Genomic DNA, 144,179 nt, shown 5'->3' with positions numbered 1-144,179 from the left:
ATAAAGAATTCACCACTGGAAAGATTCTGTTTTGATATCGCTTTTTTTCGTGGGGGGGGGGGGCAGTGGCGTAGCCAAGATTTAGACCGGGATTTGGGAGGCGGAAAAAAATGCGTGTATACTGGATGCATGCACATGAAGCGGGTCTCCTTTTCAACCTTTCATCAAATAAGATCATAATTTTTTTAATATTTCACTCAAAGTGTGCACCAGATCGTTGAATTTCAATTCGAAATACACTGCTGTATGCAAAATCTCTCGTGCTTGGGACACCGGCGTAAATCCATATTGAGGAGTGGGGGGGGGGGGATGGTCACCATCACCACGATTATAGCCCATAACCGGACCGGCGCAGCCTTTTTTTTTTTTTGGGGGGGGGGGGGTGTGGGGGTGTGTGTGTGGGGGGGGGAGAAGCTTTGTGCCCCCCTCCCCCCCTCCCCCACACACACACACTTTACAGGGATCGGATGACCCACTCTTTTGCATGAAATATAAAGTGGGAGAAAAGTGGCAGCAACAACATAAGACTTTTTGTTTTTTGTTTTTGTTGCTTTTTTTTTTTTTTTGCTTGTCAGACGACTTTCGGCGGAAAATCAGACCTTAAAAGTATGAAAACATTTTTTTTTTGGAAATATCTGTGAGAAGGAGCGGAACGACCGAACGGGGGAAGGGTGTGTATGGGGGGGGGGGGGTGTATCCCTCTCCCACACGAGGAAGATTTTGCATTTTCAGACCTGAAATTCAGCGATCTGGTGCTCACTTGTGGTGAAAATTTTGTTTTCTTTTCTTAAAAAAAAAAAACAATAAGAAAATGAAATATTCACAATATATTATTGAATGACAAAATCCTGGTATTTCAGCTCTTGCTGTGCGACATCACTGTGAAGGCCTACTAAATAATGGGGCCTATCATCGGCGTAGACAGGATTTGATCTTAGGAGGAGCGGTTATATTGTGAGGGAACGAATCAAGCGAGGGGGGAGGGTATGGTAGGGGGGTTTCCCCCTCCTACGGTGAAATCTCTTTGAGTTGAAATTTTGACATTTTTCAGTCCCAAAACTGCCGTTTGTAGCTATATTCTTCGCTTTGGAAATTAAGGGGGGCACACCAGGCGCAACTGCTGTCAATCACTGGCAGCAACATCAGGAGAATGGCATAGCGATAAATGCGAGCGAGCGGAGCGAGCGAGCATGAAATTTTAACATTTTACAGTCTAACACTGCCGTTTGTAGCTATACTTTTCGCTTTGGAAATTAAGGGGGCCGCATCAGGCGCAACTGCTGGCAATTACTGGCAGCAATATCAGGAGAATGGCATAGCAGGTAAATGCGAGCGAGCGGGGCGAGCGAGCTTGAAAATTTTGACATTTTACAGTCCAAAGACTGCCGTTTGTGGCTGTATTTTTTCGCTTTGGAAATTATGGGGGCACACCGGGCGCAATTGCCGGCAATCGGGCAGCAGCATCAGAATGGCATAACGATTAAATGCGAGCGAGCGAAGCGAGTGAGCTTGAAAATTTTGATATTTTACAGTCCCACATGTCCTTTGTGGCTGTACTAGTATTTTTTCGCTTTGGAAATTTTGATATTTTACAGTCCCACATGTCCTTTGTGGCTGTACTAGTATTTTTTCGCTTTTGAAAGGGGGGGGGGTGCACTGGGCGAAAACTGCTGGCAATTACTGGCAGCAACATCAGGAGAATGGCATAATGATTAATGCGAGCGAGCGAAGCGAGCGAGCTTCAAAATTTTGACATTTGACAGTCCAAAAACTGCCGTTTGTAGCTATATTTTTCGCTTTGGAAATTAAGGGGGCGCATCGGGCGAAAACTGCCGGCAATTACTGGCAGCAACATCAGGAGAATGGCATACTGATTAAATGCTAGCGAGCGAAGCGAGTGAGCTTGAAAATTTTGACATTTTCCAGTCCTAAAAACTGTCGTTTGTAGCTTCGCTTTGGAAATTAAGGGGGCGCATCGGGTGCACCTGCTGTCAATCACTGGCAGCAACAGCAGGAGAATGGCATAATGATTAAATGCGAGCGAGCGAAGCGAATGAGCTTGAAAAATTTGACATTTTCCAGTCCCAAAAACTGTCGTTTGTGGCTGTATTTTTTCGCTTTGGAAATTAAGGGGGCGCACCGGGCAAAAACTGTTGGCAATTACTGGCAGCAACATCAGGAGAATGGCATAATGATTAATGCGAGCGAGCGAAGCGAGCGAGCTTCAAAATTTTGACATTTGACAGTCCAAAAACTGCCGTTTGTAGCTATATTTTTCGCTTTGGAAATTAAGGGGGCGCACCGGGCGAAAACTGCTGGCAATTACTGGCAGCAACATCAGGAGAATGGAATATAGTGGGGGGCGCAAGGGATTTTTGGTTCAAATTTTTCCAAAAGCACCAAAAATTGGCACACATGTAGCCCAAACCATACTATTTCGATTTTTGATGGGCGCCAAGAAGGGCGCCCTCTGGGGCGGCCATATTGGCAAAATCCAATATGGCCGCCATATAGGTTTAAAGGTCACTAGCATTTGAAAACAATGAAGAGTTACAATCATTTTAAAAGTCAGGTTAAGACGTTTTCTGGGTCAAGGAATTCGAATCTGAAGTTGTTTTTATGGTCTGAAGTCAATTTTTCCTTATAAGGTCACCTTAAGGTCATTTAGGGTTCAAGCCATTGTATTCATAACAGTTTATTGAAAAAATGACTTGCCCATGCATAGACAATATTCCAGGAATGCCAGCCTTAGTAATAGAATTGCAGTTGTCGACGGCTGAAAAAAAGGCATATTTCTTGTGAATGGCGCCCTCCGGGGAGGCATATTTTGCAAAATCCAATATGGCTGCCACCTACGTTTAAAGGCCAGTATTCAAAACCTTTAAAGTGTTACAATAATTTGAAAAATCAGCTTTAGAGGTTTTATGGGTCAAGGAATTCGATTCTGAAGTTGTTTTTATGGTCTGATGTCAGCTTTTCCTTATAAGGTCTCCCTAAAGGTTCTTATAAGGTCTCCCTATGGAATATCATAGTTCATGTCACAATAATTCCATTAATTATTTTTACATTACAGGCGCTAAGAGGAAATGTCCTCACCAACTGGTCATATTTGCGGAATTCAATATATTTGCATTTGCTTTAATGACAGCCAAAAGAGCTAGTTAGAATTATGGGTAATGCCCTTTAAAGAGTTTTCAACATTTGATTATTGGATTATTATTTTCATCTTCATCTGCAAGGAATGCAATTAAAAACATACATATATGAGAAATAGAATCCTATTGCTACCGAATATATTAATAGTTTAGCAATGGGGGGGGGGGGGATTACTCTCTATATTACCAGCGTCCTTGACGTTGCCACTAAAAAGAGAAGTGTTTTTATTTCTATGTTGCAGTTCAGGGATCCTCAATCACAATAGATATTCATAATTCAGATTTAAATTCAATGGAACGATAACTATGAAGATCACTCCTAATCTGGATGAAAAAAGAAAAAAACTCGTGTTTAAGAGAGTTTTTAGTACATCAGGTTGGCATCAATTGCTATTTTCGAACTTGTCTATCAAAGTTCGATTCTAAAGTCCTTGTAGGAATATTTATGTGCCTCCACAGCTAAATATGCCGTTCAGAGAACATGACGGTCCTGGTGACGCCATGTAGGGAACAAGCATATTTCACAGTATAGTACAACTTTCATGACACCTTCTAGGGTCTATTAAGATTGTTTCCAAAGTGCTTGGACGCAAATTGTATGATATCGCAAGACTTTATAAGTTGGTATGTCGTTGGTCTGAACACTAGGTTGCAACTCTACTCTCCCCAACATCTCTACGACGCACGTCTCCTGGAGACGAGCCCAATCTCCAGGATTCGCAGGAGAATCGAACATTTTCGATTTTTGAAGAGACTATTTCCGTCTTCCAGCTTGTCTCCGAGACGTCTCTTCGAAGTCTCCATCACTGTGGCCATGTCATGGGGACTAAATTTGTCTGCAACATCTTCGAGATGTCCCCGCATCTTGTGGAGACCGTAATAACATAATGGCGACGAAAGGGAAAAGTCGCTGAGAAAAGACGTCTCTGATAAGTCCCTGCGACTGCAAAAGCCGTGCCAACATCCCCGTGACTTCCAAACAAATAAGTTGTCTCTTTGTTTGAAGACGTCTTGGACGTCGCCCTGGAAATTGCATTAGTTGTGATAGCGAAAATAATTTCTTCGAGACGCTGGCATTGCGACAATGTCTCCTCCCGTCAGATAGGCCCTCAATCCCCTCCCCCCCCTTTTTTTTAATTTTCCAGCATATCAAACTACTGACCATGGCTCGTCTGACACCTGCTCTACATTGTGCATTTTCACCTTCATTCATCCATCCATTCATTCATTCATTCATTCATTCATTTCATTATTTTTTTTTTCATTTCCATGTTTTCCACCTCCCAATGCATGCCTTGAAACAGCTGTGGTGCAGAAGAATGAAATTTGGTACTGACTGAAGCATTGCGGAGGGTGGCTGATAATTGCCATGTACCTGTGCCATCTTTCCTCCAGCTCCACTCCCCGAAGTCAGGGATCACATCATGACCCATGCTGTCATGATTCCAATAGAAACTCACTTGCTGCAGCACTCAGATCGTCGAAATGTTGATACAGCGCCGCTTGAGCAGATAGGGTATAGTTTCTGATGATCTGCTCCCACGTTATGACGAGATGATGCCTACCCTCGTTGACGTCGGCTGCCCCATAAACCTTGTTGCTCATCAGTCCTTGCTGGACATGAGCACGATTATTAAAGTAGTTTATGTGTTAGTGAGCTCTGGTTTGCTGACCCATACTACTTAGGCATTTTGCATGCCACATCAAAGCAAGTCTGAAGTAATGTCGCACCCTGTCAGTGCCTGATGTTGGGCTCTGGAAGAGAGGTATGTTGTACGTACAGTACAGGAAAGAGCTGAAAAGGCCTTTATCTTTTCAATACTACGACCCACCCGTAACTCCCTCAGATCAAAAGGATTAAAAAAGCACACTACCGAAAATGTGATGTTATATGCTCATCCGTGCGATTGTATACTGTTTTCAGAAAATGCTTTCAGAAAACACTATGTCATCCTTTGTAAGGATACTTTGCGGAGATCGCATCTAAGTTGTTGGAAAGCTGAAGGATTGTGAACTCACAATTCCTGTTGGATATTTCCGTCTCGAATCAGGTGCTCAGGATGAGTTGTCCGTCCCATTTATTCTTGGATATCTGTGCGCTGATAAATGAGGTCAGTTCTTTATTTTCAATCTTAATTTTCAGCAAGCCGCTACGCTCTTCCAATCATAATTTGAGATTTGAGTGGTGCCATCACCATCTCTTGTCAGAGGACTGCACAGTGTTGCTGTGCAAAAATGTTAAGATTATTTTTTTCAGGATCAGTATCCCATACAACATCAATAGGTGTTCAGTTTCCCTATAGTCATTTGCACTTTCAGTAAAGAAACGGTTTCGTTTGATAAAAAGAGAATTAAAAAAAAGATAAGAAAAAACCTTTAGCTGAATTGTCTTCACGTACTCTGATAAGATACTGCCATTAAAGGACTTTAATGATCAAATTTAGTTTACTGCCCCTAGAAAACTGGTCTGACCTGGATTAAGGAACTCGATTCCCTGGAAGCTTCGGCCATTGCTTCCTTCATGCACTGAAGAAGCTGACGCTGTCTTGTCAAGGGAGAGCAGGCATACACCAATTTCAGCAGGAGGAGAATCATATCGCTTGCCAGCTGGAAAGTTATATAATTGACCATGAAAGGTGACGAGGTGGCTCAGTCGGTAGCATATATGGCTTGCGGTCTAGGGACTTGTGTTCCGGCGCGGGTTCGAATCCCACTTATCTCAAGTCTAGCTAAGCAATGGTGTGTGTTGTCATACCGTCCCCTCTAGTAGAGGTACAACACTTTGCACCTCATCACTTGGATATAAAAAGTGGAAGTCCCCTGTATGAAAGAATCACAAACCCAGAAACATGAAAAGATCCCGAATCGGCATTCCGTTATCGGAAAACTCAAGGTGCATAAACCGGTAAAGTGGTCCACCCCAAGTATACATACAACTGACCAGCTAGTTGCATACGGGCTATCCAGCTATCTCGTCAGAAGGAAAAATGAAGACGAAATAAGATTAGGTGTGTTTACTACCCTCTTTGCCATTGCACCCTGATTCAGCGCCTTGGAATAGGATGGCAGCCGTATTTAAGCATATGTATATATATATATATATATATATATATATATATATATTGATACAAAGAAAGGGAAAACTGACCAGAAACAAATGATAAATAGCGAAACTTTGAGCAAAGAAAATGAGAAAAGAAAACGAAACCGATGGAAACCCATTTTCTGTACTCAAAGTTTTCACTATACATACATATACATATATATATATATATATATATATATATATATATACATATATTATATATGTAATTTTTCATTTATTTGTCATAATCATTATGTAGGGGGAAGGAACATCGCTCTTGACCATAATTGATCATTGAAGAAGTATGGAAGAAAAGACAAATGGGACAAAATAGTTGTACCAGTAAATTCCAGTTGAATGCTCACAGACGCCATTTCCAAAAATGCCCGAAATGCCTGATTTGACCCTTATTTGACCTTGAAAGTGACCTTGAGAGGTGATTAGTGACCTTGAATTGCAGAAGTGACATTCTCTAACCTCGTAAACCCTTCCACATAGGATTCATTACTTTGATCAACCTTTTCAATTTGTAACTGCAGTTGACCTTTAACCCGGATGGCGGCCATATTGGATTTCACCAATATGGCGGCCCCAAGGGTTTTTAGTCTTGGCGCCCATCAAAACTCGAAAGAGTATGGTACAAGGGACCTATGAGCCAATTTTGGTGCTTTTGGAAGAATTTGAACCAAACAGCCCATTTTGAGCCCTTAGGCCCCCAACTAATAATAATTAAATGCGAGCGAGCGAAGCGAGCGAGCTTCAAAAATTTGACATATTACAGTCCCCAAACTGCCGTTTGTAGCTATATTTTTCGCTTTGGAAATTAAGGGGGGCGCACCTGCTCACAATCACTGGCAGCAACATCAGGAGAATGGCATAGCGATTAAATGCGAGCGAGCGGAGCGAGCGAGCTTGAAAATTTTGACATTTTACAGTCTAAAACCTGCCGTTTGTAGCTATATTTTTTCGCTTTGGAAATTTAGGTGGCACACCGAGTGCAACTGCCGGCAATTACTGGCAGCAACATCAGGAGAATGGCATACTGATTAAATGCTAGCGAGCGAAGCGAGTGAGCTTGAAAATTTTGACATTTTCCAGTCCTAAAAACTGTCGTTTGTAGCTATATTTTCGCCTTGGAAATTAAGGGGGCGCATCGGGTGCACCTGCTGTCAATCACTGGCAGCAACATCAGGGTCCCGTTGCATAAAACTTTTTTCGCAACCTTAAAAAATTCAGGTTGGGATTTGCCCAACCTGAATTTGTTAAGGTTGCTAATCTAAGAATGTAAAATCCGTTGCATAAAAACTCTGGTTGGGAGCTTCCAACCGGAATTTTGTGATTTCAACCGGAGAAAAATCCGGTTGGAGTTTTATGCAACGGGCCCCAGGAGAATGGCATAGCAGTTAAATGCGAGCGAGCGGAGCGAGCGAGCTTTAAAATTTTAAAATTTTACACTCCCAAAACTGCCGTTTGTAGCTATATTTTTCGCTTTTGTTTGTCCCACTTCTATTTGAGAACCATCCCCCCCCCCCCATCGACGCCTCTATACATATTAGGTTGCTTTTGTTAAGTGAAAATCTGCTGCACACTCTTTGATAAATTAGGGAATATACGTCTATGTCAAAAGTGTACAAAGTTTATCCCTTATCCTGTATAGCGGACCTTTGGCATGTTCATGATTGCAATACAACGATCTGGTGCATAGTTCTGGCGATATTTGGACAATTTTCCATTAAGAAAGTTCGAGATTTGTCCTCATCTCAGGAATTGCTTGGGGGATAAATGATTTGTCTGTCTAAACACTTCCTTTGGGGCGGGGCAAATGCCCCTTTGCCCCCCATAGATTCGACGTCCCTGATCTTCCCTTGGTATGCCCATAGATGTATCCTGACTGAGTCATCAGTCACTGTCGTTTCTCAGGAATGATTCAGGAAATGGAGGGGATTCAATTATGGCGATAAAGTTGTTGTTATTGTTTGTTTGTATGTTTTCGTACATATTTTGCAGATGGTCCCCAGTTACTCGCGTCATAGCATGTTTACATGTAGACCTATACTATTTGACGTTGTCAACGCCTGAGCCATACCTTACAGTGTATGTCGATGTTACTTTCTTCGCGAGCGAGCGAAGCGAGCGAGCGCTTGAGAAAATTATACATTTTCCTACAAGATAGAATACTGTTCAGCTCTGTTACCTGTCTGAAGGCCGGCGTACAAACGTCATGCAATATGCCAAAATTGATACAATCACATTTCTGCTTCCTCCATTTTTTCACCTCAAAATTCAGGGGGGGATGATTGTACAGGCCATCCCCCCCTCCTCCATTTCAGGGGGGGGGGGGGTATATCCCCCCATCCCCCCCGGGATTTACGCCCATGGCTTGGGAGGGGGTATCTCCCTCCCAAACCCTCCCCCTCTGTGCCTCTTTCCCTAGCCTTAGTACACTTTTTAGATTTACAAAAAATTATGAATAATTTTGAGTGCACAAGACTTATCACTTATATTCCGAAAACTCAAAGTTCCCTCATGTATACAAGGGGAATTTCCCCTTTTAATCGACCCTTTCCTCCTTCAGTCCCCCCCCCCCATCAATATTTCCCAAATATTCCATCAAATATGCGTATACGAGATATCTCAATTTCAACCTTAAAAAACGAAAAAGCTCCATCGTACGGGAAGGGTGGAGATAAAACTTGCCCACACCTTCTCCCTGCTCGCCCGCCCCTCCTCCCCCCCCCATGCATAGAAGTATACTGTGGCTACACTTTGAATATATAAACAGTTTTCCAAATGTGACACAAAATGTGTGCACCAAAACGTTTAACTGCAATCAGAAAATTATACAGAATCTCCTTTAACAGACTTGCTACACTTCTCTTCTGATTGACAAATTTCCAGATATTCCAACAAAAGTGTGCGCCAGATTGTTGAATTTCAGTTCTAAAAGTTTAAAACTGAAAAAAAAAAGGAAAAGGTTCCATTGAATATGGGAGAGGTATCTTGCCACCCTTCCATTGCTTGTTACCCATAGACTTAGTACATTTTTGGGAATGACAATTTCCGACTTTTCCACAAAAGTGTGCTCCAGATCGCTTTATTTCAATTCTAAATACGCAAAAGCTCCGCCGAGCGGGAGGGGGATTCCCCCTCCCCGTAAGCTCTACCTCACTAGACTTTGTACATACACACAGATGATGCACATTCGGAATAAGAGCTAAATTCCGTGATTTTAACACTTCGATGAAAAATTATTGCACCAAAACTTTGCACCAGATCGCTGAATTTCAGGTTTGAAAATTCAAAATCACCTTCGTGTGGGAGGGGAAGTGCCCCTATCTACCCCCTCGAGTGCATGCTTTTTCTGTTTGATTGCTGAACAGACAGCGTTCATGATATTCAGTGTATGAATTGATACAAGACGTTTATTTAGATAATACCATTTTATAGCCACATTGTTCAGTAATAATCGACATGAAAATATATTGCTACCTTAAACAAGTGGGACTGTTTCAATTCGATAAAACACGCAAAAACATGCATCAGATTGCACCATTTGCAACATCAAAATGCAAAACGCTCTCACCGTGGACTCCCTTCCACATCCTCTCCTTCCCCCTCGCTCGCTCCGCTCGCTCGGGCTCAGTCGCGTTCATGATATTCAGAGTAAGAATTAATACAAGAAGTTTATTTAACTGATACAGTGTACCATTTTATAGGCAAATTGTTCAATAATAATCTACACTAAAATATACTGCAACCTTAAACAAGTGGGACTGTTTCAACTCGTTAAAACACGCAAAAACATGCATCAAATTGCACCATTTGCAACATCAAAATGCAAGAAGTTCTCACTGTGGGAGGGGGGACACCCCCCTCCCACACCCTCCCCTCCACCTCTCTCGCTCCGCTCGCTCGGGTTCAGTGGCGTTCATGATATTCTGTGAAAAGAATTAATACAAGAAGTGTATTCAAACTATACCACTTTATAGGCAAATTGTTCAATAATAATCTACATCAAAATATACTGCTACCTCAAGTGCATGGGACTGTTTCACGTCGATAAAACGCGCAAAAACATGCATCAAATTGCACCATTTACAACATCAAAATGCAAAAAGTTCTCACCGCGGGCAGAGCTACCAAGTCTCACGCATTCTGCGTGAGACTCAAGCATTTAGGGGCCGTCTCACGATCTCACGCATGTCACCCATTTTTCTCACGCATCGGGCGAAGTCTGCAACTTTGGCCCATCCGTATGAGCACAGATCAAAAGATTAAAGTGATAGTTGCAATTGAAGGTACATTTTCCTTTTGTCTTTCAAAATAAGCAAACAATGGTCACTTAAGTATGCACCTGATCGCACCATTAAGAGCTAAAAATTGGAAAAGCTCCCTACCGTGGGAGGCTACAGGGGGGAAAAACCCCTCCCACACCCTCGCTCGCTGGCACATTCGCGCGCCGAGATGCCGAGCGATGCCGAGTCATGAAAATCTCACTCATAAAATTTTTTTTGAACTTGGCATCCCTGCGTGGGAGGGGGGACACTCCCCTCCCACACCCTCCCCCCCCCCCCCCCCCACTCGCTCCGCTCCCCTGAGTTCAGTCGCGTTCATGATATTCAGTGCAAGAATTAATACATGACTTTATTGAAATGATACCATATTTTATAGCCAGATTGTTCAATGATAATTGACGTGAAAATATATTGCTACCTTAAACAAATGGGACTGTTTCAATTCGATAAAACGCGCAAAAACATGCATCAAGTTGCACCATTTACAACATCAAAATACAAAAAGTTCACACCCTCCCCCCCCCCCAAGATCAAATCCTGGCTACGCCATGGGGGGGGGGGGGGGGGGGTAACGTACCAGGACTATAGCTACAATTCGCACTCGAAATATAGTCATGGTCAATATTCATTAAATCCAACGGAGAAATTAAAGGGGCCTGCAAAACGTGCCTTGCATAATCACCTCTCCTTCATGTTTCTCGACCATTTAATTTACTCCGATTCAACCCTCTTCTATACCGTAACTTTACATTAACGTCAACAATTTTGTACATCAGTGCTAATAGTTTTATTGTACGCGTAAAAAACTAGTATACATGTATTCATATTCCTGTCAAAACCCGGGAAAACCCTCTGTATTTGGGTATTCGTTCCCAGTTCATCGTGTCGCTGGGATGAAGTGATGGTGTGTTTTTATGCCTCCGCCATGAAGTGACATTGGAGGTATATTCGGGTTGTTCCAGCGCCTTCCGTCCGTAATCGATTTTATGAACAGCATGACTTAAGAACTGTTTAAGTTATCCAACCCTAAAGCCTGGCATAATGTGAGTGGACGAAGTTGTACTCATCACCTTTTTGGTGCACATGCTTGAGCTCAAAGGTCGAAAGTCTACGTCAAAATTAATGCAGAATTGTCAGGGTAATATTGGAGTAATGTCAGAGTAATTGCCTTAGCTGGCATTTGGCAAAAGTTATCGCGACAACACTTCGAGCTGTAGTCTGCGAGGAGCTCTTTATGGGTGCCTCCGCGACGGAGCACAATCAAGACTGATGAATGTCTGCACAAGGGAGCCTATAATGGCAATTATTGTCCTCATTGGCCGTACTATGCAGCGGCCGTGGAACGCTGCGGGTCGTTGGACCCTTCGGAAAATACTGGTGTTTTTATCTGAAACTTGAAATAGTGTGTGTATGATATGTGTGTGTGTGTTTGTGTGTGCGTCTTTGCGTCTCTTTGTGCTCTGGATATTGTTATTGTTTATATATATATATATATATATATATAGTATATTTATATAGTATATGTAATTATATATATATATATATATATATATATATATATATATATATATATATATATATATATATACAGTATATACGATAGGCCTATATACATTCAGCGAAAAGAAAGTTAACACTTTTCCCAGTTCATATTTTTTCACAAAAGATTTTGATGAAAATTATTGTCATATATTTAATTGGCTATCAACCTGATAGGTTCATACAAAGGGAAACGTTATGCTTGAGTGAACACATTGGTTTTTGTCGTCAAGGCAGAAAAGTGAAAATCGCAGAAATTGACATATTGACATTCATTTGCAAATGCCCTTCAAGATACAATGATAACAAAAGACCAATTTAACGCAATGAGAGGCATGAATGAAATATCAGAAATAAGTTTCCGTTCCCTTCTTTCTCTTTATACATGTATTCTCAAAAAAGAAATACACACACACACACACACACACATACAAAACCAACAGTGGGGAAACTGAAGAGGGAATACGAGTACGAATTTCCTTTCAAAATTTAAATGACATAGGGAGTAATTAATAGCCGCAAAGGTGATAAAGTCGACAGGATTTCTTCATTTCACTTTTTAATTAAGAAATTTAAGGATGCATTAGACAAATTCAGCCCCAAATATTTCAATTTTTCTTAATTTGCAATAACGTTTCAAACTTCCACCAACTTTGTAACCATTGCTCCTTTTCCTATGTCTTTCGACTGGATTTAACATAAGATTTTTCATTTTCCTCCATTATTTTTTGCCTTTCTTTATCTTTGGCGCATTACAGATACATTATAGGGATCATAGGTTGACTTGTGCAAATTGATTTGCATTTTTATATGTGTTGAACTTGTCTTTTGTTCTCATTGGCATCATGGAAGAGCACATACCTGTGAATAACAACTTGTCCAATTTTGCAATTTTTGCTTTCAATTAATGTACCTCGGAAGACAAAAACAGATGTGTTCACTAATGCGTAGACTTTCCCTTTTTATTGACCTAAGCTTATAGGAAATTAAACTAGGCCTACCTTTAACTACATTTTTGGCCAAATAATCTATGAGAAAGGTGAATTTGAAAACGCGTTCACTTTTTTTTTTTTCGCTGAGTGTGCATAATCTCTTATATATATATATATATATATATATATATATATATAATATTATATATATATATATATATATATATATATATATATATATACGGTCGTGATGAATTCCGAAAGTTTTTTTTTTTCATCCGAAAATGAAATAAGGTTTGTTAATTAAAAAAAAAAAAATGAGAAAGGTTAGTTATTTCGAAGTGTCAGTTATCTTAACTGGCGATTATAAAGTTTGCAAAGATCTTGTAGTTGACTTCCAGCTGTTCTAGATGGTCTGCTCTCGAACCGATCAAGAATTGTATCACGTATAGTGCATGCACACCCGATACAACGAACACGGTTATAACGAAATTTCGTTATAACGAAGTAAAACTTTTGATCCCAAAATTATCGCCATTTAAGGACAAGTCCACCTTCATATATATATAAAAGGATTGAGAGAATGCAGCAATATCAGTAGAACACATCAGTGAAAATTTGAGGAAAATTGGACAATCCGTTCAAAAGTTACAAACATTTTAAGTATCTGCGCAGTGACTGCTGGAAAAGAAGACTACTACAGTGTATGATGTCACATGCGTACAACTATATTAGGAAAATAAAAAGAGAATTTCTCAAAACTTTACTTTTTGAATAAAGTGCACATTTTCTTCGACTTGCTACTGACGTATGTTAAGGGTAATATTATTCCCTTTGCCTTCTGAAAGAGAGAAGTCGAGTGTTCTTTTGTTATGCGAGAAAAATGGAAATATGTTGAATTTTCTTTATTCTTTCTTTATATCGTTGTACTCATGTGACATCATAAGCTATAGTAGTCTTTTCATCCAGCCGTGACTGAGCAGAAACTTCAAAAATTCATAACTTTTTAACGGATTGTCCGATTTTGCTCAAACTCTCACTGATGTGTTCTACTAATATTGCTGCATTCACTCAACCCTCATGTCTATGAAGGTGAACTTATCCTTTAAAGTCTATGGTACCAAATTCGCTTATAACGAACAAGGTAATAGCGAAATTTTCGTTATAACGAAATCTTTCCCGAGCGCCACTGACAAAGAAAAACAAAAGAAATGTAATCCGTCATAACGAAATGCGAATCGCTCTCGAAAACGCGTAGCGAAACAAGCATTTATAGCGTCTCTGAATGGGCGAAAGCTTCACATCACTGTGTGTTCGTTCCGTGTGTCAAGCAGTTTCCAAAGCGAACTTGCGTTATTGTTATACATACAATAATCTGAAATTGAACAATGTTCGTTTTATTGTTCCGAAGGTTCTTTATTACAATACAAACAGATTCTGATACACCTAAATGTCCGTTATACGGATAGTTCGTAAATGAAATAACAGTTTTTAATACGAACATTTTTGGCAGTACATGTATTCAAAAGGTTCGTTATTAATAAGGTTCGTTAATCCGACAATGAAATATGGTTCTTATTACAACGATTCGTTAGTCCGAAAATGATAGGAATTCTAAACGTTCGTTGATCGGAACATAGAAAAAAAAGTTTCGTTAATCCAAAAGTGAAAAAGGTTAGTCAACTAACAAAACTTAGGAATTCCAAACCTTATAACCATCTTAAGATAACCGGACCGAAATAACTAACCTTTCTCAGTTTTTTGATACACAAACCTTCTTCCGAATTATGAAACTTAATATGTTTCATTTTCGGTTTAAAAAAACCTTCGGAATAATAAACCTTCGGAATAGAAAACCTTTCTCAGTTTTTGATTTACGAACCTTCGGAATGACGACATCAGTTTCTTTTCCGATCAACGAACCTTCGGAAATGAACAATATGTTTTATCTAAATTATGAACTTTTGGTATAACGAATCATCGGAATAGCGAAGCTTCAGACAAACGTTTGTCAGATTCAGATGAACAAACATTCGTAATCCAGGGAATGGCGAAACGGAACAAGTAACTACACGTATACACGAGCCCAGTAGCTGTAATAAAAGCGCGTGCTTCGCACGGCATCTGATCGGGCTGAGGAATAAGGAGCCTTCGGAATACCGACCTTTATAGTAAGAAACGAACCTTTGGAATAGCGAACTGTAACCGATCCTAAATCACCATTTTCTATTTATGTGTGACAGTACAAACAACTTTACATGCTTTCTTGTATAATATGTAATATTTAAAAGAAACTAAAAAGGTATACATTTCACCTAGACCTAGCTTTCCAGTGTATGATTAGTATTCAACAAACAATTATGAATATGCATGGTTTCCCTATGGATGTTCAGTTTTAACAAAGTTTCGTTATACTATAAAGGAAAGAAAACTGCTGGTCCCGAGCATTTCGTTATAACGGGAGTGCACTATAATATAAGATTGTCAGGACTTCATGAATTATGAGGCCAGAGCTATTTCTTATCAAAATAGACTGATGGAAACCAAAAGAAACCAATAAATAACGACAGAACCCATAACGTAAAACTTAACAGAAATTAAAACCCGGCTGTCTGTATTAAAGAGTATTTTTAAGGGTTCCAAGAAGAATCCAATATAAAAGGACGAAAAGGATACTCTCTAAAATAATCGAGTGAAAATACTCACTTTTGAAGGAGTGATTTAAAAAAAAGTGAGTTTGGAGTGAAAAATTTCATTTTCACTCATTTTGAAGTGACCCCCATCTCGGGGATCACTCGAAGATTTTGCGGAGTGATACCTGAGGTCACCCTAAAACGAATGAAAATGAACATTTTCACTCCAAATTCACTCTTTTTGTATTCACTCCTCGAGTGAATAATTTCACTTGATTTTTTTTTTCTTAGAGAGTAGCTGATGGCATTCTTGAAGATAGCATAGGCCTACTGAATTGGCTGTAGATGGCCTACCTATTAATCGTGTAGGCCTATACTGCACCTCACTGGGAATCTGTGCCAGCCAGTTCAGCTGTAGGACGCGTATAACACAAGCAAAACAAACAAAACCATTAAAAACCATTGGAAATTTCGTATTCGGGTTCCTACCATGGATCTCCATGGGACTTGATAGTCGTATCGGATGCGATATTATTGCTTCTGTTGTCCTGTCAAATTGCTATAGGGGCTACACCTAGTTGGGTCCTATTGGAATAGGCCTAATCTCTTTAGTTTCTGTGTTGGACTTGTTAGCCACTGATGGATGGAATGAAACCCGGAAGTGGAAAATGCACGGGAGCTGTTCGGCAGTTTAAGTCAGCATCTGCTGATTAAACCCGGAAGTGAGTGGCACCAGATTGATCCCCCCCCCCACCCTCCACCCCTGCCAATAGACACGATTAGAAACCAATCAACAGACTAAGGTAAATGCTATGTTGGTTTTCTGCAATGATAGGCCTACCGGTATTGATTGTACCATATCGGATTGTCGAGCTGGGTTTTTGAAAGTGTTGAGTTTTACTATTTATTTACTATTTTATTTTTCTCTAGTAGGCCTAGATTAGTATGAATTGTAGTGATTAAAATGAATGATTATTCTTGTTTTATGGATTATGGATTATGTCTCATAACTGTTGGAACATTTACATGATTTACGACAGATGTTATGTAGAATGTGTGTATTTTTTTTTAATTGTTATATTCTCTTCAAAGGAAATGGAATTAATAAAAAGATCACTGAAAACAAAAAATGAACACCATATAAAGAAAAAAAAAATGAACAGTGTGGTGCATGCATGCATGTTGATTGTAAATGCGGTACCATATTATGCACGCTGCTGGAGCCCGCCGCCTAGCGCCTGCTCAGCCACTCAGCTTATCAGTATAGTCAACGTAACGTAGAGGTCCTAGCCGACCACGATTACGAAACTAGCCGACTACGATTACGAAGTGGACAAGTAGACTTAATTGCTGACTGAGTTCTGTCAAATTGTGGAATTGTGAGGTAATATAACAGTGACAAGCATAATTCTATTTATAGTCGCAAATTCATTAACCTTTTTCATTCGCCTGTGTCATCAGTGCCAGCTGGTTGTGCGAATTCGCTTTCTTGTTTTCTGATTCAGTACCTGAATGTCTGATTTTATCGTTCTCAGTGCAGAAACAGGTGCCAACGACAACGTACTTAGTACATTGTACCCATAATATACGCCTGATCAGCTGAAGTTGAGTCGCAGAGTGCAGTGTCAGCTTACATTGTAGTTTAAGGTTGGTTGTTGTGTTGTAATAGACTCGCTGTAATAAACTAATAATAATAATGTCTTTAATGATTAAAAAAAATGTGTCCATGTTAATTCTGTGCACGATAAACTACTATAATAGGCCTGCCAGTCTATAATCCTGAAAATGTCTAGGGTCTAGCCTAGGGTCACAGACAAATTATGTTGCATATGGATAGGATGGTTTTGCTGTTTGTTTACAAGGGGATTCTCGCGCTCGCGCCCTGGGATCCCATCCCCAGGTCAAGATCAACCCTGCGCGGCGCGAGGTTGACAAGTCCGGTCCGGCCTAGCCTTGTGCGCGGCTGCTAACGTTTATACATAGTCAGCAGCAACACCGGAGTAGAGATACTGCGCAATAAGCCAGTTCAGTTTACCGGTACTAGCTCATGGACATGGGTACATCATGTACATTGGTAGGCCTACAAATGCCCCCCATTTTTTTTTTTCCTCAGTAGGTTAGGCACTGTACTCATTTTTAAAGCAGCATGATGCATATTTTAAAGCATGTTCACAATTTATGAAATTAATGTTCAAAGTATGAACTTAATACAGAGCATGTGACAAGAATGGTCTGTCAAGTGGCACTTAGGCAGGCATTCATTTCATTGGTTTGCTACTACAGTAGCATTGCTAAATACCAGGCTTGCTGTCAGGTGGATATACTAGTAAGCACCATTTACAAGGGTTACATGAATAATCATTTTTTTTATACATCAGGGGTATATATCTCCGTAAATAATAATAAAAAAAAAAAACATTCCTGATTGTACAAACGACATTTTTTCTGCTCATGCGCAGAGTGGAACTGTAAACTGGCTTATAGTTTCGGATACGTAGACTTCGACTAGTATATTGCTCTTTGTTGGCAGAGTTGGCATAATCATCACGCTTTCTGGTGTAATTTTCGATGTTTTAGCATCTAGCATTTAATATGCTAGGCATAATTTGGCAGTTTTTAGCATACAATAATTCTAGCTAGCATGTTGCTGCAGAAAGGAAATCTCCAGGAACTTGAAGTTTGCATACTGTGGTACCAGGTACGGGTTACCTCTTTTTGGTTGATTTATTGTTTAATAATGATAATGTTAATATGAAATTGACAATAAAGAGTTGTGAAGATGTTTTTTTTTTGTTTTGTTTTTTTTTTTGCTTTTTTGTTTTGCCGATTTAAGGCCGCACACAGTTCAGTTTGGAGCATATTATAAGCATTTGAGGACTTGGATGATTGGGCACAACACTGCGATTTAATTGGAACCAGAGTGCAAGAGTTCTATTTTTATTGTTTGTTTATTTGTTTGTTTTTGCTTGTCAGCTGATGAGGCATCACAATTAGTTGACATATGACATAATTTCATTGCAATTTAGCATAATTTTAGGCCACTCCATGCACAACCCCATGTTTTTGGCTGGTAGGTCTCATGTTGTGATGTCAAATTGTAAATAGAATGACCTCACTTTCTCCAGGATGAAACAGTAACAAGCTAGGGATGGAATAAAGGAGAAATTGACAAAAAATATTCCATTTGCACTTATTTGTCTGCTTCTACCTACCTACAGATACTGAAGGATGTTTTATACTGAATGCAGGCTTCGAGACTGACAAGACTATATGCATGCTAATAAATATAATGCTCGGAACTGGCAATTATATGATATAAAATATGTAATCTTTCAGCTAATTTTTAATGTCAATGGCCCCAGTTAATGAGACTTTTTTACGGGGAAAAAGGTCTCTTTGAGGGCAAAAATACAAAGAAAGAGAGTTCCTTAGTAACAGATTTTTTTTTTTTTTTTTTTTTGGTAGAATATTGTACATGCAAGACAAGACAATATTAGGTCTCTTGAAGTCAGGCCTATCAATGTTATGATTTTCTGTATGGGAACCCCTTTTACAGAGATATTACAAAAACCATCAGACTGGGCCAATTAAGTTGGTCTTTACATGGCTTAACATCAACATGTTATCCACATCTAATAGTACCCGGTACTGTTTCTGAAGTTCATTCTCAAGAACCAAAAAGCTTGCATGACGCTTGCCTGACATAGCAATTGACAAAGGCATCAACGGCTAGGTACAAGGACATTGGGTAGTGAAATGTAATCCATAGGAAGAGGTGAGTTACACAGCTCGTTTAAAACCATTGGGCAGGGGGTTGCTGTTGACAAAATTGATGTGCTAGTGAAAATGTGGACTATTTTGTTTATATAGTCAAAGTTAAGGATGTTAGGAACTTTAAACTTTTGAATGATTCAATTTTTCGTGCAAGCCATTTCACAAGTAATTGTTTAGGCCCCTATGCCAGCCAGGTTTACTGCAGGTTGTTCCTGGCATACAATTTTATCAAGAAGAACTTTCCATTTTCTATCATTTTGAACTATTATCAGTAGTTCATTATCAGGAATGTTTCTTTCACTTTTCAAGTGTTATCAATACTGTACAGACATGCTATCAGAAGCATTGCCACTATATTCAATTTGAAGAATTTGTTTTCTTCCTGAAAACCTAATTAAAAGCTATTTCATCCTATGAAGGGCATGTTTTTTTTTTTTTTTTTTTTTCAATAGGGACTACTACATTTTCCTTTCATTGGTGGTATAGGGAATGTTAATTTTCTAGTCCAGGTAGGATCAGTGTTTTTATTTTTTATTTATTTATTTTTTTTTTTTAATCAGTCTATTGTATTCCCTAATGTATCATGGAAAGGAAGACTGTTGAGAACCTTGATTCATACAACTATAAGGTCATTAGGATGTTTGTGCATGCCTTCATTTTGTGATGGCCTGGAATAATCATAACATTAGGAAGGAAAAAGTCACACAATTCACTCCAATACATATTCGCGGCATGAATTTTTCGCGAATTGGAGCCGACGGCCTTTTATGCGGCATGAAATTTTCGCGAACTGCCACTGGCATTCAATGCATATAGTGTAGACAAGAACTTTCATGTGCATTTTAATTTCGCGAATCTTGGCGCTCGTGAAATTCGCGAAATTAAAATGCATGCGAAAATTCCTCGTTTTACAGTAATAGCAAGACACAGTAGCATAGGGTAGGATTACTGATACTGTATGCTGAAAAGAAGGTTGTGTGCTTCTTGTTTGCAGACTGTGCCCTGTGTATGAATCATGGGAGGCTTGGACATGGAGCTGCCACATGAGCTTGAGAGGAGCAGAGTTGGTAGGGAGCTCTGCTGCCACCTGTGCAAGCACCCCTACAGGGAGCCCTTCTCTGGCACCTGCAAACACCCCTTCTGCAAGAGCTGCCTGGTAGTACACTTTACCAGGTGCCCATTTGAAAACTTATGCAATGTGCAGAATCTCCCTGATCACGTTGTATGTAGTCCCACAACTTTCTTTTGAATACAATTTGCCATTCCCTCCATAACCTCACCCTGGAAATAGATAGATGATAGATAGATAGGTAGATAGATAGGTAAATGAATAGATGAATAAATGGATGAATCTCCCACTGGAAATAGATTAATAGATCAATGAATGAATGAATATATAGATTGATAAGTAAATGAATACAATTTAAATCGAAAGGAGAGAACTATTTGCTGGGAAGTCAATAACTTTGTAGTCTTTGTCAAAGCCCCTGTGACTGTAGTAGATCATATTTGCAAAAGAAGAGAATAGAGGGTTGTCTTGATGGTAGTAGAATAGATTCTGAATACCGGTAGATAATCCCTGCAGATCTTGCATGTCTTCTTGCTGTGAGTTTGCTGACATGCAAGATTACCGTAGTTAATCCTTAGCTCAGGTTATCCTCTCAGCTCCATTCTCTCTCTCCCATCTCCCATATGGGACTGTCAAACAAGCAGCATACTTTTTCCTTCCAACAACAGCATTTTGGTCAACAAAAATTATGCATGGTACTATAGTGAACATCGCTTGATCCTACGTCCTTTTCTTTGTCTGGCATGAAGAGAATGCAATTTAAACTTAAATTGCATTATATTAGTACAGTACTATTTTGGGCAAGGCATGAAAATGCAAAGACAATTGTGTGCTTTCCCATTTTCTAAATAAAAAGAGATCTGAAAGAAAAAAAAAATGAAGCAAACTTAGGGGTTACCATGCACTGTACGGTACGTCTTTTGCCACTTCAGAGAAATCACAAAGAACCATTTGTCAAGCCGGAATGCATTTGATGACCTGAATTTGCGACAGAATGCTATAAAGTATAATCTGTGTCGTCGGTTAGGTGTTGTGTCAAAATTATGACCAGCAGGACCCCCCGGGAACCTGAGGGATCCTGCTGGTCATAATCTTGATGCAACGCCTTACAAGGAGTGAAAATGTTAGTGAAAGTGAGCTCTGAGTATGACAACTTTCTGTATATTAAAATTACAAAGATCTTTATTAAATACAAAGATTGGCAAGCTTACCTTTTCTGTGTTCCAGACAACAGGTGGAGGTGGGCCACTGTTGGACTGGCTGTAGATTTAAAGAAATGACTTGTCAGGAGAAACCAAGTGCTATTGTTTTACATTTTGTATTTTATTTGTTTCTTTATCTTTCCTTTAACCCATGGAACTTTGCAATTCTGCACTTTCTCAGCAGAGTGAAATCTTGGATTAAAAACAAAATAAATACAAAGTATAAAGAGGCACATTATCTTTAATTGTCACATTTCTACCTAACTTACTGTGATTTCTGCATTTTGTATTAAAAGATGAAAGTAAAGATGTGATGCTTTGATACATATTTTTGGAAGAGGAGTGATACCAAGTACAGTTAAACTCGCATAAGTCGATCTTCTCGGGACTGAGCAAAACACATCGACTTAGGCGAGTTTCGACTTGTGCGTAAGTCGAAATAAAATCGACTTAAAGTTACACCACGCATACACGTGTATAATGTACATGTATGTTGTCTACTTTGGAGCTGAGAGCTGGAGCGTTGTGCCCGATATTTGCCCTTCAGCAAGACGCTTTATCCACTTTGAATATTACCGTTATTCATTTCCAAAATTAATAGCAAACATCTGACATTTATTCTAGCATCTTATGGAGCCGATTGTTACTGCTGTTCATTTCCAAAACTGAAGGCAAACATCCGGCTTTTTTTGTTGTTGTTGTTGTTGTTGGCACGGCGTGCGTTTTTGGTGATCCCGGTCGCATATTAACCATTCGCGAAATTGTGATACGATTCGCGAAAAGACTCCGCTAAGTATATAAGGCATAGATCGCTACACTCGGCAGAGGCGATACGTCGTCCTTTCACCAGGTCTGGGTAACGGAAACCAAAATCTCGCGTGAGTTCTTGCGTTACTATCGTTAATGTCAACGAAACATTGTTAATTTGCGCTTGGCATCGTTACTCATCGTTACTACAAACGTTAATTGTCCCGATCGTTAGTTTGCGTTAATAACGATTCAGGTGAAACCGCTTGCGTAAATGAAACGTTAATGTTTTTAACGCAAAGTTTCTTTTGGTATATACTGTATGTAAACAAAAACTGGCGTCTCATGATTTTGACAGTGATTTATTACACAATAAAATCTTATTCGACTTAGGTACAGTGAATTCAATGGTGTTTCCGTGAAAGTTTTCTTGGAATTTCATCGACTTAGGCGAGTATTCGACTTAAAAAATTCGACTTGTGAGTGAATTAATACACGTAAGTCAATGGGGAAAAATCGGGACTTTTTGAAATCTTCGACATATGCGACGTCGACTTAGGCGAGTTTAACTGTATAATCCAAATACATGATAGTATTAAACAACATGAAATAGATACATGTAGAGCATGATGCAGCCTGTGTACCTATCATAATCTTTAAAAAGGTGGGATTGATGTTTGACTCTTTATGTGCCACTTGCGCACGTCTGACTCATCAGTCAATGGCGTGCCAACTTCGCAGATTCTGCTCAAACGCTGAAATCCGCCCAAACCAATCGATAAATTCGCCAAATGGCTTGTATTTTATGTGGAGATTGACTATCAAGCAGTGTTCCCTTCTGGATTTGCAAGTAAATTCTAAGTTTTTGTCACTGTTTTGTGTGCAAAGTCATGCCTTGTCAGTAGTAATGTAGCTACTGGTCATTTGAAAGAAAAGCAATCATAGATTTGCCATACAATTTACATCAGAGCAAAGCGTGACATTTTCTCTACAACTTTGCTCACTTTATGCCCAGGTTAACAGAAATCTATAGGCAAGTTACAAAGATTTGAACAACAGAATGCTTTCCCAAAGCGCGATTACATTGGTGTCTCGGAATGTGGCACACAGGGGGTTTCCACCATGGCATACAAAGAGTTAATTTCAGTTGACCATAGGGCAGTGAGGTGGCTCATTCAGTTGGTATAAGGTATTCACCTTTCAGTTGAATGGTTCGGGCAGGTAGGTGCTAGAGAAGGAGAGGCAACTAAATCTCCTTTGAAGTCATGCGCGGCACCGCCGAGAAGTTATGCGTTCAACTACAGGTGTTACCCATGTGCTTTGACAAAAGAGAGCATCAATAATCGGGACTATAGCGCTCTCACATGTAGAAATATTTGCTCCTACTGCAATTCGCTCTCTCTTTCAATGTGATGGCAACAATGAATTTGTGTACCTTGAATTGGAGCAGCGAATCAAAATGCAGTGTAAAACTCACAATTTTAACAGCAAATAGTTTAAAAACACGCTGGAACACATTTAAGAGAGTACTTTATTTGAAAGATCAAAATATCCCCTTATTAACAGATAGAAAATTACCAGTAACATGCGGAAATGTGCGCATTATAGAAAAAAATTAGGTTTTTAAGAGGGCCTAATTTTTATTTCCTTTCCGGTGAAATAAAGCTTGTAATTCAACGAAAGGTGAAATGCGTTCTTCGTCTCCGAACTTCGTCTTGCAACTAGAGTGGTGCCGAGCATGACTTCAAAGCGTAATGGAATGCTAGACATCTCATTGTAACGCCTTGAACCCAAACATGTGTTTGCATGGATTACGAAGAGTTGCCACTCCATCTCTGTATCACCTCCCTGGTTCGGGTTTGAGCACAGATTTAAATCCAACTGGTCTTAATACCGAGCATTGTTACGTGTCATCATGCCGTGCTCTCTATAGTAGCTCCAGGCAAAAATGCTGTCCCTCAGATGGGACATATAATGGAGGTCCCATGTGTGAGGGTCACAACCCATGCACATAAAACATCCCACTTAATTCATTGCATTCCTACACATGCATGCAAATGAAACCCATTGAAAACTAACTAGTGCAGCTGAATAATAGGCTATCCAGCCATCTACTGGTATCCAGATGGAAAGTGGAAAATAAACAAGCCAAATAGAAAATGCAGGAGGCCTCCATCTCAAGCCGGTGCTTGATCTTGATAGAGATCTTGTTAAATCAGAAATGACGTACTGTACCGTAAGGTTCATCATCGTATTCTAAACATGGAGTCAGCTGAAGGCTGGGGGGAATTCCCAAGTACAGACATGGAGAGTGCGAATGTGATTAGCTACACATAGTGCGTAATGTCTGTGTGCGTGCGTGCGTGCGTGCGTGCGTGCGTGGGTGCGTGCCTGCATGTCGGAAAGGGTCAATGTACAATACAGGGCTTCTGTGAACCAGGAATATAGACACATGTATGCAAAGTCACACACAACCACACACATTTTTAAATAAGGACTATTAGCTTTGATTGATTTGAGGGATTGAAGGGTTAATAGTCCCAGCTCAGTATTTCATCAAAGTACATGCTTGTGCAAATTAAGAATCTGTCTGAACTTGTTTATCTGGTAAAAACTTATTTTTAAAGGGAGGAAGTGTACATTGTAGTACAAACCTGATGGTTACAACAAAGTGTTACCATTCACCCAAACAAAGCAACTCAAACTATCATAATTATGTTTGTTTTGTTTTTTTCTTTAATACCGGTACTCTGCTAGTGAGAAGAAAATATCTGGTGTACTGAACAAAATGTTTTAGTTGCCATAATTTTGAAAGGGTCCTCTTACTCCACTTTGCATTGTGTCAAACCTCTTAAAGGACAAGTCCACCTTCATAATGTGGATTGCAGATGAGTGAATGCAACAATATTAGTAGAACACATCAGTGAAAGTTTGGGGAAAATCTGCCAATACGTTAAAAAGTTACTAATTTTTGAAGTATTTGTGCAGTCCCTGCTGGATGACAAGACTACTAAAGTGTATGATGTCACATGCATCCAACAATATAAGGAAAATAAAAAGAATTTCACAAAATTTTACTTTTTGAATAAAGTGCAAGTTTTTTTAAACTTGTTACTGACATATGTTAAGGGTAATATTATTTACCCTGCCTTCTGAGAGAGAGAAGTCTAGTGTTTTTCTGTTCGACGTGAGGAAAGTGAAAATATGTTGAATTTTCTTTATTCTTTCTTTGTATCCTTGTACTCATGTGACATCACAAGCTATAGTAGTCTTTTCATCCAGCCATGACTAAGCAGAGACTTAAAATTCATAACTTTTGAACGGATTGTCCGAGTTTCCTTAAACTCTCACTGATGTGTTCTACTAATATTGCTGCATTCACTCAACCCACATGTGTATGAAGGGTGAACTTGTCCTTCAATAATAATAATAAGTACAGCATTTGTAATGCGCCTTCGATCTAGTATCCTATTCTGAGGCGCAGAGGGACGTAATTATGAAAAGAATAGCATTATACATCATAGTCATAATTGTACATAAGAAGGTTGAAAAAGAAGAAAGAGATAAGTAGAGATATACACACCAATGAACAATTCGTTGAAAATTCAATCGAAACAAGATGCGAACATATGTGATTTCAAAAGCTTTTTAAATGTTTCAATGGTCTCTGCTGATCGGATCCTCAGTGGAAGAGTGTTCCAGAGAGATGGGGCTGCAGAAACAAAGGCTTTTTCTCCGAGAGTCGAGATTGTTCTTTTAACTATTAATTGTGTACTATTACATGAACGGAGATTTCTGCCAGGGACATATTCTGAAACAAGGTTTTGCAAATATTTTGGAGCTGAAGAATGTACTGCTTTCCATGTATGAATAAGAATTTTAAACTGATCCGCTTGGATACCGGTAGCCAGTGAAGATTTTTTAGAACTGGGGTAATGCTGGAGAAGCGAGATACGAGAAGCGAGATGTTCCACTGAGGACCCGAGCAGCAGAGTTCAAAAAGCCATACAAGACAGGAATATATTTGAAATTAAGGCAATTTAGAACTGGATCAAATGTCATGGTCACAATTCATGATTTCTTTTTTTTACATAGCCTGAAAGGCATGCAAAACTATTGATCCCATTTTTATGGATGATAAAATGTTGCTTGGAATTTTGTATGGTCAGAATTTTTGGCCCGTATCTTAAAGGGACTGTAGGGGTACAGTACTGGTTGAGGTGGGGATTCATATTTTGAACATTCCTAAGTGAGATAATGAGAAACCTCTAATAAAATATGAAAGAGCATGTAATTCTAAGAAGGATTCAACATTTGTTTGATGAAAATTGGTTTTCAAATGGTTGAGATGTCCAAAACAGTGATAATAATAAAAGGCGACAGGCCACGCCTTTTATTAGGATCCCTTTGTTTCACATTGTTTTGGGATATTCTCAGCCATTTCAAAACCGATTTTCATCAAATAAACTTTTGATAGTGGTGGTACCCCTCAGAATTGAATGCACTTTGACATCTCATAGAGTGGTTTCTGAATATCTCGCAAAACGTTAAAAGCTAAATCCTCACCTCAACCAGAACTGTACACGCCCTTTAAAGAGAAGGACGTCATAGGTCACAGTGAAAGAATTGACAATATAACTCCAAAGCTTGGTGTAATTAGGAAACAATTAAAAAAATATTTTGTCATGCAGATGGATAAAATGAGTTAGTTTACATGGAGACTACAGGGACAGAGAGAGGCATCTATAGGCATGTGTAAAGGCATGACGAGTGAATGATTCTTCAGTTTGATTTTGTTTTTTATTTGGTATAATTATATAGTTATTTATTTACATTTTGATTGGTTGTATATTTTACTCAGGGACTTGCCTGCCATCAGTGGTGTCCTTTGTGATATTTGTGATCATCCGCTCAAGCTCTCTGAGGTATTGAATAATTTCCATTCAGAAGACTTTCTCAATACCATTATTTGCACATTTTACCTGAAAAAACAACAAAAATTGTATTTCCTTTACAGTGTGTATAAAAAAAAATGCAACAAGATTTGATTTCAAATTTGTGAAGATTATGTTAACTTTACACCAAAGTGAGTAGCAACATCTTAAAACCACATCCCATACAACGTATCTTTTCTTTTCAATGATATCTTATTGATTCATACACGGTGATGAATGGCTGAGTAATCATTCTTTTTGGACAATGGGTCAAATTGGACTTGGGACCAAGTTTCAGTTAGTAAGACCAGCATAATAAATCCTTTTCAATTCTCCTTTTTATTTTTTTATTTTTGAATGTTCAGACAGGTGAGACATGTGTACCTAGGGCCCTCTTCTTTGAAAACAACATGAATGGAAATGGATACGTACAAATTTTGAATGATGTAACTGTACTGCAGTTTCAAAACAACTTGGAAGAAATACAGACAGTATATTTTAAAGAGATAACATGAAGCTGGCTATTGATGTCATTTGCAGCTATTCTGTTAACAGAATTTAGGCAAAATGTGAGCAGTCAGGTTCAGATACATCAGTTGATGTTGCCATGCATGCTCAGTTGTTTAATTCTTTTGCGTTAAACTTGTGGTAGGTAATAGTAAATGGTAAATGAAATGAGATTGTACGATGAATGAACGAGAAATTGTACTTTTACAAAAGATCTGGGACTTTTGGTACATATAATATACTAGTTTGGTTTACATGACTATTGTGATATGATGCTTACTTTTCCATCCTTTTTGTTACAGAATTGGTTGTTATACATATTTTTCATTTGTATTATGTCTTTTGTGTTTTTTCTTGTCCTTTTATAGTTGAAACGAGACCAGGTAACCCAGCGGAAACTTCAGAAGCAAGCAAAGTGCAAGTGCAGAAACTGTGACTGGAAAGGCTCATACACTGACTATATTGAGGTTTGAGCAGCTTTTGGTTTCATCTTGTTATCTTTGATTTTGCTTGCTTGTAGTTGCCTCTGTAAGAGAGGCTGTTATCTTTCCAAGTATTGTTTTACTTCATGTCAATGTCACTTTGCCAATCTCAGTTTATTTGCATGTTTCTCAAGAAAATGTCATATAAAGAGGACAATTATTCAATTTAAAAAAATACAAAGTACAAATTAGATGAAACTTGCACCTGAATGTACAAATGTGAAACAATAAGCATAGTGGTCTGTTAACAGTACTTGGTGACTATAGTCTCGCAAAGTAGTAGAAATACATGTATGATGGGGCCTACATACAAGCAAACTTGTTCAGTCACAGACCTGTCCAAGAATAATGTATAGAGAAATGTAGAACCTGGATACCTATTTAGACCATATGATTACTTAGGCAAAAACAAACAAGCAAAATGAAGTTCTGCCATATAAAACTTTTGTGTGCTTTTTTTTTGGGGGGGGGGGGGGGAGGGGGGACTGTATGGGCCTACGTATGCACTGTTTCCCCCAGTATCTATCTGTTTCCATTAAGTCTTTGTGGACACCTGTATGTTATGGATGAAGACAGCATTTTAAATGTCAGAAAGGGGCATGCTTACATGAAATGACGAAAAATAAAAAATAAAACTTTTTACATGTAGCAAGAAAAAGAAATATACAGTATACAATGTATATAGATAGATTTTAAATTCAGCATTATAATGTACTCCTTGTTGACTCAAATGGTGTATTAGAAACTCATGGAAGCATTTCTGCCTATTTCTCATAGTCATAGGCATTGTGACTTGGATGTGTAACAGTTGGTTGTGTACTCTGAAAAGGATTAATGTTGCAAAATAAATGACTGAAGGTTTGTTCAGGTTATGGTACATCTGCCAAAATTGTAAGACTGTTGTACCAATCCTTATCACTGTTTTGTCACAGGGTTTTTAATGCATGTCTTTATGTATAATTTATTGCCATGAATGTCAATGTGTTTAAATCTTTATGCGCCACGTTTGCACTCTCGACTCAGTCAACGGTGTGCCAACTTTATTCCGCTCAAACACGCAAACCCGCCCAAATCGATTGATAAATCACCAATTGCCGCTGTACAATGAAAACATTTCTCTTGATTCCATTCTTGTCACATTAAGCTTGCACTTTATGTAGTGATTAACTATCAAGAATTGTTTCCTACTGGATTTTTTAGTAAGTTCTAAGTTTCTGTCATTGTTTTTTGTGAGAAAGTCACTGCCCGTACAGCTCTGCAATAATGTAGCTGTTGGTCATTTGAAAGAGAAGCAATCATAGATTTGTCATACAATTTTATATCAAAGCAAAGCTTCCCATTTTCCTGCAAATTTGCCCATAAAATTTCCAGGGAAACAAAAAGGTTACATATATTTTGAAAAACAGAACATGTTCCCAAAGCATGACTGTTGCTGTCTCAGAATAATGTGGCACAAAGAGGGCTTACACCACTTTGTGGCACATAATGAGTAAATGGTTTAATGGAAGATCACATGACGGAAACGAGTAATGATAAAATGGTAGCCTTGATGGAAGCAGTGAAGTGTGACTATGGTTCAGAAAATGGAAGAACAAGCCTTGAGAAAGGAAGGTTTTTTTTTTGTTTTTTTTTTGTTTTTTTTTTTGTTTTTTTACATAATGGTGTCAAGTGAGTGGGATGTGCATTAGTTCTGGGCTTGGATAATTTAGTTAAGTGGACAAGATTAGAAATGGATCCTATGCTTTTGAGGATGTGCATGGAAGAAACAGCATTTCCTGGTAGAAAAGCATGGAAGGAAGGGTGGTGTTGGAATTTTGCGATGAGAAGGAGTTGTGTATTGTGAAAACATGATTCATGGAAATGGAGAACAGGAAGATGATATTCAGTGTAGCAGGGAGTGAGATGGAGATTGATTTTATGTTGGATGGCCGCAAGGGAGACAAAAAGTGTTTTGATGGATGTGGAGACAATCCCAGGAGAAATGCAGCTGAGATTGTAATCACTGATTTGGATTTGAAGAAGAAACTTAAGGAAGTTTGTGAACTGCGAAGAATTCAAGGGATGGTTGAGAGGAGAAAGGTGTGGTAATTAAAGTGAGAAGAGACAATTTAAGCCTAATTTGAGGAGAGAGTTAGAGCGGGAGTAAACATTGATGCACCATTATTAATTGAAATCTTATTAGGAAGGGGTATCAGAAGCATGATGTAGAATACAGGAAGAAGAAAGGCAGGGGAGGTGAGGCAGTGCATAGTGGTGAGAAGACGAGGAGAAGGATATGATCATGAGGAGGAAAGCTCACATAACTGTATAGTATTAAGAGGATTTAGCAAATGAAGGCTCGGTATGAAACATGACGCATTGGGGAAAGAAGATGGTTGAGATATCTATTGGGTCATCCCACTAGACCGATGCCCACAAGTCATACAGAAAACAGGTCCATGAGTCATACAGCCCATGTTATGAGTTTGACACTACAATCGAAGGCAACTAAAGCCCATGAGTTCGACACCAGGTAAAAGCAGCCCATGAGTTTGACAGATATAGATACAACATGAGGCTTTATGTGTTGGTCTCGTCGGCCTTGTTAGCTTAAGTGTCAATCTAATGGGCTATATGACTCATGAGCTGTATAACTCATGGGCTCTATGACTCGTGGGTGTCAGTCTTGTGACATGCACCCATATCTATGAGGGAAGAGGCTGAGGAGAAGTTGGGCAAATTTGATGATTTAAACCCAAACAGTGTTTTGGCTTTATGAAGTTAAAATGTAAAATAATGGAAGAAATATTGAGGGAGGAAGGTGTATGAGAGGGAATGATGGTGGATTTTGATTGATCTGGATAATACAAATTTTGTGGGGTTCCAAGGAAGATGTTTGAGTGGTTAGGAAAGAGAAGTGTACCAGAAGTAATGATGAGAGCAGTGATGAGCTCGTGTACAGGAATATAAAGACAAGAGTTCAAGTTTTTCAGTGAATGAGCCACGAAAGTAAAAATGACCGAAGAAGTTGAAAAAGCAGGTGGAAAAGGAGCTCTGGAAGTTTAATTGCCTGAGAAAGGAGGATGCCCCAACTGCATGGTGTGGAGAGTGAGAGTGATCCGGTAAACTTGCAGATTCAGCCACCCGTTATTGGAGACAAACCTGGATTTAAAAAAAAAAAGAAGAAAAAGTGAATAATTGTGATGAATATGCCTGAAACCCAACATCCAACATTTGTGATTGAAATTGTTGTAGTTGGCAGGTTTCCAGCACTCACATGCCTTAATGTCTCCGGTTAGAAGCAAAGTTGCCAAGTTTTATTAATGCATCATGCATAACATATTTCAGTGTTGGGGGGGGGGGGGGGGGGGCTGCGCAGCCGGGGAGGGGGGGGGGGGGTTGTATCCAAGGTCAAACCCCCCCTTCCTCCCCCGTGTTCCCCCGTGTTCCCCCTCCCCCGGTGAGAACTTTTTGCATTTTGATGTTGTAAATGGTGCAATTTGATGCATCTTTTGTGTCTTTTATCGACTTGAACCCCCGCTTAGACGCACCGGCGTAGCCTGAATAATGATCTTGTGATATTGGGAGGGCGGCGGTTACTATGCGAGCGGACTCGGGAATGGGGGGGGGGGGTGGGGGTGTGGGAGGGGGTGTTCCCCCTCCCACGATGAGAACTTTTTGCATTTTGATGTTGTAAATAGTACAATCTGATGCATCTTTTTGCGTCTTTTATCGACTTGAAACCCCCCCGCTTAGCTTAGACGCACCGGCGTAGCCTGGATAATGATCTTGTGATGTTGGTAGGGTGGCGGTTACTATACGAGCGGAGGGAAGGAGGGAGGGTGTGGGAGGGGGTGTCCCCCTCCCACGGTGACAACTTTTTGCATTTTGATGTTGTAAATGGTGCAATTTGATGCATGTTTTTGCGTCTTTTATCGACTTGAAACAGCCCCACTCGTTTAAAGGGTATGTACAGTTCTGGTCGAGCTGAGAATTTTGCTTTTAACGTTTTGCGAGATATTCAGAAAGCACTCTATGAGATGTCAAAGATCATGCAATTCTAAGGGGTATCAAAAGTTTATTTGATGAAAATCGGTTTTGAAATGGCTGAGATATCCATAAACAAGGTGAAACAAAGAGATCCTAATAAAGGTGGGGCATGTCGCCTTTTATTATTATCACTTTTTTGGATATCTCAGCCATTTGAACACCAATTTTCATCAAATAAACGTTGAATCCTTTTTAAAATTACATGCTCTTTCATATTTTATGAGATGTTTCTCACTATCTCACCTAAGAATGTTCAAAACATGAATCCCCACCTCAACCAGTACTGTACAGTCCCTTTAAGGTTGCAGGATATTTTGATGTGGATTATTATTAAACAATTTGCCTATAAAGTGGTAGCATTTAAATAAACTTCTTGTGTTAATTTATTGTTACAATTAATTTCATGAACGTTGTCTGTTAAAGGGTGTGTACGGTTCTGGTCGAGGTGAGGATTTAGCTTTTAACGTTTTGCGAGATATTCAGAAACCACTCTATGAGATGTGAAAGAGCATGCAATTCTAAAGGGTATCAAAAGTTTATTTGATGAAACTCGGTTTTGAAATGGCTGAGATATCCAAAAACAAAGTGAAACAAAGAGATCCTAATAAAGTTGTGGCCTGTCGCCTTATATTATTATCACTTTTTTGGATATCTCAGCCATTTCAAAACCAATTTTCATCAAATAAATGGTGAATCCTTCTTAAAATTACATGCTCTTTCAAATTTCATATGAAGTTTCTCATTATCTCACTTGGAAATGTTCAAAACATAAATCCCTTACCTCAACCATGCAGTGCTGTACAGTCCCTTTAAGCAATCAAACAGAAAAGGCATGCACACGAGGGTGTACAAAAGGGATATTTCTCCCCCCACACGAAGGTGATCGATTTTACATTTTCAGACCTGAAATTCAGCGATCTGGTGCAAACTTTTGGTGCAGTATTTTGAATTTTTTCTAGCTCCCCCACCCCCCCCCCAAAAAAAAAAATATTAATGGAAATAATTTGGACTTTCTTCAGGAAAGTGTTAATAGCAAAATCACGGCATTTAGCTCTTATTCCATCTGTGTGTATGTATATACAAAGTCTAATGAGGTAGAGGGGGAGGGTGTGGGAGGGGGATGCCCCCTCCTGCTCGATAGAGCTTTTGCATTTTTAACATCAAGATAAAGCCATCTGAAGCACACTTTTTGTGAAAAATTCGGGTAGTGTGATTTTCCCCCCAATTTTTTTTTTTTTTCCACGATCCAAAAGTGTGTGTGTGTGTGTGGGGGGGGGGGGGGGTTAAGCCCCCCCAGTTCCGCGGCCCCTGCATATTACTTTCATAGTGCTATAGTAATAAATGAGAGTAGCGGAACAAAGTGGTTTTCGTGCAAGGAAATGGTACTGAACAGGTGTTGTGCTTGACTGCAGGAAAGTAAAATAAGTCAGACAAACATAAATCACATGTCATATCAGGCACATGTGCCTTTTGAAAAAAAAAAAAGAACTTTGTGGAAGTCAGAACTGTGCATTACAATTTATTTATCTTGCCTATGGCTCTTTAATCACACAGATTTCAAGTACATGCTATAGTGCAGTGCTCGGTCACAAAATAAGACATATATACTTGGGATATATGGAGATAGATCATATATCTACTAGCTAGTATAAATGCCACATGCATCACACTCTAAAACAGCGAGAGTAGCACAACAGATGAGTATTTATGAAGGGAAGTGGCACACTACAGATAAGCACGTACAGTGTAACATACAAGTCCTGGACTTGACTGTGTAATTAACCGTGCGTAAGTCATGAGCACGTGTGCACCTAAGTATATGCTCGGAAACCGACCACGTGCGTGAGTACTCCCCATTATAGTTGCAGTTTTAATAAACATCTCCACTGCAGAATGGGAATGATTTATGATGAACAAAGTCCAATCTAATCTTACCGATCTCAAGGGACATTGTCTGGTGGGATACAACCATCATTTTCCCGCTATTTCTACCTGTTGCTATTGCTGTTTACAGAGTGGCTTCCTTCCCTTTGTTCCAGCCTCCACATCTTGTGCGCATGCTCCAAGACCTTTATGACCTATGCAAATGTTGCTGTGGGACTGAGTAGTGGCACGCTTTATTCACATGCAGTACTATTTACCACGTGACTGAAAATTTCCGCTGCAGGAATTTGTGTAGGCCCATCTCCTCCTCGAGTGAAGTGAATGAGCACATTTTTTTTTTCTCTTTCCATTTCACCTCATCAGCCATTAGCTTTGTCAATGCAGTATTATATCTGCCAGCATTTTACTAGATCATAATGCGTGTCAAGATCCGTTACGAGAGCTGGGAAGTCTGACACGCTGAGTGGTTCACGTTCGATATCATGTATCAAACTCATGATTTGCTTTGATGGTGGGAATTTTTCATACAGGAGGGCAAGTGGTGTGAGCTGTAATGTTTGGGGTATATGGGAGAAGATATTGGGTTTGCAATATGAGAGATGTCTCTATGATGTACAAAAAAAAATATGAAGAGGAAGGAAATATATAGTACAGAGGAATAATTATAACAGAGGGTGGCTAGTATTGAGAGAGAGGAAAAATTGAGGGAATACAATAAAAAAAAAAAATCAAGTACATTGAATCGTATAATGCAAAAGCATGACAGATGGATTTAACCCAGCCAGGGTCTTCACTAAAAATGTCATTGATAATTGAACACAAGCTGGTTGCTGAATGTAATACAAACTCTTTCAGACTATGGAAAGTGACAGAACTTATTAGATTTAAAGATAAATTATTTGAGGTCAAATCTGAAAAGGGAGGTTCTTGGTTATAAAGATAATATATAGCTCATGAAATTGGATATTCCTATTAAACCTGCTAAATAAAATATGATAGAGAATCAATCACTTAGGAATGTTACTTTTCAGATAAGGAACTTTGAACGTTTGGTCTGTTCAATTCCACTTATATATGTCCTGTCTATAGAAAAGAAAAAAGAGAAATGTAAAACTCCTTGTAACCACTGTGACGAGATATCCAAAGCTATTGTTTACTAAAGTTTATGTAGGGTATGTGTTCATTTGTACTTTACGGTATCGCATGGGTGGAAATGGAGAAAATCAAGTGTTTTCCTGAAATTAAGATTCAAGGAAAATAAACCCTTACTCTATGGGTTGGAAGTGTAAAAAAAATATACATGTGACTGTACTAATTTAACTTATATGCTTCATCATACAAGCTAAAATTATTCATAGGTTGCCTCCTCAAATATTCCATTGGAAATGTTACATGAAATCGTTGGAAGCGAAGAATTAATGCCTAAATTTCTCCAAAACTACAATTTTGATGCCATTCATGTTGATGCTCTTTCAGAACCATGAACGGGTGTGTGGGAATGTGGAGCGCGTCCAGTGCAAGGTGTTTGGCTGTGGCAAGTGGCTACCCAAGAACAGAGCCCTGGAGCTGCACAGAGCAGACGACTGGTGTCCCATGATCCTTCTAATGAAGACTCGCCTCACACAGGCTGAAATCCTCCACCTCAGCATGAGGGTGAGTAACAAGGAATGCAGAACCATTTTGAAATTGCAGATGGCCCTTCGTTATAATTTTCTTGTGGTAAGACATGTACTTTAAAGGGGCTGTACAGTACTGGTCAAGGTGCGGATTCATGCTTTGAACATTCCTAAGTGAGATAATGAGAAACCTCCTATGAAATATGAAAGAGCATGCAATTTTGAGAAGAATTCAAGGTTTATTTGATGAAAATCGACTGCCAAATGGCTGAGAAAGCCAAAAAAGTGCTAATAATAAAAGGCGACATGCCACAACTTTATTATGATCTGTTTGTTTCACCTTGTTTTTGGATATCTCAGCCATTTCAAAACCGATTTTCATCGAATAAACTTTTGATACCCCTTAGAACCACATGCTCTTAGACATCCCATAGAGTGGTTTCTGAATATCTCGCAAAACGTTAAAAGCTAAATCCTCACCTCGACCAGAACTGTACACACCCTTTAATACTGAACATGTTCTAGAAGAAAAAGCTATAAATGTAGTCAGAGTTTGTTTGCTTGTCAAAAAATTTACCAAAAGTAAGAAAAGCTGATGTCATGGCATTCACTGCCAGGAGTAGCCACAAATATTTGTATGTAATTGCCCCTATGTTGAAGGCAAAAAATTATTTTCTTATCCTGATATCAATACTTTCGTAGTGGTAGCACTGACAATAACCATTATAGCGACATAAAAAAACCCCAACAAAATATGAGGCATTTACCATAATTTCTAATAGATAATTTTCATGGTTATTATGTTATTGTTTTGTTTGTTTTGTTTTCCTGGGAGGCAAGAGAAAATGACTGGGGGGGGGGGGGGGTTAGAAATGAGTCCCTGTAACTTGGTAGGCTTGACAGATAATGCTCAAGTGAAATTCTGCACCGCATTCAAGTTCAATTTTGAATGAACTTTAGGAAATCTGACCAACAGAATGGTGGATGTTTCATCAAAATCGGACATTAAATATAAAGAAAGTAATGACATTTGAAGTTTCACATTCGTCACCAAATAATACTTGTAGATGCACAAGGAGATAATAGCAAACTACTGTAGCTGAGGTATTCATGTCATCAATTCACAACACTCCCATTTGTGCGCACAAATATATCAGAAATAATGGTTCAGAAATTTAACAGTATTTTATCAGAGCATATCATAATATCTGATGGAGTCTTGAAGCATCATATATTTCCAGCATTTAGCAGAGAAAACAGAAAAAAAAGACAAATCCAAACTGACATGATTTCTACTCAGAAAAGTGACAAGTTACATACTGCATGTGCCTCTAGCTGTGAATTTATGTGGTGATTTAGGAGCAGTAGGGGAATATTGATACTATGTATGTGTATGATACACATACTACGTGTATGATATACACATCTTGCTGTCATATAATATGTTAATACATTTATTAGAATCTGGATCTATTTAGTAGTTGCTGGCTTTCCTCTCATTTGCATCAATATCTCATGCTAAGTCATGCAGAGGGATGTTCATGGCCTCAACTGACAAAAAAAAAAAGGGGGGGGGGGATAAAAAGTAAGCTCTTTTCTACATAGAAGCAATTTTCATTCAGTGTGCTATTTTATTGCAGCTGGTTTTGGCTTCAATTTGCCTACATTGCTCAATGTTGAGCAGTAGACATGGAGTACTATGATAATTGTACCATACCACTGTAACTACCAGCAAGCCTCAGCTGCACTGTATAGTGTCAAGCTCATTTGCATGGCTTGATCAAGCATGAAGGACACGACCTAGAGGGAGAATGTATTTACACTTTATGATTTGTATTGGATTTCTCGCTTTGTTTTCCCCTAGAGTAGGCTCAAAGTCCAAGTTGATGTAGGCGAGAGAACCTGAAAAAATGGAACAGTCCAAATTTCATCTTACTGAAGTCCCTTTGTCCTGTCTCGGGACATTGTGTGTTCAGCTACATGTAACTCCACACACTGTATATCATGAGTCCTGTGTGTTATCACGCTGCATTGCATATCAACACAGATCATACATACAATATGTAGCTTGTGTGTATGATTGATCAGTCATGAATTAATACCTGATCACGTGTCATGATGATTTGCATTCAGCGCTACACGCTACATGGTGGGAGACCTACTTGCCACGATACACACAAACGCCTACATACAAAATACCCTAGCTCGATGATTATAACCCACCGTCAAATCTTGCCATACATAATTTGATACACAGACAGGACTGTGAGCGTTTTGTTTGTCTGTGGACTTTGCACCGCAGTGCACACACTCTAAAAAGGAAGTTGGTGAAATTTCCTTTTCCTCTGAAGAGTTCAAGTTCTCATGTGTAGCCTTCTTCCCATGAGTGGATGAAAATATTTATCCGTTTCTTTAATACTGTAGGGAAGAAAATATCACCAAGAAAGAGTCGAGCTTTGACTGAAAGATGTGAAACTAAAGGAAATAAATGGTTAGGATTTTATGAGAAGCTTTTAGGAAGTCAAAATTTACATGACATAAAATCCGAGACCAATAATCACAGTTTAAGATGGCAGTGATATCTCTAATAAAAGGACTCTTTTGCTTTGTGCAAGTACAACCCCCCCCCCCCCCAAAAAAAAAAAAAAATATTATGCCAAGGGGTTTTTTCCCCTTTCTATATCATGCAGACTACCAAAACTTGTGCAAACAAAAAGCAAATATTATCAGTGGTCATGTGCATATCATTATAGAGCAAAATGATCATACAGTGTGAGAATTGTATGTCATTTATGCTGCATGGTACTATACCTGTAACAAAGTGACATAATATGCTGATATATAACAGTATTAGCTATCATACATTGAGATGCCACAGCTTCAAAATGCATCATTAACATAAAAAAAATGTAAGTGATTACTAAGTGCACTCCATGGAAAGCCATATGTTTCTATGTCTGTCCATCCATCAATCTATCAGGGTTCTGTCCATCCATCTTTCTGACTGGCCATCCCTTGAGCTCTATCCATCTCAGATTGCATTCGCATTTATCACAAGTTGAGAAAATCTCTCATTGGATTTCCATGTAGGGACCTACCTAGCCCAGGTATGCTACATGGGGTGTATATTTGCTTAGCAGACTGTTCACACGACAGCTCAAAAGCTCAAAGGTCACTGAACTTTTAATAGCTAAAAGTAGCAGTTTCAGCTGCTACTTCCACTAGGAAGATCCAGTCACAATGCAATTTGATAGGAAGGAGAGAAAACAAGAGAATCGTAATGAAATGAAATTCAGGGTCAAGGGTCATAGTGTACAGCTCAAAATCTCAATTTTTAGCCATTATTTTAAAGATGGGAATTTCCAGTGGTAATGATCAGATAATAAGTACAGTGTACTTATTGTAAATGACCAAACAAATGGTTCCATATAATGACAGGGGGAAAGACAAAGGGGAAAAAAATCCTACTTTTATCTCCAGTAATGATGTTATCTAGTACCATGGAAATTGATAGGTTGTTAAATATTTCTTTCGTCCATACATGTACAAGTAGCAAGTTGGAGGTTATCCTGGGTCTTTGATTATAACTCTTTATGCGCCATGGTGGAAACCCCCTGTGTGCCACATTATTCTGAAACAACAACATACTCAGTAGTCATGATTTGAGAAAACATTCTGTTTTTCAAGTCGATGTAACATCTATAGATTTCTGTTAAGCTTGACATGCAGTGATCAATGTTGTAGAGAAAATGCCGAGCTTTGCTTTGATGGAAATTGTAAGACAAATCGATGATTGTTTCTTTGAAATGACCAGTAGCTACATTCTCTGTAAGGACATGACTTTGCACACAAAACAGCGACAGACACTTCAAATTTACACGCAAATCTATCAGGGAACACCACTTGAGAGTTAATCACCACATAAAATGCAAGCTATTAGTGAGACGAACTGAAGCACGAGAAAGGCTTTCATTGTACTGCGGCATTTGGCGATTTATCGATTGGTTTGGCCGAGTGCGTGGGTTTGAGCAAAATATGCAAAGTTTGTACGCCGTCAACTGAGTCGGACGTGCAAACATGGCACACAAAGAGTTAAGATAGATGAACATCTGATCGTCAACATATAAATGAAATTTGATGGGCCCACATCCCACATAACTGTACATTGTATGTCTGATATAGTGACTGCATGCATACAGTTTGTAAAGTGGACGGGGGTCATCCCACTAGACCGACACCTTCGAGTCTTACAGCCCACGAGTTACAGCCCACAAGTTCAACACTAGGCAAATAAAGCCCACGAGTTCGACATGAGGTAAAAACAGCCCATGAGTTCGACAGATACAACACGGGGCTTAATGTATCGGTCTCGTGGACCTTGTTAGCTTTAAATAGTGTCGAACAAATGGGCTGTATGACACGTGAGCTGTATAACTCATGGGCTGTATGACTTGTGAGCTGTATTATGACTCGTAGGCTGTATGACTCGTGAGCTGTATGACTCATAGGCTGTATGACTCGTGGGTGTCGGTCTCGTGACGTGCACCCGTGTGGACGAATCCTAGTAAACTGTGTGCAACGGTTACACTGCTCCTGTTAAAAGTATGTACAGTATAGAAAAGATAGAAACGAAACAGTGGGTACTGGTAAGTAAAAAAACAAGAATGACAAACAGTGAGATTCCCAACAATGAAAGTGCTTGCTAAATAAATTATGCTTATTGGTACATACAACTGTAGTACGTGGATTTTCAGGTAACTTACCTCATTGTATAAACTTTCAGCTCTGATGCTCAGCAGAGTTTGAAGTAAATCCACCTTGGCTGGGAAGAAGGAGTCAGCAATAGAGATGACAGCAGTGACTTTGTAGGAGAGAGATGCATTTCAATGTGGGACAGTGTTCTGTCCTTTTGCTAGAAGATGTTGATCCCTAGTGACATGACTACAATGTCTACAGTGGAGATTGGTTTAGTAGTGCAGTAACTTTAAAGTGTTTATATTCCCATCATAGGGTGGGAAAAATGACTCATTCATAAGGAATGGAATGTTGCATTGTGTTTACCACCAGCGGGAGGATGCCCAGGCACCACTCTTTGCTCTGTGATTAGAAAGACAAGTGGCTGTGACTGAAAAGGAGAGAGGGATGAAACAGGCAGAAGCAATCCCCCCCCCCTCCCCTGAAAAGAACTGAAGTTCTATTTAGTAATAGGAGAAGACAAAACAACATCAACTACTACCACTTTTGAGAGAGAGAGAGAGAGAGCGATTGATGCAAGGCTTGATCACCAAATAAGGAAAAATTTGATGTGATGACATCATTAGCACCTTCCAAAAGAAAAGGAAATTGATTCTTTTCTCTGAAAAGAAGAAGAAGAAACCAAAGTCAGTGTGGCATGCCAATAAACACTGTATTGGTTCCACCAAAAGAGGGCTCTCTTTCTCAAAAATGACCTGGTGAGAATAGTTGTTTCAGTTGAAACTAACAGATGTTTGCATGACAACAGTTTGAATCTCTTCAGACAGATTCAGACACTGAAAATGTTTACAGCTAAGTGGTAGTACTTTTTGATACTTGATACATGTGGAATATGAAAATGATATCAGTAGACTAGTAATGCAAGACAAAAATGGGATTATTTTAGTAAAATTCCATTTGCAGTGATGGCATTATGCACATTCAAATGCCCATGTGTATTATGAAAGGTGTAAACCAATGGATGATGAGAAGAACAGGACTGTGAGCTAGCACCAGTTGCAATAAAGCTTTCAAAACTGACCCTGAAAATATAGCTTGAAATTTATGCACAAACTCTGTGCAATAATATATTTATCCTGATTTTCATCAAAAACTATACTGGAATTTCTTGAAATGACAAGTAACAAACCCAAAAGTCTCTTTCTTTCAGTGAGAGCTTGTCTCCCAGAAGAGGATAATGCCATGCATTGAGGAGATTTGGTTAGAAATCATGTCACTCAAAATCTTAATGGAATTTTCTGTGTGCAGGTAGAATGTGATGCTTTTCAGTCTTGCTCCTTTCATTTCTTTAATAGTAACAGCAAATAATGCATACAGGTAGAAATAGTGGTATTCTCAGTAAATGATCATCCACTATTATTCCCTTCTTCTGCCCACCTCCCTTCCCGCATGATGTTATAGCTTTTGTTTATTGTCCCCGCCGAACGAGTTCGAGCAGGGGACTATGAAACGGGCTCCGTACGTGTGTGTGTCCGTGTGTCCGTCCGTCCGTCCGTCCGTCCGTCCGTCCGTCCGTCCGTCCGTCCGTGTGTCCGTGTGTGCGTCCGTGTGTGATCAAAATCTTCAATTTGCTACTTCTCTGTCATTTATGAGCCAATTTTGATTCTGTTTGCTTTATATGATAGCACTACATGGGAGCTTTGAAACTTCTACACAGAATTTCAGTCGTGACCTTTGACCTTGACCTTTGACCTATATTGTACATTTTGCTACAAAATGCTACTCCTTCGCCATTTCTAACCCGATTTCGATTCCGTTTGCTTTATGTGATGGCACTAGGTGAGGGCTTCAAAACTTCTACACAGAATTTTGACCTTTGACTTCTTTGACCTTTGACCTTGATTTTTTGACCTATATTGTACATTTTGCTACAAAATGCTACTCCTTCGCCATTTCTAACCCGATTTTGATTCCGTTTGCTTTATGTGATGGCACTAGGTGAGGGCTTCAAAACTTCTACATAGAATTTTGACCTTTGACTTCTTTGACCTTTGACCTTGATTTTTGACCTATATTGTACATTTTGCTACGAAATGCTACTCCTTCGCCATTTTTAACCCGATTTCAATTCCGTTTGCTTTATATGATGGCACTAGTTGAGGGCTTCAAAACTTCTACACAGAATTTTGACCTTTGACTTCTATGACCTTTGACCTTGATTTTTGACCTATATTGTGCATTTTGCTACAGAATGCTACTCCTTCGCCATTTCTAACCCAATTTCGATTCCGTTTGCTTTATGTGATAGCACTAGGTGAGGGCTTCAAAACTTCTACACAGAATTTTGACCTTTGTCTTCTTTGACCTTTGACCTTGATTTTTGACCTATATTGTACATTGGCTACAAAATGCTACTCCTTCGCCATTTCTAACCCGATTTCGATTCCGTTTGCTTTATGTGATGGCACTAGGTGAGGGCTTCAAAACTTCTACACAGAATTTTGACCTTTGACTTCTATGACCTTTGACCTTGATTTTTGACCTATATTGTGCATTTTGCTACAGAATGCTACTCCTTCGCCATTTCTAACCCAATTTCGATTCCGTTTGCTTTATGTGATAGCACTAGGTGAGGGCTTCAAAACTTCTACACAGAATTTTGACCTTTGTCTTCTTTGACCTTTGACCTTGATTTTTGACCTATATTGTACATTGGCTACAAAATGCTACTCCTTCGCCATTTCTAACCCGATTTCGATTCCGTTTGCTTTATGTGATGGCACTAGGTGAGGGCTTCAAAACTTCTACACAGAATTTTGACCTTTGACTTCTTTGACCTTTGACCTTGATTTTTTGACCTATATTGCACATTTTGTTACAAAATGCTACTTCCGGCGGGGACATATGTTACGCACCGCGTAATTTCTACTTTTCCTTGTTTTGTTTGTGTGTTTGTTATTTTGTGTGCTCCAGGAAAGTTGGGAGTGGACCTGTGGACTTGTCCTGCGGAGTGAGAGTCCTGCTGTTAGAGGGGTCATCAAAAGATTGGAAGAAGTATTTGGTGTCCTCGACCCTACGGTTCCTGTAGCACTCGATAATGATGAATACACAGCCTCAGCAAAGCATGAGATCACATCAATGTCTTCAGATGGGTCAAAGGTCGAACACATCGCAGACAACAAGGAAAAAGAACTTGCTGCTGGGCAGAATAGAAGGTCCACATCGATGGAGAAACCTGATGCCCGCAGTGGTAGGAACAGCTTTTCTAATGAAGGCGGGATGTCTACCCTTGATGCGCAAGGTGCTGCAGGAATGTCGAGTGGTCAAACTGACCGTCACTTCAGCCATGTCCAGCCTGGTATCAATGTGACCACTGAAATGCGGAGAGTGGAGAGTGATGTGAAGAAAGCTTCGGTAGACATTGCCTCACTCAGCAGAAATCTGGATAATCTGAAGAATCTGCCAAGGGCTTTTGCTGCACTGAGTGACAAATTTACTCTTCTTGAAGGGGTGATTGCAACTGTCAACAATGATGTAATCTCCATGAACATGAAGATGGACAACTTTCCGCTTCCTGGCAAGTTAGCTAATATGGATGAAATCGAGAGAGCAATTTTTGACATCAAAGAGCTACAAAATCATTTTTTATCACTAGTGCAAGCAAGGCAAAAGATGGAAGCAAGAATCCTGGACCTTGAGTGCTCCCACAGTGGAGTCTTTCTCTGGAAGATTGAAAGCTACTCCCAGAGGAAGAAAGAGGCAGCCACAACCAACAAGAAATCCATGTACTCCCCACCCTTCTTCACCAGCCAGTATGGCTACAAGCTGTGTGGTCGAGTTTTCTTGATTGGAGATGGTGTTGGCATAGGAACCCACATCTCTCTCTTTCTGACCATCATGCGAGGGCCGTATGATGCTGTGGTGCCATGGCCTTTCAAGGAGAAGATCACCTTCCAGCTGGTGAACCAGGCTGACCCCATCAACAGGAGCATCGTTGAATCGTTTCGACCAGACCCAACAAGCTCCTCATTCAAGCGACCAACTTCTGAGAGAAACATTGGAGCTGGATGTCCGCTCTTTGTCAAGATACAGCAGGTTGAAGATCTCAATCAAGGTTTTCTGATGAATGATACCCTCTACTTGAAGATTATTTCTCAGACATCTGATGTACCAGAATTCAAGTAAGTATACGACTGTGAAATTCAGACAGAATGCAGAAAATCAAGGTATGTGCGTTGTACATAGTTCTGCATCTATTGTACAAACATTTTTCAGTCCTACCTGTCACAATGAAGCAGGATGCACATTGAATATCAAATATCAGAGTTTGAGAAAACTGCGTAGTGTGATAACTATGCAGGGAAAGATTAAATCTTGATATCGAGATTGATCAGTTTGTTCAAAGGATGGTCCTTTGCTATTGATCATTGAAACTTCGTAAAGGTAAGCTGCAGTTTGCGTGAGTAGTTTTAGTGTATTGTGTGATACAATGGTGAATGCTCCGCACCTCGAGACATTCATGAAGAATGCATGAAAGTCAAAATTTACCATGCAGCATTAGTCAATGACTTCAAGACTGGAAAGTCAGCTGTAAGTGGTAGCATTGTGATTTCTATGTTTTTCAGTCTTGCTGAAGAACTGTGATGAGCTGTAATGTGAAGCTTATTTGGTCACCATGGAGTCTTTACCTTATAGATAATTTTTGAGCGACATCTTTCATCGAGCACCTGCCAATTTTTGTTTTCTTTTTTTTTATCACATCAATTGAGGTCCATAAATTAAATTTTAATGTAATGGAGAAGTTGTCCTATATTATATGTTTAAGATAGACTTTGATGAAAAGAAGGAGCACCATGAGCACCATAAAGAGAGATCTAGAGGAGTTCCAAGAGTTCTTCAATACTCTCAGTGTGCTGCTTTACACACCAAGAGTGCTGCTACTGGCACGGCTGTTCATCAGGGCGTCAGTAGGAGTGTGCCTGTATCACTGGTTAGTACTGGTTGTACTGTCAACTTTACTTAAAGGGGAAATCCAGTCCAAATATAAGTTAGTCTGATAAAAAAGAGTAAAATATTACGAGTTCAATGGTATAATTTTGATCGAAATCAGATGAAAAATAAGGAAGTTCTGACATTTTGAAGTTTCGCTATTTTTGGGGAAAACAGTTCTTGAACAGTCAATATGAATGTGTAAATAACAAAGTGAGCATGTCATTCCCTCACTTAACATATAGTTTGTACATAGGATTGTGAAATTTCCAGTTTTTCATTCAAATGCAATTATCCCCGAGGCTCAAATCCTTGTACAAAGTCTGTATATCTAACTGATCACTATTCTGAAGGTATTCAACGAGGAATAACGTTTCAGACTTCAGTGACAAAACTTTAATTTTCGTCATTTTTTTTTGTACATGATCAATGGACAATTGTGAGGGTATGACATAGTTAGCTCACTCATTTGCATATTCATATCCACTGTACAAGAACTATTTTGCAGAAATTATAAAAACTACAAAATGTCATAACTTTCTTATTTTTCATCCGATTTCAGTCAAATTTTTACCATTGAACTCGTAAGATTTTACTTTTTATGCCTCCGCCAACGAAGTGGCCGGAGGCATTATGTTTTCGGGTCGTCCGTCCGTCCGTACGTCCGTCCTGTTTTGTTTTTGTTGATATCTCAAGAACCGTTTTGTGGTTTTACATCAAACTTGGTATGAGGGTATATCCTGGGGGGATAATACTTTGTTTGGATTTTAGGGTCATGGGGTCAAAGGTCAAAGGTGGTTATTTTGTGAAAAAAAAAGGTTGAAAATTCATGTTTTTCTCCATATCTCGCAAATGGTTTGAGGTATCTTCATGGAACTTAGTAGATATGCTTGTTCCAGTGGGCAGTGATTATCTAGGGAAGTTGGGGGTCATGGTTTAAAGGTCAGGGGTCAAAGGTCAAGGTCAACTCCTCAAAATATCACTACTTTCCTTATATTTATGCAATGCCTGAAGGTTTTTTTTTTTTTTTTTTAACTTGATGTATACATGTATTACCCAATATATATTCTGTTGGAAGTTCCTTGCCAAACGGTCAAAGGTCAAGTAAAAGTGCTGAATTGCACTTTTTCCTCCATATCTCAAAAGTAACTCAAGGTATCATCATGAAACTTACATATTTAAGCATGTTCAACCTAACAGTGATTCTCTTTGGAACTGTGAGGTCAAAGGTCAAAGGCCAGGTTTAGATAATGCTATTTTCCCATTTGATACTGAAATTATACTTTTTCTCAATACCTTGAAAATTACTCAATGCATAAACTTATAAAAGGGTCAAAAGTCAAGTAAAAATCATCAGTTCCCCAAATACCTGCACTCTGACATTTTAATCATTCATCCAATTGAACCCAGTTCTAGGAAAGTGAACATTGAGCACATTTGTGTCAAACCTGTCATTTTAATATTTTACCGATTGTGTGAAACTGTCATCACACATTGTCAAGACATTGTACTATAGACCTATTAGGAGAACCATGCATTATGGCGGAGGCATATCAGTCACCGTAGCGATATATCTAGTTTTATCATACTATCTTTTATTTGAACTAGATTTCCCCTTTAAGTCGACCTCACATAAAGTCTAATAATCGTTTTAAAGTACAGGTAGAAGGCCTTTTCAAGTCTTCTTCTCTTTACAGTACGTGTATATTTTATCGATTTCAATTTTATCTAAGTTGAGGCGATGTCTTCAGTCTAGAATAGATTCGACTTTAGGCAAGGTTGACAGTATGTCGGCTTAAAGTACACGCCCATTAGTGAATGCTTATTTGTGCTGTACATAATACCAGCAATTGTATAATATGCTTTCTGTGTTTGTTTGTGTGTGTGTATGTGTAGGTGTGGTTTTCATTTCTTTGTTTTTGTTGCCTGATTAATGGAGATTCTGTCATAGAAACCATGGCAGTAAAACATTTGTGCATGAAGGAGGTAAAAGAGCATAATAGAAACAATTTTCTGTGTATGTGGAGTTTTTTTTTTTTTTTTTTTTTTGGGGGGGGGGGAGGGGAAGGGGGGGGGGTGTAATTGCCCTCGGGGCTTATTGCCCTGACATGGATGACGATATAGTTGGTGTTTGATGGGGGTGTTTTGGGAACGATTGTTAGATGTGATATAAATGTGTGTGCACCACCTAGAGATATACAGTAAGATTTAAAAAAAAAAAATTACCTAGTTTACGTGTACTTAGTTCTGGGCCATTTCTTGATTCATCTTTTCAAGTGTGTTATATACATTGTATTTGTACAGGTGAATTTGTAAACAGCATAGAGTAATTATATTGTATTATGTGTGTTCAATACATTGTACATATCTTTGATTCTGTTCATGTGCCTGCCTTTTGGCATTTGTCATCAAAGTTATTGTACAGCCGTACAAATATTTCAGTTTATAGTGTAACAGTTTTAGTGCTTATTATGTTTATATTTTTCAAGTTTTTGCATAATTCTGCCAATTGATATTTTTATTGGGTTTTGTAGGGTCAATATGACATACGGATTGTTACAATTTGTTGCTGTATCAAAAGTTTACATACATGTATATGATTTTCACTTTGTATGCATTGGAAGATTGTGGTAGCATGCATGATTTAGCACATTGCCAGCAAAGGTTGACTTTCTGTCTTCTAGTGTTGTGCTACTCTATATACCAGGAATTGTATATCTAACATCCACAGCTCCTTCTTCCTACTGACAAATGATTGATAAGGTACTCTGAAGTGTTTTTTTTTTTTCAATGTTCTTTTAATATTTCTGGTTTGTTTGTTAGTTTGTTTTTGAGGGGAGCTACATGTATATACCATGCAAACAGTGTATATATGGTAGGTAGACTCATGTAGGTAGACTAGTATTAAAGCTCCAGTATCCTCTCTCTATATGTTAGTTTATAACAAGAAAATTTGTGAGTTTTACATCCTTCTTTATGCACTTTACCAGGTTACAGCATTTGTATTTTACATGATTTGTCTATATTGCAATCCATTACTGTTATCACCCTTATATTACTCTGCTTTTTGATATTTAGGATAGTGTTAGTTTAGGAATAAAGCCATGGGGTTAACCATTTAGGAAAAGTCAGAGGAAAATTGGGGACAAGTGCTTGAACAAAACATGGGTCAATTGATTAATTGATGTTTTTAGATGCCTTAAGAATAATATGTAAATAAACAATAATAGTAAATAATAGTAAATAACGAAGCTATTTTTGCAAGTCCCCTTTGATATCATTTCTTTATGTCAGTACCCCAATGTAATGAAAAACCTTCATGGTATGGGTAGTTGTTATGCTTTCTGAGTTCCCTTTTCAACAATGCTGCCCATTATACATGACATACATGTACATGAAAAAAAAAATCATAAGCTTTAAAATTTAATGATATTCATTTTCAAAGTAGTTCACACCCCTGTCAGAGTAGTTGAAGCACAGTACATTATGGTTTTGAATGAGCAGAGAAAACCAATGCAAATTCAGTGATGTTTACTTTGTAGATTATCATATCTGATACATGCATTTACATTCTTTGTGGAATATGATATTCACGCCCTGTTACAAGTGTATTGTGGACACTGTTTGCGAATCTCTTGTATATGTGTAGATATTCATGTCATTAAATGTAGAAAGTAAACCTTGTATACAAAAAACGATCAACTGCAATGAAAACGAAGAACATTATCTGTATTACAAAATTGATACCTATTTTGAATATTTAACCTGTTATCTGTGTTGGACCCTGTACCAGAGCAAAATGAGTTTTGTATTAATTGCAAATACATGTATAACCTTTGTTTTCCTAGGTGTGGAAGTCAGTTTGGAGAGCTAGGGGAGATTTTTGTTAATGAAAAAAAAAAACAACAACAACAACAACAACAAAAAACAGTCCAATGGAAAATGATTGGGGTGTGACCTCCACCAAATGCATTTCTTAAAAAGAAAAAAAAAATAACATATAGAATTTTATGAGATCTTAAGCTAAGGTCATAACTTGACAAAACAAAAACAAAAAATAAAAACAAAAACAGAAACAAAATTGAGTTGCCAAGTGTTGAAGTGCAAACAGAACCCAGGATTCTTTTCTCTCTGTGCAACAGATTTGTAATACATTGTAATGAGATTGGGGTTGTCTCAATCTTGGCCAAGTAATAACTTCTCAAGGAATACCTATGATATATAATGCTTGCTTAGAAAGAAAGAAAGAAACAATAACCAAAACAGGGTAACCGTTTTATGAGTATGGAACACTGCCAATTTAATCTCTGGCTTTCTTTTTGTAAAGTGCCTATGATTTTTGTGTGTACAGTACAAGTATATACATGCATATATATATTGCATCACAACCATTATTATTATCTTAGCATATAAGATTATATAACAATGAATCACAGAATCTGAAAATAGAGGATGAATGTACCTTTGAAAGTCAAAATCATTTTTCCCAACAAACTTGACTAACCCCGTGACCAGTGTTTATATACACGTGGTACCAGAAAGCAATGTTTGTTGTCTATATACATTATACAGGTGTACGTATTTGTCTTCTTTCTTCCATGTATTATCATATTGAATTCTGTTAAAAATATATGAATTAGTTTCCCATTTTTTGGTGTGTTTACATGTGATCGTGTACAAGTGGTCTTCATGATTATTAGGTGATCCGAGTATCCTCTCGGATCACCTTCTGTATCTGTACGGATTCTTTGTTCTTCTTCTTTCTTTCTGGACAAAAGTTGTGTTTCGATTAGCTCAGAAAGTGCATTTCCTATCAATTTCAAACTTATACCATATATGTATCGTGTCCCAAAGACGACAGATCAAGTGAAATCATTGTGATCAGTCGACCGTGACGTCACGATGACGTCATTATATGAAAACACATTTTCATTCATATCTCATTAATGGAATGGAATTTTTCAATGAAATTTACGTCACATATATTTCAAGTCAAGCAAATTCTACACATATTCTCAAAATTCGTATATGCCCTTAAAACGTGCGCGTACGCGCGCGTTGAAATATTTGTATGCTCCAATCGAGCTCAAAATTTTTTTGCACACGTTTCAGACCATTTGGAGCATTTTTTGAAAAATTGAAAAATTTGGACGGACGCGTACGCGCGCGCACATATACGCACGCATAGCTCATATGCAATATAAATTTCCCGTTTTTACACTTTGATCGGATGTCTGAAATGTCAAGGAATATTTCTACCAAGTTTCAAGTCAATCCGACTCAATATAACGTCATACGGGCCCGTCAAAGTTGAAATTCCGCGCGCGCGTCAATGGCGATATACAGTGCAACTATGCCAAAAAACCGCCAATTTTAAATCCGATTTTACTCGTCAGGATGGACGGTGACCCCCCATTTTCTTTACATATTTTGAAAGCTGATGAGTTGTACATGTCATTTCATGGGGTGGAAATGCTGGCAAAATGATTAAAAGATATCAAATTTCTTAATAAAGTAAAAAAAGTAAATTTTCAAAATGACGTCATCAAATTTCAAGTTTATTCGAGCATATCTCACTAATCCTTTGTCAATTTTCACCCAGATTTCAGTATGTTGTAGCTTATTAAATGCTCTTTCATTAATGTTACAACAATATTTTGATTAGATGACGGCATCACCTCGTAAAAATGGATTAAAAGTAATCTTGTCAGATTTGACCAGTTTACGTGTTATCTCTATGGGAGTGCAGTTTTTCTGGAAATGAAATTTGACATGACTATCTTTATCGAGCACTAGCTCACTTATGCTTCGGTGAATTTCTCCCAGATTTTAATATGCTGTAGCTGAGACTTTGTGCTATCGTAAGTGTGACCTTTGTTTTTTCATACGATGTCTGCATCACGTCAAAAAACTTGGTTGAAATTAAAGCTTATCTTCGATGTATTGAAATATTTCTTTCTTTCTGCAACTTTCCGTGCAATAACTCACGAAAAACATATCGTATCACCCCCATACTTTGCACATGTTTAGTTCGTGTCACGTACAATATTTGATAAAATAACAATCACTTGATCAGACGCCATCTTGGGTATGTAAATTAGGGTCAAAGGTCATAAATGTTTTATCCTGTATCTTGGTGAATACATGTCCTATCTTTCCCATATTTTGCACACGCAAAGATCATGTTACAAGAATCATTTTACAAAATAACCACTCTTTGCTCAGATGCCATCTTGTCTGTGTAAAGTGGGGTCAAAAGGTCATATGTACTTCTTTCTGTTTCTTCGTTATGACGTGTTATCTCTATGGGAGGGAATTTTTCTAGATGTGAAAATTGACATGATTGTCTTTATGGAGCACTAGCTCACTTACCCTTCGGTGAATTTTTCTCAGATTTCAATATGTTGTAACTGAGACTTTGCGCTATCGTTACGTGCCCTTTGTTTTTTCACATGATGTCGGGATCTTGTTAAAATACTTGGTTGAAATTACAGCTTATCTTCGATGCATTGAGATATTTCTATGTTTCTGCAACTTTCTTTGCAATAATTCAAGAAAAACAGCCCCAATCACCCCCATATTTTGCACATGTTTAGTTCATGTCACATACATTATTTGATAAAATAACAATTACTTGATCAGATGCCATCTTGGGTATGTAAATTAGGGTCAAAGGTGATAAATGTTTTATCCTGTATCTTTGTGAATACATGTCTTATCTTTCCCATATTTTGCACACGCAAAGATCATGTTACAAGAATCATTTCACAACATAACCACTTTTTGCTCAGATGCCATCTAGGTTGTGCAAAGTGGGGTCAAAGGTCATATGTACTTGTTGCTGTATCTTCATTATAGTGTATACAGATTTGGTACCAAATATGGCAGATATGACTCCCTTTTCTAAATGAGAATCCAAACATCACACGGCCAATGTCTCTGAACACAGATGAAACCTGCATGGTCATGCCTATTGCGATCAGGACTTGAATCATTGATTAAAAAAAAAATCGGATCACCTTAATTTGTCAGTGATGACAAATTACAATCTCTAGTTATTTTATGTGCGTGATCGTGTGATCGAGAGTGTCTTACAGTATGCGTGAGTTTATGAAGGAGTATGCATGTAACACGGAGCTGGCCGCGGTATGATGACGAATTTGCGATTGTGAGATGTGTGTGTATCTCTCAAGGTTTGTAACTAACATACACAAAATCACACACCAAATACGAACACGGAAATCGCTAAACTAGAAATACCGTGTATGGACTAAGCAGCTTACAAAAAGGAATAATGGTGCGATGAAAAAGGAAAACATAATTTATCCGGTGTTTGTGTAGGCTCGCTAATCCCGTACTTGTAGTCATGTTGAGGGGAAATAAGGGGGTGAACATACAACTACATGTATAGCATTGCAAATTTTCACCTCGAAGAAATGTACCATTGGTTAAATCGAAAAGCTTTATCCAAAGAGACTCCGTATCCATGCCCCAAATCCCATAATTTATGCAAACTAAACGGGAGAGTAGATATAGTGTTCAATTCAATTTGGGGATTAAAAAAAAAATAAAAGTCATGGGGACATCGCAAAGAAGGAGCAAAAATGTTCCTTGATCAAGTGCAGCTAAGTAGAGAAAGTAGAGAACAGGACAAATAAAATCTTCGTCAAAATCAGACCCTAATTTGCATAGTTAAATCATGTAAATCATCAGAAAAAAAAAATCATCATTACAGAGTTGTTGAAATGGTTGAAGTGGCCCCGTTGGGGCAACAAGACAGGGTTGCAAAGACCCGTAACTTACATTGACTTATTAAATTCCGAAACATATTTTCCTCCTCTTCCGTTGTACATGTAGTGATATTCAAACTGCGGGAATCATTTTTAGACCTTGTAAAATTATTGTGCATGATTATGTTTTAAGGTGGTCCCCAAATATATGTACATGTAGAGCTTGGATAGTGGCATAACAGAATACGTGTATTGAGATTGATAATAACCACCGTATAGACGTTAATTTAAATGTTCGATACATCTATTAATATTGAAGTGTGACCGCTAAGCACCGCACGGCAATTTTCTATTCTAATGGACCATCTTTAATGGAAATATGTAACTTATGTTTGAGTTGATGTCCCATTTCCCAGGTCTGAGCTGGAACTAAACCGCCATATATGTTTTTGACGGACTTTGGCGATGAGCATTTTCTACGACCTTTCAAAATAAAAATAAACCACCTGCTGAATAACAGCATTCCTGCACTTGTTTTCCTGATTAGGTACGGTGTATGCTATACATGTATTCTATGTGAATCTATTATTTTTTTTCGGAATTTACTAGTGTTACAGATCATAATCTTCATTAGCTCTCACCATGGAGACGTCAGTAATTTTCGACAACAGTCATCCCGCAGTGAAATTACATTTATAGTAATAAATAACGTTCTCAGCTTATGTCATTCTGCCTACCAAGCATGTACATGTATCATTTTTAGCTAGGTCACACAGAAGATTTCGTTGTTTTTTTTTAAAGGATCCATCTGTAATCCTTTGTAAACTTCAGACTGTATTTTAAACTTTACTTCTAAATTGGTTGCTATAATATGGACGAAAAACAAAATTTGCAAAGTGTGAAAGATGAGAAATCTATCTGAACCCTGTATTTTTTTTTCTTCTGTACAATGGATTTGTAATAAAGAGATTTTTGAATACGAAGCTTTGCGAACTTCAATAATCACCTGGTCCGCAGGTATTATGTATGTACGTGAAAGTTTGTGCACATCTGGTCCATTGGTGCAGAAAATAATCACTTTTGGTGTGTCCATATGAAACGAGCCATTGTGAATAAATTATATCCTCCTTGAGCGTAAATACGAAGACATTACTTCAAGTTTGTGGGTATGAAGTTATAATGGAAGGCATTGTGATTTTTATGACATGCACGTCCTCTTTCAGCATCTTTTGTAAATTCGCAAACTACTGACCTTTCACACAGTGCTGTCCCAATTGTACACAGCATGCTTTAAAAACAAAACAAAACAAAACAAAACAAAAACAAAAACAATAATTGGACTGCTGAATACTTACATTTTGTTTCTTGTATGTCTTTTTTCTTTATTCGTATAACTCGCGTATATATCATCTCATCAAAACAGTATAGTTTATTTTATCAACACCGACACAATATACATGTGACATTTCAGGTGCGTATACAAAAACGAGTCATGTGACTATAGATATCTCACAAAATGATATACTGTGGTTTGCATAGTATTTATGAATTTCGACACACAGGAGTTGGCATTTCATACGATACGATATCGTCTTCTCGCAATTATCCTTCACGGCTAGCACAGTGTGTCGACAAATATCATTCACATATAGTTGCATGTATTTCTGTGACTTACCAATGATCCCAACCTGATCATGAAGCACCTGCAATTTTTCACCTAATACAAGTTTAATACTTGTCACTTTAATCAGTGTCAACATTATAACAGGTAAATGATTTAAAGAATGTATAAAGAATATTGTATAATTTTCCAATAATGTTTTATTTTAAATACAAGTAAGTCTGTAAATACGCTTGAAACTGGGATCTCAGGGCATTATGCCAACAGACTCTTGACGCCTACAATGCAGTAATTGTTGATTTCAAAATTTAGCTTATCCAATTCATTTCACTTACTACCTGCGTCCTAAGTTTGAAATTTTGAAAAACGAACAAACAAAATTAATAGCCACTTAGCAATACTGCAACACCATGCACGACCTGCACCATTTTCAGATTATTGTCTTTCTGAATGCATGATTGCGGTGATGAATCGAGGTTGCTTTCTTACAAGCAATCATTGCTTCCTTTGCGCCAACGTTAAACAAATCAAATTTAATGTGTTCAACATCTATACATAATGCCACGTACAACGGTCGTATAATAATAGCTATATGTCATGTATAGGCTATAATAGTCAGAACCCATGAAAACATTCCGTTGATAAATACTGTATTTTATTGCTAGGTGCAAAATATCGAGAAGCTTGGTTGTAAAGGACTTCGGATACGTCCTGGTGGATGTAATAATATGGATGTCGAGAAGCACATAGTGCGATTTCAAGTTCGGTGCTAGTGCTGTTGCTATAGTGCTTTCTCCCAAACAACTGCCTTAAACAGTTAAATCGAGCTCCATCACCGACGGGCAGGACCCTGTCTTATAAAAACTTGTGATCAGCTGGTGATAGAAATCAATCACAAATCTCTTGAAAGCTGCAATGCAAGTTGTGATTGATTTGGGGACCTATGATTGATTTGAAGTCTTTATAAGACGGGGCCTGATACCGATCATAATTATTATCGATCTCTAACACTATAGTGTTACTTCACACCACTGTGTGAAGGGCACGGGATTGCGCTGGCACTATACGAAAAAAAAAAGTGATGACACTTTATTCAATTTAAAAAATGTCTGCTTAGGTTTAGACACAATCCATGATGGGAAGGACGGATAAAAATGCCACAATATTCACCATTTCTATAGAAAAAAACAACAAAAAAAACCCAACAACATACAGTGTACAATTATACACCTTCATTTTGCTCCAAGGATAAGATTAGTAGCTATGTTTACAGTGTTCGTGTATGTTCCACATAATACACGTACAATGTGGATCTATTGGATGTGATGGATCTCCCACATAGCAACGGTAGTTAATACCAACACCGAACTAAAATGACAAATTTGATAATCCCTAGAGGATGGCGTTAGCCGCTGAGGAAAAACACGTGAATTGCCGACAAGAATAGTAGGGCTCGGTTCAGTAGACGACTTTTGTTTTTTCAACACCGGGTCCAACATTCAAAGCTACCCAAATTACGTCATAATTTTGAGGTCAACCTGCTAATTAACACGGACTGATTCGAACTTCCTACGGGATTATTACTGATGCTAGTGTTGAGATATCACTAACACCAGCGTCTGGCACCGAACCTGAAATATTTCATGGTATATTTGTAAAAAAGCAACAGAACCATATGCACTTACAATAATAATTATGCTTTTAAACTATGTTTTGCCGAAAAGCGAGTCAATGGTATGATGAAAACATGATGTAATCGACATTTCTTTTCTACAATAATTGTATGCCAAATTGTAAATAAGACCCCCACATGAGTGTGTTACCGTAGGCCCTACACTTCAGACACAACACAATCATGGTATCACCAATACTTCAGGTAGTAGGTCCTAATCACAACACTGAATTCAGGGCTCCCAAAAGACGATGACTTTAATGATGAATTATGTTCTTGGTAGGTATGTACACAAGGCTACATGTTGAATTTGTTTATTGCTGTGTATAACGAGTTCAGGTAGAAGTAACTAAGCAGTTAGGTCGCGTATCTAGAATTTTTAGAGATGATGTTGTTGAACAGATCTGTCTTTAATACCCACACTTCCAATAACCATGACAACGTTTTTACCTCAGCTTCTTAAATTGCAAAGTTATTGAACATACCGGGAAATATATATTAATAAGTAGATGCTAGTTGTAGGAACTAATTTTAAATTAGCTGAAATAAGCACCCGCCTTGAAGAAAGAATACATGGTACACTATTTATGTACTCTATTATGACTTACGTATACTTCTCCATCATTTTCATCCATTGGTTGGTGTTACAAGATAAAATATTGGTTTAACAGTAAAACGGACAAAATTTATGAAAAAACATTGGACAGAGAGGGAGCGAGAGAGAGAGCACGGGAGATAGAAAACATGCTATAATAGCACAAGGTTAGCCCGAACAAACCAACAAACACATTATACGAACACATATACATTATACAAACACATATACATTATACAAACACATACACATACAGGAACATAACCTATCAAATATTCCGAATCACCCTGCTCTGTTGAATGCTTTGCACTACACGAACATGAAAGTTTGGTCGTATCACAATATTTCTTTTTATGTGTGGTATCATTATACCGCTCTCTTACCTACAAAGTGTACATCACAATAACCTGAAAACGTAGTCGAAGTACAAATCTATGGGCTTCATGGAGCTCTCGTTGTTACTACGTTGTATTGTCTAACCATTTGGACTTGATAGTTGTTGTTTTTTAACCAACCAGTGCATATGTCTCAGTAACGCTGAAAATATAGATTTATTGGAATTTGCAATCTTCTGAGAATGTCTCCTGCATGGAATTCGTGACAGTGTAAGTCTTACGTGGTTTTTGATTATGTTGAAATAAAAACAACAAGCGAACAGGTGAAAATACCTGGCCAAGAATAATTCTGCCATCATATGTGATGTATGTCTCATAGCTGAGCCGTACCGGCCACACAGGGTTATACTGTGAATGTCACTGAATGTATTCCTGGAATGTGCATCGTTTTCATTTACAAAATCAGGAATATTTGGCACATTGGAAAGTAAATAAAATACAAATCACTTCTTGAGAAAAACAAAACAAAACAAAAACCTCACTCCATTTTTCTAAAAGAGAATGGAACAGACACCATATTATACATCGAATGATTTTTTTTTTTTTTCTTCCGTGCAATATACTAGTAACATACCGTAATTGCCAGCTGGTATGTTGAAAATATTACCGAGTCTCCGGGAACAACAACTGGTTCTGAGTAAATCTCTGGTCAGGTATAATACGATTTGACAATTTGAGATTGTCAACAATAATGGGCAGTCTAGATTACCATCATTTTCTGATGTTCGTGTTTACAGTAACAGCTAAATGACAGCTAATTTAAGCCATCAATGCACACATAATCCAAGGAATTTAACAAAATAAAACTAGATAATTAAATAAATAAAACAGGTTTCAAAATTGATGCTTTCCGTCTGTCAATCTTCTTTCGTGATGGCTAACAAGACGTGATATCTCCGTTTATCAGTCATCTTCAGTGCTTCCTTGTAGAGAGAAGCTGACACGTTTTCGCGCCAGTCCGCCGTTTGCTACTCGCCTCAGGCTGGGTATCTCCACCTTCTCTCTAGGCCCCGTCTCGCTCGAAACATTTGAATTGTCATCACCCTGTGACTGTTGAGCCACTGGCGATATTTCACGCAGGTTCTTCAAAATGGAGGCGCCGTTCATTCGTTTCGTGTCGGCATAGATGTGGCCTGGTCCTTTCTGCAAGCTGCCATTGTGATTGGCGTATGTGAGGTTTTCATTGAGGTCGGCTCCTACAGTTCCGCCGCATTGCACTCTGGGTAACACTGCCAAAATATTGCCGAGGGGGAGTCTTGAAATCATACTGACAATTGTTCTCGACATGTCGACGCACAATGTCGAGTTTTCAAGGGCCCATCCAATGACGGACGCATTCAAACACGTCCCTAAGAGAGCCGTGCTGACGTCACAAATTGACCACAGAGCCAGTGTCACTATGACAAGCGCGATTGTCGTAGACACAAAAGCGAAGTACATGATAGATGTCCATACCATTAACAATGCCATATCTAGTATTGTTCTAGATCCTTGATTATCAACACCATCAGTAGAATCAGTTTCACTGGGTTCACATTGTGTTATGACGCCATGTTCCTCCTCCTCCTCCTCATCTTCGCTTTCGACATTGTTATTTGTTTTGATGATGTCGGCAAGGTCGACTTCCTGGGCGTTGGACAGCGTTCTCTCGGTGTCGAGTGTTTTCCTGATGATGTCGAGCCGACGGTATAGCTCTAGAAAGACGGGACGATCTCGGGGATCCATCTGCATGTTGGAATCGTGAGAAAGAGGAATGACACAGACGGTAGATAGGTAGGTTTAGTTCGTGGTCAACCTGTTTCATTTAACTGATGGAGAACAAAGAAACTCGGAATTTGGGAGGGAAGAAGGATGAGGCTATAGAATATGGAGGATCGAGGGGAACACGCATTTTTGGGCCGGGACTGACTGGTGGTCGAGGTGAAGAAAGACTAGGAGACTTTCTAGTCTGCTATGGATACGTTCACGTCTCTGCTTGCCGATAATGGCAAGATTTTCACTTGCCGAAAACGGCAAGACGTGGTCCTGACTGACTGGCATTGAAAGATAGCCTTGTTTAGTATTATCACAGGCACTGCCAGTACTTATATCAAATTTATCGAACACTATCTCACAACGAAATATTTTTATTACATACATTATCTCCTCACGCCTCAGAAACATCTTTTACAATGTCTTTGCACTTGGGGGGGGGGGGGGGGTGAAACTTTTTATACTCCTTGTTCTTTCAATGAATAAAATATATAAGATTTTTGCACTCAATCTGGTTCCATGAACTCACCGAGCAACAATCCTCGGCAATGTCCAGGAAAGGTTGCGGAATACCCGGACATATCTCTTGAAACAGCTTTAGGTCCAGCCCAAATTTCTACAAGGAGAAGGAGAAAGAAAGAGGTGACCACATATATCAGAAGAACAAACAAACAAACAAAAAACTGAAGGCAGGTACGCCATCTTACCTTGCGCAACAACAGTCTGAGATGATATCATTTTGAAGACAACGCATTTCGTGGTGGACAGAGAAGATAATACATTAGCAGTTTGGGTTATATATTATTTGACGAGTTTTATTGCAAAACGAGCTTACTCCATTCTTATTAAGCCGATATATTTGTGAATAAGAAAAATAATAAGAAAATACAGGACATCTTCAATCACAACTTCTAGGATATTCCTTGTTATGTCACAAGTGAGGTATTACCGGTAAGGTTTACTATATGCTCTATCAGATGATGGACTTGCTTTGAAATTTTAAATATGGCGCTTAGCTCATTTTGCAATAAAACTCTTCATTTGTTTGCGTTCATACACTCTGCTTTTCGAAGACGAACTTTGTGACAAACAGCATGCAGTTGGTACATAACAGGGGATGACGATAGAAGGCTGCAGACAGCCCATGTACATTTTGTATTGGGTCATTTTAAACCCTCTCACAGTCGATCTTGCGTAGTAGGAATTCATGCAGAGCGCCATCTACTGCCAAAGATTTGCTTGCTTCTTAAAAGGGCGCTTTAAATCAAAGGGAACTTTGGGCCAAGATAAAGTTAGTTTGAAAGAAAAGAGGAAAATATTTATTTAGCATAGAAATGAAAACAGTCAAATAATAATTCGGGCAGTTATGAAATTGGGGAGTTTTGCTAATCTGTGCCAGACAGTTCTCTGACAGTGATGTAAATGTGCTGATGAATGAGTTGATGATTTCATCACCTCACGATTCCAAAAGCCTTGAGAGACTGATGTTTCAGACAGGGCAAGGTTTTCGTCTTACCCCTGTTCTAGGGAGATAGTCCGGGCAAGCCGATATCCTGGCAACAATCTCACACACTACGATGCCGAATGAGAAGACATCAACTTGTCTGGTGTATTCCTCGCCTCGTAACATCTCGGGGGCCATCCAGTACGCCGCACCGACCACCGACATCTTGCGAGGTATGTCCATGCAGGCCGAAGGCATAAGGTTTGGGGCCGAGAGGTCCGGTTCGGCCCACTCAGTCTCGTCGCCTGCATCGGGCGTTCGGGGCGAGTTCGGTGGTGGGTTTGGCATTACACCGAGGACGCGAGCAAGCCCGAAATCGGTGAGAACGGCCTGGAGAACGTTGTTCGGTTTTTGTCGGATCAGACAATTCTAAAATCGGGATAAAGACAAAATTAGAAGTGCGTCAAATAATTCGTCACATTCTCAAGAAATCAAATGGTTCGTCACATTCTCAAGAAATCCACAACAAAATAGATTTTTTAAGATTAGATTTATATGTTTAGTCCTAACAATATGACAGAACCATAGATATTCCAAGATTGTGATGTTGTTCACATTTACTCCTCAAAGGTGGAGGAATGAAATTACGAGAAAGAGGGAGAAACTGAAAAAAGGAAGATTACAAAAAGGAAATTTATGTTTATCTTTGAAGTGAAGAGAAAGATGAAAAAGGAGGACAATGAAGGTCACGGAGAACTTTAGAGAGAGAGGTAGAAAAAGAAAGAAGAAACAAAAGAAAGAAATGATTGAAGATTACAAAAGCGAAAACAGGAGATGAGGAAGAAGAGAAGAAGGAAGAAGAAACAAGGATGAAGGAAAGGAAGATGACCAGGAAACAAACATTACCCCTGATGTGAGGTCGCGATGACAGATGTTCTGCGAATGAAGGTAGGTCATCCCACGAGCGATGTCTGTTGCCACGTCACCTTTCTGTCGCCATGACAACGCAAAGTTTGTGTCCGCCAGGATGTCCGTTAGTGCCCCGCCCGACACGTACTGCAGAAGATGTAGGGACAATGTATGGTGTCGCGTTCAAGAGACTTTCAACCACACAAATTATGGTATTTATGGTATTCAGAAAATTTGATGGACCCCTTTTTTAAGTTAAAGATGGAAGCTGGTAATAATGATTACAGATATCATCATCATAAATATGCTCACAACTACCTTTTTATCATTCTAATTACAATACATGTATACCTTGCTATCATAAACATTGCTATCATGGTTATTGCCATCGGATGTTATGGTAAGTGTTATTGTTATAATTTCGGCTTGATTCTATAGAGTTACAAAGTGCCTCTTCATCATAGCATGATGAATGAAAACCGCTACACCTATCAGAGCATCATCAATGAAAAGAGTGTGAAAACCTCGGACATACATTACATTTTTTTTTTGTACAGATCAACTAATTTCAAGCGCGACCACAATATCATGACATGAATGCATCAATATCTATATAATTACCTCCAAAACGGGATGAATATGTCCGTCCTTGACACAAGCCCCCATGTACCTGTTCATAGAAAGGATGCGAAAAAAAGAACATAACCTTTGGAATAAGAATGAAAAGACGATTGGTGATATGCAGCTACTGTCATCCCCCTTTTTTTCCCTTTACTTTGGCAACACATAGGTAAAAGATCGTATTCGGACCATTCTGAAATCACATTTAGCTATGTAAGTGGGTCTATTTTTGTTTCTCTAGTCACGGTTACTATGGTTACGAGAAAGGCACCGTTGATGCATGAAATAATCCCCAATTTGGAAGATACCAGAAAGCTTTCCGTAATTACTATGGCTTATAACACATGCGTGCGGTTACTGTTACTAAATGTACTAGTAATATTTTTTATGTAAATTGATTGGTTGTCAGGCATTTCACCACAGCTGTCTCTTGGCCGTCTTGTTTTCAAAGAATCTTTCCTTCTTGCTTTTCATCATCCGTTTCTTATCCTTTTACCATGATATCTTTGTGTGAATCAGTGTGAAATCAAACGAGAACCTTTGACGCTGCTATGAGTTATTTTCTCACTCCAGTGACAACGAGGTTTTGATCCATGAACCTACCTGACAACATTCGGATGCTGGAGTTTGTTAAGCAGCTCGAGTTCCTGAATCATCTTGTGTTGGTTGGCGCGCCAAATCTGCTGCTTCCCAACCTTCACCACCATCACCCGCCCGTCCGACTTGTGGCGGATCTGGACGAGAAAACATCAGACACAAAAAAGATGGATGACTGTAAACGCCATATAATTTAAATCTATTTTCTTTTCGTGGGCAATGTGTGACGATACGAATTCGAGAATTGGTCATTTAGCAGATTATCCCAAACAGTGTTGTCTGCTCCATCTACATCATCTCTGCACACCACTGTCGGTCACAAAGGGAAGATAGAAGTGGAGTAATCATTGATTCCTATTACATTAACAACGTTATACAAAAGAAAAATTGCCTTTCGCCCTCTCGTGGCCAGAAAACATCAGGCTAACAAGGGGGGTGGGGTTCAGAAGATTGTCTATTCCTATGCGCGTGAGTCCTAAGGGTGAGGGAGGGATGTGTTTGTCTGTGTGTGTGCCCGGGAAGGGGGGGGGGGGTTAATCTTTATTGAAGGCGTTTAATAAATCGCGGCCCATTTTTGCTTATTCAATGCCACAATCATGCGGACCATTGATCCTTGAAGTTCCTTCCATGCAAGGGAAAGTCTCGGGGCAATTCATTATTCAGAAGATTATCATTAAATAAATGATCACTTAGCCGTGAACAAGATCATTTCCTGCGGTGTAATTTCACGGAATGATTTAACATGAGGCAAATTGATGGACGATGCAATTTATAAATTATTAATCAGTCCATACATTTTTCTTTCATTGTTCATCCATCCACCCATCGATCCATTCTCTTTTTCCTATTCGTTCTCAGGCTGTCTTGCCACTTCTCTGCGGCGTTTTCTTTCTGTTATCTTCCCAAATGCCATAATATTCTGTGTTGCGTCAGATCTTCGTATCTGTACCCTTTCTTTCTTTTTCTTTCTTTCTTTTTTGTCCAAGGCCTCTTTCCTCTTTTTTTTCCACTCTTCTCTCTCTCATTAATGATTATCCTTCTGGGAGTCTGGATGTTGTTTTTATTGCTGTTGATTTCCCCATGGAAAATGACCCATTGGCCAGTTTAGTTCTTTTAAATTGGAGTAACTACACGTCTGCGAACTTATTCTGGACTGCATGAGGCTAGTGGCTATCATACCAACATACACCCCTTTCTATTCGGAACTTGCTCAGCGGCTCTGTTTTTTCTCTTAACTCATCATCCCACGACATATTATTAGCTTGTTGTAAGACTGTGAAAACAAATCCATTTTATATTGCGTTTTAATATCACAACGACACGCAAACGGGCAATCCGTTCAAGCTTTTATGCGACATGAGAATCATTCTCAAATTCAGCTTTGATGCACTGAACGTGTTGAATACCTTGCATCCAATTCTTTCAACATTCACATTTCAAATTCCTCGACCACTGCATCCCATCAAAAACTTACAGATTACAATATGAATGCATTTTAGCATGTTACTGCCGCCGAATATAAATTATATTGTTGACAATTCCTAATATAGTTCAAAGTATTATCAAGAATCTCATGTCTTTTTTAATCATTGTAATATTTCTGTTTCAATTGGAGGGAATAGAGAGCATATATGCTCCAGAAAACTTATATGTGCAATATTCCAGTCACACGTGACTTGTACTCAGTACATGAACTTTCGAGTTCTATGTGTGATGAAATTGAGTGCCAAGAAGATATACTTCCCGCCTCCTCTTTCAATGGGAAAGTTCAAGTCAGATGCGACGTACAATGTCCTCTGATTAACCTCACTCTCCCCATGATGTAGTCGAGCGGAGGATGTGTTTGTTGTTATGGACACCATTCTCGGAAGAGACTGGCATCGCAGACAGCGAATAGGAGAAGAGCTGAAAAGTGGGGCGATTGATCGATTATAAAGCCTTAGAGAGAGGGCCGAGTGTCGTCTGCCCCTTTGGGATTCCTTTCCCATACAAACCTCCATCATGAACACTGCGCTGAATACTCGTGTGGAGTCACCGAGGTAATCGCGATCATTTTTCAGTTTTATTTGCCCGTTAAGTTCCCGCCTCTTCCAGGCTCTCCACACCGACGTACAGTTTTCCATTCGTGTTTCTTTGTCGTGGTGTAAATTGGAGCTTGATTTATGTCGTGAAATGATCTTGTGCGACGTGCCATATCTTCCCCGCATTTTGTTACATATGCAGTTGTTTAATTCAGTTCATATCAATGAATTTCTCCTTTTTCCTTTTAAAATGGCGTTATTGGTGACAATTTATAACTCGTCGTACAAACAATTGACACTTGTATCGACTCGCATGAGCAGATATTCCTTTAAATATTTATAAAAAAAATTGCGACGGCTATCTGAAGAAACAATGACGATCCATTCAATGTTTCGAACGTAGTACTTTTACTCCTTCTCCATCAGTATCTTTACTAGCTTCTTCTTGTTCTTCCCTTCTCCTTTGTCCTTATAATTCTTCCATTTGTCCTCCTGCTCCTTATCAACATCATTGTCATCATCGTCATCCTCATCATCAGCAACTTCTTCTTGTCCTTATCTTCTTCTTCTTCTTTTCCGTATTTCTTTCATTTCTCTCTTTGAATGAGCAACTGGCTCATGTAAGTGATATTAATTGAAATCCTATACAATTCAAGCTGGTCATAACAGAGATAGGCGCAGAGCCTATGACAAGCAAAAAAAAGTGGTGTCTTAAAGATTGGAGCATTTTCGAATGATGAGAGAACGGTGCAGAAAGACGTACGTGCCAGAGAGTAGAATGAAATGTATACATCTAACCTCAGCCCTGGATATCAAGTCACAGGATGTATGGAGATCTTGGGGAAATCCGGGTCCTTCCATCTCTCATTCTGGTTCATTTTTTATTTGTGTTTTCACTGAAGATACATGAGCGAGGAGAGACAGTGTGCGAAAGAGAGAGAAGAGGGGGGGGGGGTGAGATGGGAACTACTAGTAGTTGAGAGAAAGAGGAAAGGCTATGCCATTAATTTTTGCTTTATTTGTTTGTTTGTTTTTTAAATCTTCTTTTCTATTTTTCCCCATTGTCCATTGCTCTGACAGGAAAGTAGAACTTGTAGAAGGGGAAGGAGGAATGAAGGATTACATACCTTTGGATCAATAAAAGATATGCTTTAAAAAAAAATAAAGTTGTATCAAAGTATGTTCTGCCAGGTTCTTAATGCACGATGGGTTAATCATTTTGAAGAGTGCATGCTATCATCATTACAAACGCAATACCCAGGTATTATAATCATTCATATAGGTGTGGGATACGATTACAGTTTGTTATTCCGAATGTTTGTAATTCCGAAAATGAAATATGGTTCGTTATTCCGAAGGTTATTCGTTGATCAGAAAAAAAAGTATGTTACTCCAAAGGTTCATTAACCCGAAAACGACATAAGGTTTGAAATTTCAAAGTTTGTTAGTACGCACTTTTTTTTTTCCAGCGTTTTCGGATTAAGGAACCTTCGGCATAACGAATCTTGCTGTTTGTTTTTGGGTTTTTTTTGTTTGTTTGTTTGTTTTAATAGAATTTGGGATTAACGAAACTTCAGATCACCTAGTTAATACTTATTTAATAATGTATACCCTTAGCAGGATTCGAAACCAGTTTCTGCTTCCAAGATGTCCACTGCCCCATCCGCTATACCCAAGTGTTACTTTGGACAAAAGGAACACACCCCTATAAAAAAAGAAGACTAATACGTCTTGTCATACAAACGTAAATTATGCGCTGATGGAGTGGATAAAAAAAAAAGATAGAATTACAGCTTCACTGTCTCTTGTAGTTCTGTACGCCTTGATTATGCAGTAATCATATCATTCAGCCAAATTGGTTGAAATTTCGTCTTTTTGTTCTCGCACATTCCCTGAGTGCAAAGGTCCGGCAGAAACACCGATCAGCTCTGAGAGGATTAACATGTGGGAAAAGGAGCTAACCAAAATACTGCAACACATTGTAATCAAAATGGCTGTTGGTATCAAAAAGTGCAAACGACCCCTGTAAACCTCTCATTATTCACATTGCGTATGAGCTAGTGGCCATCAAATTGCGATGTATTGCGATATATTGTGCGGCCCTTTTGATTTGGGACTATTTTTTTCTTCTTTTTAATTTCAGGGTTTATACGTAAACATCAATTTAATTTGCAGTTAATGACCTCAATTCAAGCCCACAGTGCATGCAATTGTCCCGGGTGTTGATTACAAAAGTGTAAATACCGCTTACCGAATACCCATCCGCAACAATATATTTAAATGATTTACCCGAAAGAGTCGTGAGATTTTTTTTTTTTTTTCGCACACAATATACATGATGGTGTAAAGGATTGACAGTTTGTGAAAAAAAAAAAGCAGCTTCATGGTCGAGTGATTCATTCGTCGAATTTGGTACGTAAAGATTCAACCCTGTATGGAAAAAAAAAAAAAAATCTCAAAGAAATGAAACGACAGGACAGGTCTGAGGTTCACAATATTTATTCTCTGGAGGCACAGTCAATGCTATAAACAGTCCATGTTTTACCTTGTATTATAGTAAATTGGTAATTAATTTCCTACAAATTGATACGAAATGGGCAAGAAAACAGTGAAGAAGATTGCCATCATTATATCAAGGCTTCATGGCTTGGCCGACGGTACAACCCCAATGAATTAAATGAACAAAAGGAATATCAAAATTTACATTTTCATTACTTCACCTTATACATTACATTCCGAAGGGAAAGGCGCGCATTATAATGAAATTGCACATATTCCCTGTTTCTACAGGGAAGTATCACAGAACAAGTGTTTGGGGGTGTGATTTATAGGTTGTAATCGTTAACCACCGAATTTGTGTGAGAATGTACCTAATCACGTGTGCGTGCGCGCATCGTAATGTATGTGCTGCCCCCAATAAGACGCCAAAGTCGTCCAAATAACACCACACTTCGTCTAAAGATGATGAATTGCTTTCAAAACGGCGACTTTGGAATTTTGATGATGTAAATTCTCGCATTTCAGTCCATTTCATTTTTTTCTACACTTTGAAAATTTTACCACCGTCTTCATGAGAGCTTGCTTTTTTGGTTCTGTTTCTGCGACTTTTCATCAGGTGTAAAACAGGAAAGACATGTGTACAACATAATGTGTTACTGTTGGTGGTATCAGGCCTATTACAATATTAAGCATACCCAAAAATGCTGAAGGTATATAAACTCCATTTTATTTATTCATCTATTTGTTTACTTATCTATTTATTTATTTATTCAGCTTTATTCAAGAATAGAACATGGTAGTCACGTTCAGGGCGTAAGGGCCTGCTTTTCAAGTGAGCCCTGTTACAATATTGCGAGTAAAAACCACATACAACAGCAACAAAAGAGAAAGTAATGATGTAGAAACCAACAAGATGTGATATCTATATAAGTAAAAAAAAAAAGATGCAAAATTGTTAAATTACAATTTTCGTTCTCTATTTACCAGTATTCAGAAATCTTCCTGATATAAACGGGTACACACACATTTGTGTGTGTGTGTGTGTGTGTGTGTGTGTGTGTGTGTGTGCAGGCAAGAAAAGGGAAGAAAATACAATCGATTGGCTCCATTTCACGCAAGATGATGTTGATGAGAATCAAAAAAATGCCAAGGGCAGAAAATATCTGATGATCTATTATTGCTGACATTAAGGCTGTATACTGGAAGAGACATCTGTTTGCGAGTGAAGGGCATAGACTGGATCCATTCAGACAGGTGACCTTATCACAGTGCTCTGGCGGATTGATATTGCAATTGAACTGAGAAAGATCAAGGGGGGGGGGGAAGGGGGAGAAGGAGCGAGCTCATTTGTGTGTGCATGTATTGTGTGCGTGTGTGCGTGCATGTGTTGTGCGTGGAGGCGGTATAGGCAGGCAGTAATATACGGTGAAATATTTTCAAATTGCTAGTTTGTTTTCATTAAGATGATTCCACTGCTGAGTCACTGAAAATTGGCTCCGAATTGGAGCTCTAAATGGAGACTCGTAGCTCCACTCAAATCAATCAAGCTTTGGTTGTATCATTGATTTATGGACATGATCCTTCGACATTTTAAATTAATGCTTTCAAAAAGAAAACCCAAAAAAAAAAAATGCATGAATTACCAATGTAAAACACCATGAGCTGGAAACATTATTTAAGGAATAAAATCAAGTATTATTTTGCTGTTGCATATTATTCATCCAAGCGCTTGCACTTCCAAATTTGAATAAAAATATTGCTCCTGCATTAATTTTATTCTTTTGGTCATTGATCTTCGAATTGATCTATAATAGCATTCGTTGTCTATCTTAAATGTAAGCTTGCTTTTTAATCGTAATTCAGTCCCTATACATATAATGTCTGTGCTTGCATGGGTATAAATCTGTACATTCTGCAGCTAACATTTAAGTCTAGTTAGAGTCAACCGAAAGTAGGTCAAACTTTATTTCGTGCACATGATTGCACTTATCGAAGTTTACTATTATTTGTATTCGTTTATTGCTTGGTATCATAGTAAGTAAACTGATATGTAAAAATTATCATAGTGATTTCACCTAACGATTGGACATGGATGAGTTCCGCCAAAGCAGTCACCATGGGTACTTAAGATAATGATACATACACGGCTCATGTGTTGGAGCACGACACTTAAGTCTTTAAGAACCACTGCTATACCATTGCTATTGTGTATCGTACTCTTCCATTTGATTACGAAAGAGTTAATGTACAATTAGACCCCTTAATCAAGGAGCGCGATTGACCTATGTGTATGGTGAGATGTTACTTATCCTCATGCACAGACGTTAATGCATGGTTTATAGCTTATAAGGGATACTCCACTGCGCTCCAGACGATATTGACGAGCAAACATGATATGAAGCGTAACATATGGGAATAGAGTAACCATGGAGTAACTTAGCAGCACCGCAGATAAATAAAACAAAAATCACTTTGCTTGAAATACATGCTTTGAAAGAAATATACCGTGGTGCCTCTGTGACGTAATATCAAAATCCTCCAATCAGCTAAACAGATGCTCTCAATTAATCAGAGAAAATAAAGCCAACATCATCTTTGCCATTATTCCAAAGCGTAAGATAGCACCCGAGCGCCTGATAGAATTCAGGGTTTGCAACCCCGTAATATCGGTTGATGAAAATGTCTTGACGTTGTTGTTGTTTTCATTGTTTCTGTGTGTGACGGTGACGGTGACATAATAATCATTATCATAATCATTATTTCATCAATTTTTATTCATCCACGATGACTTAGATCCCGTCAGAAGAATGATAATGTAGTTTTGTGTAATCAGGGGAAAAGGTATTGTAAGATGTATTCTAATGGGACAAGCTGACAAGATATTGACCCATCATGGGTCTGATCTATTCGAAGTTAGTTTCTCGACAAACTATACAAGATGCAGGCTCATTGTTAGGAAATGCCAATATCGAGAGTAACACCGACGAGTGAGGGTTGTTAGGTCGTCAAAGTTTTTGACGTCATAGATGAATTAACCAATAACACTTCGTCAGAAGCCGAACTTGGCAATGATCGTCACATCGGAACAAGATAAGCTGCAGTGTCATGCAAATTCCCCAAATTGCGTTTGACATCCACGCGGTGATCATGACCGATTGTGACAGGCAGATCATGGGCCTGAATATGTGGAGATTACTATTGGATTTTATAGAGATTTGTACGAGATACCAGCAGGTAAAAAGGAAGCATGACACGGGAATCTAGCATGTTTCAGAGGATAAACAGCCCCTCGTTTCGCGTAAACAGGAAAAGCGCACCAGGCACGTCCCTCGAGAAAAACTAGTGTCCGAGGGTAAGATTATCCCTCACTGAAAGCAAGATGGCGGAATGATGGCGGGGCAGCGACCAGCCGAGACGTAAATAAACCACCGCTTTTTCTCCAGGGTGTCACTGGAAACTCGGATCGCCTTGCACGGCTGCAGACGACAGGAAGAGACTGAGATTTATCTCCCTTTCAAGTTTTCCCGCCCATACGTACCTGCCTTGGCCAAGTTCAAGTGCCTCGACAAATGTGAACAACAGCAGAGATGAGTGTGTGGGATTTCGGTCCTACTACACCGTCTACTTTAAGAAAACAGGATTCACTTGTTGCAGTGAACTGCTGGAATGATGGGAGACCGTGTTATCTCTCCATTCTATAATTAACTTCATACATCTAGTGCATTAGACGCGCATATCAAAATCGAAGAAAAGGGAGTAAAATCCGCGCGTCTGTACTGTTGTTTGTTTTTTAAGGAACGACCTTGATATATCTAAAACAGACACACAAAGACATATTGAAGGTATGTAGTTGAAAATTCACCAATCTGACTTTTAGAACGCATACCAATCAAGCAATTCAACTGCACTAACAATTTGTATCTCCTTTGGAATAATATTTGTAAACTTATCATAATCATCATACTTTCTTCAATAAAGTGCAGACAATATTATGCGTGGCATGATTTCAACATTGTAAAGTGCAGTGGTAGATCGTAGCGGAGAAAACGTGGGGTGATGTGCTCATTACGACTGTGCATTATACCATCAATGACATGTGTGATGAGAAAATGGAATATTCCATTAATAGGACATGCACCATCATTCCAATCTTGCGTGCTGACAGCGAAATGGCGACGCACGTGCGTCATCTGATCGCGGTTGTTGTCATGCATCAACATCAGATCTGCAGACGAAGTGAGCAGGAGAGATCCAACGTGCTGCACAATGTCTCCTTCATGTGACCCTGGGATTAATGTTTGTCTGTTTGTCTGTCTGTCTGTCTGTCTCACTCTCATCAAGTAAATAGTCTTGGATCAGAACTTTCTGTATTATTGTCCCCAAACTCAACTACATCCTCTGCCGAGGCATGGCATAATGATAATGATGAATACATTGTGCTCTGCGAAACAATGCAGACAATGGTGTAGATTTTGTGATGCACATTAGGCGTTTTCACATCAGCCCGATGTTTCGAAATATTTTCTGACTTGGGAAATTAACCCGATCACGAAATAGCGCGCTAATTGATCGAGAAAATTTCTCAAGTCCAACTCGGGAAATTTCCGAAATAGCAGGATAATTAATGCGAACTAGCGCGCTATTTGATAATGTTCGGGCTGATGTGAATAGAAAATGAAATAGCGCGCTAATTTGCGATCGCGAAATATATCTCAAGCTTGGAATTTTATCGGGCTGATGTGAAAACGCCTAGTGATGCACAAATAAAATCTTGATATTGAAATTGCGGTACCCATATAACGTCTGTTCCGCAGCCCGAAAACATGCATGGAACATTTTCCCTTGTTTATTCGATAGTAAGTATGGTCCACAACTATATATTGAACACAGACTTGAGGAGGTCAATTCCGGGTTTGACCCAGGGTGATTCAGAAAGAGTTGATTCAACACGAGTGATGGGAATCAACAGTAATGAACACCTCTTAAGGCAAACGAATTAACGATCCATTTTCAAAGGTGGTGTAAGTATTTTCACGGTATGGCATAGTTATTACTAAAATGAGAATTTGAAGTGAGCAAATAAAATATTACCGCAACAAAAATGAACATTGATCTTGTCTTGATATAACATGAGATCATTTGCTGTGATCGTGATCGTTGTGTGATCAACCTTTCCATTTTCTCCAAAGACATTAATTGTCACATTCGCACACTATGTTCACAACGCGATTTTTCCAACTACATTGTATACTAAAAGCCACAGAGCTGGGTACAAACACGTTTGTTTGTTTGTTTGTTTGTTTGTTTGTTTTACCAGCTATATGCGTTGGATTCCCACTATAAAGGCACTAACATATCATGTTGCATATTGTCAATAGTTTTCTATACACATATATTGTTCTGCTTTATTCTTGTATTTCATGAAATTATATTGGAATAATCTTGCCATTTAATAATTTCAATCTTGTCATGATATTGCAACTGCTGCCATATCATATCAGAAAATGGATATTGTAAACAAGGTGCATATTGTAATTATCATGAACGATTAAAAAAAAAGAAATACACAAACACACACATACAAACACACCCACACACACACAGAGAGAGAGAGAGAGAGAGAGAGAGAGGACACCGTCTTCAGAGACAGAGGAACAACAGCCTAGGAAATTGATGGCCCAAAGTATGCATATTAAAAAAACAAAACACCAAAATCTACAAAGTCTTGATTCACACTTCAGGTGGGAAAGAGGGATCATTCTGTGTGACATAAAAAAAAAAACAAACACAACCAGCAACTTACTTTGATGTGAGCCTGCTGAGTCTATGATAATCATGTGCTTGAAAAAAAAAGCGTGTGGGGGCATTTTAAGTGTATGTGAGAATGTTGTGTGCCAGGTGTGTTTGTTAGTCATGTATGTGCGAATGTGTTTGTGGCATGTGTGTGTGTGTGTGTGTGTGTGTGTGTGTGTGTGTGTGTGTGTGTGTAAAGAGTGCAAGAAAATGCATAATGATATACCGCAGTATTAGACAATGAGTAACCAGGAAGCCACTACCGCAGAACATAGTGCTGTAGAATCTTTCGGCCTTGATTTGTAAAGTGTCGAGTCCTTTGAATTTGACAGGATGATGTGACATTTGTCACGTCGCCGCGCAGACGACACACGGAAACGAAAGTGAATTCTTCAGGGCGGGAAAAATCCAGGAGAGTACCAGGGAGTCTTTAAAGGCAAGAATCTTCCGTTCCCCCATACCCTGAATACGAAGGAAACGAAAATCTTTAATTCCTTAGTAATGAACATTTACCCTCAAATAAGCTTTTTATTCTTGTTTAAATTATGAAGTCAGAGACAGAAGAAGAACAAAAGACAAATTTTCGGTGAAAAGAATTGCAAGTTTCACTAACATTTAACTGTACATAAAACAAGGTCTCCCTACATCACAATAAAATCATTGTGGTAACGTGATTATTTTTCCCCTTTTATGGTATCTTTACCCCTCTTAATTGCACATATGAAAATATAAAGTGAATTTTCATGTATCTTTAGAAAAAAAGAAATGACATGTATTAGGTTGTAAATAGAGTAAACAATGATTTTGACGATAGTTTAAGCAAATTTGTTTTTCTTCACAAATGTGTTGCTCTTTTAGGAACATTCAGTGAGTGGAACTCGATTAACCTTACGCATATGACGTCATAGAAGACAGTTCTTCACCTCTCCGTACGATGTCATGTTAATTATAGATCACGGACAGATACTACAAATAATGATCCCCAATTTACTAAGTGATTTGTCAGTTTTCGCTTGAAATGTCATTGTTCTATTGTTGTAACGGCCATATTATAGTAACATACCTCCCTGCCTGACATACACGTTAGACATTGTCTAATTTTGAAGTTTCGTTACATTATCACAGTGAACTTATCATTAATCAAGGAACGATATGAAAACACGCACCCTCGAGTCTGTAGGACTTTGCTTGATGGGATCTGCTTTTGTTTGTTTTTTTCTTCACATGGCAGACGTAGCCAGTATGAAGGACAAATGTCAGCAATTACTGAAAGTTTCACGTCTTCGTGTGCGGTTAAACCACATGGGACTTTCCACGGAGTCTTGGGACATTACTACCGTTAAGCGAAATGCATCGTTCAATGTGTTATGTTTGTCACTTTCAAAGTTATACGGTATGTCGTCGGTGAGAGAACATTTGCTGGTATTTTGACCTCTCGCAGCTACAAGCCATGAAGCGAATGCTGGTATACTGTAACATCAATGCCGACTTCTCAGGGTTGTTTTAGTTCCACCTCACAGCCTTCGTATACAATGCTAAGGTCAGTGGTGCTATCGGATTTGACAATTTTCAACAAACATGGCACGGGCTATAAAAGGGTGATCAATTTCCACATAAACCCCGTAAAGTCATCATTTTACCCTAACGCTTTCTTGGATCCGACAAGCGTAGCTCTCTTTTCTCCATGCACCATAGGCCTGAACCATACCCGATGGATCTGTCTGATTACATCAGGGGCAATCAAATCGTTACAAGGTGGGGGGGGGGGGAGGGGTCCCGTCGTCGTAAAAACACTAACATAAACAAAAAATACCAAAAACATGTATTGTGACTACATGTATTCTCAAACCTGCCACCCACCATTCGGCTCTGCTGCGTGTGATAAACTAAATAATAATGAGAGTAACTTGAAAGCATTAAGCAAGATAACAACTTTGACAACACTTTATAGACATCCTGAAAGATGTCATCTGCCGGTACATGGCAGCTGTGAAGGAAGTAAGTATGTCGACTATAAGAAGCATTACGTCAGTCCAATGAAGCTTCCTCTCCAATTACACGATTTTATGTAAGTGCCACTATGAAATCCACGAAAATAAAATCTGGGGGAAAAAATGAATGAATGAACCATTCGTTTATCACATGTCATGACAACAGCAATGAAAGTCAACCTAAATGTTTTGCGGTCATGCCAGCGACAGTCATTGGTATACGTACTGTATTTTAAAGTTCAATATCAATCGTCAATCGAAAGCAGTGATAAACTTTAATCAATACACTCTGATGACTTCTCGGTAGGCTCAACCTTACAAATTAACTTCATCTTATGGATATACTCTGTCAACTAGAGGCTTTTGTTGTTTTTTGTGTGTTTTGGTATAATGATACAACTGGAATAAATATACTTCTGATTATTGTCAATGTAGGTATTCGTCCTTCATTAATCAACGATGTCCGTGGTGATCAGATCAATCATGATGGTCTTTATCTTCCACAGCCAAACCTTGCAAAGCACAGTGAATCTTCCCTGGGAGGGATACCCATGGAACGTTATACTTCATTTCTACCAATTTACGACTAAACGCAAAAGCAGGGTGTTGAACAACGTCCAGGCGCCTCCTATAAAGACAACAAGGGCGCTCCGAAAGCGCTTCGCGAAAATCCCACTCGGCTGATATCACTCTCATTCTCGCGCCAATAAAGCGATCCTATTCCTGAGCCATTTTAGCGAGGGATGTACGGCGATCAATATACTGCCCAAGGTTGTTTTTATCAGGGAAACTGCCGGTAGTTGTCGTCACTTCCTAACGTGGATCGCACCAGAGGTCTACTCGACTTTTAGGGGTTGAGACAGCTGCGACTGTACAGTTTGAGAGGCTACAGTTTTTGCCCAATCAAGACCTTTTCAACAACAACCAAAAAAAAAAAAAAAAGTAGCAATCGAGGTGTCTTCCACCAGTGACGTCACAGTTGTGTGGCCAGACAAAGTCTTTTGAGCCCCTCCCCCAAGCAAAAAGAAAAGCAAGCAAGCAACCAAACAAACAAACAATAAAAACGGCCCGTTAACGATTGCCCCGTCACTGTACACGCATGCTAACCTGGAAACATTCAACTGAACATTACTTGAATATGAGACCATTCTGAAGCAAATAATTTTCACAAAACAATAGATATAATGTACTCTTAAATGAATCCTACAAGGACTGGAACAATCATCCCCCAGCATTCCCACCGATTCCCACTGATCAGTTACTAGCCATCCCCTTTAAGGTTAATTCGAACATGGTGCGGACTTGTAGCGTACGATAAACTATCATGATCACAATCATCTCATGCAGTATCAAAGGCAGACCTGACCAAGTTGACAAGTTCACTTCAGTTGGAATCACCCCAGCGCATCGGTCATCAGAACGAAGAGAAGTATCCTGACCTTGTCATACCGAGCGGACGATATTAATTCGGCTCCGGTAATGACATTAACGGATTAGGGAGCGTAAAGGATGTATCCAAAATTACTCTCATTTCCTGTCAGATTAGAGAACATGCGTTTGAAGAAGCCAGATTTCTCATCCCACCATATTTAGGGGCGTTTGGAAATCCGTGACCCTGGATACACTGTGACATCATCTTTTCAATGCTCTTTGGACAGATTGTGAATTTTGTTAATATTGCAATCCCCTTTCTGCCTCTCCCATAATTAATTTCTTTGCAAATATACCAAAAGTAGAACTGCAGAACTGCCGATCACACACTATCTGCAATATCTCTACCAAATTTAGCGCTGGAACTCGATCGAAAATTATAGGAACCAATTAGATTAATGGGTTATATTATTGTATCATTACTGTCACAAATCTGTTGACACCGTGAAAATAGCTCTTTTAATCAAGAAACAATGATAAAAGATAGAAAGACGAAAAACGTGCGAAAGACAGCGAGAAAGGGGGGGGGGGGTTGTATTTCGTCAAGAGCACTCACGTACAAAATATCGAGACAAGCGGCATCGTTCTATTCTGTATCAAACTCCAGAAAATTAATGTGAAGGAGTACGCACATCACTTTCTCACTCAAAATTTGCAATTCATCTGGTGATGGCTTTCTAGGCATGAATATATTTTTTCTTGTCTGCTTCCTTCAAGTCAAATGCCGTCAGCATCGCTTGGTTCGGCTTGAAAACATTCTGTTCTTGGTAAGCACAGCGTGCATCCTTCCTGCATAATGACAATGCCAGGCGCCATAATAAATAGCTCTACATGAGTTACTGAAGCTATGTACCATGCGGCTGCACGTACACTGTAGTGATGAAAAAACTGATGTCATGCCTACTTACATGCATTTTTATAACGTATCAACAAAATTAATCATCGAACACTGTCGATGCGTCGAAAACGCGATAGTGGATGCAATTAAGCGGATGACTATGGTGATAAAGGAAAAAAGGGGAGGGGTGCTAGGAGCGAAGATTTCAGAGCAGAGGGGGTTTTGTTTCTCTTGTTGTATTAAGGCCATTATACTTCAAATCTTTCCCTTGATCAATGAAAATTTGCATTACATGTAAAAGCAAACATTACATAAATGAAAGATTGACACAAAACCAGACACCAGCTCTAGTGAAACTGATTATTAACATTCATGACAAAAGGCAAATTATATCAAATCAACAAAAAGGGGGAAAAACCCAAAGCTATATCTATATTAACAATGAACCAAAACCAATTCAATTTGAACAAAGTCACCGACCCCTTTCCTGTAGAAGAAGAAGAAGAAGAAGAAGAAGAATAAGAAGAAGAAGAAGAAGAAGAAGAAGAAGAAGAAGAAGAAGAAGAAGAAGAAGAAGAAGATCGAGAAGAAGGAGAATTTGTTTAGGGAGAAGAACGTGGACAAAGGCAACCACAAGACCAAGAGAAAATGTGAAGCACATCTAATCGTCGATGCAAGTGTCAAGTCATGCTGCATCTTCCTAGCAAAACAAATCTCTCACCAAGGGTTTGCGGGTTAGCCTTCCGTCGACCTGACGGAAATTCGGGGATTATACCCCTCTGAAAGAAGGGTCCGGGTTCAGCTGTTCAGGGTACCGGGAATGGCGGTACGCTGAGCCGCGGAAGTTGAAAACTTTTTTTTTCTTTTTTTTTTCCTTTTTTTTGGGGGGGGGGGGGTGTTGTGGGTTTCTTCTTTGCAGAAACAAACTTGAGATGAATAATTCGTCTGATATTTCGGGCAGAAGCTGACTCTCTCTCTCTCTCTCTCTCTCTCTCTCTCTACTTTCCGCAGAATTGTGGTAAACAGGAAAAGAGAGGAGCAACGTACCGAGGGGCATGTAGGAATCGTAAGTGGGTCACGGGTGTACAGGTGGAGGGAAGGGAGCTTGGGGGTGGAGGGGATGAGAAGGGGGGGGGGGGTGGTGGAGAGGGAAAGCTGATGAAAACAAGGAACATGGGGCAATCTTTCAGTCACAAATAACAAAAACCCGACAAGACGGAGAGGACTCAAACACATGAATGTTCTCTACATTTTCTTTTTCCCTGTATCATGATTTTTCTTTTAACTTGTACTTTGAATTCATTGCGCAGTGTTTATCATAATTACATACGATGCCATTGTATGCAAGAACTTGTATAACGGCCAATGGCTAAGCATTTTACTGCAATCAAACGCGTTGAATGAAATGAAATTTAAAATCGCCACAATCAACATCACCATAATAGTAACAGTTATACATTAATGATGTGAATAATAGTGACAAAATACAAATATCATGATCGTTCTTATTATGATTTGAATATTGGCGTTTATTCTGCCAAGATTACGCCTTTTAAGAATAGGAAAAATCGGAAAAGGTGTTCATCGTCTATAATAGGCACGAATTTGAACGTTTAATTACTCTGTAGCTTTTTAGTATTAACTGTTTTGTACAAAACAGCAAAAGAGAAAAACAACGTCATCTTTTAACGTGTAAACAACCATGAGTGGGATGAGTAAGCCCATAGAACGTTGAGGAAAAGTTCGTACACATTTTGAGTTGTACTAATACGAAATGTCCTTCGTCGCCTTTTGTGAGGAACACATCGATTGGCGAGTCCAAAAACAGATCTGGAACGTTTGCTATTTATGGTACATTCTTTTTCTTCTTTGATAATTCCGCTTCAATCCCACAGAAGTTTCGACTTCAATTACTTCAGTATGAGTTATAGACAAAAAAAAAATTTCGAAAGAAGAACTGCACTGTGTGATAGCATACAGCGTCCAATCTGAGTAGATTCCTAGCAGACCTGCCTCATTTAAACGTCCCCTGGTAGCGAGGAGATGCGTTCAACAACAACAACAACAACAACAACAACAAAAACAACAACAACAACAACAACAACAACAACAGCGGCAGCAGCAACAACTACAACAACTACAACATCAACAATGGAGAATGGGAACAATAACTATCACAACTGCTACCACCACCACCACTACTACTACTACTACTACACTATCGACTCCTCCTCCTCCTCCTACTACTACTACTATTAACTACTACATGTACTACTACTACTACTACTACTACTACTACTACTACTACTACTACTACTACTACTACTTCTACACTACTACTACTACTACTACTACTATTACTACTACTACTACTACTACTACTACTACTACTACTACTACTATACTACTACTATACTACTACTACTACATGTACTACTACTACTACTACTTCTGATAGTACTACACTACTTTTACAACAACAACTACTACAACTACTGAACTTCCTCCCAATTTATCGATTGGAAGATGTGTTTCATACCCATTTTATGAGCAGGCATCTAATTTATTTGCTATTGATGAATGGCGAATAACGTCAAGTAACAGAATAAGCCGAATGTGATATTCAACAAGCATGTCTCAAGCGAAATTAACCCGCTAGTCATGAGTATACTCAGGCAGGTGTCAATGGGAAATGCGTGGTTAGCAAAAGCAGCTCGTCGTCAAAGGGGGTTAACGGATTAAACTTTTGTAGAGCAAAATCGACTTGATTTTCTTCTTTTTTTTGACAAGATGAAGCGCCATTTTGACATGATGCTCTGGTTTGTGTTTGTGGATAAAATATGCAATGGGACCAAACCGTGACTGCTCGTGACTGCTAACGTCTACAAGTTGTTCTCCTTGAGTACGTTCGGTCTCCCCTGACAACAGTTGTCATGGCTACGAACACTCTGGATTGAACGTTAACCAAAGGTATTCATCTCAGCATCGTGTCTTACCAAGTGTCTACTGTCCTTTGTACTGTCTACCTCAACACTTTCATCAGTACAGATTACTTCCTTCTTTTGCCCCTTTGAGGAGCGATTTTCCAAATATTGAACGAAACAAACAAACACAAACAAACACACAAACAACCGCAAGTTTTATACAACTATAATAGCAGTCACCAATAAGATTTTAATAGGGCGAATATTAACTTCAAAGAGCATCGACGATTACAGACTGATTTTTCAGCAAGAGTGCAAATGAGAATGACGATATTTTTCATATGTAAGTAGGCCTAGCTATAACCTCAACTTGTCTGATGCCACATGTGTGTGTGTGTGTGTGTGTTTGTTTGTTTGTGTGTGTGCGTGTGTTTCTAACTGGAGAGACACTCTTTTTATTGTCTGAATTTGCGCTGACATCAATTCATTTGTTTTTCAAATGACATAAATTCATAAAGAAAAATTGGTTAAACGAAAGCATGCGAAATAGAAATACAATACATGTAGTTATTGTACTTTATGTGGGAATACAACAGGAAGACGCCATCATCAGAGAAACAGCCACTCGGTGGTCGGTAGCGGCGCCCTTTATGCACTAGAGTCTCGTTATTAAGACTGACCTTCCCTTTGAAATGACCGGCTGATTAAGCATCGCGTAAACAGTGACACGGTGACCGTATCATGACGTGCGAACGACGAAAGGGGAAACAATAATTTATCATGTCACATCTGAGATTTCAGCCAATATCAACATGAACATCACAAGCGGTGGAAAGGGTGGGGGGGGGGGGGCTTTCCAAACTGTGGAAACCTTGACCGTTATCAGAGTTGGGTGCAGAAAATGAGTTGCATTCCTAAAACCGCGCTCCTGTTGACGGCAGGTGTAGAATCATTAAAAATGCCAGACAACATCCCCAGAGGCAACAATTGAGAGAGATACTAAGTACTTTGAAGCTGTAACTCCACACGGTATTCCAGATGGACATGTAATATATGGACATGGGCCATTACCAACGGACATGGATATCAAATTATTATTTTGCAACGGCTGTGGAAGAATGTCGGGCCTTTGGCCGAGTCCAGAACGCTGCGTTTGTGTGCTTTATACGTGTGTAATACCCCTTTCCCGCTGAAGAAAATCTTCCCCGGGGGCACCTGGGGGCACCCGGGGAACTCCGCAGTGTGAAAGGTCACTCGGTTGAAACCTAGGGGAAGCCTAGGTGAAACACCGATGAAATTTTGGGCAATTTTTACCCGAGAAGCGTCCTGGGTAAACACCGATAGTTCAACGGGAAATCACCCGGTGGTTCACCGAGAGCGCCCAGCGTGAAAGGTTGTCTCGGTGAAACACCGGGGAAAATATGCAGATTATGTCAAAGGTCATGTCTTGTTTCTGGTCATGCACACGTTTTCAGCTAGCAAGCGCGCACTCGACCTCCCAAATCCACACGTACAGGGTACTAGTAATTCGTGTTTGTAAACATACACACGACACTACATAGTATGTCGTTTCGTGTGCAATGTGGCGTTCACAGTGCGACAGCATTGTTTTCCATCGTGCTGTGCATTGTATTGTTTAATTAGCACGCCGTGTATACAAAGCTGATAGAGGTTTACAATGTACTTGATCGCTTTGATGCTTCCCCTTCTTCGTCTTCCTCTAGTGTCTCGCTCTTAACTCTTCCAGTAAAGTCTGATAGTGATACAGTCCGCCTCTTGCTTGATTTTTTTCGTATTTTGTGCTTTTCTCGTCAAGTGCTGGGTTTACAGTGTGCAGGAGAAATCCGTTGACGTTTTGTACTGTTGAAATTTGAGGGAATTTTGCAAATGGCTGGAGCGTGGACCAAAGACGAAGAGAGATTGTTACTTCAATTACGTAGCGAGGCAGCAGTGAAAGAAGAACTGAGCGGGACGTCGGCTGACGCTGGCACCGCGTACGAGTCCCTCCTCCGAAAACTTGCTGAACATGGGATCGAAAAAAACAAATCGCAGATGCACAACAAACTCAAGTACATAAGATCACCCACGTTGCGAGCAGAAAACCCGTCTAGGGGAAAGTTTCACCGAGAGCAGTGTGAAACGACGGCACTGAAACTTTCACCGAGAGGTTCCCCGGTGAATTCACCGGGGAACCTCTCGGTGGTTCACCGAGACGGGCAGCGGGAAAGGGGTATAAGACTATGTGTCCCGAGAGTTCGTGTCAGTGCAGAAACTTATGAACGAGTGTGCAGGGTTGATGGTGTCTTGCGTGTGTTTGTGTGTTTGTTTGTCTTTTGTGAATCTTAGCAGATGTTTAGATTTTATGCAATATGTAAGTACAGTGTCGGTGAGTGAGTGAGTGTGTGTGTGTGTGTGTGTGTGTGTGTGTGTGCTTGTCGAAAATAACGGATTATGCGAAGACAGTATGTATCCATGTTTGGAAGATTTGAAATTTATAAGTTAAGTGCATGTATTTTCCATGATGTTAGCATTCTAGCACAGATGTTCATGTAGCTTGAATGGAAATTCTCTTCAACAATCACCAGTCTGACGAATAGCTGTAAGATATTAACGAAATATAATGATCACGTGGTGATGAATGAGAAACGTGTAGGCGCATTGTTCGTTTCATCAAGGAGGTTCAAGAGATGGAGTAACAACAATGTTATTCCCTTTGATCCCATGTTCGAAGCCGCCGCTCAAAAATATTTGAAGCATGTGCCAAACAGGATCTGCCGCGCAGATACAAAGACAATTGACTCGTGTCTCACCGCATAATCACCAGCCACTTTTAAAGGAAGATATGTCTTTGTGATGGTAATTACTTTTCGCTATTCCTTCTTGTAAAAGGTAGGTGCTACAGACACAAGGATGCGCGAATAGACATTGAGCGAAAAATGCTGAAATTAAGATGAAAATTACTTGACTGGGCATTCCCGGGCACTAATCTGATATATCTATCAATAAAGATTTATACTTGAAGATTATTCCATATTAGTTTCATTTGTGGAAATTAAGCGGAAAAGTGATAAAACCATGATGGTACAGTTTTAAACATTTTCACATGATACAGCTCTGATATACACTTTGGCGCAAATTTCTGGGCGGAACTGACTTTTGTTTTACGTGCTTTATCATTAAGTGAAATTTAATTTCATTTAATCAATAAATAAGCAAAATATTACCAACATTAATATGATAACGTTAACTCAAAATGAATCTTCAGACTGATCAGCAAGACGGCGGCTTCGAACATCGATCATCAAAGGCACAAGTGCACCCGTGGAATTCTTTTGTACATCAATAGAAATCTGACAACTGTTTGGATAATTACAGCCAATTGGAACGCCATGTATAAAACCTCCTTGGTTTCATTCACTGTCGAGTACCACAACATCTCTTCAGAAAGCATAGACCATATGGATGTTGCTGTACTCGAAGGCCAACGCCCTCATTAATGCACAGAACACAGGTGGTCATCAAGTCCTCTTATTATGTTGTGATTGGTATCACAAGAAAGACACCCACGTGGAAAACTACAGCAAAAACATGTAACAAAAGGGAAATGTGCTATTGGCGAGGAAACACTACCTGTCATGAACGTTAGAAGATGCTCTTGTTCCCTTATTAAAACAAAGCAAAACAACATCCTTTACACCAGCAGGAACTGGCGCCATTTTCGATGATTTTTATACAGTATGATGATGACATCACGATATCCCTATGCAGGACGTTAATGAGCACGTGAAAACGCTTACTTTCGGGCAAAATTCGTGTTGTGAGGTTTGTAACACGGAATGAAAATGACCGACTTTTCTAAGTAATTTATCAAGATTACATGATAGTGCACTTCAATAACTCCGGCATGACAAAGAAGGGAAAAAATAATTATGACGGTCCCTCAGCGAGTGTTTTAGTTGATTTTTCTATGGTATCATTTAAAAATTAATCGTGATTGTAAGGTATCCTGTACAAGAATAAGGTTTAAAAATAGATAATAACACACAAACACACAAACACACACGTCAATCGTTAATGGCAGTTTTACGTCTATGCATTTAGCAGACTTCCAAATGGCGCTCCTATATACGCAGCATTGTGCACTAATACGGTAGGTATAATAGGAATAGCAAATGCCTTCGGAGCATTGTCTGGTGTAGAAACAACTTTCTTCAGTCCCAACCATTGTGTTTTACTAAACTGCCTGAAGATTTGGATTTGTCATCCCAACAGGCGACTTGGATCCACCATCAGTACGTACACTAATGGCAATCCCACACCTACACTGTGAAGACGCTATTACTACGACACTTACCACTCCCGCCAAACCACGACACATCCAATTAAAGGAGAATTCCGGATGATTTTCAGACTTTTACATTTGAACAATATTGGTTACAAGTCTATCTATACTGGGTACAGCGTTTCAGAATTTATAATGATTGCGATGAAGAATAAGAATCAATGTTTTCATAATAATAAAAAAAAAAAACAATGAACAAGGAATATGACATAGCAGCTTCACCATAATGAATGGGGGCTCAAAGAAGTACATGTAGAACAAAAGAAGAAAGCATACATATAATTCTGCACAGGTTAACTTGTCAAGCAAGCAGTATTGTAATGGAATCGTACATTGTTTTTTTTTTTTTTTTTTCACATGAAATTAATTATGTGAGCCTCACTACGTTCTCATCATTGTTCGGTGTATTTTTTTTTTCTTCAAAGTGTTGTGTTTTTTTTCTCCTTAAAGACCATGATAAATTCCATAAATCTATACATGGAGCTGTCGATTTATGTACTAGTGTCTTATTATGTGAAACTATAAAGTCGTGTGGGCTTCCAAGAGCATGAACAAAACGTTCTTATCCAAGAGTAGGTCTTAAGGGCACCTCGAAAAAAAAAAAAAAAATCTGAAAGGACCTGTCTACATAGCAGCACGTTTGATTTGTTCATGCACCGGAACACTTGCATTTCACGCTTATTGCTCCTGAACTTTTGTGTGTAGGGGTCCGTGTGTGTGTGTGTGTGTGTGTGTGTGTGTGTGTGTGTGCGCGCGTATGATTGTGTGGCAAATAAACATGTATGACACACTGAGTACAGCAAACCTCATGCTGTTCCTTTTGTTGAAAAGTGTATTGAAATCTTGCAAATTGTAAATAAAGGTGCATGGCTATTATAGGGGGTATGACAATAGAATAGAAAAGCAACGAAATAGTCAAGTCCCAGTCAATAAAATATCCTGGCATTCAACTTACTCTGCATTCTTCACACATCCAGCAAAGGTCAAAAGTCATCTTATAAGTTCTAGGTCTGTTCTTTGGTGTGTATGTGTGAGTGTGTGTGTTCCTGTGCGTGGAGATGGCTGAGTAGATTCGTTGTAAATAAAGGCAATAATTTGGTACTGGCGTCTCTATCTCTCACTCCATTACCTTTTGTAGAATTATCAATCATCTTCTATTATTTTGTTGAATGCCACGATGGAGGTCTTGTTTACAGTGTACAACAAGTGATACCACCTTAAATGACCTCTGTCTGTTGTTCTTGACATGTATTTTTACTTCAATCAGTCATAATTCTCATCAAAATAAGAGGGGGAATTTTTAGGTCAAATTATCTGTTGGCTGCGGGTCATAGACGAAGCAAAACAGATACTGACATCTGCATGAATACACTCATTCTTTGAAACGTGCAAAGCTAAAAGACTATTCTCTGAGTACAGTCTGTTCCACATCAACATAATGACAAATAAACAATGAAGAAAAAAAGAAACACCCAAGTTGATATCAGCTTTTACAAGCATTATCTTAGAGTGTGACAATGACCTTTGCATGGTTTATGGCTCTTAAACAAGCAACACTTCAAACAGTGTCTGGGGTCAATTGTTCTAGAGGTCATTTTCACAAAAAGCACTTGTTGTTTATTCATTCTGTATCCGTAAGCAGCACAGGACGATTATAATCATCGAGCTGATACTTGCGTTGTTTTTTTTTTTTTCAGTATCTTTATTTGCTAACGCTGTTTTCTTCCATTGCGTTCAAACATTCAACGTGAGCTATTAGTACGACAGAGCAAGCGCAAATCCGCTGGCAGTGTGTGAACTGGCGCCTCTACGCTTCACACATTATGAACCTGAAAACGACAATCTTTATTATACTCAGTATAGTTACGGCTAGTCTGTTAATAACAATTGCAGGTGCTTTGAGAAGTTCTCCTTACTAAAAATCCAAGTTCCCTTACCAACAATCGACCACATACATGACACAAGGACTTTAAACAGCAGGCATAGAGGCTCTTGGCAAAAATCGCTCAGTATATGATGTATGATCAAATACACAACGACAACTTTCCTATACGGAAAAAAATATTTTGTTTCCCATACGCTTCCTTATTTCTATCTCAGTACAACGGTCTCTCTAATTTTGATGACGTTTTTAAAGACGCTTCAAAGATTGCAAGTTTATCGTCGAACTTCATGAAATATTTGAATAAGCATATCTACTCCGTAATCCCCAGTTCATGGTAAATGTAATCAAAGAAAAAAATGATGTAGAATATTTCTATGACCAGGGCCTATTCACACTGTTCTGCGACTTCTGCCGATAAAAAAGACAGTAGTACCGTGTGTGGCACAATTTGAAAGTTGGTTATTAACCTGAACAATCGCAAAGAATTCTTATGTTGATTTCTTCGAAATTGAGTATGATCTCGAACACTCACTTTCAATCTTTATTTTCTTATTAAGTTTATCGTCGATCACAAAATGTGTTACCCTCGTTTGCGCCTTTCCCTTTCAGAATGTGCATCAGTATGCCCCCCCCCCAAAAAAAAAAACAACAACAACACACACACACACCCACACACACACACACACTTTAATACACATCCACACACACTTTAATACCAGGGCGATGTGATGCACAGTATGATGGATCGTTCTCCTTTGAGAATACAGGCACTGTCTGCGATTCGGCGTCTCTTGTACAAGATCCACGGATGGTATTACCCCCCTGACGAATAAATCGGCGCAGCTGCGTCAAACTGTAAGTCATCAGGAAATGGATCGTTATTTTCAAACGACTTTGGTTATTATAATTTCTCTCTTTACCTTTCATGTCACAATATCTACACGTCTTCGTGGAGGAATGTGTATGATATAAATAGGGTCAAGTGCATCATCTAAAATTCCTGGACCAGCGATAATCAGTTCTTCTCCCGAATGATATGTTATTTCTCTTGTCTCACACTGCATTTTCATGACAAGGAGCATCCCACCATTTAAAAAAGAAATACAAACATTTGCCTAACGAAACGAATTCAAAGTATCATTTTCCACACAGCAGACATCTGCTCTATCTCAAGCCCAAAATATCATTCATCTAATAAGAGTGTTTAGCAAGATATACACTCTTCAAACCGATGGACGAACGTTGACCATGACGAGCCATAATAGAATCAGATCAAAGTCTGACTGAAGACATGATATGCTATCGCACCATGTATTCAAGGATTGTTTGAGTTTTTTGTTTTTTTTTTTTTAATGTGCGTGAGTGTGAGCGCGCACGTGTGTCCTATGTGTGTGTTTGTGTGCCTGAAATGTGTAACATCGGTAGCTGAAACCTTTGTTTGCGAAATAATGATAAACAGAAAAGTTCAAACTGAAATCTTTGCATGGCGCCACTGACCCAACACAGTCACGAGTTGCAACGAGGTCGTCTGCCGTCGACATAGATGGCTAATTGACAGTGGGATTTGAGTCTCATCAAGACGTATGTGACAAAATTGATTAGAACTAAACTCACTCTGAATTCTCCCTATTATACAGAACAAATTAATCAAACTTGCCGTGATATAATGTCTTCATGTCCGTTTACTTTACCCTCTTGAACAACGCTTACTCTTCTCATGCACCGCAAAAAAAAAAAAAAAATAATAATAATAATAATACCACCCTGAAGCATTTTCAATACTCAGCCAAAAAACACCGACAGTTAGTTGACTAATCGCAGTAATGACATGACAAGGTCAAAAACTACATTCTAATTAGTCAATTATGAAAAGGAATTAAGTGCTCACGGCTAAGAACTGATTATCGTGAGTTAATGTCACCGAGTGTTCGGATGACTAAGATGCTTGGTCTGCTTTATATTTCAAGGAAGATTTTTTAAAAATGGTTCTAACCTTGTAGACATCTGCAAAGAATCCTTCCCCGATCTTCTCCGCGTCGAAGTCGTCCCAGAAAGCCAGCAGACCCACGGCAGCTCGCAGAGCGTAGCAGCTGCTTCCTGGTCTCGGCTCCGGGCTACGCCTGGGGGACAGCGGCGGCATCGAGTCGGGGTCGTCCACGTGCACGTGCAGGCGAGGGTGGTTTGAAACCGGCGAGTCAGCGGCGGGCTCGCAGTCGGCCAGGGATGTGCGACCACCACCCGAGTCCCCGGCCTCTACTCCAAGACCCACAGGGCGCATCGTTATCAGAATTCGCAGGACAGAAGTCCGTTCGACTTCGAAATCATGTCAGCGATGTATCGTCCTTGTACTGTGACTAGCTCACGTCTGGCGCTCTACTGGAAGATACCATTTCCATCCACCTGTAAGAATCGAGACATACAATGTATATTAATGGACTTTAATCCCATCGAACAATTAAGTTATGCATGGGTACTATTAGCTGGTGTGCCGCGCAGGTGGTGTCGGTGATAAATAAAAACAATCTTGCATAATTACTCTGCGGAGGCGAGGGTACGTAAACGTGCACAAACAGTGAATTCATGGCGACCGAATGCAGACACCTGGAATGTTCTTGCAATACCTCGCTGGCGTTGGAAGTACAAAATGGCGACCACTGTCATTAGGTTGATTTCCTATATTCCATAGGGGTAAACGCATAGTACGCCATCAAAGACATAGCCAAACACCCACACACACACGTAACATAATAATAGCATGCTGAGACATTCCAAGGCGTCAATTTGATGAATTGCATATCCTCGGGCCAGACCAAAAACTCCACCAGGGTGTAACAGTTCACCCCCACCCCCATTCTATGAAGAGTCGATCTTACACACAAGTTTATATCATGATGTCACGTGTACACTGACTAAACCCCGTCTGCTAACCCATTCCCCCCCCCCCCCACCATTCTTTACTCCTAAATACCACTTTTGTGACGAGTTGAGATCAAAATCTTCTCGCTCTGCTTTCAGTATTTGACAGATCTTGCGGCAGATCAAAATAATGTTGCTGATATGAACAAAGATATTTTATAGATTAAAAAAAAAGTAGGACGAGGTCAAATCGCCTTGATATCAGCAGAAAATTCGGGTGGGGGGGGGGGGGGGCTGTCACCACACGGCTCACGAAACTATAACCGGACTAAAATGGGGATGGAGTTGAAAAGCGACTTTTATCAATGTTCATCAGCAGACCCGTGTATCAACATATTGCTGCACCTCTGGAAGTTTATGTTCAGTGCGTGCCGAACATGACAATAAATTATTTGACAGCAATCCATAGACATTGCGTGTGTATGGCTATTTCGGGATCAAATGTCTCGTAATTCTCTACATGAAATTGAGCGGGATTCTGTAATTATTGTTTTAATATAGTGCATGTTAGATCTATACATAATCTATACACAAAAGCAGGCATGCACGCACACCCACATATTACAGTCATGATAGTATACCCACATCTTACATTCATAGAGAAGTACAAATTAACTCACGCGTAATGATAACAATTATATTTCGGATATCTCTTTTCAGTATGAAAACACACACACACAAACACACACACACACACATACGCACACACACACACACACTCACACACACACACACACACACACACACACACTCACTCCTTGATTATTGCTGGTCTTAGCAGCATCTAGCTCCATCCTATCATGCTTAGAGCTATAATGTACCGAACATCGCTCGACAGTGATGATGCTAAGAGAGGAAGACCATGCAGTATGTACGTCAGCCTAGATTTGGAAGATCAACAACGCTCAGATGATACTCTGTTGCCATGGTAACAACTTTCACGTTGCTAAGTAGATAAGGAGAGGATAGGGCGACGTCCCAACTCTTGTGACTCATGGAGGAAGAGGTGTTGAAAGAAAGACAACGTTGGAGAGAGAAGGACAGAAAGAGACAGAGAGAGGCAGTTAGATCGAGACGGGGGCGCAATCCCCTGACAAGGCTTCGTGAAGTGTGGAAATGTTGGAAGGGAAACGCAAATGTTTGTTTTAATTTCGAACATCAATCAGATGTTCATCTCGCAGAGCGATGTGCCCAAGTGCCGTACGTACCCATAAGCCATATACCACGTGACTGAGTCTCATGAGCGAAATGCGTAGCCAGGCATCATCCCCGAATTCCCTTCTGAAGGAGGTACGTCAGCCTAGCGGTCAATGCCCCAAGAAGTTACACACGATCATATAAGTGTTGGTAGGTAGATATATACGTTTCGTATCATCTCCCACGCCCATATCTACGTGACAGGAGAGGGAGAGAGGGGCATACCTTATATAGGGAAAGAGGAAAGCAAGAAACACGCACTGAATGCTCATAAAAAAGGGAAATCCCTGTCATACCATAGGCTAGTCATGTGTCTGCATCATGCTATTTCAGATGAATTTAACGCAAAGCAGCCTGGAAGAATGAAATAACAAAAGGTTGAAATGTGGCTTTGTGTAAGCACTATAAGCATGGACCTACGTCCATGCTATAAGGAAGCGACTGTACCGAGGAACTTGAAAGAAGTGGAGGAAAATTAGAGTGATCGCGGTCGGTTCTACAGTCTGTCCCCATCAATAACTCTTTGTACGACAGCAGTAGTGCCAGCTTAAAGTTCATCTCAAAGTCAGATGCCTTTTTCCTTAACTGTCAATAACCATAACAGACAATGCTTGGAGTATACAGAATTGGGTCACTGCTGTCTTTAAGAAGAATGATCTTCAAACGCACACGCATCAGTGCCTGAACTCGATGAGACTTAGCACCTTAAATCGATGCAGTAAAGTCCAAACTATAACGCTTTAAGAAAGAACAATAAGAGAAAGGGGCAGAATCTGAAGTGAAACTTCGCGGGGTGCCCTGGCCTTATGGTCATTTCTCACACTGCGCAAGGAATTCAAGACAGGATTCTTCCAAAAGGGAGAAGAAAAGGCTAGGCTGACGAGGATAACGAATGGCGTCTCTCATTCAAAATTGAGCATATGTTTGTTGTTGTTGCTGTGATTTTGATTTTCATGACATTTTAAGACACCTCGCAACATGATTAGTCTCGCTCAAGCCGCTCTGACGTGTCAGATATCCATACGAATCACAGACACGAAGCCTTGTCAAAAGTCTTGTGGTGCTCCTTCCCGTGCACCTTTCAGGTCACTAACTAAACACAATAGCAACAACCCGGTTGGTCCCCGACCTTTGTACGATGACAAAGATGCCATGATTGTTTACGGTAGGTTGCTCCATTGACACTTCTCATCGGGTAAGTGTATGGATGTGTTTTCTGGTAAAGGATGTTATTCCCTGTTTATTTACTCATCTTTGGATTTTTATCAACAACTGTTTTTTTTTCCAGAACGTAGAAAAACAAACAAACATACAGACAAACAAACAAAGACCATGTAAAGTGAAATTCACTATCTTAATCAATCGTAATTCTTCGATGAAGTAGCCAACGTCAAATCAATGTTCCATTGCTTTCTGCAGTAGTAGTTGTTGTTGTTATCATCGTATGCATCACTCGCTGTGTTGAAACAATGAAATACAATGCAGGAAAAAACACTAAAATATAATTTCATGCCAAAGTGGAAAGAGAAATAGTACGCTTTTGAAGGAGAGCTAAATTCAACTGCACTGTAAGCCCTAGTTAAGAAACAATTCAAGGTATTTAACATCTAAATTCTAGCTTGTTGTCAAAGTTTGGGCAAAATGTTTAAAAGCTCTTTCGCTTGAAAATTGTGGCGTGACGGAGATTTTCCTAGTAAAAGCTGCTCCGGAACTGATGCGTACACTGATCCGGAACAATCCAACTATGGTGTTGCTCGTATTCAACATCATTGAGCGTTCCGACTTTACAAATTGCTGTTCTTATAGTGCATTTTTGTCTTGCACATCTCCCTTGAAAATATTGCCCGGATACTTACTTGCTACCTAACACGACCTGTGTGTGTGTTTTCATTTCTTGCAATAATACCTTTCTAACAGCTCTGAAATGAATTCAAGTTTATTTGATGAAAATTGGTTTTGAAATGGCTGAAACATCCAAAAACAGAGGTTTTAATAAAAGGTGGGACCCAATCTTTCATTAACACCACTTTGTTTTACTTTTTTTCGGATATCTCAGTCATTTCAAAACCGATTTTCATCAAATAAACTTCGAAATCCTCTTAGAATTATATGCTCTTGAGTATTTCATCGCAGCGGTTTCTACTGATCTCGCAATAAGTTAAAATCTGAATCCCCCATCTAAACTAAAACTAACCATCACTTTGAGAAATTATTCTTGTTTGCAAATCTCACCTTGAAAGCGGACCAACCAACAAACAAACGCGCAAGTGCCCATAACATTATTACCCCATTCCTTTCACCATAATTACAACCTACATTACCTAAAATTGCTAAAAGATTCAAGAGTTGTAGCAGAAGAGCTCTTTAAATCATCAAAGAGAAAACTCAACATTCCGAAGGTCAAAGACAAAATAAACGAGCGGCTGACCTAGAAAGCTTGATGCAACACGGAAGTCATCGATTTTTTTATGCCAACGCAATTAAGCGAGATGGCTATTATCCTTGATGCACGTTTCCAATTAACTATAGTATGTCATAATCGTTAGACTTTAAATTCATCCCATTAAACAAGGCGCTCGTGAAGATTGCCTATACATGGAGATGATGAAACGCACGTACCACTTTCGGCATGTTTCAATTTAAAGACACTTTCTTACACTGCGATTTCTTAATTTCATCAAGTGAAAATGCTGAACTTTGCAGACTGATGATACTCAAATTGATGAAGATCCACTCAAACATAAAGAGGGTTACCAATTGTCACCGCAAAGAAATCCATGAACAAACCTCACCGTTTATCAGTAAACCTTTACCGAAAGGGTTTATCCTAACGCTATTTTTTTTTATTTTTGTTTATTAGACATAATATTCAGTATAGTAAATTCGGTCACTCAACGATTTTTACGTTTTTGCAGTATCCAACTATCACTTTCGACAGTAACATCAAAAGAGTCAGTGTAGTACAATATCAGAGACAATGAATGTCAGAACATGGAGCTCCGATCTTCAAACTTGAAGCGTTGCTAAAAAAACCTTTAAGCCCTGATGTCATTCTCTTCAACTCGACTGATGAAGACTTGTGCGAAGCGGCGCTAGAAAGGAATAAATCATAATCTCCTGACATCATAAAACCTTAAAGCTATAGTGTTATGGCCCGTGTGGAAAAGTACAATCTCTCTTGACCCCACCCCAAAAAAGCCAAGCAAACAAACAAATAAACAAACAAATAAACAAACAAATAAACAAACAAACAAAACAAAACAACTACAAAGACACACAATAATTTATACAGGAGCTGGGGGTCGTGTTTCAAAGGGGATTTGTTTGCATCATCAATTTCCAAATAATTTCTGTTTTATATATAAAATGGACTAAAGTCAAAGAGTGAAACACTTATTAATGAATAACGGAGGAAAACACGTCATGGCAAATTACATGCCTATGAATAGATAATATAAACATATAATCTAGTGATATAAATATGACTACCATTATAATAAAAAGGGCAAAACATGATTACTATGGTAAATAATAAATATCATGATAAATATGATAATTGTAGGTCACTGTCTATATAATCATGCATAGATACCTATATTTTTTCCCTGCCTTATATCATTAGACTGCGCATGCGTACGAGTACAATCCACAGGCTACAGCAAGCAAATTTCCAGCATGTCCAGGATGTTTAATTCTGGTACACTCAGAATCGAAGGCAACATCAGGAAAAGGCGAAATTGAAACTGGAAATGTCCAAAATATATCCCCACAGACGAATCATCCTTTCCATCGTAATAAAAGAATATCATCTTTTTCCCAGAAGCGGCATTGGGGTAAAATTCCATCATATTTCGGGAAAGCTGAGAGGATTATTAGCGTGATTAGGTATAGAAAAAAAAAACAGCTGGAAAGGAGAGATAGCGATTGTCACGAACTAACTAAAAAGGCTTGCTCTCGATATTCGTATGGGATTTTTCATTGCCAAATGTCTCCACGCACATTCAAAATGATTTCTATTCCTAATTTTGATGGATATTTTCAAAGTAGAAAGGCGATATACTGCCTCTATTGATTCTATTTTCGGTACATTTTAGAGCTCACGCAGATATCTGCTAATATCAGACGCCAAGTTTCGTTTTCTAAGAAAAACACGAAAACAAAACTACTGTACTCCGAGTGTCATCAGGGGAAAAGCGCATGGGAAGTATAGGAGAGTTGGTCGTAATGCCTTTAAGTCTACGGCGGATTTGTCTTTGCAAATCTTGCCGAGGCTTTGCAATGACAAAAGGTATCAATTCCTTGGTACAGATATCTAAAGCAAGTACTACCATCTTTTCATAAATTACATAATGATTACACACAATTTACTTATGGACGTTACATGTTGTGTCTGTTGTATAGCATATATACACGACGGAAAATTTATTGAAGAAGAAATGTAATAGGAACCTTTTTTTTTGCATTTTTATTTGGATCAAAAAATGATTGTATTTAAAACAGAAAGGGAGATTTTAGACCAATCCATTATACCAATAGTTATTCATAATGACTATATAGATGGATATATAATTGTATGTAGATAATACATATATATATCTATCTATCTATCTATATATATATATATATATATATATATATATATATATATATATATATATATATATATAAGTGGAGTATGTGACGGAAGAATGACTTGCAGACGTTGCAGTGATGTTCACTATGGCCTTTATTTCCCAAGCTTTCGACTGTGTAACCAGCCTTTTTCAAGGGCTTGATGAGACATAATCCGTTTGATTGGCTTCTTATTATTTCTATTTCTGTTCAAATGCATGCAAATTGGTTGCTATTTTGCTTTTATGTTTATGTCTCATCAAGCCCTTGAAAAAGGCTGGTTACACAGGCGAAAGCTTGGGAAATAAAGGCCATTGTGAACATCACTGCAACGTCTGCAAGTCATTCTTCGGTCACATATAATCACTATATCCAAAGATAATGCAGCACCCACCACGTACAAGGCCAAGCCCGCTTCACGTTACATTTGTATATATGTATATATATATATATATATATATATATATATATATATGTATATACACTGTATAATTATATATATAAAGAGAGAGTGGGAGGGAGAGAGAGGAGTGGGGGAGAGAGGGTGATTTAGAAATTGAATCCTATCATATATTTTGGTATATGATTTGCATCTTTATTTGGATAAAAAAATTGTATTTGTAACAAACAGAAAAGGGAGATTTTAGACCAATCTATACCAATCGGCCAGTAGTTATCTATATCATGGCTATACATGCTCAGCATATATACATATATATATATATATATATTATATACATATATATATATATATATATATATATATATATACATATATATATATATATATATATATATATATATATATATATATATATATATATATATAATAAAGAGAGAGAGAGGGAGTGGGGGAGACAGGGTGATTTGAAAATTGAATCCTATATGTATATAATTTGCTCGCGTTCACATATATTTTTATATCTATATATTGACTCGGAAATAAACATTGAATTAAACTGAATAATATATTTGGATCATCTTCCTGGAGCTCATAATGTGTCACAAGAATGACGTAATATCATTCAACACTCTAAACACGTAATAAAGAACCTCAATCATGTTCTCCTTCTTCCCTTGTTTTCATCGTACACGCATGAATCACCTTGCACTTGCACAGCACGTGGCTACACATTTCAGCTCTAATTCAATGAGATGATCGAGGCCATGTTCGGAATGTTGTCATCACGGTCTCTTGCCATCAATACGGACTCCCGCCCAACACAATTACGTAAATGCGACAAAGTGCAGTCTGTATTTGCACAGGTGCTTCTCTGTAGCGCGAGTTCGTACCCCCTTGCCTACTTGTAAACCTAGTGATTTCTGCTGAAAGTTTTATCGGGCAATAATATGTTTAAAAAAAAAGATAAAAAGAATGCAGAACATATTGTTATCAACCGCTTTAAGAGCTATTTTTAGTTGCCTAACGCTGACGCTGACCCACGGGACGGGCGAACTTAAAAAACAAAAAACAAAAAAACAAAACAAAACAAAAACAAACAGCAGCATACCTGGAGGAAGAATTCGGCTATTTTTTGATATTCTTGTATAATGTTAACGTATCATTTTTTTCAAACAATGTGAGCTTGTGTATTATTATCGCCAAAGATTAATTTTGCATTTATACATTTATCAGTTTATATAGAATTCTATTGATATTGTGTTGATGTTACGATGTAAAAAGGGATGTCCTTGATTTGTTATTTTGTATATGTTGAACTGTTATATTTTGTTATTCTGTTGCAGGGCCCCCTAGGATAACAGTGTGTAAACCACTGATGGGGCTACCCTGGGTAAAGAAAACTGAATAAATAAATAAATAAATAAACAATAAACATTATTTAGACAGTATTTTGAGGCAATTTCTGTGTTTCATTGTTTCTGAGCTATTGCAGATTTCGCTCATATAGCTATTTATCTTTCGTATGCATATAATTCATAAGTGTATATATTGAGTAGATGGTATCTATTCCTAGAAATATGAATCACATATGGAGGAGACATCTACAAGTTCATCATGTCTCCCCCATAAGTGTGATAACGATTTCTAGGAATAGACACTCAATTAGTCGCTTACGGTGATTTATGTGACTATACCATTATCATGGATACTGACAATATGTCACACCATATTATACATCCTTGCGGATGTGTTCTACCACGCTCTGGAGAGTACTTGCAGTTAGTGCGAAAAAGTCTACAACGAGAATGTAATTTTGATGATAAATAAAAAGAACCACACTACAGGAAATTACCATTCCAGACATCATTGTTGTGCAGGAGAGGTTTACAGTGTGTTTCATCAGCATACCATTACCTCCTAGCAGGTTTTCCACTTTCCATAATGATTTTCCTGCTCCTGATCAACTCCCTTACTCTCCATCTCGTTCTCTCTCCTCTCTACCCCCCCCCCCCTTCCTCATTCTCCCTCTCCCTCTTTTTTTCCTGGAGGCACCGGAATTGATTGAGACTCGCCTACTATGTACGCCATGCAGTATCATAACGAATACTTCGTATAACACATGTTGTCTGTGTATTTTGCTTGCCTTCCCTGCTCAATTATAATTCGTCAACACCAATGTGTTCGTAATTAAACATCTCATACCTTTCACTCAATAATAATCCATTCAGCTGTTGATCTATACACTTATTGTGTCCCGCCTGCCACGTGTATGAGGTGACAGCTTTGTTAGATTTGTTTGTTGTTGTGCAGACAGCATTATTGACCATTTTAATTGTTTTTCATCTCGTGTGCGGAAAATTATTTTCAGTTGATGGCATCACACCAGATGTACATTATACGAAACGAGACTAGCTGTCTGGGTTTAGCCCGAGATTCCCCGTAGACTACGAAGGGAGTTAACATCACAACCAACAACATTATCATGGTTGTGATTAGGAATGAATTAAAGATGCCATCTAAATTAAGCATCATTTGGATAAATGCCTAGGAGTTAGACCAATCATTTTAGTAAGCAATTAGCGTACCAGTCAACAGGTACAAGACGTACTAAATATCTTCCATAATATGGACCTCCTCATGGTGAACGCGTAGCCTTTTTCTGTGCAGTCTCCCCGTTTTAGTATGAAAAATTTGGTTCCAAAATTTCAAGATTCTTGGAAATCAGCATACAAGCCTATTAAAATAGGTAAAATTCTGAAGTAAAAGATGAAAGTTGATGAAAATAAAATGATAGATTCATGACGTTTGCTCTCTGTGAAAAGACAGGACCATTAAATGTAATGTTGTGATTGAATACTGAATTACATCCATCCTGAGTATCTTCATTCTTACTTGAAATAATATTCTCTTATCTTTCCTGAAGCTATAGCAGATAATACTTAAAGTATTCGTGAGGTGCGAGCTTGCAAGACGAGTATAAACAACATTTAACTTAGATCCCAGCGAGGAAAGACAGAGATACACAGAATAGGGACAAAACAATGTTTGTTTGTCTCTATGTCTGCCTATTTCCTCGACTGCCTGTGCATTATGAATGTAAAGTGCACATAACGTATGTTTTCATTAAAATGTGCATTCATGATACAAGGTATGACAGTACATTATAGTATTGCCAGCGAACATACTTTTACGACTGCATGATGTATACACCGTGTTTATCAATCTACTGTATATGTCTGGCCTATAATCATTCGTGAGTATAATATAACATTGTATATATGCGAATTTATACGTGTGCAGGTGCGTTTGTATGTAAGTGGGTATGTAACTCTGTTGCATGCATACTGTATTCATTATGGTCCATGCATACTGTACGTGCACAGACTGTGTATTATGGATGTGTGTATGATGTATGCATGTATCATATATGATTTATACCCATCTGAAACAAGGAAGTTATCGCTTCAACAAAAGAGAGGAAACATGCATGGACCGTGTATGTACGTAAGGAGGTTGATAGAGAGAAAACAGAGAGAAGGGGGGGGGGGGGAGGAGAGGAAGAGAAAGCATGATTGTATTACATTAATTTTATACACTGCAAAAAGTCCGGTGTTAAACAGTGAACACCGAGCTGGTGTTAAATTTTCGGTGCTCATTTATGGTGTTAAATTAACACCCCCGGGTGTCATTTCCAAATTTTAAACTGTTTTTTGAAGAGTTTCTTAGTAACTGCACTTCTTGTTGATTTTTAATTTAAACAAGACGATCAAGAATTTTACACTAAAATACTAGATTTTTGAAAAAATGTGAAAATAATTTTACACCAAAGTAACACCAGCTGGTGTGGTCCCTTATTGAAGCTGGACGGGTGTTAAACCATTGATATTAACACCAACACGTATCAAATCAACACCATGTGGTGTCATTTTTTAATTAACACCAGTACAGTGTCAAAATAACACCTGGTACAGTGTCAAATTAACACCACGAAGTGCCAGGTGAACACTTTTCAACACCATCACAGTGCATTTTTATCACCTGTGGGTGTGGTCCTTTATTGAAGTTTGATCGGTGTTAGATTTAACACCCGTGGTGTTAAATCTAACACCCATGTTTTTACAGTGTAGGAGAAGGAAACCCATCAGGATCGGTTTCGAAATGCATGTCCAATCAAAGAGTTAGTATAGAACTGTATATGCAGTGATATCCATACAGTATTCTCTGGTTTTCTAAGTCATGCATCCAGAGAATGTCTGTGGCAGGGTATAAGGCTTCATCAAGACAGTCGGGGGGGGGGGGGGGAGCTTGGAGAGAGAGTAGATAGCATTATGCAGCATGACGAGGAGGGTAAAAATGGCTTTGTATCACTTTTCCGACGCATCGAGAGTGCTTTTCCATTAAATCTAAAAACGATCTCGTCTGAAAAAAAGAAAGAAAAGAAAATGCACCTTCAGACTTTCACATTACCGAGAACAAGTGATATAAATTCCACTGCGCTGCTAAACGTGCATAGCAGGCAGCGAAGCGAGAATTCTGAATATTCGTGATTTCACGCCGGGAGCAACTACACGGATTCGCTATACAAATATTCTGCCTTCTTTATACATTATCATTACGGATATGAATGCATGAAATTGGCATTTCAGCTCGCGGGTATATAAAAGAAAAATCCCCAAAAAAAACATACAGCAAAAGGTCAGGTCTGAAGCAAACATGAGCACGAGCATTTTTTCGCATTGGCCGTCTTTTTCCTCTCTCTCCCAATAATGATGCACCCTGGAAATCGAGTTATCTGTGGATGTGACACCTCTAGGGAGCGACCGGGTAATACGGATGACTTCTGGTAACACAGATACAGCAACAATCGAGAGAACGTCAACGTCCTCCAGGTGGAGCAGCTAACCTACTTTCTGATTTTTTTCCCCCTCATAACTTTACGAGACACGACATCCGTTTTCGAAAGAAAAGATCCGCCTAGCGATACGGGGCAGATCATGGGGTAGCGTTTATACTTTTTCACATAGAGAACAAAAACAAAAACTAAAACCGAAAAAAAAAAGCCAACCAAACAAACACACACCCAACATCAAAACAACAAGAAATGTCTGCGAATGACGTTTACAACAGAAATGACGGATACACGGTACATGGCATTATTGATTTTTTTTTTTCTCTAGAGGAGACATTAACCCGTCATTTGTGATCGTAAATAATCATATTGATCTTCATGCTACCTGGCTACGACAAAAATAAACGAGCAAATTGCTGTTATTTGATAAAGGTCTATTCCACCAAAATAAACAACCCTCTCCGTTTTCTTCTCTATAAGGGGTATTTCCACTGTGTCAGATAACGCAGATAACGTGTGTGTGTGTGTGTGTGTGTGTGTGCGTGCGTTTGTGTGTGATAAATGAGAGGTCTCGATATGCCAGTAATGTTTAGATTTATCTGCATCTGCTGTTATAGCACTATACATTAAATACCTCTGAGAATTAAATCCTTTAGATAAGTGAACATCCTCATTTACGTCAACACGCTTTCGGGACAATAAAACCGATAAGTGGAACCGAGGTGTGTAAAGGCGAAGGAACTCTCTATTTTATGGCGTGACAAATAGTGGTATAGGGAAATCAATACGATGCCCCCTAGCATTACGTGCTATAGAATCACAAAGAGATCTAACAAACGTTTCGCCGTTTAGTGTGAATTGGAGTCCTTGGATGGCAGAATAGAGAACATAGCTTCCCTCGGAATGCATGTCTCACGCTGGTAGCACGGTATGTTTATGTTGGAGAGATTGGAGGGGGAGGGGTGGGGTGGTTACATGCTAGAGCATGATTTTTGCAAAGCGAAGGTACACTTCACTCTTTGCGTCATCATGTGCCAAGCGTGAAATTCGAGGGCGGGGAAGGGGGATGGAAGGAGGGGATGGAAGGAGGGGGAGGGGAGGGGAGGAGGGGAGCAACATCTCTACTTCGCCAGGGGATGAGTTAGGCGTTGACACAATGACTAACAGTTCATGTACTTCTTATACTGCGAAAGACTCGTCATCTTGGCAGAGGTTTGTGCATGTGAACTTGGCACAACATCAAGCCATTTGTAACAGGGATTTCCCCAGGACAGCGACTAACCTACTGATCAAGAAACGATAGAGGTCTCCAGACGAGTGGGCTTATTGCATAACTTTCAAACTGACCAGGGTAGACTTTCCTAGGTGGGACTGACCATCGGTTTACACTGTTGGTTTTCTCCCGCAAACACCAATATCCCCCCTGTCATCCATGTAGAATCAAAGGGTTAAAGCATGCGTGGTGTTAAGGAGTATTTCAACACCTGTCGAATGTTTACTTCCCACTAGCCAAGAATATTATGACATACTGTTTGTTCTGTACCTATGCGATTCCGCCATAATAATAATATTGATGTCTTAGACTAGTACAACACCTACAAGTCAGGTGCCATCGACCAATTCTCTTGATTACTGTCGACTGTTGTAAAACTTCTGTGTAACAAATGCTGCGAGTTTCTTGCCTGTGGAGTTTAATCATTCTGGCACAATGCACTCATTCTTTGAAATGGCCAAGGGGCGATGACTAAAGCTAGCGACAAAGAATTATGAAACGATTGGTGATTACTGGTTTATCTGTTAAGTTTTCTTCTTCTTCGTTTTCTCCTCCTCCTCATATTCCTTCTTCTTCTTCTTCTTCATCACCACCATCATCATCTTCTACTCTGAATCAGCGTGCTGAATGGACGGAGTGTCTCGGGCTTGTCCTTTGTTTACATGACTGACTTCTTCGCTTTTAAATGCATAATGTGTGTGGAACAGCTAGGGTCCGATGTTGTGAGGTATATCGTAGAAATTGCATATCCTCGTTCTTTAGCTATAAACTTGTGAAAATGGTAGAATAAAGATGGGCAAATCTCGTTTCTGGCAAAATTAGTCCGTTGTGACCATTCGCGGAAATGGGAGAATATGACGCAATGACTCTCCATCGGCAGCCAGTTGGCGTCACAGGTTTGAAGTTTGCTGGGTAAAACGAACCAGGCAGGGAGGTGCCCTCCCAGAACGAACACTCTAAGGACGCCTTGGTGACGTTATGCAGAACGATATTCGACCCTAACAGGTATTGGAAAGGTCAGAGTTTTCTGGTGACTTGTCACTTTTTATGCATATCTGTTGAACATCAATAAACGTTTTGTTGTTTAGAGCATACATCGTAGAAGATAATATTCTGGTCATCTTCAATACATAACATTAATGATATGCGAAGATTAATTTCTTCCACTTGGTAAACACAGATCACATCTAAAGTCAGCAATGAATCAGTATCACACTGATAAAAGCACATCGTATGATTATTACATGACGTTGCAACTTGATATTACTTACCCCGTACAATTTAGTTACACGACTACAAGTACTAATTACTTGTATTCAGCATCCACTGAGGTGCCAATGTCAGGCTGTGTAGACCCCTTTGCCAGCCTCGTGGGATATTTACAGAACCGACTCTCGGATGTTGATTTAGTAGTCAGGAGATATGCATACCCAGGAGCATTTTCTTATCATCCTTAGATAGCGAGCGACCGGAGATACGAAAATAAGCCTCTGCGGAGCACATCAGTCAGAAGATGGCGCGGACAAAACCGCATTCAGCTCTCGTGGCGAAAAATTGCCTCTACATGCATCCTCCACGAAACTTTCGACGGAAATCTCCGTTGTTTTTACACTTAATGGATCCTCTCGCTGGAGCATTGATGAATGATTTTGCTAATTGTTTGGACAGTTCTCCTGCTGCTGCCTCACTGCATGTGGAGTTAATGGAGGTCCATGCTCATCATCAGACCGCCCCGGGGTCTGGGCCGGACGATGGTTAGCGACGCGTCGCGCTGCGGAATAAAACATTCAAGCACTGTCTCGCTGCTCAAAATGTCGATTGACTCTCCTCTTATTTCCAGAGCCTTAAAGCCATCAAGTCATCTAACTATGTGCGACGGATCCTAATTTTTGTTATCATACCGATGACATTACAACGAGCGCGAGGAATACATTGCATTGCGTACAGCTAGCTAGTGACATGATCGTGAACAGACGACAACTGGCGTATTTCTAGTGCTGATGGCGACAGCGCTTCCAACACGTACTTGCATTTCTCAAATCCGATCTGCCGCACTGGCGGAAAGTGACGCGCAAGCACGACGTCTTGCTATCAGGTTATCAAGCTACTCGGTCGCGCGTGCTACCTTTATTGCCGTAGAACGCCTCAGCGGGCATGTATAGTACGAAGGTGGTAAGGGGGTAAAATCCGAGGTACTTCGGAACGCATAAACCCTGTAAAGTGTTGCTATAATTGTGTTGAGCTTCGCGCCTACATTCAGCACGTATGAAGGCCTTGAGGGGCCTGGGTATTGTACCAGTGTTATATCATTGAATGGAAAAATTGCAAGCATTGCTCTGTTTCACACTTTACACATTTTTCAAACGCTTGTATGGTATAGTTGTGCACGCAAGCACACACAAATATTCGTTTGTTTGTTTGTTTGTTTTCCTTTGATAATCCTCAAAAAAATACTCTAGAATGAAGGGGGAGGGTTTTTACTTTGGTTTTGTAAAAACGTTCCTCCATTAGATTGCCCCCCCCCCCCCTGCGTACCCCGGCATGCCCCCACTCACTGTCCAGTTAGTTCGCTTGTTTCTTTGTTTTTTTCTCATCGAGAATTTGAATTGCCTCAAACCTTGCCATGCGAATCAGTAATTTCATCCGCAAATTCATGCAATCTATACCAACTGACGTTCATAAGGTGATACCAAGGAATTTCGACACAATATGATTAGTGTAATAATTTCCCGTGGAGTCGTTTATTCTGGTACATATTCTCGATCTACGTGATACATTTTCCAAGAATACACCTTGTATGTGCATACATTTTCCCGTGGGTGCGATGCAATGAAAAAGCACTTGTCTCACCGCTATCAGAATAACGTTACCTTCAACAGAGGATTTATATGTTAGTAACAAGTGGAAGAAATTTTTCTTCATTCAGTGAAAAAAAAAATAACTATCTAGTCATATTATACAGACAAATAACTTTATTATTGATATTGTTGTAGTTTATCCTGCGGAGGCGATTCCGAAATTGAGGTACTGAATGGGGGAATTTTATTCAAACATCACTGATGTGCTCTACTAATATTTCTGCATTCACTCAATCCACGTATGTTATGATATACTACAGTGTATTACAGGTTGAACTTCATTCCCAAGATTCACAAACAGACATTTACATTACGCGAGATGAAATCCGGTTTACGTACAGTTGCACGGATGCACGTCAAATAGCATGTGTTGTTGTTGATAGTGTACATCGAATGAATGAACAGACTAGACTGTGTATTAAACTACAGGAGACTTTCAAAAGTCACTGACACATGCGGTGAAATAGTCTAAGGTCCTCACGGCGTTTAATTGTCTTCGTCAGGTTTCTATAATCCTCTGAGAGAAGAACCGTTCTCTCGACGTCCTCAGTACGTCTGGAAAATTCTTTCTGAAAGAAATGATTATTACGCAATGACGCAGGGCGGGATTAAAAACAATAGAGAAATAATGTTGCATGAAGGACACGCACGTCAGGAGTTCAAATTTTGTTGGCTTCGTATTGTTCCATCCGAATAGGCAGCCTCATCGCTGAAATAGCATTCAAAGTTTCCAAGCGGATGTTCAGAACAGACAGGTGAATTATGTGTTGTTGTTGTTGTTGTTGCTGCTTTTTGTTGTTGACGAGAGAAAGAGATAAAGATGACAAAGAGATAGAGAAAGAAAGAGAAAGGAAAAGGTGGTTTTCATAGATATGTTAATCTATCAGTGTTGTATGTTCTAACACCAAAGTCTTAGGGACATGACAGCGGATCATGAAATATCACGCAGATAAGACCAAAATATGAATCAAAAGAAAAAAGACAATGTGATCTAACAGCATATTTGAGCATGCTGATGATAACGTGAAAATTATCATAATAATAGTATAGACCTCATTTACATAATACACATTACCCGTCACGTCATAATACACACGCACACCAATTGCAAGGACCATCTGGATCGTTGCACAGTATTAAGGTATGATCGAACGACTACGTTTATTCGTAGCGCTAGATATGAATTCAATCTAAGATTAGAGTCGAAGAAGAGGATAGAGCAGAAATGAATCGCATTCATCTGGATCATTTGCCACTCGGTGTCGCAGGAAACCGCTAATACCAAGTTACTTCGTCACACGAGGACTGACCGCCGGAATGGCCTCTCCCGACCCCTAATTAACCTCCTGAATCCTCAGCTCACTATAATTATAGATATACCACGTGTTTTACAATCGACATGGAGCAAAGAAGCTCGACACTGAGTATCTGGTCAGTTTCTTTTAGGGTATTAACACACACACACACACACACACACACACACACACACACACACACACACACACACACACACACAAATACACACGAACATACGCATACATTCATTAGGCTCGATACTTACTTTTTTTTTCTCTGGTGGCCCGTTTACCGGGCCACTAAAATCATCGAATTTGAAACGTTGGCGGTCCGAAAATGAAATGTAGTGGTACTAAAATTGATAATAGAAAACGTAGCATGTCTATTTTGAATCTTAGTTGCCCGATCAGGGCAAAATATTTATATGCTCTTTGAAAGTTTAGTGACCTGACATTAAAGTGATGGTGTAGTATTGGTTAAAGTGATGATTCAGCCTTGCGAGATACTCAGAAACCTCTCTATGAAGATGTTACAAACAAGGGCGCCGGAAGCGGTGGGGGGGGGGGGGCAGGGGTGGCACTTGCCCCCCCCCCCCCCCCAAAAAAAAAAAAAAAAAAAAAATGTTGGGGGCAAATCGAGTTTTTGCCCCCCCCCCCAAGTGCCCCCTGTAACAAATAATTAATCACTGATTTAAAGACCAAAATGAACAATAAAGGGGAAAAGGCGAAAATTATAATACACTAACATCATGCATTATTGTATCTATACACTAATAGTAACTTATGAGTAAATTTAGTGTATAGATGGTAGCCTCGTGTCCTCGAGTGTGCCCGCTGAAACATACGTTTAGTAAACCTTACATTTTTCATTTTCTTCTTTGCTTTCTAGCAGTATAAGATTTTTTTTTATTGTTCGAACGATGCGATCACGTTTAAGCTTTTAATGAGTACATTTCAGATAAATTGCAAAGTGAAAGTGGCTCGCTCGTTCTGCCCGCACTTGTAGTAAAATGAAAAGTTTTCATAAGTTACTATCACAGTCCTCCGCAGTGATTTCTTTTACTATGCTTAATTTCTCAAAAATTTAATTTAAAATACTCTATGAAATCCCCCTCTCACACCCTCCCCCGCTCGGTCGCTTCGCTCCCTCGACGAGGATCTCACACCGTCTCATAATATACCCCCGTATGTTAAGATCATAGTCCTTCCAACTGATTTTTTTTTTTTCAATACGTTAATTCCCTAGAAATTTGCTTTTAAATGTTCTATAAACGCGACTTTTATACTCTGTTTTTACAAAAAGTCCCTACCGTGGGAGGGGGTGTCCTCCTCCCACACCCTCCCCCCACTCGGTCCCTTCGCTCCCTCGCCGAGGATCTCGCACCATCACATTATTAATGTACTCCCGAATGTTATGATTATAGTCCTTCCAACTGATTTTTTCAATATGTTAATTCCCTAGAAATTTGCTTTAAATGCTCTATGAACGCGACTTTTATACTCTGTTTTTTACAAAAAGTCCCTACCGTGGGAGGGGGTATCCCCCCTCCCACACCCTCCATCCGCTCGGTTGCTTCACTCCCTCGCCGAGGATCTCACACCATCACATTATTATGTACTCCCGTATGTAATAATCATAGCCCTTCGCACTGATTATTTTTCACTATGTTTAATTCCTTAGAAATTTGCTTTTAAATGGTGTATAAACGCGACTTTTATACCCTGTTCTACAAAAGCTCCCTACAGTGGGGTGTGGTGGGGGTATCCCCCTTTCCACCCCCCCCCCCCCTCGCTCGCTTCGCTCCCGCGCCGAGGATCTCACATCGTCATATAAATGTGCCCCCGTTGAGATTTTGCCCCCCCCCCAAAAAAAAAAACAACAACAACAACAACAAAAAAAAAAAAACAAAACAAAAAAACAGAAGTGTTCCGGCGCTTGGTTACAGAGCATACAATTCTAAGAGGAACTGAAAGTTTATTTGATGAAAATCGGTTTTAGAATGGCAGGGATAAACAACAATAAAAGGTTGGAAACCCGAAGCCCATCTCATCCAGAACTTTACCATTCCTTTAATTTCAGTGGCCCCGGGTCACCGTTAATATCCAGCCCTGTAAATGTACACATACACACACACACACACACACACACACACACACACACACACACACACGCACGCACACACACACACACACATCCGCTTAAAATATATCATTACTTTATTATGGAGTGAACTGAAGAGCTTCTTAGATAGGGAAGGATCCTGGTCGATAGCGCTTCCCGTGAAGCAAGATGTTTGAAATTCCCCTCCCTTGGTGCATAGGTATGTATTCAAACATGCACTGTCACTTACCTCACATTGTGACTTGGACGAAAAAACACCAACAGCCAAGCAATTTCATGACACGAAATCGGGTAAGGGGAAATTGTTTCCGTTTCGCACGAGTTCCTCCTGGGATCTCTCAAGGAGCAAGAAAAATAACCAAAACAAATCCTGCAGCTGGTTAATCAAACATCGGATGACATGCAACATCCAATCGGCAATGGACGAGAATGTAATGCAGAGCGAGGAAAGGGACTTGTCAAAGAAAACAAGTCGAAAACCGCCTATAGATGAAGGCTTTGATTTCGCTCACACTGTCACCCGATATGGATACACGCCATGACAGAGGAATAAATGCCTTATCGCTGCGTGGGTAGTTACCATGACAACAGACTAGTGTCACGTTCGATTGCTGGGGTCATGTAGAATTGATCGCGTTGGAAATGTTCAAGCGAGGCGTGTAAAAGTCGCGGAGTCTAGGCTGCTTTGTGCCAGGTGTACATGATAACATCGTGATAAACTTCATCTCCCCCTCCCCCCCCCCCCCTTTCTCCCCTGACTCAGCAGCAGACAAAGGCAGCTACGTGTGGTTCATGTGTAGGGGGACTGAATGATGCGAAGACATTCTATTGTACACTATGTACGCGGTCTACTTTTTTAGGTAGAAATGTATGCTTTATAAGAGTCTCACTATTATCATTATTATTATTATTACTTCTGGCCTCGAGAAAATGGGGGCTATGATGAAATGTATGCGGATAAGTCACAATTGGCCCCTAGCATTCTTAACCTTCATGATGATAGACGTACAGATATAAAATCAGAAATTCGTGCGGACAATCACTAAAGCAGTGGAAAAGAGAAGTCGTAGCAATATGCACTACCTGACAAATTTGTTGTTCTGGAAACTTTGCAATTTTGCTATAGTGACTGCCATCAATGTAGAGAGAAGTCGAAAGACAGAATAGCAGAATAGATGACAAAGAGTTTCAAAATGTCACTAATGCGTCAAGCTCATCAATATTTGTTTCATCGCCAGATATAGAATGACGGATTTGTTCAGCTACCTCTGCCAAGGATAATTCAATTTACAAATGATAAATCCTCGCTGAAGTTCAAACATGACAAGGTTGTATCGCATAATGCTACATGCCCAAAGCAATAATCGCTCGTTTGCCAACGAGGGTCTTCCACGCGCTGTTGACGACTTGCAAATTGCGTTCATAATTACGTAATGACATAATTGATATAACATGATGAGCCCACTTGATCGAAAGGGTTCCGGAAATAGTTCGGTGTAAACTTGACAACGATTTAAGTCTCCCATTTGTAGTATAAAATATGAATTTAAAAATAGTATCATGGAAAGACTTTATGAGAATGATATATTAGTGGCGATTTCCAGGCATCATCATAATATCCTGTACGCTAATCATCCCCAACGGCTATCCTTACCTTGCATCCACTGCATCCAAGATATATATGAAGGGTTTCTTTGCAAAAACCGATAAGTCCATTTTTGAAGATTTTGAAGTACGGTATCTGTCATAAAGTACAAAATACCTTTCAAATGATATATTTGTCACTACATATAAAGGTACATTTTTGAAGTTATAGTCAAAAGAAGCAACAATTTTCTTATTATTCTCTTTATTTTTCTTGACCTTTAATAGCAAATATCTCCATTTGGCAAATATGGACTTATCGGTTTTTGCGAACAAACTCTTCATATATATATATATATATATATATATATATCATCAACCCATAACCATGCATATCTAACCATTGCAGTCAAAACAAAAACTAGCAGCACACAGAAGTAGGCTTCCAAAGACAAGTATAGAAAGATTGAACTTAAGTGATTTTAAGTAATCTGAATGTTCGTCTCAATTTCTGTACTTTAATTTTCAACTTTACGGTTCTGTACCAATGCGCCTAAACGCCCATACAAAGCTCTATATTATCATTATCATAACTGTTATTTTTGTCATTATCATTATTATTATTATTATTATTATTATTATTATTATTATTATTATTATTATCATCATCATCATCATCGTCGTCGTCGTCGTCATCATCATCATCATTACTACACTATAGTATTATAATATCATGTCGTTTTTAATTTTTCAATCCATGTATTTTTGTGGTGAGTAAATCACACCTTGCAGCATTACAACTCAAATATAAACGGCAACACACGGTATAAGATTCTTTATTGCAATATTTTCTGATTTTAATTTCATCTCTCTAATGCCTGTTTTAAATACACTTCATGTATAAAAATTTGGCGGTTGCCGAAATCCCGCGCTCTGAAATCGCACACAATCATGACACACACACACACACACACACACACACACACACGCTCACACACACACACACACAAAGATCCATCTTCTCATGAAAACATGCATGCACAAATCCATTTTCTGTTCCACACGAACAATAAGGTATTTATAAAATCATGCTTTCGTATTACACATGAAAGTAAGGAGCGACACAATTTCCCAAGGGGAAGTATCCTCGAACAAGTTCTATTTTTATCACATCTACGAAGCAAGTGACCTATACTTCCTCCATGAAAGAGTATCTATTTGCATTAACATTATTCTTTTGGTTATAGATTGTGTAGATTGACAGACTTTGTGCTTTTGATTTGATTGATTTTGATTTATTTCTGCGTGTTTCACAAAGTATATACAGCATAACAAACAGTTCATTTTCCTATACAATAATTTTCATTATAAACACGATTAATTGAGATTTTGCATTCTAATTCACTTCAGAAATATCTACAAATGTTACAAATGAATTGTTTTGTGTTCCTCTACATTGTATTTTCTCATCTGGAGTTTGAACATTAATACAAATCTTAACCGCGTTCTCTTTTACTTTTCAGATAGATTACAGTGCGTAAAGCAAAAGTTCAAGTCATTTACTACAATCTTTACACGCTGATCATAATACATTTGTAGTAGTATAGTGCATGTAGTAGTAGTAGTAGTAGTAGTAGTAGTAGTAGTAGTAGTAGTAGTAGTAGTAATAGTAGTGGTAGTAGTAGTAGTAGTAGTGTAGTAGTAGTAGTAGTAGTAGTTGTTGTTGTTGTAGTAGTGTAATAGTAGTAGTAATAGTAGTAGTAGTTGTTGTTGTTGTTGTAGTGTAGTAGTAGTAGTAGTAATAGTAGTGGTGTAGTAGTAGTAGTAGTAGAAGTAGTAGTAGTATAGTAGTGGTATTGATAAAGACACTTGAGTTCCATGATTTATTTTCTAGCAAACAATACATATAAGTACAATAAATGCCATAATCTTTAAACATGCATACTGATGGCACATCTCAAGAAGTAAACACATTTTTGAAATTAAGAAATGAAAACAAACAAACAATTCATAGCGTGTATGTCCTTAGCATTAAAAAAAAATAAATAAACACCGAAACAAACACTCGGAGAGCGCCGATCTCCGCCAAGCAGGTCGTTTCCACCCTATGTTTTCTTACATCCATATCATCTACATTACAGTGTCAGATGTGTGACTATAAAAATCATACCCTCCCTTCCGCGGCCAACCGTCCCTGCATCCGCCGTTACCGTTACAGCAATGACTATGAGGGTCGCAAAAGCTAGCGCGCCATCTAACGTTCATGATGCTCCTACGAATGATAACAGAATCCCCCCCCCCCCCAAAAAAAATAATAATAATGATAAAAAAAAAAAAATAAATAAATGAATAAAAAAACAAATAAATAAATAAATAAATAAATAAAAGAAAAGAAAAAAATAAAAGAAGTTAAAAAAAAAATCTTGGATCCAAACGTTGATCCGGATCCTATACCCAGATCTAATCTTCTGGTCCTATTACTGTGTCATTATAAACTCTTCCTATTTCATTCAAATTCATTCATAACTTTTTGATTTATTTTGCAAGCAGGCAAACAGAGAAACAAACGCACAAACAGTCAACTTTGAACATTGGCAAGTTTAAAATAACCTATACTTGGCGGAGGCAAATAAGATTATACGAAGTTATAACGACTGGAGATACATAATAGAGATAGATACATGGACAAGAACAGACTTGTGAGATAAAGACAGAGACGAAGGCAGAGGCATGCATAATCATGGACATTAACGTGAATATACATAGCAATAACTTGTGAACGTGCTAACTTGTGAACATAATAATGTGAACATACATAGCAATAACATACATAGCTTATTTGACGACAGTCTTCTGAATTCGCACTCCCAATACATGCGTCACAATTCAGTCAGATCATTTTATTCACTTTATCCCGAGTGGTTCCCAATTGATATGTTCTCTTATTCTTTTCTTCAATCTGTACATGTACATGTTCGGAAGTATCACTGTATGTTTTATTGTCTTGAAAATAACAAGAAATGACTGTCTTTCATTTGTAATAAATATTAGAAAATTCCCAATAAATTCATTTAAAGGACAAGATCACCTTCATAGACATGTGGGTTGAGTGGATGCAACAATATTAGTAGAACACATCAGCAAAAGTTTGGGGAAAATCCGGCCATCTCTTCAGAAGTTATCAATTTTTGTAAGTGTCTGCGCAATCACTGCTGGATGAGAAGACTTCTACAGTGTATGATGTCAGATGCATACAACGATAATGAGGTAAATAAAAAGAGAATTTCATAAAACTTTACTTTTTAGATAAAGTGCACATTTCTTCAACTTGTTACTGACATATGTTAAGGGTAATATTATTCCCTCTGCCTTCTAAAAGAGAGAAGTGGAGTGACCTTTTGTTAAAAAGTGAAAATATGTTTAATTTTCTTTATACTTTCTTTATATCATTGTACACATGTGACATCACAATAACACATATAGTAGTTTTCTCATGCAGCCATGACTGAACAGAAACTTAAAAATTTAATAACTTTTGAACGGATTGTCCGATTTTCCTCAAACTTTCACTGACGTGTTCTACTTATGTTGCTGCATTCACTCAATCCACATGTCTAGGAATGTGAACTTGTCCTATAAATTGAAAATACCAAAGAGACACATGGTACTTAACAGACATGCAGAACAGGGGAGGAGAATGAAGAACATCATTGTGTATAGTTTCATTGCGTATACAGCAAGAGTAACAAAAGAAAATAACACATACTTTATAATAAACACTTTTATATGTTGTCATAGTTAAGTTGTATGCAATAAAACGATCACTAACAGGTGATTCTTGATTTGACATTGTTAAGGGAGCAAAATGAATGACATGTCATTTCAAAGTCCCAAGCCAGTGGACCTGACAATGTCTGTTAATACACGAGTGTCTGTTGGTATGTTCAGGCGGGAAGAAAGAGATGTACGGGTACGATTTTGATAAATAAAATGCGTAAAAAAATAGATTAGAAAATTAAGTATTTCATTGCTTTTTCTCTCTCGAAAAATAACGTCACACAACCAACACCTGCTTCTTTTTCACCCCATGGCATCATGGTATGATATGCACGTGGAGGTGTAATTTTTTCAGTCATAACAAAGTAACGCGGCAATATAAGTATATATTAATGGAAGCCAATCTTTATACTGCCCGGAAAATATGTTACATTAGAATATCTTGTCCCGTATTCCGCAGTAAATTTTGGGCAATGGAACAAAGGAAAACAAAGAAGAATTTGTGCTGATATAACGTGGAAAGGTTTTGATCCCGAACGAAAACAGCGAGCGAATTAAATCACCCTTGATTACTGCATCATCAATTACTATGTATCAAAGCAGAACACAGGTTTTACATTGTACTTTTGTAGGTGTGTTCCACTTGCGCGAATTCATCGGGGGTCGGGATGTAACGAGGTACATCTTGTAGAAAATGAGCCGTACCCGCACTTTTGGGAAGGACATAATGTTCCAGAAAGTGTTCACAATGTGTTCCCATAGTCGGCTTAGTGAAAACACTAGATTTTAACAGTGTGAAGATGATTTCACACTGTGGAGTGACTTTTCACAGTGTGTTCACATAGTAGTCTTCTGTTTCACAGTGTGAATTGATGATTCACAATGTCTTCACAACGTTAAAAAGCTCGAATTTAATTAACAATGCGAAGAGATTTGACACTTTGTTCACAAATGTTTCCACTGTGTTTCACATTGTATTTCACACTGTGGCCATCGTGTTCTTTCCTGTAGGATTATATCCTTACATATATGTATATGTATATATATAATATATATATATATATATATACACCAAAACAGAGGTACGCCTAACATGCTCTGCTTTACAGCATTGAGCACTTTTCAATCCTCAACAAACTACACATTCCCGACGGATATATATCAAATGGATATATATATGTATATATATATATATATATATATATATATATATATATATATTCTTTTTTTTAACAAAGTAAAAAAGTAGTGCTTATTGAACCACACATTTTTCTGTCTTCCTAATTCTATCCTTTCTCCCTCCCTCCCCCCCCCCCCTCTCTCTCTCTCTCTCTCTTGGAAAAGGGGGTTGGAGGGAGAAGAGTATAGTGTAGTGTGACTTCTCAAATCCTGTAATAACACACATTGACCAAAGTCATCTCAACTGTAAATTATCAATGCTTCCTGCATAAATACAAATGTATTGCTGACAGGTCATTGCCAAGAAGACGAAGCGTTCTTCCTACCGTAATCATTAGAGATAGAGAAAACATCTGCTTAGGCTCTTCAAAATCTTTCAGTTTGTGGTTAAAATGATAGAAATGTTGCTATCATGAAATGAGCAAACATCAGTCAATGCATGATTTGGGCTGTCTGGGTGACATATTTTCTTCCTATCTTTTTCCTGAAAGTACTTTTTATCGCAACCGTCTATACAAAGAGCCTCAGTGGTAAAAACAAGCTCAGATAAGGGGGCATTATTTCATCAAAGGATTTGTTGGATTTTGTTTTCTGACAAATTTGTTTTCTGCCAATCAGATGCAAGGATTTCAGTAGCTTATTCAAGTTTATATATATATATATATATGATATAGGCTTGTATATATCTGACAAAAAACTTCATGAAATACCCCCTACATGGTCTATCGTTTTTACAGATTTATGTGTTGTTGAAAGTCACATGCTTGTGAATCTGATGGCTTTCCCTCTCAAAAGATTACTGTGCAAAAAAAAAAAAGAAAAATCAGCATACATACACAACCACCCCCCCCCCCTCCACACACACACACGCATGCACACTTTGGGTTTTTGAAAAAAGCAACGACCAACAGCAAAAGAACAAAAACAAAAACAAAAACAACAGAAGAATAGCGGCCAAAAAAACACACACACAAAAAAAAAAAACAACAAACCTATGTCTTTCCGAGGTTTTCGAACAAAGATTCCTCATAATACTAATAATAATGGCATAAATGGTACGTACAGTGGGACTCCCTGAGCCATTATGATATACGTCGTGGCCACAAGCCCCAAACGCAAACCCACACCCAAACTCATATGAGACATCATCTGATCAGTTCTCTCTTCCACCTTCCTTTTTCTGTAATCGCGGGACGGTGTATAATCCTTGCCATCCGGACCAGGCCACGACCTCTTTGCACAGAGTGTTACGACCAAAATCACTCTGAGAATGATCGCACAAAAGAAACAATCAACTAATGTTCAGGCGGTTTATTAACAGTGATATTGTGGGTACAGACTCGTAATCGGTTTTCACATCAGTACAATAATGATCAAGAGAAACAATTATAAATCAGTAATAAAATCACTTACACGCATTACAGCCCAAATCGTAATCACGATGTTATATAGTCCCTTGGTGATGTCTAACTACGATGTTCGATGCACAGATGAATGGTCCTTGATGCACCGATGAATGATTCCTCCGACGTAAATCCAGAGGCACGGGTTGCAATAATCCACGTTATAGATCCGGGGTAAATTCCACGATATGTACGTCCACAGCGAAACGTGCGGAATCCACAGGAAACGGGCAGAATCCAAATGTTATGACGACCACGTCCAGTTGATGCGTTGAATGATGATTCACTTTATAATGTCCAGCAAAGAAACCAGCCCGTCAACAGCTTTGCCGTAATAATGTCCGTTGACACTAAAATATGGAGTCTATCTCCAACGTAGGCAAATTAATTCTCTGCAGGCAAAATGTCTCCCAGGCCTTATCTCCACAAACACAGTTTGTATAGCAGGTCAGCAGGCAACACAGGACTGACTATAACAAGTCGCTTCAGAGCCAGAAGTGACGTAACTCTCAGAGCAGAGGTGTTGGGTACTCTGCCTACCTCAGAATTTCTCCTGCTTATATACTATCCATTCACCCCTTTCTAGTACATTCTGTAATTTTCTCCAACCTGGGGCCACATACCTGAACATATAGCAAGTCCAAATTCCAGGAATCCTGGATGACTCACTGCCTAATATGTGCATAACATCATTGCCAAAATTAACTACCAATCACATTGGGTTACAAGGGCAGTGCCTCACTCAGCCAGCACTTCCTAGAATTTTCTGGAATGGGTTAAATCATTCTAGATTGAATGAGCTATAATGTATTTCCTGTCACATGCATACATGTACTGTAGCTACATTGTATACCATGTAGAAAATTCTCCACTGATCTGGTCAGCCTGTATGTACTATATCTATATCATATAGAATGTTCTCCATTAATCTGGTCACCCTGTGTACATACACATTAAAACAACCATGCATACAGCCATGATACATGTACATAACTACTTGTGTGTACATTTGTGACACCATCCCCCATGGGAAAAAGAAAGCCTTGCCGTAGCAAGGGTTTCTTTTACCTTCACAATTTCTCATTGTTATTTACAATGAATGTGAGGTAAAATCCAACTCAAACAACCATAATCACATACTATCACATGCCTTTTGAAAAGTTGCATTGATTCCATGTTTTCTTTTCATGGATACCAATTACAATGATATTGCTGGATTCTCGAAGCTTATACAATCATGTCAAACTGTTTTGCATACATTGATGGATATGCTAAACACATACACTGTAAATGATATGCGGTGAAAACTTTTCACCTTTGATACTCTCTTCATGTTACACTCTTGACAAAGCGTCAGCAATTACATTATTTTTGCCTGCCACATGTTTGATTTTGAGTGCATATGGCTGCGTCATCATGCACCATCTGAACAGTCTGTTGTTCTTCATTTTGAACCGGTCTAAAAAGACCAAGGGGTTGTGGTCAGTATAGACCGTGATCTCCCCTTTGCTATTGGTCAAGTACACTTCATATTGCTGGAGGGCAAGGATGAGACTGAGAGCCTCCTTCTCGATAGTTGAGTATTTCTTTTGGTATGCGTTCAACTTTTTGGAAAAGTAGCTAACCGGTCGTTCAGTGCCTTCTTCATCTTCTTGGAGCAAAACCGCTCCCACTCCTACATCACTAGCATCTATTGCCACTTTGAATGGCTTTTGGAAGTCAGGAGCTGCCAGAACAGGCTCATTAGCAAGGACTGCTTTTAGTTTCTCGAAGGCCCTTTGACACTCATCAGTCCAGGTGTACTTTGCCTTACCCTTCAGCAGGTTTGTTAGGGGGGTGACTACAGTGCTGAAATTTGGCACAAATTTCCTGTAGAAACCAGCCATGCCCAGGAATCTGAGCAACTCCTTCTTGGAATGGGGAATGGGAAAGCCTAGTATAGCTTCTACCTTGGCTTCTCTTGGCAATACCTGTCCCTGACCGACTACATGCCCGAGATACACCACTTTGGCCTTTGCAAATTCACTCTTTGCCAGATTAATCACCAATCCGGCCTCCTTGAGTCGATCAAAAAGTTGCCGCAAGTGTGTAATGTGCTCTTCCCACGTGTCACTATACACTAGGATGTCATCAATGTATACTACACAGTTGTCAAGTCCGGCAATGATTTGGTTTGTTAGCCGTTGGAAGGTGGCCGGAGCATTTTTCATGCCGAATGGCATTACTTTGCATTGGAACAAGCCATCTGGTGTAGCAAAGGCAGAAATCTCCCTGGCTTTGTCGGTCAAGGGCACTTGCCAGTATCCCTTTAGAAGGTCTATTTTTCTGACGTATGCAGAATTTCCGACCCTGTCAATGCAGTCTTCTAGTCTGGGAATGGGGAAAGAATCTGTTTTCGTCACGGCGTTTACCTTTCGGTAATCTATACAGAATCTTTGAGACCCATCCGGTTTGGGCACCATGACGATTGGGGAGCTCCAACTGCTTTTACTCGGATCTATTATGTCATTGTCTAACATGTACTGAACCTCTTCCCGTACTTTTTGCAGTTTGCTCGGGTTTAGTCTGTAAGGGTTTTGCTTGATAGGGTCAGCATCTCCTACATCAACATCATGTACAGCCAGAGGGGTGCAGCCTGGTTTGTCTTTACACAATTCTTTGTACTCATGTAACAGACTAGTCACATCTTTCCTCTGATTTTCAGGTAGGTAGTTCAGTGCCTCATCTACTTTCCCTAACATCTCTGAGTTAGACAACCTGGCACTAGAGGGCTCACTTCCATTCTCATCTTGAGCTTCTCCCTCTTCATCTACTTCCTCTTCTACCACCTGAGCTACGCCTACAGGCTGACTAGCCTTTCTCTCATAGTACTCTTTCAGCATGTTTACATGACACACCCTCTGATCTTTTCGTCTGTCTGGCGTACTGATCACATAGTTCACATCATTGAGTTTCTTTTTGACACAGTACGGGCCACTGAACTTGGCTTTCAGTGGTTCACCTTGTATGGGCAGCAGTACAAGAACTTTGTCACCTGGTTTGAAGGTTCGGGCTTTGGCATTTTTGTCTGCCTTTCTCTTCATAGAGTCTTGTGACACTTTCAAGTGTTCCCTAGCTACCTCACAAGCCTTTGAAAGCCTTTCACGAAACTTTGACACATAGTCAAGTAGGTGGACCTCATCATCCTCAGTCATGAATTTCTCTTTGATGAGCTTCAGTGGGCCCCTAACTTCATGACCGTACACCAACTCAAATGGGCTGAAACCCGTCGACTCATTTGGGGAGTCCCTCGTTGCAAACAGGAGGAAAGGGATGCCCTTATCCCAATCCTCGGGATACTCCTCACAAAATGCCCTAATCATTGTCTTTAGGGTCTGGTGGTAGCGCTCCAACGCACCTTGGGATTGGGGATGATAAGCTGATGACTTCAGCTGCTTCACACCCAAACGATACATCACCTCTTGAAATATGCCTGACATGAAATTTGACCCTTGGTCAGACTGCACTTCCTTGGGCAACCCATACCTAGTGAAAAACTGCACTAGAGCATCTACCACAGTCTTGGCAGTGATATTTCTCAATGGGATAGCCTCTGGAAACCGGGTAGACATATCCATGATTGTCAAGAGGTACTTATGACCCGACCTAGTCCTAGGCAAAGGTCCAACACAGTCAACTAGAACCCGACTGAATGGTTCTTCAAACGCAGGTATCGGAATCAATGGCGCCGGCTTCACTGAATGCTGTGGCTTACCAGCCACCTGACATGTGTGACAAGTCTTGCAAAACTCAGCCACATCCACATTCAACCCTGGCCAATAGAAATGCCTCATGATCCGATCCTTTGTCTTTCTGACGCCTAAATGGCCGCCAACAGGTAACTCGTGAGCAATCCTCAAGATCTCACCGCGGTAACTAGGAGGGATAACAACTTGACGGACCACCGTCCAATCCTCATCAGCTGGCCTATGGGGAGGTCTCCACTTCCTCATCAAAATGCCATCTTTGACATAATAGCACTCAGGGACCTTTTCAGCCTCAGCCTCAGAACACGCCGTCTGAGACAAGCCTTTCAACTCAGAGTCTGCCTGCTGTGCTTCAACCAAGGAAGACTTGCTAAACAGCCCATCACTGTTAGCCTCGGAGCCTAATACAGCAACCCCATCATTCAAATCCTTGAAAAAGGTTTCTGCCAACCAAACACCGGAATTCTCCTCCACATCAACAGAATCCGCATCTTCTTGAACAGCTCTACGAGCCTGAGACCTAGTCACAACACAATCTGGGAAAATCCCAGGAAACTCCTCCTGCAACTGCTCAGTTTCAGCAACCACCACTGGTTTATCCGAAACAACTGGAGACGCAACCACCTTGTCCCCAGCCAAGTCATTCCCCAACAGGAAGTCAATGCCTGCCATGGGCAACTCAGGAACAACTCCAACAGTCACAGGACCAGAAACTAGGTCACACTTCAAATCCACTCTATACAGTGGAACTGACATATAACTGCCATCAACAGTCTGAATCAAGACTTTTGCATTCACTGCACTATCTGGTGGAAAAGTCATACCACCATCCACCATCAATGACTGAGAGGCCCCCGTATCCCGCAGGATGACTACTGGTTTACCTGCCTCACCAGAAGTACATGGGGTCACCTCACCATCAAACAAAAAGCTACGATAGCTCTCATCCACCTGCTTAGTCCTATCTTTGAACTTGGGAGATCGACTTTCAATGGCCTGTGTTTCACTGAAAGGGACACTATTTTCGGGTAGGACACTTTTTGACATGACAAATCCCATGTCCTTCTTTGTTTTGTTTTGCAACTTCCAACACTGTGACTTTACATGCCCTGTCTTGTTACAGTGAAAACATTTGATGACATTTGCACTTGTACTGGACCCTTTGTCAGATTGAGGCTTTGGTGCCGATGAAGTTTCAGAACTCGTGCCTTTTTCAGAACCAGCATTCTTTGGATTGCTTGACTGATTTTTGTCTCTCTTATTTCCAGAAAAATTCCTGAAAGGTGGTCTGTTGTCATTTCTGTGGGTCAGCTCATACTCATCAGCCATCAAGGCTGCTTTATGCAAACTTGTCACTTTGTGATCATCCAAATGCGACCTCACACTGAAAGCAACACTCTTTTTGAATTCTTCCAAGAGAACAACCTCACGCAGGTTATCAAAATCCTGATCCACTTTCAGGGACCTGTACCACCTATCAAACATCATTTCTTTTTCACGAGCAAACTCAACATGTGTCTGGCCTGGTTTGCGGTACGAATTTCTGAACTTATGTCTGTACGCCTCTGGCACCAACTCATAAGCATTCAACACTGCCTTCTTGACTGTAGCATAGTCACGTGATTGCTCTTCAGAGAGAGATGAGTACACATCGGCGGCTTTGCCGACAAACACACTTTGAAGGAGCATGGGCCAAAATTCCTGTGGCCATTTCAGACTGTTAGCCACCTTCTCAAATGACACAAAGTATGCATCAACTCTGTTTTCCTCAAACTTTGGCACCAATCGAATGTTTTTGGCCAAATCAAATTCAGGGGGAGCCCTTTCACGATTTTCAGCAATCTGTGCATGAGCCAATTCCATCTCACGCAATTTCAGTTGTTGCTCCACTTCAAGTTTCTTCATTTCAATTTCTCTTTCCACTTCTCTAGCCCTTTCCCTATCCTTCATTTCCATTTCTTTCTCCTTCAGTTGCAATTTAGCAAGCTCAAGCCGTGTTTGATCAGAAATTTGAGCTTGAGCTGGAGTGTCAATTTCTTCTTTGAGCTCCATGTGACCAGCTACCAAGTCAAGAATCTCTGCCTTTCTTACACCTTGTGGAACATCAACATTTAAATGCTGTGCAATAGCAGTCAAATCACATTTGCGTAACCTTTGCAAATCTTTGAGGGACATATCTGTCCTCTGAACAAATGCCTGAACATCCATTGTACTGATTGACATTGTCACACTGTAATACACACAATATACAGTTGAACAATCAACTCAACTGGTATTTTGTCTGTACCAATATTCCGGATTCCGGAACGTTCCAAATTCTAAGTTTTGGCTTTAAATTCACTTCCCGGACAAGCCCCCAATTTTGTTACGACCAAAATCACTCTGAGAATGATCGCACAAAAGAAACAATCAACTAATGTTCAGGCGGTTTATTAACAGTGATATTGTGGGTACAGACTCGTAATCGGTTTTCACATCAGTACAATAATGATCAAGAGAAACAATTATAAATCAGTAATAAAATCACTTACACGCATTACAGCCCAAATCGTAATCACGATGTTATATAGTCCCTTGGTGATGTCTAACTACGATGTTCGATGCACAGATGAATGGTCCTTGATGCACCGATGAATGATTCCTCCGACGTAAATCCAGAGGCACGGGTTGCAATAATCCACGTTATAGATCCGGGGTAAATTCCACGATATGTACGTCCACAGCGAAACGTGCGGAATCCACAGGAAACGGGCAGAATCCAAATGTTATGACGACCACGTCCAGTTGATGCGTTGAATGATGATTCACTTTATAATGTCCAGCAAAGAAACCAGCCCGTCAACAGCTTTGCCGTAATAATGTCCGTTGACACTAAAATATGGAGTCTATCTCCAACGTAGGCAAATTAATTCTCTGCAGGCAAAATGTCTCCCAGGCCTTATCTCCACAAACACAGTTTGTATAGCAGGTCAGCAGGCAACACAGGACTGACTATAACAAGTCGCTTCAGAGCCAGAAGTGACGTAACTCTCAGAGCAGAGGTGTTGGGTACTCTGCCTACCTCAGAATTTCTCCTGCTTATATACTATCCATTCACCCCTTTCTAGTACATTCTGTAATTTTCTCCAACCTGGGGCCACATACCTGAACATATAGCAAGTCCAAATTCCAGGAATCCTGGATGACTCACTGCCTAATATGTGCATAACATCATTGCCAAAATTAACTACCAATCACATTGGGTTACAAGGGCAGTGCCTCACTCAGCCAGCACTTCCTAGAATTTTCTGGAATGGGTTAAATCATTCTAGATTGAATGAGCTATAATGTATTTCCTGTCACATGCATACATGTACTGTAGCTACATTGTATACCATGTAGAAAATTCTCCACTGATCTGGTCAGCCTGTATGTACTATATCTATATCATATAGAATGTTCTCCATTAATCTGGTCACCCTGTGTACATACACATTAAAACAACCATGCATACAGCCATGATACATGTACATAACTACTTGTGTGTACATTTGTGACAAGAGCATGAAGTCGAAGAGCTGGGTGGCACATTTAGTGGCATCTGGGCGGTTTTTCAGCAGACACTCACCAAGGGCCAGGCTCTCTCCCATACACTTTATCCCTGAAACATGCTCCGTCAGCTGGACTGCATAACTGACAAAGAGACAATAACAAAACGTAATAACGAAGGAAATGAGTGGGTGCTCTAAAGCCAGTGAAAGCAAAAAGCAAGCAAGCAAGCAGGCAAACAAACAAACAAACAAAACGAATGCTTCTTACAAATGCTATAAAATACATGAAATGCTGGAATCATGCATGGAGGCTGTTTGATAGAGAAAATGATACACTATACGCTTGCCAGCTTTGGAACGAAAAAGATGAATATAAACAGTATACTTCTGCTGAATGATAATAATTCGGCAGAAGGGATTAATACTCTGAGCATAGATTATTTTCAGTATGATTCATAGCTTGCTGGATGTGTTATTTGTATAACATCTTTATAAGGGATTAAAAAGTTGGCACCAAATACCAACATCTCTGCACGACATGGCTAGTACCTTTATTTCTCAGACTCAAAGGCATTGTTACTTTAAATGAATTGTATCATGCAAATTGGTCAATGAGACTGAACGTAGCGAAATGTTCTGTGTATTTAAGTACAAAAGAGATTCACTGAATTTCTTTAGGTTATAGTACAATGTGATGTAATAAATGATTATAATCTTGCAAAGCTAAGGCGATACTGTATATCAGCGCTGGTTGTTCAGTATGTTTAATCTTGCGGTGGTAGAAGGCTTAACGGTGCACCACGTATTCTTCCTTGGGTATGTGTTTGGCCCTGAAAAGTTACCTTTCCAGGGCCAAACACATACCAAAGAAAACGTTCTACCGCCGTGGAAGCCTTTAAATATTTTTAATCTTATTTGAGAGGGTAGAGTTAGCAGTCACTGTGTGGCATTTACCTACATGTAGGTATAATTATTTACAAAGAGTTTCCAATGGATTATGTGAGACCATCTACAATGCACTCCCCATTAACCCTATAAAGCCCAAGGGGGGGGGGGCACATTGTGCCCCCTACCAGATTTTCATTCGCCACTCCTTCGCCCTTAATCCAATTTTAACCAAATTTGGTGACTTTCCCTAAAATCTTATTCCGAACATTTTGATAAATAATTTAGCTATATCTGATATTGCTGGTTGCCATGGCAACCATAAACTGACAACCATGTCAGTCAGATTTTGCGTATTTTTCTGTTCCAATTCCAATTTACAATATTATAATGTATGAAATGGGCGTTTCTTGGCTGAAATTTGCTGAAGAAGCAAAATGTGAGGTAATTATGGCCCTGAAATGTTTTTCCTATTATTTAATTTGTTTTTCTGTGACAACGGCATAAACAATAGATATAATAGAGATACTTGAAAATAACAGTATTTTCCAAAGATTGCCATTGTATTTTGTGTCATTTTCATTCCTTCACCCAAGTTATACCTCTAATATCATTTGTTTATCACATTATCAATCTGCAACTTTAAAATTCCAATATCATGGGAATATGAAATATGATAACTATGCACGTACCTATCCCAAACAATACATGACAGGTCTCATAATGTATTTCTAAGTTTTGTTATGAATAGCGCCCCAATGTGGTGACCTTGAGAAATTTCAACCATAACAAATAATAAGCTTTGACTTGCACATCATTTGTGGCAAATATGAAAAATATTGGTCTATGATAAAACATATATACTGGGGATAAAGAGATTATACAGAAAAACCATGTTTTTAGCATATTTCCTATGTATTTCTTTATATTTTGGTGTATAGCGCCCTCTCTGAGTGACCTTGAAAAAATTCAAGTATGCAGTCATGTAGAATATGAGTTGCTCTACCCATGTGCCAAATATGACGATGAGACATCAACGAATAACAAAGTTATATAGGGGGGGCACAATGTGCCCCCCCCCCCCCCCCTTGGGCCTGGGAAGGGTCAAAATAGCTTGGGCTTAAAAGGGTGAAGACGAACACGGTTAAAAATCTCGTTACAACGATATGGGACAACATGGTCCCCAAGACACTGTCTTTATACCTTCGCTTACTTTATTTTTCGGCTTTTACGACATTTTGATCGAACTTAATTTCGATATAACGAAAAAACAACTACCGGTCCCGAGGAATTTGCTTTAAGGAGCGTCGCCTGTGAACTCACTAACCTAGTTTTGTTGATGCATGATATCAATACACACAGCAGTGTCCAGAGTATTCAATGGAGTGTACACAAGAAGGAATCAAACATAAATTGGTCCCTTTCATTACACGCGGGAAAGTTTTCATAACCCCATGACGCTGCCAAACTCATAACAGGAAACATGTCTGGGATGATTCGTCACTCCTAATCACAAATGTTGTACCCAATTAAAAAGCTCACACTACTAGTATTCAACACTTTCTATAAAGTTTTATTTTTCCTTCTTCTTCTATTTCTACTTGTTTTTTTTTATGTACGGGTAGATTTGACTGTCACTGTGTGGCTTATACCTACACGGATTGTAATCATGCTATACATACATAATACAGGTCCAATGGAATGAGTCCATTATTGCAGTGTACTCCCGTTATAACGAAAACAGTTATAATTCTCTCGTTACAACGAAGTACACATTCAGGTCCCTAAAACAGTGCTATAATGTTTGTATAATTCATTGTTCGGTTATAACGATTAAAATAACGAAATTACGAAAGAAAGCTGTCAATCCCCAGTTTCGGACCGGGTTGGGGCGCCTCGGGAGAGCGTCCCCTCTTGTTTTTGTCAAATATACCTTTTAAACCAACATTTTTGAAAGTCTTTGAGCTGGGTGCCGCACCGAGTGGCATCGCGAGGGTTTGCCCGCCGACACTTAGCAAGGGCCAGGATCTCTTCTTCACACTTTATCCCTGAAGCACACTCCTTCAGCTGATGGACTGTATAACTTAAAGAGGTTACAAAGCGACAACAACACAAGACGTAAATAAAGAAGGGAATAAGTGGGTGCTCTAAAGCCATTTAAAAACAAACAAAGTGCATATCACGTTAACAATACAGCTGAAATGCAGCTTGAGTATAGAGATTCCAGTCACTATGCACTCACCCAGGAAGGAAAAGAGATGTGAAGTTTCATAAGTAGAGATGGCCGTCAAGATGAAAGTTAATGGTAAGATTTTGTTAAAGTCATGCAGTCATTTCAGAACAAGTCAGAGAGTAAGAGAAAGATGAAAATACCATAATTACATGAGTTTGATAAAAGATGCAAATGCAAATATTTAAATATTTAAGTAATTCAGCAAAAAGAAATGTTTTTAAAGAAAATATTTCTCTCATTCTCCTGAACATCAAAAATAAGGGGACAATAGCCTTATTCAGTTCTCATCGCTGAAAGGAAGGACCTTTGAGCTGTTTCTATTTCTATACTTCCACAGGAATCACAATCACAATCACAATTTGCATAAAGCCTCGGTTACATCGGAGCTGAATCAGCTGCGAATCCACCCGAATAAACGTATTCGGGTGGATTCGGGAGCATTCTGTTCTCTTTCCCCGAATGGGCGAAAATTCGGGAGGAATTCTGGAACATTCCTGGAGGGATTCGGCTCGTTTTGAAATGTTCAAAACCAGCGGAATACCCTAAAAACTACTCCCCAGTGTGGCCCCGACAAATCTCATTCGGGTCGCATTCGGGGCATTCTGGGCATTTTCGGGTCTATTCGTATCATAAAGGGGATAACGGCCCGAATCATCTAGGCAAATAGAGCCGAATCTGCCCAGAAAGCATCGAATCCATCCGGATCGTTACCCGAATACAGAGCAGGATACAGGTGAGTGAGCTGAATAGGCCAGAATACGGCCGAATACCAGCCGAATAGGTCGATTGAGCGGCCAGAATGACCCGAATAGCCTCGCGAATATAGCCAGATTGGCGATTCTGCTCCGATTCGGGAGGGACCTGTTCGGAACCTCTCTGATTCTGGGAGCTCCCCGAATCAGAGACGAATAGGTTCCGAATCCCCCGAATCCATCCGATTCAGGCCATATTCAGGCAGAATCGGTCCAAATTTATTTGGGAGAATTCGGCTTTGGTGTAACCCTGGCTTTAATCCACTATTAATGCTGGACAGAGTGGCGAAAATCTTAACATACTTACTGGTAGGACAAACATTTCAAGGCACTGTCTTTATGGCTCCTGCATCTGTTCTGCCAATCTTCTGGAAACCTGTAGACACAATCTCGGTACTCCCTAAGCTCTGTCCCGCAAGTCTTAAAAAACAGGGTCGCAAAAGTATCCCTGAATAGGAATTGTTGGGGAATAATAACAAATGCAATTTTACACATAGACATGCTGGAATCATACATGAAGGCTGTTTGATAAAGAGGATGATACAGTCACAACTATTTACATAATTACGGTGGGCAGCTTTAGAACGTAAAAGAAAAAGATGAATACGAACAGTATACTTCCGCGGAATGATAATTATTCCGCAGAAGCAATCAATACTATGAGTATATTTCAAGAAATATTAAGAAATGCAGGTGTTATCTATAAATTAAAGCAACTTTTTTTTTCAGTTAAAATACTTTTGATGCTATATTCAATATGATTTTGCCCTAATTAAGTTATGGAATATTAGCGTGGGGAAGCTCAAGTTTATAAGATGAATATTGATCAGCTATTGGTTACTCAAAAGTATTGATACTGTCCCTATGACGGTCTTGGAGTCTTCCCTGTTCATCTTTCTCATTCTCTTCTCCTTGTTGTGTGTGTGTGTGTGTGTGTGTGTGTGTGTGTGCGCGCGCGCGCTTGTCCAGATTCACTTGCGTGCGTGCAGAGTGTGTGTGTGAGTGTAACAGCCTGTGTTTGACTAGAAATTTCTTTCGGGGAACCTATTCTCACAAGCATCTGCTTCTTTGTATATAAGTTCCCATCACCTGACCACACACAATGAATATTTACCTGTCATGAATGTAATGTAATACTTAAGAATGATTTCAATTGATTTTGTGCCATGTAAATGCTATTTGTATATACTAGTACTCAACTTATATAACTTAGAATTTATGCGTTACTTTACATTGTCATGGATGGATGTTGTAAACACAACACTGTATGATTTGTGTGGAAACTTAGTAAATGAAATGAAATGAATGAAATATTATCTTCATTGTGGTTCATTGTTTGCTGAATGGGTTGTTTTGTGTATAATACAGTATTGTATAAGGAATTAAAAAGTTGGTACCAACTGCCAGCATCTCTGCATGAGAGCACCTTGCATTCAAAGGCATTGTCAATGGAGTGGAAATGAATTGAATCATGCAAGTCGGTCAATGAAACTGAACGTAGGGAACTGTCCTCTGTATTCCAGTATATCAAAGATTCAGTGATGTAAAAATGATTTTAACCTTGCTGAAGTAAGGTGGCTCTGCGTGTCACAATGTAAGCTCTAGGTGTTTAACATTGTTCTAATCTTATCTATCTAGCTGGTAAATTTGACTGTCGCTGCATTGCGGGCGTACACAGTAATCATGCATCATAATCATACTCAGAGTTTCCAATGGATTGCCTGAGGCCATCTAGTTCATTCCCATTATTACAAACACATAACTCCCGTAACAACAAAGTACAGATTCAGGTCCCCAAGTCATATCCGTACATCTTTGTTTACTTCATTGTTTGACTAACGATGTAACGAATGAAAACTGCCGGTTCCGAGGACTTCGCTATAGAGTGTTTCGCCCGATGGAACCAAGGAGGTACTATAGTACCTCCTTGATGGAACGAAGTAAGCCGTGTCGGCTTAACGTATTTTTGTTGGTGTATACGGTGTTATTGCACACTACAGTGACCAGAAGTATAATTACAATGAGGTGTATACGAGAAAGAACCAAGTATAAACTGTGTTCTTTCATCACATGTAGGAAAGTTTTCATAACCCCATGACACGATTCAGGAGTGCTGATGCTGCCAAAACTCAAACTCAAACTCATTAACAGGAAACATGTCTGGGATGTTTCGTCACTCCTAACCACAAATGTTGTGATCCACAACTCAAACTATTCAACACTTTCTAAGATTTTTTTTTTTAAAAGATATATATTTTGCTTTCTATCTGGGTGGATAGACTAGGCTGTTACTGTGTTTCATACCTATACATATAATCATGCTATACACATACTACGAATTTCCAATGGAAATTTTCTATGCAACGAACACTGTTATAACTCTCATTACAACGATCGAGTACACATTTAGCGTCCATAGTCATTGTCTACTAGTATATACGATCTTTGTATAATTCATTGTGTCGGCTATAAAGAAAATTACGATATAACGAAAGAAAACTGTCAGTCCCCCGAAGAATTCGATTGAAACTATTCATGTTGATGCCTAGCATTACACATACACGTAGATTTTCCAGTGGAATGAGACAATTACAGTGTACTCCCATTATCACGATCTCGGTTATAACTCTCGTTACATCGAGTACAGATTTAGCGCCCAAGTCATTGCCTAATTTGTATAATTCATTGTTCGGCTATATAAAAAAATACGATATAGGGAAAGAAAATCGTCAGTCCCCAGAGGACTCCTCAATCGCTTCAAACTATTCTCGTTTGTGCCTACCATTACACGTACACTTAGACTTTCCAGTGGAATGAGACCACTGGCGTAGCCAGGGGGGGGGGGGGGCGATGGGGGCGGTCGCCCCCCCTAAAATTTGGACCGGGGATTTGCAAGGCGGAAAAAAAAATGCGTGTATACTGTATGCATGCACATGAAGCGGGTCTCCTTTTCAACCTTTCATCAAATAAGATCATAATTTTTTGAATATTTCACTCAAAATGTGCACCAGATCGTTGAATTTCAGTTCACAATATGCAAAATCTCTCGTGCTTGGGAGGGGGATACCCCTTCCCAGACCCTCCCCCTCTGTGCCTCTTTCCCTATATAGCCTTAGTACACTTTTTAGATTTACTAAAAATTATGAAAAATTCTGAGTGCACATGACTTATCACTTATATTCCGAAAACTCAATGTTCCCTCATGTACAAGAGGAATTTCCCCTTTTTATCGACCCTTTTCTCCCTAAGCCCCCCCCCCCCCACATCATTTTTTTTAAATGATTTCCCATATATTCCATCAAATATGCGTATACGAGATATCTCAATTTCAACCTTAAAAAGGCAATTTAAGCTCCATCGTACGGGAAGGGTGGAGATAACGCTCGCCCACTCGCCCGCCCCTCCCCCCCCCCCCATGCATGTAGACTGTGGCTACACTTTGAACACAAACAGTTTTCCAAATATGACACAAAATGTGTGCACCAAAACGTTTAACTGCAATCAGAAAATTATATAGAATCTCCTTCCACAGACTTGCTACACTTCTCTTCTGATTGAAAAATTTCCACATATTCCAACAAAAGTGTGCGCCAGATTGTTGAATATGGGAGAGGTATCTTGCCACCATTCCATTGCTTGTAACCCACTTTAGACCTAGTACATTTTTGGGAATGACAATTTCCGAATTTTCCACAAATAGTGTGCTCTAGATCGCTTTATTTCAATTCTTAAAACGCAAAAGCTCCTCCGAGAGGGAGGGGGAATCCCCCTTCCAATAAACTCTTCCTCACTAGACTTTGTACATATACACACAGATGATGCACATTCGGAATAAGAGCTAAATTCCGTGATTTTAACACTTCAATGAAAAAGTATTGCACCAAAAATTTGCACCAGATCGCTGAATTTAAGGTCTGAAAATGCAAAATCACCTTCGTTTGGGAGGGAAAATGCCCCTCGTGTGCATGCTTTTTCTGTTTGATTGCTGAACAGACAGCGTTCATGATATTCAGTTTAGAAATTAATACAAGACGTTTATTTAAATAATACCATTTTATAGCCATAATGTTCAATAATAATCGAAACGAAAATACATTGCTACCTTAAACAAGTGGGACTGTTTCAAGTCGATAAAACACCCCAAATCACGCAAAAACATGCATCAAATTGCACAATTTGCAACATCAAAATGCAAAAAGTTCTCACCGTGGGAGGGGGGACACCCCCCTCCCACACCCTCCCCTTCCCCCTTGCTCGCTCCGCTCGCTCTGGCTCAGTCGCGTTCATGATATTAAGGGTAAGAATTAATACAAAAAGTTTATTTTCATGATACCATTTTATATATATTATTGGCAAATTGTGCAATAATAATCTACACTAGAATATACTGCAACCTTAAACGAGTGGGACTGTTTCAACTCGTTAAAACATGCAAAAACATGCATCAATTTGCACCATTTGCAACATCAAAATGCAAAAAGATCTCACCGCGGGAGGGGGACACCCCCTCCCACACCCTCCCCTCCCCCTCGCTCGCTCCGCTCGCTCGGGTTCAGTCGCGTTCATGATATTCAGTAAAAAGAATTGATACAAGAAGTGTATTTAAATCATACCATTAATAGGAAAATTGTTCAATAATAATCTATATCAAAATATACTGCTACCTTAAACAAGCGGGACTATTTCCAGTCGATAAAACAAGCAAAAACATGCATCAAATTGCACCATTTACAACATCAAAATGCATAAAGTTCTCACCGTGGGAGGGGGAACACCCCCTCCCACACCCTCCCCCCCCCTCGCTCGCTCCGCTCGCTCGGATTCAGTCGCGTTCATGATATTCAGTGTAAGAATTAACACAAGACATTTATCTAAATGATATCATAATAGCCAAATTGTTCAATGATAATCGACATAAAATTATATTGGTACCTTAAACAAGTGGGACTGTTTCAATTCGATAACACGCGCAAAAACATACATCAAATCGCACCATTTACAACATCAAAATGCACACCCTCCCCCCCCCCCCCCCCCCCCTCGCTCGCTCCGGTCGATCGGGCTCGTTTGTTTCGCTCCCTCGCAGACTAACCGCCCCCACAGATCAAATCCTGGCTACGCCGTTGAATGAGACCATTACAGTGCACTCCCGTTGCAACGAACACGGTTATAAATCTCGTTACAACGAAGTACAGATTCAGGTCCGTAAATCATTGTCTATTTGATATCTTTGTATTTATTGACCAGCTTGTAACGAAATTACAATACGACGAAAGAAACTGCCGGTACCGAGGACTTTGCTACAACGGGCGTCGCATGTACATGTATAACCTATTCTTGCTGATGCACGATCGTATTGCACGCTATATGCCCAGAGTATATCAAGGAGTGAAAAGGAACCAAGCAAAAACTTGATCGCATTATCACATACGTGCAGTTGGGGAAAGTGCTCATGTAAATCTCATCACAGGATGAATTAGGGCCTATACTGTATCCTCCGACTCTGCCGAAACATTAGTGGAATGAAACATGGTCTACGCTATCAGTTTCCTCATTCTTAACCTCATTCTTAAGCCCAAGCTATTTTGACCCTTCCAAGGCCCATGCAAGGGAGTGGGGGGGGGGGGGGGGGGCACATAGTGCCCCCTTTATAATTTTGTTATTGATGTTATTGATGTTTCATCGTCATATTTGGCACATATGGGTAAAGCATCTCCTACTCTCCATGACCGCATACTTGATTTTTTTTAAAGGTCTCCCATAGAGGGTGCTATTTACCAAAAATATAAAGAAATATATAGGTAGGGGAGAGCGGGGTGAGTTGGGACGCGGGTCAAGTGGGACACGTTCTCTGAATCAAAAACTGTTCAACCAATCAGCGATTGGCTTATATCTAAAATAAGCCCCTAGCAACCATACATCACACTAAGAAAGCCATGCAGCTCGGCAAATTCTAAGTATGTATAAATTGCTATTGAAAATTTCCCCCCAAATATGACATTTTTTTAAAATCAGGCTAATTAACCTGTTGTCTTTGTATTCATGATTTCAAGGGCACAATTGAAGCTGGTGGTGAGCCTTATTGATATGCAACTAATATAACTTGTTTTTGACAAATGCCTGCGTGGTTACTGAGCAGTCGTACATATTCATGTATATGCCATGTGAGGGACAGTTGGGACAACGTGTCCCATTTGTCCCTAATAATAGCATTACATGTAAAACAGTTCAGATTTTCAAACATGTTGTTCAAACTTGTTTTGTTAAAATAAAGATCATTTTAAAGCATGTTTGACTGTTTTCATTACCAATGTTTCATTACGCCTTCCAACTTTGGCATTTCCGACATTTCTATAGGATGTCACACTTTACCAACACCGTCCTATTTCTCCCTTGCCGTTGTCCCACTTGACCCACGGGTGGGTCAACTTCTCCCCCAAAATAAGGTTTTTTCTTTTTATTAACTGCAGAAAATTGAAAACAGTGCCACCCCCAGTTTATAGCTCTTTATGTTACCTACCATATGAACCTTCATGCATGCCCGAAAGGAAATGTAATCATCTCTTCTATAAAAAGATATAAGAAGAAAATCGGCGAACTTGAAATAATGTCCCACTTCTCCCCGCTCTCCCCTAATAAGCTAAAAAGATGATTTTTCTGTATAATTTCTCTATCCTCAGTATATATTATGTCTTATCATAGACCAATATTTTTCATATTTGCCACAAATGATGTGCAAGTCAAAGCTCATTATTCGGTATGGTTGAAATTTCTCAAGGTCACCACACGGGGGCGCTATTCATCACAAAATAAAGCAATACATTATGAATTATGAAACATGTGATGTTTTGTTTGGGATAGGTATAATGCACAGTAATCATATTTCATATTCCCGTAATATTGGAATTTTAAGCTTGCGGATTGATAATGTGATAAACAAAAAATATTAGAGGTATTACTTGGGTGAAGGAATCAAAATGACACAAAAATAGAACGGCAATCTTTGGAAAATACTGTTATTTTCAAGTATCTCTATTGTATGTATTGTTGTATGCCGTTGTCACGGAAAAACAAAGAAAATTAAAGGAAAAACATTTCTGGGCCATAATTACTTCACATTTTCTTTCTTCAGCAAATTTCAGCCAAGAAACGCCTATTTCATACATTATAACATTGTTAATTGAAATTAGAACAGAAAAATACGCAAAATCTGACAGACGTGGTTGTCGGTTTATGGTTGCAATGGCAACCAGCAATATCAAATATAGCTAAATTATATATCAAAATGTTTGGAATAAGATTTTAGGAAAAGTCACCAAATTTGGTTAAAATTGGATTAAGGTTGAGATGGGTCTTCACGTTTCCAACTCTTGTTTGTTTGAAGGGGGTGGGAACATAATGAGAAACTTCTTATGAAATATGAAAGAGCACATGATTCTAAGAGGAATGAAGATTCAAAGTTTATGTGATGAAAATTGGTTTCGAAAGGGCTTAGATATCCAAAACAAAGCGATTCTAATAAAAGATGGGACCCACCTTTTATTGGATCGCTTTGTTTTACTTTTTTTTATATCTCAGCCATTTCAAGACCGATTTTTATTTAAAGAACTCTGGATTCCTCGTAGAATTATATGTGCTTTAACATTTCACATAATGGTAATGCAAAAAGTTAAAGCGAAGTCCTCATCTCAAACTACCATCCCTATAACAGCAAACGCAAACAGACACACACACACACATTGGATAGAAGTAACACCACGTACTGTTCAGAAAATTCACAATAAAAAACATGCAATCGAATAAAGAAAAACATTATTCGACGAATCGTTGTCTACCACTACAAAACTACATCAACCTGTAATTTATTTAGCAATCCAGCAGAACAAAATAGTGACAAACCATTGACAAATGGTGTACTTTTTTGTACACTCTAGTTTTACACGTCGCACGCACATCGTCGTGGATGGGATTATGTTTTCAACACAGCGATAATTATACCGAACATTAAATAGTTTTACTCACATAATTTCCCCGGGATAGTTTGTCAGTACGGTGCAAAACGAAGTCACATATAATGTATCTTGTCCACTTTCGGTAAATGTTAACCACACTTTCCTCTGAAGGGACTGACGTGAAAGAACTTGTTAGAGTAAAGAGTGGTCTTCTCATCCGACCATCTCTGGAGCATCGAGTTTTATGAGATTGCCCAATAATGGCCAGCTTGTAGTCCCACGTTCCGCAATGGCGAGAGAGAGAGAGAGAGAGACAGAGAGAGACAGAGAGAGACAGAGAGAGAGAGAGAGAGAGAAAGGAAAGTTCATTTGCCGTCACAGATATGTTGGCTTTTAAATTCAAAGAGATAAACATCTGTTTTGTATTAATCATGGACTCCTTATGAATAGCGCTTACCATCAAATCCACCACCACTCAACAAAGTGTTCATTAAAGCTTAGTTCTTGACGGTAACAGTAGGTTTTATTTAGAAAAAAAGTTTTTTTGGTGCATTAACAAATTGATAGAATGTTTCCCCGAGTGTAAACTAAGGTACCAGAGGCAAAGATTACTTCATACTAAGACTCCCTAAATGTAAAATAACCCCTTATAGGCATTATTATTTCCTTTACAGGAGCAAAGTTTTGGAATAGTTTGCAGCAAAGTATTCGAGAGGGAAAAAACAAGGATTTCATTTCGTAAAATTCGAAGGTTTCATTTTCGTTACCTACGGTTGTTGACAAAGTATAAGCCTATTATAAATCAGAATCAAAGTTTTTGTACTACATGTACTTTGCAAACATGTATGTCTCAATCTTCTTCTTTTTTTTTTCAATGTAGAAAAATCATTGGAGAACCATTCTTGACTGGCACTTTTTTAGCACTTGCAATAACTTTTGGTTTCTCTTGTAACAACTTTGTCTCCCCCCAAACAATCAAGGTAAATACGTAGGTATTATGACTACGTATGTGTACATTATTGTATATCTATACCCGCACAAAAAACTTTATTGTATTCGTATTGTCATACTTGCATGTTTATGCAAAATATTTGCTTTATAATTTCAGATATACTCATATTATGTTTTGTTGGCAAAACTCAAACTAAAAATGTTATTACAAGTGATTTTAGGCTGAATCGAGCGCCAACTCGTCGTAGTATTGCACCACAAAGATACATGTACGTCATAAAATGATGTATTTATCCACATATATTCATAGAATTGAATCAAAGATGTTTTCACCAGTATTGTTTGTTTCCCTGCGAACCTGAAATTTGCAAATTAGTTCTGCTCAAACCTAACAAGTCCTAACGGGAAGAACATATGATTTCAATACCACAAATTTTGAGTAGTATGCTATTTATGGAGAGACAACTGACAACCAAGGGTTCTTAATTCTTAATTTGATGAAGAAAAGCGTGGGCAACAACAAGATACCAGTTGTTGAGTGTGTGTAGAGGACATTAATTTCCATTAATCACAGCTAAACTGGCCTTCCTTATTTTAAAATGAACGCCCACTCGTACGAGATTTCTTGGTAAGTTTGGTACAAGGTGATTGGTAATAAGTTTTGTGAGAGTGCGTTCTGTTTACAGGTGTGAGAGACCTAACGAGCTGCCTTGATAGTCAAGAGGGTCGCTCTCTGCAAGCTTTCTTACTTACCAATAAATTCCATATTAGTCCGGCAGCCAAAAGCCATTTTTTGACCGAAGTACTTTTTCTCTGATATAGTTTTTTTCTCTGTTGATCATTCATCTTTGGGGTCTCTTCAATGATATTCAGGTGGGTGTGGAGCTCTCACCCTTGGGCAATTTTAATTATTCAAAATGGCGTCCAACATGGCCGCCACACAGCCCTCAAACTAGGAAAATGTATGTAATCATGTGTTTTAAGTGCTACTATACCAATGTTTGGATTGGAGCATTTGTCCAAAAGTTCAACAACTTGAATAAGATATTTTTGAAATTTGTTGCAAGACAGTTGCTATGGTAAACATTGAATAATTAGCTTAAAATCCCTAAAATGCACAATATGATTACAAAATGATATGGAATCGGGTTTGTGTGTGTGATTGTTGCATGAGGGACATGTTGACCTGAATGTTTGGCAGAAAATCATACAAACTATTTTACTTAAAGGACCTGAGTAGATGGTTGCCATGGATACTTGCTCTTTGGCTGGTTGCAGACATGATATTTAACATACGAATGTATAGTCCTGGGATGTCTCAGAATGTATATGAGTAACCTGTGTATATAGGAAGCTTATCAATCTGTACAAGAAACTGACTACATCGTTGCCTTGGGAACTTGCCTTTTTTCTTGTTGTTATACATGTTACTATGAGAGTATCATCTGAAGAGATAATTGCCTACGATGTCTTGAAACATCATAAAATTCTATACATTAAAGAAAATCCTATGATATCAAGTAGAAGAGAGGACAGTTGAGCCACTTTTTCTATTTTTGGATATGTTTCCTGATCAATCCTTGCTCATAACAAGTGTCTGTTACCAAACTGAAGTACAACTATAAACCTGTCTTGTAGCTATAAAAATTTCTTATACTGTTCTAGGTCATTGCCTAATTTAAAAAAAAACTTACTTTAAAAAATAAATGTCAACACTCTGCAGTGTAAGGAGAGTTGAGCCATGTCTTGAGGAGAGTTGGGCCACCTTAAGAAGACATGTGCTACTTGTTTGAGAGTCAACACGTCAAACCACGATGTCAAACCATAAAGATTAGATTAAAAAATCGGCTTACAAGTAGCCAGAAATAAATCTTAGCTTACAAAATAGATTTTATCCTAAATTCAAGCATAGAAAGATATGAAAATTTAAGAAGTTCAAACACTCATAATGCACTTTATTCTTAAACATCCTTTATAAGAACCACTCATATCGGGGCTGGCGCTATGTTTTAAAAGTGAGGCGGCCCAGTTTATATTTCTGGTGCCACTTCTGGGTTTTACTAACAAGCAAAAAAAAAAGGGGGGGGGGAGGGCTTAACTATCATTTTCTGATGCTACTTCCAGGGTTAATAGGCTGAATCAGCTGACAAGAAAAAAAAAAAGGAGAGGGGGTCTTATCCCACTTTTCTTGTGCCTCTTAAGTATAAAAAAGTGTGGGGATCCTAATGGTAAGACCCTATATATTCCTATGTATTATGCCCATCCCTAGTTTGCGTCGGCTTTGTGTATTACAGTGAAAAGTAAAGTTTTGCGTAATGATATTTTGCAATGGAACTTCTTCAAGTTTGAGGGAGAAAGGTTTGCAGTGACACCATGTGTATGTAGTCCTTAATCGCATCGTTGCTTGGCAGAAGAGACTAGAAAGAGGAGAATTGAAGAGGGAAGCGACACATGGGGATAGTAAGGAGGGAAAAAGTGAAGAGCGGGGGATAGTAATGGGTCGAAAGTTGAAGTTGTACAAGTGGAGACTGTAGAGAAGGGAACAGAGAGAGTGGTAAGGAAGAATAGAGTGAGAATCAAGTAAGATATTTAAGATTCTTTAAGTTTGCTCATCCCCTCCCTATGTCTTAGATACTATAATCCCTCGCATAATGAAGCAAAGTAAAAATAAGCTACTCATCAGAACTGGAACCTGAATCTTAAAAACAAACATGACCTAATTTAGAAATCTACATGTACTACAGAAATGAAACAAGAAAAGTAAGTCATGATATGTTATTTTTTTACAGAAAATTATAACAATTACATATTTTCTTTTTCAGAGTGTTTTTGCCTTAGTACACTTGTATAATATCAACTTCGGTTAAATTAATATGCATGACTCATGAATAAAAACTACAGGCAAGTACAGTAAGATAATTAACAAAAATCATGAAACAAACTGGATTATTTCATTCTCGAGGATTGTAGTTTATTACGAACAATGTATGTAACGATGTCAATGTCATGAATGTGAAAGTTATTTCATTATACCCTTCACCTTGTACCACATAGGAAGTCTCATTTTGAAATGTTGTTTTCACATAACACTTAATGAACGATTTTGAGGACATTTACGCAGGTTGTAATATTGCAATGTATGTTCCAATAATTTGACAAAACCATGAAATTATTTCACATTGTGTGATTTTATTTATATTACAACTGAAACTGAAAAATGAAACCATGCACATCCCAGCTAACAGTCGGTTTATCCACCAATAAGTATTACACAAAGATGTTAGTCTCTTGCCATCTAACTTTAATAGTGTCAAACAATTTTGTTGCAATGCATTGATGTATGCATGTTATGGGACTGTCCTTGAAAGTGACATTGAGCAGTTACCATGGCAACCAAGACATATCAACTTCATATAACAGAGGGAGGTACCGGTATGTGTAACCAATATAGGCATATGTGGAATAAAGACCTGAAATATGATATGTCACATTTTCACATCATTGCTATACTGCAGTTCAATCCTTCGGCACTTATTCACAATTAAATTCAAGTCTAGGTTGCTATGGCAACTATATATATATAAATAAAGGCTAGATTAATGGTTACTTCATTAAGACTTTCTTTGTAAGGGGTATGCAGGTAATTGATATTTTGTGCACGTCGCACAAATAACAAGCATACTTTTCTAACTTTTTTTTTTTAGGTTTGTTCCAAACATTTGATGGTTACCATGGCAACCAGATTCTGCTCAACTAAAGGCATTATACTAATATTACTGGTCTTTTAGATAAGTGTTCTAATTGAAATACTAGTGTTTTAGTGACATTTTCCTGGCTTTTAGGCTTCATGGCGGCCATTTTGGACGCCATTTTGAATAATTAAAATTGCCCAAGGGTGAGAGCTCCACACCCACCTGAATATCATTGTAGAGACCCCAAAGATGAATTATCAACAAAGAAAAAAACTATATCAGAGAAAAAGTACTTAGCCCCCTCGGCTGCCGGACTATATGTGAGGGCACTGTGGCGAAGTGGATGAGGCTTTTGATTTTCAATCTGAGGTCTCGATTTCGAATCCTATAAGTGCCTATAGTGTGCATACATGTACTTGAACAAGAAGCTTCATCCACCATGCCCCTCTCGACCCAGTGGAATGGGTATTTTACAATTTGTACCTGGCAACGCTAGGATATACAGATATAATTATGTGATTATGATGGTGGTGACTCTCTGGTATATAGAGTAGTGGCGACGATGAAAAGACTACCCTTGTCAAAGAAGAAGGTCCCTCATTTGTAAAATTATACAGTGGAAAGTTAGTCTTGGGACCAAGACAATTGTAGTCTTGGGACCAAGACAGTTGTGTTCTTTGTGTCAGATATTTTGTTATATCAGTAGTCAATAAACAATACAAAACAAAGGAAACTAATGAATTGGGACCAGAAAAAAAATTAGTTGGTCAGGTTTCTTTATATCGAGTTTCCACTGTATCTGACTTCCCCAATCACCATTGTGAAAAATAATTGCATATTCGTTTATTCATATTTGATATTTGGTGGCTCTGTATAGCGCACAGACATACATTAACTTATATATCTAATTCTATATTATTTATCTAACTTTTTCTATTTTTTTCATTTATATACTTGAATATTCATTTACACATTCGTAGCTGACATTTACCAGAGGAGTAGGTTACAAAATAGATAAAATTGTCTAACACAACGATAGACAAACGTCTATTTTCCCTGAGTATCCTTCAACACTGCTCATCTGAGCGCTTACTAAACTGATGCGATCTTATGTATTCATTTGTATATGTGCACAAAAAGTGGGGGCGATCTCCCCTGCCCCCCCCCCCCCACGTTCCGTTACGTCGGCCATGTTATTGCACACTATAGTGTGTAAGAAGTACAACATAATACAGCTGTATGATGAAGTGTACACAAGAAGGAACCAAACGTAAAGTGGGTCCTTGCATTACCATGTAGGAAAGTTTTCATAGCCCAATGACACGATTCAGGAGTGTTGACGCTGCCAAATCTCAAACTCAAACTCAAACTCAAACTCACCTGTACTACCTATCTCTTTCAAGATCAACAACATTGATTTGTCACAGGTCAATAGTACATAATTTTTGGGTCTTTACATTGATAGTGATTTATCTTGGAGAACCCATGTTGGTTATGTAAGTAGAATTATTGCTAGAAATACAGGGGTTCTAAACATTTTAAACTTAGTTATTATTTTCCATGTAATATTCTACAGAGTTTTATATTCAACTTTGATATCTCCCTATCTTAATTATGGGATTCTGGTGTGGGGAAATGCTTCTAAAAATCTTATCGATTCGTTATTTATTGTGCAAAAACGCGCTATTAGAATTGTAAACCACGCTGGATACTTATCCCACACGAATGAACTTTTTATGAGCAATAAAATTTTGAAAATTCCTGAGTTATTTTCTGACAACGTTTGCCTGTTTATGTTTCAATTCTCAACTGGCCAATTACCAGATGCATTTTCCAAAATGTTCACAAGAAACTATACAGTTCATGATTATCCAACCCGCCAACGTTATGCGTATCACCTTCCACGTACCCGAACAATTTTTGCGAAAAAAACTATCATGTTCACTGGACCTAAGTAATGGAATGAACTCCCTACGCACCCCCCTGGGAGCAACTTTTTTCACAGGGGTGCTGAACCCCTGACCCAGCTGTTCGGTTGCCGGACCATATTAGCAACGTTTCAGTATATGGGGGGGGGGGGGGGGACAGGGGAGGTGAAGGGAGGAGATGGAGACATCGAAACGAGGTCGAGAAAGCCCTCTACCACACAAGGAAACTTTTGCATTTTTTAATTCTACAATCTTGTGCATTTTTTAATTCTACAATCTTGTGCACACTTTATGTAGTAAATTTTGAAATGTTTCAAAAAAAAAAGGTGAATACTCGTGGACTATGTTTCATGAATGAAATGTTGTTGAACGAGGTATCTGTTATCTCTTGATCCGTGTGTGGGTCTTGCACTTTGTATACCAAGGTAAGTCCATGAAAGGGGGAGGGTGTGGGAGGGGGTATCCCACTCCCACACTGGAGAGGTTTTGAGTTTTCATACCTGAAAATCAGCGATCTGGTGCACGCTTTTGGTGAAATTTCTTAAAAAGTATTAAAACAAATATTCACAGAAATGTAAATGACCATTAAATCGGGTTACAATCAACTCTTGTTCTGTGTGTGTGTCATCACCGTGAGGGGTATCCCCTCCCACACTGGAGAGATTTTGAATTTTCATACCTGAAATCCAGCGATCTAGCTGGTGCACACTTTTGGTGAATTTTTTAAAAAGTATGAAAATAAAATATTCACAGAAATGTGAATGGCCGATAAATCGGGTTACAATCAACTCTTGTTCCGTGTGTGCGTCATATCACTGTGAAATAAGTGTATGGAAGTTGATGAGGCGGGGATCGGATGTGAGGTGGCTACCATGCAACGGAGCTTTTGCATTTGTAGATTTTAATTACAGTACAATGATTTGATGCACACTCTTCGTGGACTATGCCAATATTTGTATCAGGAGAATTGTGTGTTGGTCTTTACCTTGTATAAGTCCGTGGAAGGGGACCTAAGGGGATGGGGGGGGGGGAGAGTGTGGGAGGGGGTATCCCCCTCCCACACAAGGGAGATTTTGGATTTTCAGACCTGAAATTCAGCAATCTGGTGCACACTTTTGATGACATTAAAATAAAAAAATATGAAAGATAAATATTCACAGAAATGTGAATGTCCCTAAATCAGGTTATGATCAGCTCTTGTTCTGCATGTGTGTCATCACTATGTAATAACTGTATGGAGGTTGATGAGGCGAGGATGGGAGGGGTAGCCAGGCCCCTTCCACACGATTGAGCTTTTGCATTTTAAGAATTGAAATACAATGGTCTGATGCACACTCTTGGTGGAATGTTTCGAAAGTTGTATCAGAGTTTTTTTTTGTGTGGATCCTTCACTTTGTATAAGTTCATGGAAGGGGTCATAAAGGGGGAGGGTGTGGGAGGGGGTATCCCTCTCCCACACGAGGGAAATTTTGAAATTTCATACCTGAAATTCAGCGATCTGGTGCACACTTTTGGTCAAATTTCTAAAAAAGTATGAAAAATAGATATTCACAGAAATGTTAATGACCATTAACGACGGAGCTTTTGCATTTTTAGAATTGAAATACAATGTACAACGATCCGATGCAAATTCTAGGTGGAATATCCTGGAATTTGTATCAGACAAGTGTACTAAGTCATCTATGGAGGGAGACCAAGCAGGGAAGGATGTGGGAGGATGTATCCCCCTCCTACATGAGAGAGCTTTTGCATCTTTATGATTGTGATTCAAAGATGTGGAATTTCTGGCGCACACTTTTTATTTAATATGTAACGTATAATGTAGCCATAATCAATGCAAGGGGTGGAGGCTAATACAGCAAGGGGGAGGGTTTTGGAAGGGGTTGTCCCCTAACCCCTCCCATTCGAGAGAGCCTTTGTATTCTAATTAAGGATTGAAATGAAAATATATTGTCTCTACACAATTATAGTAATTTATGATTGAGTATTTGAAAAACTGTCTAACAAACAAGCATAAGCCTACTAAATGTAGTAGGGAAATAAAGGTAAACTGAGAGAGAATATCCCCTTCCCACATTATGGAACTTTTGGATTTGTTTAAATTGAAGTGACAGATCTGGTGCGCACTTTTTGATGAAATATTCAGAAAGTGTCGATCTCAAAAGTCTACTAAGTGTATGGAAGTTGGCCTAACGGGGAAGAATGTGGAAGGGGGTATCCCTCCCACATTAAGGCATATTCCATTTTCAGAATTGAAATTAAATGATCTTGTGCACTTTTGGTGAAATATCAAGACAGTTCTTATAAAAAAGCAAGAAATTTTTCCGCATTGTGGGGATTTTTTTTAGGGGGGGGGGGATTGGGAGGGTGGGGGGCAAAGTGATGTGTTGGCACAGCTCCCATCCAATATTTCTAT

The 144,179-nt window shown here is 39.0% G+C and overlaps 2 protein-coding genes across 5 annotated transcripts; one reads left to right on the top strand and one right to left on the bottom strand.

The window, feature by feature from the left end:
* The first annotated feature begins 17,258 nt into the window (after positions 1-17,258).
* Positions 17,259-44,763, top strand: LOC140241103 (uncharacterized). Its single transcript, XM_072320870.1, has 6 exons — positions 17,259-17,286; positions 20,408-20,586; positions 27,293-27,356; positions 28,241-28,339; positions 35,744-35,920; positions 43,552-44,763. Exons 2-6 carry the CDS (start codon positions 20,429-20,431, stop codon positions 44,761-44,763), a joined length of 1,710 nt encoding a protein of 569 aa, XP_072176971.1. The 5' UTR covers positions 17,259-17,286; positions 20,408-20,428.
* Positions 44,764-56,618: 11,855 nt separating this feature from the next.
* On the bottom strand, positions 56,619-103,715 carry LOC140240696 (uncharacterized). Of its 4 annotated transcripts, none has more exons than XM_072320453.1 (8): positions 103,148-103,715; positions 88,621-89,027; positions 62,910-63,040; positions 62,307-62,355; positions 61,683-61,832; positions 60,849-61,205; positions 59,862-59,948; positions 56,619-59,305 (listed from the first exon to the last, which is right to left on the bottom strand). In XM_072320453.1, the coding sequence occupies exons 2-8, from the start codon at positions 88,903-88,905 to the stop codon at positions 58,484-58,486; spliced, it is 1,881 nt and encodes a 626-aa protein (XP_072176554.1). In that variant the 5' UTR covers positions 88,906-89,027; positions 103,148-103,715; the 3' UTR covers positions 56,619-58,483. The 4 variants fall into 4 exon arrangements, with proteins under 4 accessions (XP_072176554.1, XP_072176555.1, XP_072176556.1 ...); XM_072320454.1 differs by having other exon boundaries at positions 103,187-103,715; XM_072320455.1 differs by lacking the exon at positions 103,148-103,715 and adding an exon at positions 89,164-89,205.
* Between the last annotated feature and the right edge of the window lie 40,464 nt (positions 103,716-144,179).

The sequence above is a fragment of the Diadema setosum genome, chromosome 17 (genome assembly GCF_964275005.1).
Source record: "Diadema setosum chromosome 17, eeDiaSeto1, whole genome shotgun sequence".
NCBI classification, from domain to species: Eukaryota; Metazoa; Echinodermata; class Echinoidea; order Diadematoida; family Diadematidae; genus Diadema; species Diadema setosum.
Note: the sequence above shows the minus strand (reverse complement) of the source record. Positions and strands in the feature narration are given on the sequence as shown.

Coding starts and splice junctions, on each gene's coding strand:
- LOC140240696 (XM_072320453.1), bottom strand. CDS start 88,905: ATGCGCCCTGTGGGTCTTGGAGTAGAGGCCGGGGACTCGGGTGGTGGT. Junction 61,833..62,306: donor ATATTCATCCCGTTTTGGAG/GTAATTATATAG, acceptor CATCTTCTGCAG/TACGTGTCGGGCGGGGCACT. Junction 59,306..59,861: donor TTGCCGAGGATTGTTGCTCG/GTGAGTTCATGG, acceptor TCCAACATGCAG/ATGGATCCCCGAGATCGTCC.
- LOC140241103 (XM_072320870.1), top strand. CDS start 20,429: ATGGGAGGCTTGGACATGGAGCTGCCACATGAGCTTGAGAGGAGCAGA. Junction 28,340..35,743: donor CATACACTGACTATATTGAG/GTTTGAGCAGCT, acceptor ATGCTCTTTCAG/AACCATGAACGGGTGTGTGG. Junction 35,921..43,551: donor TCCTCCACCTCAGCATGAGG/GTGAGTAACAAG, acceptor TGTGTGCTCCAG/GAAAGTTGGGAGTGGACCTG.